Source organism: Mustela nivalis, assembly GCF_964662115.1.
Source record: "Mustela nivalis genome assembly, chromosome: X".
Classification (NCBI taxonomy): Eukaryota; Metazoa; Chordata; class Mammalia; order Carnivora; family Mustelidae; genus Mustela; species Mustela nivalis.
Window position 1 is genome coordinate 120,918,245 of NC_139040.1, and position 144,179 is coordinate 121,062,423.

The 144,179-nt window shown below is 43.1% G+C and overlaps 2 protein-coding genes and 1 pseudogene across 4 annotated transcripts; 1 reads left to right on the forward strand and 2 right to left on the reverse strand.

Moving 5' to 3' along the window:
• Window positions 1-2,557: 2,557 nt before the first annotated feature.
• CTPS2 (CTP synthase 2) lies at window positions 2,558-102,184 on the forward strand. Of its 2 annotated transcripts, none has more exons than XM_082718395.1 (19): window positions 2,558-3,042; window positions 8,045-8,250; window positions 13,801-13,971; window positions 15,928-16,028; window positions 27,338-27,454; window positions 27,688-27,771; window positions 29,054-29,134; window positions 32,071-32,222; window positions 35,660-35,792; window positions 37,762-37,850; window positions 38,659-38,753; window positions 40,188-40,250; window positions 40,356-40,399; window positions 67,772-67,868; window positions 80,449-80,504; window positions 83,752-83,848; window positions 89,186-89,330; window positions 100,846-100,956; window positions 101,965-102,184. In XM_082718395.1, exons 2-18 carry the CDS (start codon window positions 8,085-8,087, stop codon window positions 100,913-100,915), a joined length of 1,761 nt encoding a protein of 586 aa, XP_082574521.1. In that variant the 5' UTR covers window positions 2,558-3,042; window positions 8,045-8,084; the 3' UTR covers window positions 100,916-100,956; window positions 101,965-102,184. The 2 variants fall into 2 exon arrangements, with proteins under 2 accessions (XP_082574521.1, XP_082574522.1); XM_082718396.1 differs by lacking the exon at window positions 2,558-3,042 and adding an exon at window positions 3,548-3,871.
• On the reverse strand, window positions 52,524-56,605 carry S100G (S100 calcium binding protein G). Its single transcript, XM_082718413.1, has 2 exons — window positions 56,374-56,605; window positions 52,524-52,792 (listed from the first exon to the last, which is right to left on the reverse strand). Exons 1-2 carry the CDS (start codon window positions 56,506-56,508, stop codon window positions 52,688-52,690), a joined length of 240 nt encoding a protein of 79 aa, XP_082574539.1. The 5' UTR covers window positions 56,509-56,605; the 3' UTR covers window positions 52,524-52,687.
• LOC309856799 (ATP synthase F(0) complex subunit C2, mitochondrial pseudogene) lies at window positions 61,333-62,020 on the reverse strand (annotated as a pseudogene). The gene has a single exon. The product of its transcript is annotated as an ATP synthase F(0) complex subunit C2, mitochondrial pseudogene (transcript).
• Window positions 102,185-144,179: the final 41,995 nt, after the last annotated feature.

Below are 144,179 nucleotides of genomic sequence, written 5' to 3' on the forward strand. Positions count from 1 at the left end.
TAATTAACATATTTAAAGTGTAGAATTCAACATTTTTTATATTATACTATTAATTTTTTAAACGGTAGTAAAATATATTTAACATAAAATCTGCTCTTTTAACTTTTTTCTTTTTTTTTTTTTTTTAGGCTCCACGCTGAGTGTGGACCCCAGTGCGGGGTTTGAATTTCTGAACCTGAGATCAGGACCTGAGGTGAACTAAAAGTTGGACGCTTAACCGACTGAGCCACCCAGGTGCCCCTCTATTTTTAAGTGTATGATTCAGTGGCATCAATGACATTTCAACCTGTTTTTAGAGTCTGGGTATTGATTTAGTTTTGAAAGTCAGGAGACATCTTAGGACCAGTGTTTTTTGGGATTTATGTCAGTAAGAACATGAAAGTAGTCAACACTCTACTGAAAAGGGATATTTGTTTCAGGTATGGTTGGACTGAGCCCAGAATTTCAGTCAGAGGCTTAGAGGAATGAAGATTCTAACGTCACCATCTAATAGATGAATAACCTTGACCTGTTATCTGTCCTTTCTGCCCTTCAAGTTTCTTCACCTGCAGAAATACAGTGCGGAGGTAGGGCCCAGCCCATTCTGCTCTACTTTTGCCTTATCTCCAGGTGTACCCAAAACCACAAGAATGGCTCTGTTCCCCAGGGAAAGGTAGAAGTCTTCAAAATAAGAGATTGTATGAGCAATCAACTTAATGACAGACTTTGTATTCTCCTCTTTCTTTTTTCAATCCTTGTTTCTATGCTGGTTTTGGGCCATGAATAAACATTTATTTATTCATGACAATATTCTTGTCCCACCCAAATCAGTCCATCTGAATCCTGTTATCAAATTTGTTTTTTTCTTCATATTTTCTCCATTTTGTATTAATAATACAATCGTCATCATAATAATCCCTTTGTAGTCACAAAATATCTTTCATCTGTTAGCTACATAGAGGAATAGAATAAGTCGAAGGCAGACGCTTAACCAACTGAGCCACACAGTGCCCCAAAAGTGTTTCCTCCTTTTCAAAAAATTTACTTATTGGCCTTCATGAAGACTGGGGCTTCCATATACTTCCCGCTGGGTGGAGCCTCTGTGTATTTTCCCTGAAGTTGACATCACCATGCCTAGTTCCTTCCTGCTGCTTTCATGACACTCCTGTGTCATCCTTGGTGGGGAGAAACTCCCCTTTGCTTTGAAATTCATTGAATTTTTGCCATACAACTCTCCCCACCCATCCTTGTTGCTGTCTTCTATTAGCTTCTATTAGCTTCCACATTCACTGAAGATTTGGTTCCTTGGCCTCAAGATTTGGTTCCTTGGACTCCTCCAAGTTCCAGGGACCTCAGTGTCCCACACGCTGGCCTGGTGGTGCTTGACCCACTCATTTGACTCTGTTTCAGCTGTCAGACCCTAAACTGAATCATCTCCTGGAGTTATTCCCCCTTTGAAGTCTCCAGTGCCAACACCACAGCTGGTGACAGTGTGCCAGCTCCTTTATTCCCATAGGCCTTTGTCTTTAGTTCTGTCTCTTTTCTTCCTAGTCTATCAGCTCTACACTGCTCTCCATCCTTTCCTGTGTGGACTAGACTCCCAGTGGAGTACCACAATCTCACATTCTCTCAGGCCCTCAACTGCCTCAGTCACCTCCCTCTACTCAGCCCACAGACTGCTTTTATCATAAATATCCATATTTATATATCTACCTATAGATAGCTCATGAAATCATAGCGGGCATCATCACACACTATGGTTTCTAAACTCCCCTAGATCTTCAATGACACTTTTGTGAGTTGGTACTCCAGTAACTCACACTGGTTATTCAAAATTTTCACCACTTTGCTAACTTCCATCTCAACTCCTTCTGTTGTCCAGTTAGAGCCTTTCTTGTTCGGTGGTTTGTGTATGTTCTTCCCTTCCCCTGAATAACCTGTGTCCTCTCCCAGCACCAGCCATCCTCCAAGTACTCTTAGAAAGTCAGTGGGTGAAGCCCTGATTAACCTCCCCCCACCCCACGTTTGTTTGTTTTTGTTACACTAGTAATGTTTGACCAACTTTACTAATTTTTTCTTTTAAAATTTTATTTTACTTTATTTTTAATATTTTATTTTTTCATTTGACACACAGAGAGAGAGAGATCACAAGCAGGCAGAGAGGCAGGCAGAGACAGAGAAGGAAGAGAGCTCTCCGCTGAGCAGAGAGCTCAAAGCGGGGCTCCATCCCAGGACGCTGAGACCATGACCTGAGCTGAAGGCAGAGGCTTAACCCACTGCGCCACCCAGGCGCCCCTAAAATTTTATTTTTAAGTAATCTCTGCACCCAACATGGGGCTTGAATTTACCACCCCAGAGAGCAAGAGTAGCGTGTTTCCACCAGCTGAGCCAGGGAACCCTGGAACCAGGTGACCTAGGGAACTTTACTGATTTAAGGAGACGTGCGCCTTCAGGCCGTGAGCCCCTCAAAGGCAGGAATGGAGTTCTATTTGCGTCCTCTTAGCTTTTCTACAGTTCCTGGAGCGCAGTAAGGGATCCACAAACGTTTGTGGGCAGTGTGAAGCTCTTTACAGTGGGGAGAACTGGACGGGAGGACCCGAGTAAGGATCCCGCCTTGCCAAAAGGCAGGGGCTCGCCGGGAACGTGGCGTTCATCCGCGCCCCCGAAGTGCCTCTTCTAAGTGAGCCGCGGAGGGGAGGAGCAGTCCCCGGGCTGAGCGAGGCCTGGGGCCAAGTGCATCCAGGGCGGAGGGTGGCGGGAAGCTGTCTGTCTGAGGAGTCACTTTTTAGGTGCTTGTTTTGGAGCGTTGCACAAACGCGGGTGCAAACCCCAAGCTCACCAGCGTGAGTCAGCGGGGCCCGCAGCAGCAGGAGAGGGAAAGGTGGGCGAGGAGGGCGCCGCGCACCCCGAGGCCCGCGCGGGCGGCGGGAAGGACCCGGTGGCGACAAGGGACACCCCTAGCGGCGGCCCCTTCCCCAGCCCTACAGGTGAGCGCGGGCCCGCCGCGGGGCGGAGCGCGCTGTCCCCACCGGCTACTCTCCCGGCGCCACCACCACCGCGCAGGTAACCTCCCGCCCGGGCCTTCCCCGGACCCCCAGGGCCTCCGCGCTGGGGCCACCCGGCGTCCCCTGGGCCTCCGCGCCCCCAGTCCAGGCGCGCACGTGGGGGCCGGGCGCCTTTGTCCCCTCGCCGATGGCGCCCGCGCCGAGTCGGAGAGGGGCGGGCAAGCGGCGCGTCCCCGCACCCGGCGCACGCAAGCCGCCGGCGGACGGCGGACGGCAGACGGGCGGGGGCCGGGGCTGCCCTGCCGGCGCCCGGTGCCGTCGGAACCCGCCCTGCCGCGGCCCACGATCGCGGCTCCGGAGCGTCGCGTCCCCGGGGTGCGCTTCTCCTCGGAAGGGGGCGCAAGGGTCGGCTGCACCCCGGGCCCCATTTCTCCCTGGCCTCGGGAGCCCGGAGAGCCCCGAGATGGCGTTGGCGGAAGTGAAGCCCCGCGCGGAGTGAAATGGCCTTTCTGTCCCCTCCCCCGCGCAGTGCCCTCGCTAAACAACGACCCTAGTATTTCCCCCAGAATAGCTGTTTAGGGCGCACTGGGGCTGAGTACGCTGCTGCTACAAGATAGCTTTCGTTTGGGAACAGTTTTTACGGATTGGATGTATAATCTACATACAACAAAATGCCCCCATTTTAAGGGTGCAGATCAGGGATTTGACGAATTATACACCCGTGGAACCACTACCACCGCGTGGACGTACACCATTTCATTTCCGTCGTCCCGGGAAGTTCCCTCGTGCCCATTCCAGCCAGTCCACAACCCCTCTCCCCGACCTGCCTGCTTTCTAGCATAGCTTAATTTTGCCTGCTTTCGAACTTAATAAAATGGGATCATTCAGTAAGTACTCCTGTTTTTGACTAATACTACTTTTTTAAATGGTCGTCATTTGAGAAGGTGTTTCTTGGAGCTCCTGATGTTTTCAGTTGCTCATGGGCCTGAGCTGTCCAGTGTGGTAGCCACTGGCCACGTGTGGCTCTTGACTATTGGAAATGTGCTGAGTCTGAATTGAGATGTGCTGAAATAGACACACTGAATTTTGAAGACCTAGAGCCCCAAAAAGGGGGGGACATAAAATACCTCACTAGCGAATTCTTATATGGTTTGTGTGTTAAAATGATAGTATTTTGGATACATTGGGTTGAATAAGATGTTATTAAAATTAACTTACGGTTTCTCTTTACTTTTTAAATATGGCTACTAGAAAATTTAAAATTACACAGGTAGTTGCTGTAATGTTTTTATTGGACAGCAGACAGAAGAGACTCTGCAAACTCCTGTTTTGCGCAGGAGTTCTGCTCCCTGCCTATAAAAGCAAAGGAAAAACTTCAGCCTTCACAGGGGCAAAAACAACTCGATTCAAGGAGGTAGCTTGAAGAGCCTGCTTTTTCCTACAGTTTTGAAACTTGCTTCAAACTTGTTTGCTTTCAAGAGGTAGAAAGGAATAGGTGTCTCCTTGGTATTAAATTCCTTTTTTTTAAAAAAAGATTTTATTTATTTGTCAGGGAGAAAGCACAAGCAGGGGGAGAGGCAGGCAGAGGGAGAAGCAGGCTCCCTGCCCAGCAAGGAGAGGGATATGGCACTCTGCTTTGAGGACCCTGGGATCACAACCTGAGCTGAACACAGACACCTAACTGGCTGAGCCACCTAGGATTCCCTTGAGTTACATTTTGAAGAAGGACATTGCAAAATACCTCATGTATTTAAAAAGGCATCTTGTGATTTTTTTAAAAGATTTTATTTATTTATTTGACAGACAGAGATCACAAGTAGTCAGAGAGGCAGGCAGAGAGAGAGGGGGAAGCAGGCTCCCCGCTGAGCAGAGAGCCTGATGCGGGACTCGATCCCAGGACCCTGGATCATGACCGGAGCCAAAGGCAGAAGCTCTAACCCTCTGAGCCACCCAGGCGCCCCAAGGCATCTTGTGATTTTTGAAAAAATAGAAAAGTAGTCACTGCCTACACCCCAACCACCTACGTATAAAAATTTAGCTTTTTAGTGTAGTTTTGGTTAGTCTTAACTTAAAAACATAGTTGAGATAATATTATATTCAATTTTATATCCTTCTGTATAAGGGAGTTTTTTATGAAAAATTCTTAGGCTTCTTACAACCATATAATGTGACTTCACATGCATGCACTCTAGTTTTCAATGACATTTTTCGATTTTGCTAATTTTTACAAATAGAAAGTCATTTTAATAGGGTGACAGTGCCAGTATAGGGTACAGTGACAGCAGTGCTCATTTTGTAACTGAACCAAACAAGAGTTTGCCCACCTGGTGCTCAGCAAGCCAATAAAAACTGATACTGAGTTTCTGCAGTGAAGGAAGATAGGCTATGTATTGGTATGGTGCTACCTATGGAGCAGGGAGGGAAGGCTCTGAAGTCCCAAACTCCCCAGTGGCTTGCAAGTAAGGGTTTTTTAAGGACAAGATTTGGGGCAGGGTCTGCTGAGAAGGTGGACACCATTAACTGGAGGCACGTGAGACCATGCGAGCTAACAGGTACTCTCCTGCAACTTTGTCTGGTCCCCTGGAGGTTTTTCCATCTCAGGAGACTGGGAATCTGAAAAATATCTTTGTTCTTTATGTTAGAGATTTCATTAGGTACATCTGGTAATTATATCTTAAAATTTTTTTTTAAAGATTTTATTTATTTATTTGAGAAAGAGAGAGAGAGAGAGAGAGAAAGAGAAAGCATGAGCAGGGGAGGGGTAGGGGGAGAAGTAGGCTCTCTGCTGAGAGAGCCCGATGTGGGGCTTGATCATGGGACCCTGGGATCATGACCTGAGCTGAAGGTGGATGCTTAACCAGCTGAGCCACCCAGGTGTTGCGGTAAATATATCTTTATTTGTAAGTGAGTAGAGTTGCATTCCTACAGGTTCCTTGGCCAGTCCAGCTATGCCTGGGGGCGATATGACCTCTAGCTGTCATTCTTTCATCTCAACTAACAAAACAGATCCTGACTAAAAATTGCCTCTTACTCTCACAGGGAAGGTGAAGTCCAAGAGGGCAGGGACCTTGACTTTTTGTCTACCCCCATGTCCCCAGGACCTGGGAACATGTTAAGCATAATTGACCTATAATAAACATTTGTGAGCTGATTGAAAAATGATAACAGGTTTCATTAAGCACTTGGGTACTCACTTTGTAAATGCCCGCCCGCCTCTATCAGGCAGGCACTGTTATGATCTCTGTGTACTGCACAGGTAGAGAAATCTGAGGTTTAGAAAAGTTGAAGAAGTCGTCCAGGGTCATAGCTGTAAATAACAGAATCAGCATTTGCACCCAGGCTGTCTGACTTGAGAGGAGGGATACTTACTGAAATAGAAGAAAGCAGCAGGAGCGGGGAGTGGGTAAGGGAGAGCTGCCTGTAAGGGTGGCTGTGTGGCTTAGTCATTAAATGTCTGCCTTCGGCTCAGGTCATGATCCCAGGGTCCTGGGATGGAGCTCCGCATTGGGCTCCCTGCTCAGTGGGAAGCCTGCTTCTCCCTCTCCCACTCCCCCGCTTGTATTCCCTCTCTCGCTGTCTTTATGTCAAAGAAATAAAATCTGAAAGAAAGAAAGAATGAAAGAAAGAAAGAGAACGAAAGAAAGTAAAGAAATTACTCCTATAATGACTACCTGGGCCAGCAGGGCTGGAAAGAGGTGAATATTCAGATAGATTTTGGATCTATAGGAGGAGCATTCTGGGTTTGGATCCATGGTTAATCTTTTCGGCTAAATCTAGCTGGAGTGAGCAAAATGACAGGTGGCTAGAGAAGAGGAACAATGGCCTTGAATGGGATCATCTGGAGTGTATAGAAAGGCAGGTCCAGGGACTTAGGGAAGCCATCGGGGATGGGACTTGTGTATTTTGGATGGTTTCAGTTCACTTGCCTTGACCGTGGTCGACTAGTTTAAATTGAACTCAGAGCACTGCAGTGAGATAACCTTATACACCTTCAAGTTCTGATCGTTTGATTTGAAAGGAGAGGAAACTGCAAAATCAGTCTATTCCTTAGTTCATTTAATCCTCACACCCACCTATGAGATTTTTATAATGTCGACATATATGAAGACTGATTTTTTTTAAAAAAGGCTTTATTTTTTGGAGCAATTTTAGATTCACAGCAAAAATGAGCAGGAAGCACCGAGTTCTCATGCACTCCCTGCCCCTACAAGCATAGCCTTCCCCACTACCAACATCTAGAACCAGAGGGGTTTGTTTGTTACAATGGACGAACCTACACTGATACAGCATTATCATTCAAGCTCCATTATAGGTTGACGTTGGAGTTTGCTCTTGGCCTTGTTCATTCTGTGGCTCTAGACAAATGCATAATGACTTGTATCCACCGTTATAATATCATACAGAATAGTTTTGCTGCCCTAAAAATCCTCTGTGCTCTACATATTCATTCTTCGCTCTCCCCCAACCCCAGGGACCCACTGATCCTTTTGTTATCTCCATAGTTTGCCTTTTCCAGAATGTCAAGTAGTTGGAGTCCTACAGTATGTATGCAGCCGTCTCCGGTTGGCTTCTTTCACTTAGTAATGTGCACTGCAGTTACCCCCATGTTTTTTCATGGTTTAAGAGCTCATTGCTTTTTAGTGCTGAGCAATACTCCAAGGAACTAGTATTTTTTATTCCGTTTCACAGATGAAGAAACAGAAGGATTAGTAACTTGCCCAGGTACAGCTTGTACAGATCGGTCTGATTCCAGATCGTTTTCTCTTAGAAATTTTACCATGCTTCTGAATCCCAGAGAAATTGGGTTTCTCATAATGAAGTTTGTCACACAATAGAGTTGGGGTAAATGGAAAATACGGGTGACTTCGCTTGCAGAAAGTACCCATCGCTTTCTGCATATAGCCAAAAATGGAAAACCTGGAAGGGAAGACTTTGTTTCAAAAGTTTACTTTATATGGAAAAATGCCATGTGCTTTTGAAATTCTGGTTTAACACACTCCTGCTTTACTGGTTTGAGAATATGATTCTCTTCCCTGACTCTTAATTTTGTTACCTTTCAGATTATTTCTGGGTGCTCGCACTCAGCCACCTCCTCCACCAATGAAGTACATCCTGGTCACTGGAGGGGTCATCTCAGGCATTGGTAAAGGGATCATTGCAAGCAGCATTGGGACGATTCTAAAGTCATGTGGACTCCGAGTTACTGCCATCAAAATTGACCCTTATATTAACATCGATGCAGGCACTTTTTCTCCTTATGAGCACGGTATGAAAGAGAATAACTTCCCCCTCTTATGAGGCACTGGGTTAAATTGCAGTTCTTTCCTGTATGGGGGGTAATTTCTTGAGAATAGAGTTCGGAAGTAGAGTTGCTGGATCAGTCATTATGAACACGTGAAATGTTCTCATGGTTGTTGATACATTTGGAAAACAGTGTAGAAGGATACCATTTTCATTGTACCTTTTAAAGTACAAATTGTGTTTTGTTTTATTTTTACCATAAAGGTAATATAGTTCTCTTAACGTTTCATTGTTAAGAGAAAAAGTCAGACAATATGGTATATACTGACAGTTATACTGACAATATAGAAAGGCACGAAGAAAATAAAAGTCCTCCATTTCCCAGCACTAAAAGTAACTATTATTAATGTTGACATTTTAATGTACATGCTAATTATTTTTAAAAAGGCATTAACACTTACATACTTTCTTTTTAAACTTTTTACATACAAGCAGGCGAGTGCACAGATCATAAGTGTACCACTTGATAAAGTGAACCTACTGTGCAACCAGCCCACAGACCAAGAAACAGAACCCCCCACCCCCGCCGCCAATGTCCCTTTCTAGTCTTTCCCCACCTGAAACCACCAAGGTAACTGCTGTCCTGTCTTCTAACACCGCAGGTTACTTTTGCTTTTTTTTTTTCGTATTATTTTATTTTTTTACTTTTTTGTTTTGTTTTTGCATAATGCACTGCATAACCTACTAGCAGGGACAGATGAGCATAACCGAGTGGTTTTTCAGCAATCAAGAAAGTGCTTCCTTAATTAATGTTCTCCAAACGCTTTGACATGTACTAACAATTAACTCCAGAGATTACTTTTGCTTATTTTTGACCTTTAAATAAATTGAATCTTATAGTCATGTCAGTTTTTAATCTAATTTTTAAAACAGTACTGTGGACATTTGTATATATTTTAAACTTTTTGTTTTCTATTTTTTTTAAAAGTCTTATTCATTCATTTGAGAGAGAGAGACAGCAGGAGCAAGGGGAGAGGGAGAAGCAGGCTCCCCGCTGAGCAAAGAACCCGATGCGGGGCTCCATCCCAGGACCCTGGGATCATGACCTGAGCTGAAGGCAGATGCCTAATCAACTGAGACACCCAGGCACCCTGGTGCTTTATACTCCTAAGGCTCCACAAAATCTGTGTAATAATGGGAAATAATTTCCAATGTATTGATATTATAAACAACACTGTGATGGGAATCTTTAACATTTATTTTTTTTAGACATAAATGCCTACACACAGAATTTCTGATTCCACAGGGAGGTGTGCTTTTCAGGCTTTTTGACATATAATGCATATTACCCAAGGTTTTTAGATTCATGATCTCTTACCTATAAGTGTAAAATCCAGAAAGTTCTGAAAACTTTACATTGTTCATAAGTTTGTGGCTATTTATAGTCTTTTTACAAAAGTCTTGAAAAGTGAGGGGCACCTGGCTGGCGCAGTACTTAATCGTCTGCCTTGGGCTCAGGTCACGATCCCAGGCTCCCTGGATCGAACCCCACGTTGGGCTTCCTGCTCGGCAGGAGACCTGCTTCTCCCTCTCCTACTCCCCCTGCTTCTGTTCCCTCTCTCACTATGTCTCTCTCTCTGTCAAATAAATAAATAAAATCTTAAAAAAAAAAGTTTTAAAAACTGAAAAATCTTCATAAAGCCATGACTACTTATAGTCTTTATTCCATTTGGAATGTGTTTGCTTTTGGGGTGTTTTCTAATATATGGCAAGTATTCTGTATTACCTTTGCATAATCTGAAAAACTTCAGATTTCAACTTCCATATTGTTTCCAAGAATTCTCTGATAAGGGCTATGGATCTGCACCAATTTATATACAAATCAACAGTGTATAAGAAGGCCTTTTTTTTTTTTTTAATATCCCTGCTGAATATTATTCTTTTGAAACTTTACTAACCTGAGAGAAAACAAAAAACAACAAAAAAGGGTATCTCATTGTTCTAATTTAGATTTCTTTGGTTTTCATTTTGTCTGTGGAATGAATGATTCAAGTGAATGGATAGATTGTATTTTTGTTTGAAAGTATTACCCAACTTCCTTCTGTGGAGTAAATTTCCTTGTCCCGTTGACTTTGGACTTTGGTCATTTAGGATGGTGAACTCGTCCGGGTATGCTTGGGATTTTCCGGTTTTGAAACTGAAAGTCCAAATCCTGGGAACCCTATTAGTCCTGGGCAAACCCAAGAGCTTGGTCACCTTATTTGGTCATGTGGTTTGTTTTTTCCCTAGGAGACATCAGTGAATGTGACATCTGTCTTGTTGAAAGTAGAAATTTTCAGTGCAGTGGTGTGATTTGGCTCTGTCTCTTTGGTGCTTCTGCTCTCTGCTGTGAGAACCTCCTGCTCTGTATAGGGACTTCTCCTTCAGTCTGGGTCCTGGAATGAGACCAAGTAGACTCACAACTAACCCACAGCCCCCACTTAACACCTAACCCAAGGGAGAAATCAATAAACATTTTGTAAGTTACTAAGATTTTAGGGTTGTTTGGTATTCAGTAAAGTTGACTAATCCCATGTGTTATGCCAGTTTTCCTTTGGATTTTTAATTTTTTATTTTTTTAGATTTATTTTTATCTTTTTAAAGATTTTATTTATTTGTTTGGCAGACAGAAATCAGGAGTAGGCAGAGATGCAGGCGGGGGCCAGGAGAGCAGGCTCCCCGCTGAGCAGAGAACATGATGCGGGGCTCGATCCCAGGACCCTGAGATCATGACCTGAGCTGAAGGCAGAGGCTTAGCCCACTGAACCACCCAGGCACCCCTCCTTTGGATTTTTTAAAAACGTTTTTTAAAGATTTATTTATTTATTTGTTAAAGATTTTATTTATTTATTTGACATAGAGAGATCACAAGTAGGCAGAGAGCCAGGCAGAGACAGGGGGGAAGCAGGATCCCCGCTGAGCAGAGAGCCTGATTTGGGGCTCGATTTTAGGACGCTGAGATTCTGACCTGAGCCGAAGGCAGAGGCTTAACCCACTGAGCCACCCAGGCGCCCCAAAGATTTACTTATTTGAGAGAGAGAGTGTATGCCAGCGTGCAGCCCGTGGGGAGCGGCAAAAGGAGAGAGAATCTCAACCAGGTTTCCCACTGAATGAAGAGCTCAACCCAGGGCTGGATCTCATGACCCTGAGATCATGACCTCAGTGGAAATCAAGAGTGGGAGGCTTAACTGACTGAGGCACCCAAGTGCCCCACTTTGGATGTTTTAAAAATGATTTTCAAGGGTACCTGGGTGACTCAGTTGGTTAAGCTACTGCATTCGGTTTGGGTCATGATCCCAGGTCCTGAGATTAAGTCCTGTGTCGGGCTCCCAGATCTGCGGGGAGTCTGCTTCTCCCTCTGACCTTCTCCCCTCTCATGCTCTCTCTCTTTCATAAATAAATAAAAAATTTTAAAAAATGATTTTCAAGAATATTTTACATAAAGTATTAACCTGTATATATATATAGAGAGAGAGAGAGTGTGTGTGTTTAACTCTGTTTGAAATTTGTCATAATATTACCTCTGCTAGTTACTAATAAATTTCCACTTACCATTTTTTTAAAAGGTTTTTTATTTATTATTTATTTGACAGAGAGAGATCACAAGTAGGCAGAGAGGCAGGCAGAGAGAGAGGAAGGGAAGCAGGCTCCCTGCCGAGCAGAGAGCCCTACTCGGGACTCGATCGCAGGACCCTGAAATCGTGACCTGAGCCGAAGGCAGAGACTTAACCCACTGAGCCACCCAGGCGCCCCTCCACTTGCCATTTATGTGATTAAATGTATCAACTGTTTCTTTTATGTTTCTGTCTTTGATGTCACCTTTAGGCTTCTCTGCCACAGGAATATTTAAATATTCATATATATTTTCTTCTGGAACTTTTATAGTTCCATTTACTTTTACTTTAACATTGTTAACGCAGCTGGAATTGATTTTGTGTGAGATAAAGATGTAACATGATTTTTTTTCTAATTTTTTTCTGATTAGGCAACTATTCCTAATGGCATCTCTCAAGGATTTCATCCTTTTCTTCCTGACTTGAAATGCCATGTTTTATTATAAACCACATTTCTGTCTATACTTAGGTCTATCTTTGAACTCTGTTCTCTTCTGGATTTCTATGTTTATTCCTGCCTATCATTTTAAAAGCTGCAGCTTTTGATTATCAAGGAGGTCAGAGTCTTCCACGTTCCTTTTCTTTTTCCTTTGTTTTCTCTCCGTCTCTCTCTTTTTTTAAGTGCAAAAATGTGTTTTTATTATCCCTCTAGCAAAGCATTGACTTTTTTTGTTGTTCCTTTGTTTTTTTCTTAACCTCAGAGTGTTTGTTGTCTTCAGAATTAGCTTAGGAATCATTTTGTCCAAGTTTACAAGAAATTGCATTGGAATTTTTGGCAAAAATTTCTTTAAATTTATTAATTAATTTGGGGAGGAATTAAACACTGCAAAATGTTGACTGGCCCATTCAGGAACTTTAGAAGTGGTTTTCCTTTTATTTATACCTTGTTTTATGTATGTGAAGTAAGCTTTTTAAGTTTTATAAATATAGTTCCTACATTTCTTCAAAGTTTATTTCTGAGTGTTTTATTTACTTTGATTTGTGATGATAGCTTTGGGGTTTTGGTTTTTTTTTTCAAGTCATATATTAAATTCTTTTATGTAATAGGGATCGTTTTGTTTTTTGTTTTTTTAAAGATTTTATTTTTTTAAGTAGTCTCTACACCCAGTGTGAGGCTCAAATTCACAACCCTGAGATCAAAAGTCACATGCTCCACCTACCAAGCCAGCATGACCCCAATAAGGATCTTTTTGGATATTTTGGTTTTGTGACTTTGTTCCATCTTTATATATATTGAAATATATGTATGCATATATATTTCAATCTTCCTTTACTCACTGCTATTTGTTAAAAGGGCTTTTTAAATTTATTTTTCGTGTGTTGGTTTTGGTAATCACACCTGTTTTTCTGAAAACTGACTGTAGTATCATCCTCAAGTTGAAAAAATCTGTTGGAATTTTTATTATAACTACAGTAAATCTAAGAACCTATTTCAGGACTTGTCATCTGCAGTTTTTCTTTCTCTTCTAGGAATATAATGGGTATATACTTTTCTTTTCTTTTTTTTTAAAGATTTTGTTTATTGGGGCACTTGGGTGGCTCAGTCTGGTAAGCATCTGCCTTGGGCTCAGGTCATGGTCCCAGGGTCCTGGGACGGAGCCTCCAGTCCAGCTCCCCGCCCATCAGGGAGTCTGCTTCTCCCTCTGCCTCTCCCACTGCCCCTCCCCCTTCTCCTGCTCTTGCCTCTCAAATAAATAAATAAATAAATAAATATTTCATTTATTTTTAGAGAGAGTATATATGCTTTTGTAGGGGGGGAGAAGAAGGGGAAGTGGGAGAGAAGCAGACTCCCCACTGGGCTCGGTCCCATGACCCTGAGATCATGCCTGAGCTGAAAACAACAGCTGGACGCTTCACTGTCTGAGCCAGCCAGGTGCCCCTGAAAAGAAATTTTTAATATTTACATTGCCTTTTTATCCTAGGCGAAGTGTTTGTCTTAAATGATGGTGGAGAAGTTGATTTAGACCTTGGAAATTATGAACGGTTCTTGGATATTAACCTTTATAAAGACAACAACATTACCACTGGGAAGATATATCAGCACGTGATCAATAAAGAGAGGCGTGGCGATTACCTGGGGAAAACAGTACAAGGTATTGTGTCCCACACAGCTTAGCGAGTCACGTCTGCAGAGCACCCGCACCCTGGTCCGAATGCTCCCTGAGCTCTCCAGGTTCTAATCCTTTTCCAATCTTGCTTTCTTCCCCTTTGCGATTTCTTCAAAGGTGCCTGCTTCACCCTCCACATGTTCTTGATTGTATTTTCTTCGGTCTTTTTCTTTATTACTAATGTTGTTTTCTCTCGGTACGTATCTGTCTTTAGCTATTATACATATCTCTCGGTATGTATCTATCTGTAGCTATTATTTATAAAATCCATGCAGAACCATGCATTCATCATTTTTACCTGATTGAGGTACAGACTTTTTTCGTTTGTTTTTTGTCTGTCTCCTTCCTTCTTGTATCTTTGCATGGATGTGAGTCATACCCCTTTAAGGACAGTGTGCGGAGGGACTGGGGGATGGAACTGCAGTGGCTGGAAGTGTGGTCTGATCCTGCTTCACCAACTCTTTTCCTGAGTGGTATGATTCTCTTTTGTCTCGGGAGAGACCCCTGCCCTCCCGTGGTTCCCCCCGCCCCCGGCAGGTCTTGTATTCACGGGTTTCCGCGCAGTAAGGTAAAGGTGATAATTCCCCATCTCCTTTAGATCACGTGTTGGATCTAGTTGAGAGGTAGACATGGGGGCCGGATAGATGGAGATCAAAAGAGCATCGGTGTAATTCCTGAAACTGGAACGTGCGGGTTAGAGCTCAACCATAGCTGGGCTTTCTTTCTTTTTTTTTTTTTTAATATATTTTTTTATTTATTTACTTGAGAGAGAGACAGTGAGAGAGAGCATGAACGAGGAGAAGGTCAGAGAGAGAAGCAGACTCCCCATGGAGCTGGGAGTCCAATGCGGGACTCGATCCCGGGACTCCAGGATCATGACCTGAGCCGAAGGCAGTCGTCCAACCAACTGAGCCACCCAGGTGTCCCCATAGCTGGGCTTTCTAATAGCTTTTCCCCTGAGTGTAGATCTTGGGAAGACCCACAAGAAGGAGAGATGCTGCCTCACACCTGCCGCATCCCTGTGATGGGGAGAGAACAAGGCCCCAGGCCTGGGCTCTGACTCCTGATCCCTGGGCTGCCGATGTGGAGGTAGAGCCCGGGCAACACCTGCCCTGCGCTGCCCTCCCCGCCGTTCCCCGCCCTGGCCCTGCTGCCAAAAGGGGCCAAACAGCCCACATAATGTGGGTTGCTCCAAATGCACCGGTGGCTGACAAGGTCCTCCTGCTCTGAAGGAGCACCTAGCGCTAGGGAGAGCCGGCAACAGATGCCCCTTCGCTTTGGCTTCCCAGAGGGCCACGTTCCTGCTTCGTGTATCCCATTAGATTAGTTGGCTGCACTGTGAGGCTGTCCCCATGCACCCGCAGGGATGTCCGCTTTCTGTCCCTTTGGCAGAGATATGTAGCTGCCGGCCTGTTCACTACCAACGGGCCTCTGGACCTCAAATGCTTGTGGAGTTGTCACCTTTTGGCTTCTTCAGCGGCCACTAGCAGCCACAGGCCCCTGGTCAGCATGCAGGGCCCATCTACACCCTCTGGGGGGACCTCTCCCCACTAACTGGCGGGCTGCCCAGAGCCTGCAGCACAGGGCCACTCTGTCTTTCTTCCCCCACAGAACTCAGCATGCAGCAGGCCCGACAGCCCTCCTTGCAGTTGTTAGTTGGCCTCATAGGTGTTTCTAGATGCCTTGTCGATGGCATTTCTGCTTTCTGATTCTTAATCTCCGTGGTCGGCCAGTTTCAAAAGAAATGACATAACATTTAAGTGATTAAACCTGTATCGTGCCTCCATCAGGGAGATGGAGAATCACATGAACTCTGGAGTTTGTCTTATTTGCCAAGTGGCTGTCAGGTTATTTGGGAGGTCTAAAGACATGAATACATTCCTTTCTCATGATTGTGACCGTGAAATCGGCTTTTGTGCTAATTATTACTTCCTTCTACAGTTGTCCCTCACATTACTGATGCTGTCCAGGAATGGGTTATGAATCAAGCTATGGTGCCCGTGGATGGTCATAAGGAAGAGCCCCAAATATGCGTTATTGAGGCAAGCATGGAATTTTTCTTTATAAACTTAATATCCTTCTGGGTTTTTGAGCATGTAGTCTTCATTCATTCAACACACATGTGTATTATTTTATTTATTTATTTTTAAAATATTTTATCTATTTGACAGACAGAGATCACAAGTAGGCAGAGAAGCAGGCAGAGAGAGAGGGGGAAGCAGGCTCCCCGCTGAGCAGAGAGCCCGATGTGGGGCTCGATCCCAGGACCTGGGATCATGACCTGAGCCGAGGGCAGAGGCTTTAACCCACTGAGCCGCCTGGGCGCCCTCAACACACATGTATAGATGACCTCCTACATGCTAGACATTGGGCTGGGATGAGGAATTATAGCAGGGAAAGACGTAGATGGTCCCTGCCTTTGGGGTCACGAGTCAGTGGGCCAGTTGGGCATTAAACAGGGTGAATACTCCTGGGATTTTGTGCAGCAGCCCGTGTATGGGGACAGATTAGTTGCAGGATGCTTTCTAGTGAGTGCTGTTCGAGGGCTAAAGAAACTGACGTCTCTCTCACCTCCCAGTCAGAAATCCAGGTATAACTTTGATTCCCCCCAAAAAGTAACTACTAACAGCCTGTTGTTTACCAGAAGCCTTACCAATAACAGTCAATTAACGCATACTTTGTAAGTTATATGTGTTACAGACTGTATTCTTCCAATAAAGTCAGCTAGAGAAAAGAAAATGTTGTTAAGAAAATCATAAGAAAGAGAAAATACATTTACAGTACTGTGCCATATTTATAAAAAAAATAATCCATATATAAGTGGACCCACACAGTCTAAACCCATGTTGTTCAGGGTCAACTGTAGGGGCGCCTGGGTGGCTCAGTCTGTTAAGTGTCTACCTTTGGCTCAGGACATGATCCCAGAGTCTTAGGATCGAGCCCCACATCAGGCTCTCTGCTCAGTGGGAGCCTGTTTCCCCCTCTCCCTCTGCCTGCCTCTCTGCCTACTTGTGATCCTCTTTCCCCACCCCATCAAATAAATAAATTTAAAAATCTAAAAAAAAAAAAGCGGGTTAACTATATTTGCAACACGCTTTGGAAGTAGAGAGAGACTGAGGGAAATGTGATGGTGGACGCGATTTGGAGGTGAAAAGTGAGTATTAGCTGCTTAAAGAAAGAGCATAGTATTTGAACTTGTGGCTTATTTACTATTTCCCTTCCTCTCAAGGAATGAGAATAACGTGCTTGTACTCCTTGTCTAAATGTCAGCAGACCTAACTGCTGGGTAGGACAGCAGAATAATGAAAAATTTAGTTCCTAGGGACTGTCTGTCCAAATTCAGATTTCTGCTGTCACCTCTGAGTGGGGTAGAGCTCTGTGGTTAAGAATTTGGAGCCAGACAACTTGGGTTCATAGCCAAGCTGGGTCACTTACCAGCTGGGTGACCTTAGCCCAATGTGCCTCAGTTTACTCATCTGCTAAATGGGGATAATGTTTTGAGGGTTAAATAAGTCAGTACACTTAGTGCTTAGAATGGTGCTTAGAATGGGGCGCCTGGGTGGCTCAATGGGTTAAAGCCTCTGCCTTCGGCTCAGATTATGATCCCAGGGTCCTGGGATCGAGTCCCGCACTGGGCTCTCTGCTCGGCAGGGAGCCTGCGTCCTCCTCTCTCTCTGCCTACTTGTGATCTCTGTCTGTCAACTAAATAAATAAAATCTTTAAAAAAAAAAAAAAAGAATGGTGTCAGAGCTATAGCAAGTACTCAAAATTTATTAGCCATTATTAAGACGCCTGTGTGACTTTTGGCAAATTACTTCTAAAGCTTCAGTGTATTCAACTATAACAATATGATAACAATGCAATATTGTAGTAAAAGCCAGATGATATTAACAGGGTTGCTGGGAGGAAGAAGTGCAATTATATAAAGCACTTGGCATGTCTGGTGTTCAGGAAGTGTTCAAAATGTGTGAGCTGTTCTTATTGTCATCACTGTCAGAGTCCACAGACGGATGCTAGGCTATCTGCAAGGTCCATTTTGTTAACAGAGCTGATAAACTTAACATAAATGTGCTGTACTATCATACGTTAACTATATATTGTACTGCTATAATAGATAGTATGGTTGATAATATTAATGTGTAAATGTGCTATGCAAAATTTTCTGTCCCTTGCTGTTTCTCTTCTTTCCTTTTCTTTTTATTGAAAGATTTTATTTATTTATTTGACACAGAGAGAGAGCATGATCGGGCAGAGGGAGATGGAGCAGGGAGCCTGATGCGGGGCTTGATCCTGGAACCCTGGGATCATGACCTGTGCCGAAGGCTGACACTTAACCGACGGAGCCACCCAGGCGCCCATCCCTTCCTATTTCTTCTTTCACAATTTACAAGGAAAAGGGAGGGTGCTTCCTTTAGAATTTTTAAAAATTGGAGTATATTAAAAAAAATTAAAAATAAAAATAAATAAAAAATTGGAGTATAACATAAACACAGAAAAGTGCACATATCCCAGGTATACAGCTTAATGAAGTCTTATAAACTGAACATACTTGCATAACGAAGTTGGCTTCCTTTAGAACACACTTAATATCTAATACAGTGTATAGTTTGCAAACAGACTGAGGCAAAGATAAAGACAAATCATTTAAGAAAAGAGAAAGGCAGGTAAAAGCTCCAGGAAGAATAACATCTGATACGAGAACCAGGCATAGCTTGCCTCTACAGTGAGGGAGACTTACGTGGTCACTCTGTTTATTGATTTTCAGGTTTTAGATCCTCAAAATGCATCAGAGAAGGCTTCAAAGCAGGGTTGTAAATGTCAGCTTTGAGGTGGAGATGTGGAGGGATGCTGTGAGGCAGCTACAGATACCGGTAGTAGTTGGCGGAAAAAGAGGTAAAAATGTCTCAGGTTAGGAAAGTCATCAGTACAGCCAACAGTTGAGATTAGGATCTGGGGATGGGGCAGCAGAGAACTTGAGCCTCATCTATCACAGCAGGAAGTCAGCTTGTGTTATTATAGAAGGTGTCTGAGATGGGTCAAGTCAAGAAAGAGTTGAGAGAGAAGCTGTTTGGAGATGTGATAGAAACTAGCGGAAGAAATCATGAACAGAAGACTTAAAATGCTTCCCTTGAGGAATCCGGATTTGGAAGTGGAGGAGGTGGGGTACAGGACTCCTGGTTTTTACTGTCAGTGCTTTTGAACAATTTGATTTTGTTGGGGAACAAGAATTCTGTCCTCTTCAAGGTCCTTCTAGTCAGACTAAGAATCAAATTGACAGGAGTTGCATTAGTTGAGATGTGCTGTGGATTTTAAATACACACTGAGCTTAAAAGGTAGCATGAAAAGAAAAAAAACAGAATGTAGAATACCTCATACTTTTTACAAAATTGGTGATATGTCAAAATAACATTTTGGATATATTGAGCTACATAAAATAGAATGTTAAAATTAATTTCTCCTCTTTTGTTCTTTTAAGTGTGGCAACTAAAAAGGTTAAGATTATGTTTTTATTTTTATTGGACAGTGCTGGCCTAGCACTTTCACTGGTTTTTGCTGTCCTAGCAATAGGAAAGGTAAAGGATCCAAAATGTGACCGCTTAAGCGTCTGCCTTTGCCTCAGGTCATGATCCCAGGGTCCTGGGATTAAGTCCGCATCAGGCTCCATGCTAAGTGGGGAGCCTGCTTCTCCCTCTCCCACTCCCCTGCTTGTGTTCCCTCTCTCGCTGTGTCTCTCTGTCAAATAAATAATAAAAATAAAATCTTAAAATAAAACAAACAAACAAAAAATCAAAATAGGTCCATTTTCCCTGAAGAACCAGTCTCTGGCCCCAAAGTATTATCAATTTTCTAAACCTGACTATTTTTATAACGTTTCTAGAGATTTTTTTTCCTTTCTTTTAGTTTTTGTATGTGGAAGAATGGCTTGTTTTTGTTTTTGTTTTTAAGACTATTAATCACAGGAAAGTTTCCAAATGGTCATGTGTATAGATGTTTTTGCCTCTGCTCTTCTTTTTTAAAAAAATACATTTTAAAAACTAATAATCACAAAAAAGGAGAAGGGCAAAATCCATTTTTTTTTGTTTCATCATTTTTATTTTTCATATATCCAGGATTCATGATGTAAATCATTCAAAATAACTGAATATTAAAAGAATAGTTTACAGTTTGGCTCTGTTTGCACGAATATTTAACACAGGAAATCATTTTTACAAATACATATGTTTTCTTATAGGAATACTTTAATAAGGAAAATAAGTCATAAGTCTCTATACATCTTACATCAAATTCTATGCAGGTCCCCCCACCCCGACTGAACCAACATTTTGGGCTCTCCATCCCAGCACATTCACCACATCCAATAAACCAAACCACAGTGTGCCGCTGCTTGTCATTTTCAACCATTATTGAGGTTTGCACTGTTAAGAGTTCTTAGGATTCTTTTTCTCATCTTTCCTGATCGGAAAGCATTCACATGTTTAAGCTAGACGAGAACATTTAAACACCATTCCTTTTATTTTTTTATAATAATTTATTTATTTATTTGACAGACAGAGATCACAAGTAGGCAGAGAGGCAGGCAGAGAGAGAGGAGGAAGCAGGCTCCCCGCTGATCAGAGAGCCCGATGCGGGGCTTGATCCCAGGACCCTGAGATCATGACCTGAGCCAAAGGCAGCGTCCTAACTCACTGAGCCACCCAGGCGCCCCAAGATCTGGCATCCTTCTTATGCAGTGGCTTTGAAATAGCCTAATATTCCCCTATCCAGGGGCACATCATCATTCAGGCCTGGGGTGATCTTTGCAGAATACTGACCACGTTTACCTGAAGAGGCAGGATCCACCAGGGGAAACATTTGGTATTTATGCTAGTCCTTCCCTTTTACTGAAAAGAGTGTCCACTTGGCAGATCTTGTCTTACTTTTCAGGTAGCATGAATGAAAACCAAGAGACTAGCGGTTAGGGTTAGTACTTGATGCTCTGATTATCCAATACTTTTTTTTTTTTAACGTTTTATTTATTTATTTGACAGAGAGAGAGAGAGATCACAAGCAGGCAGAGCGGCAGGCAGACAGAGAGGAGGAAGCAGGCTCTCGGCTGAGCAGAGAGCCGGATGTGGGGCTCGATTTTAGGACCCTGGGATCATGACCTGAGCCGAAGGCAGAGGCTTTAACCCACTGAGCCACCCAGGTGCCCTGTGATTATCCAATACTCTTAAAAGGATTCTTTAACCAAGCCCTTGTCCAGTGGGACTACAGTGTGTCCCATTTCTCTTATATCTCATAGTTGATCAGTTCAGCTTCACTCATTGGTGGGACCTGTTCATTCCCTTCGTCCTTTGGACGTGAGGGATGGCTGTGGAGAGTTCTAGTCCATCAAACAAATTATGACCATCATAGTCATGCATTTTGAAATAATGGAGTTGCAGTCCTTGTGGGGACATCTCTGCTTCTGGTATGTTGATGACACCTTCTAGATGCTTCATGATAATGCTCTTGGTCGTGCACTAGATTCTTATCCAGGCCCATGCCACCAGGATGGGAGAAGCTGGCCCTGGCACCTGGGGCACAAAAGACCCAGAGCAGGCCATACAGGAAGGGGGTTCTGAGCAGCTGCAGAGATCTCATAGTTGCGGGTACCCTCACTGCCCTGTTTCCAAGCAGTTTTCCTCAGACGTGAAGCTTTCCAGAATGAGCCTTGCCCTCATCCTTAGAACGTTTCTCGTTGCCCTCCCCCACCTCTTCTGACTTGGGGGAAATCTATTTTTTTTTTTTTTAGTGTAAAATCGAGCTGTCTTTGAACAACATTAAAATATAAGCCCAATTTGACCTGAGGATGAGCCTTCTTGACACTTCTTTTTCATGTTCTCAGTTTTCTGTCTGTTATTTTTTGAGAATCATCCTTGAAGAAAGCTTTTATGTTTCCTTCTGGGGTCAGTACATCTGATTCTCTTAGCCTTCATCCTACAAAGATGTATACTATAGATTCAGACTCTCATTGTTGGAGATTGCATTTGTACAATAAAATCAAGAATTCTCAATGACATCTCATATTTTTTAAAAAAGATTTTATTTATTTGAGAGCGAGACAGAGAGCAAGAGTAGGGTGAGACGCAGACTCCCCGCTGAGCAGAAAGCTCCACTTGGAGCTCGATCTCAGAGCCCTGAGATCAGGACCCGAGCTGAAGGCAGATGCTTAACCCACTGAGCCACCCAGGTGCCCCAATGACATCTCAAATTAAACTGAAATTTCCATCCCAAGAAACAACAGGGAAGCATTTTAGGTCTGTACTTGCGAATTGTTCTTTTACGTCTATGGTCTTTATTATTAGTTTTCCATCCTGCTCTTAAATGGACTTTTTTGGCTTAGAAAGCATTAATTTAGTACTTAATATGCACTAGCTCCGATTATAGCTGCTAGGCCTATAAATGCAAATGTGATCTGACTCCTCTTTTCTGGGACTCATGGTCTTCATTTTTAATTTGATGGAAACGGAGAAACTGACAAGTTGTCCCCAGCATAACTCCTTCTTCATATAACCCTAATGTTTATTTTGGCTTATTGGACACTAGGTCAGGCATCCTTTTGGGTTCGTTTTAAGTTGTGCTCAACATTTGTGTTTGTGCATGATTTAAGCTTTTGAAGAAGGGCCATCAAGCAAATTTTCAGTTTTAAGCGGGTAGATGTGGTTGAAATGTCTCCAAAGCCTTTGTGAGGCTCTTACTTTTCAGATCAGTGGAGCTAACAGTCTTTATTTGTTAAGAAGTCCAGGTCATCTCCACATAAGCCTGAAATAATTTATGCTTGGCTTAACGAAATAAATTCTTTCTTTCTGTCTCTCTCTTTATTTCAAAAAAGAAGAATCCTTTCCTTAAAGCAAAGCAGACGTTGCACATCTCATAAATTTGCTGTTGCTTCGATTTCAACTCTGGATAAATCTTAAAATATTGTTATAGGCGATATTTTCCTTGTTGTGTGGGGGAAATAATTAACGTATTCTAGTTATAATACTGAAGGTTTCTGACCTTCCAAATTGGCTGAGGGAGTGCAGTACCATTTTAAGCCATGTGAGGGCAGAAGTGGATAAAGTTTAAAGTTTTTGCCTCTTTTTTTTTTTTTTTTTTTTTCCCTTCGATTGCCTGTTGATTACGGGAGTACACCTATGACAAAACAGATGTCCCTATATGGTTTAGTTTAAGTGCAGGCCTTTTTCCACCACCCCCCCCAACATTTTTTCTCATTAGATTCTGGTACATTGCAGTTGGTGAGCAAGGACTTCAGCCCCTCACCCCCTGCCAATTTCCTGATTGCATGTGGTATTTCTAGGATTTTCATAATTAAGTTTGTCATTCTCCTACAGAAAGGTCACATCTGTTCCATCCCAGGAAGCTTGAATTTTAATTAAGTTTTGTTATCTGACTTAAAATTACCGAAGAATAATTTTTTTCTGTAGCAATGTAGTCCTGAGATTCCTTAGTTTGATTCCATTATAATGATGATAACAGGTACTAGAATGCTGTTACCTAGGGCTTATAATTAAATTTTGAGACCCTCTGTTCTGGGATGAGCACTAAGCTAAACCCTGTTGGAGAGAGAAAATTTTACTGTTACCCTTCAAGGTTCTTCTGGCTGGTCTAAAAATCAAACTGACATGAAACAGATTAATATGAGAAAAATCAAACAATGGCTTAGTTACATTTGTACAGAAAGTTCATATGAACATGAGAGATTCCAAAGCAGACAGGCAAAATGAGGTTAACATGATATCCCCAACCAAGGAGAGGGTAGAGGCCTGCAGGTTACAGAGGGGAGGAAGACCATTTGCAGAGAGGCAAAGATGTTTGGACAACAAAGACTTCCCTGTTATGCAGCTTAGTTTCTTAGGTAAAGAGGAATCTCTGGTGATGGCTCTCTTCCTGGTACCAGGATTCTCCACTTTCCAATGTAATTGTAAGCAGTTGAGAGGGAAGGAGGGAACTTTTCCTGAATCTGCTGGGTTTTGATTGCTTTTAACTCAAAATAATCTTCATGGCAAAGTGGCATATTTAAAAATTTAGGGGCGCCTGGGTGGCTCAGTGGGTTAAAAATTTTAAAAAATATATTTTATTTATTTATTTGACAGACAGAGATCAGAAGTAGGCAGAGAGGCAGGCGTGGGGTGGGGGGAGAAGAGAGCCTATCAGGGCTCGATCCCAGGACCCTGAGATCATGACCTGAGCCAAAAGCAGAGGCTTTAGCCCACTGAGCCACCCAGGCACCCCAGGAGAGAGAGATTCAAAATAATTTTTGTTTTTTTGTATTCTGAGTTTTTATAAGGTCACTCTGTTGGTATGTGACAAATGATTTGATGGTAACACGGGAGAGGGTAGAAGCTCAGAGGCCCTTTAGATTGGGAGGCGGGCAGAGAGTCAGGTCTGCTGTTGTCGTATGAAAGCAGCCATAGGCAGTGTGTAAGTAAACAGTCACAGCTCTGTGCCAACCAATACAACTTTATATAGAAAACCAAGCAGCAGGCCATAGTCACCACCCCCTGGTTTAGATTATTGCCATTGTCCTGGCAAACGGCGGCGTTGGCGTGGGTGTCTAAGGTGCTGGCACTAGATATAGAGAGCCGTGGAGAGATTTTCAAGAGGTTTTGCAGGTATGACCCACCGGGCTGGATCCGAGGAGGAAAAGGGAGGGATCAAGGATGGTTTCCAGGCTGCCGGCTTGAGCTAGTTAGTAGGAAGAGACACTTGCGCTAAGAATAGGAGACACTCAGAGAAACGGGCCCAGGGAGAGTTCTGTTTGGGCCATGCGAAGTTTGAGTCAGTGCTGAGTCATCCATGATATCAAGGACGGGTTGGCTCCACAACCCAGTTGTGCTGGGAAGAAAGGTTGGGGCTCCTAGTAGATTTTGGACCTACTCAGGTAGCTGAAGCCAAAGAAGATAGTGGATTCTGGGACTGATCCCGCCATGACCTCTTCTTATCAGCATCCAGATCATTCCAATTAGCGCCTAAGTTTTACCGCCCCCCCCTTTTTTTTAGTTTTATTTACTTAAGTACTCTCTACACTCAAATGTGGGGCTTGAACCCATGACCCTGAGATCAAGAATCCCACACTTTAGTGACTGAGCCGGCTGGGAACCCCAAGTTTTACTCTGGATTATTGTTCTTTAGTGCTGCCTAATTTTCCTTGATAAATTCTGAGCTCCTCAGGAGCACGGTTGTCTTAAGTTCTTTTCAGTACCTCATTTATAGTATTGAGTGTGCAGTAGATCCTCAAAGGCTAGAGAATTAATTTTAAAATCCTTGTGATCGTCTTAAAGTATTTAAGTATGATGAGGATGAGTAGGTTGAGGCAAATGTTATCCTAAAGTCAAAGCTTATTTTAAAATGCCTTACATTAAAAAAAACACCTTGGGCGCCCGAGTGGCTCTGTCATTACGCTTCTGCCTTTGGCTCAGGTCATGATCCCAGGGTTGTGGGATTGAGGCCCACATCGGGCTCGCTGCTCGGCGGGAAGCCCGCTTCTCCCCGTCCTGCTCCCCCTGCTTGTGTTCCCTCTCTCTCTGTCAAATAAATAAGTAAAATATTTAAAAAAAAAAAAAATGCCGTACTTGTTGGAAGCACATTGTAAATTAAGTTAACATTTGTCAAAGGATTACGCTGTCGAGAATATCACTGGGGCTTTTGGAAGGACTTGTTTCAGAAAGGCAGCACGTTTTAATAGTAGTTAATTCGAGTAATACCACCATTGCCGAGACTGTTCAGAAGTCTGCAGGAGGGGTGTGTGTGTGTGTGTGTGTGTGTGTGTGTGTGTGTGTACATGGAGAGGGAGAGAGAGAGAAAGAGAGGCAGGCCCGGGTGGCTCCCACCTTTTCTCATAGCGTCACTGGATTTCCGTTCTACCTTCCACATGGTCCACGGGTAGAAACTAGCTGATCTCACTCCTCAGTGGCCTGTGTTCTGGATCTTTTCACCTGCTTATGAATTCCCTTCCATTAAAGCCTTCCTGGAGTGCCTGGGTGGCTCAGTCGGTTAAGCATCTACTTTTGGCTCAGGTCATGATGTCAGCATCCTGGGAAAAAGCCCCGCATCATGGTCCCTGCTCAGCGGGGAGTCTGCTTCTTCCTCTGCCTGCTGATCCCCCTGTTTGTGCTCTGTCTCTCAAATACATAAATAAACTCTTAAAAAAAAAAAAGCCTTCCCTTTTTTTGTACACTTTTTTTTTTTCAATCTTGGTGAGATGAAGTGTTGTCAGCTTTATAATGATCCCCATTTTTCTGGGTGGGGGGGGTTTACTATCTGTAAAATTCAACTGAATCAGTGATAGAAGAATTCATTTACTTAACTTAGTCCATATCTCCACACAACAGGCAGTATAGTATTATAAACACAGGAATCAGGTCATTCTTAAAATTCTCCTTTAAAAAAAAGATTTGGGTGCCTGGGTCGCTCAGTGGATTAAGCCTTTGCCTTCAGCTCAGGTCATGATCTCAGGGTCCTGGGATCAAGCCCCACATTGGGCCCTCTGCTCAGCAGGGAGTCTGCTTCTCCCTCTCTCTCTGCCTACTTGTGAACTCTCTCTCTCTCTGTCAAATAAATAAATAAAATCTTAAAAAAAAAAGAAGAAGAAGAAGAAGAAAAAAGATTTATTCATTGGGGTGCCTGGATGGCTCAGTCAGTTAAGCATCTGCCTTCGGCTTGGGTCATGATCCTGGGGTCCCGGGATCGAGCCCCACATCAGGCTCCTTGCTCGGTGCGGAGCCTGCTTCTCCTTCTCCCTCTGTTGCTCCCTCTGCTTGTACTCTCACTCTCAGATAAATAGATAAGATCTTTTTACAAAATAAAGATTTATTGATTTATTTTGGGTGGTGAAGGGCAGAGGGAGAGGGAGAGGGAGAATCTCAAGCAGACTCCCCACTGAGCATGGAACCTGACTTGGGGCTCCATCCCAGGACCACGAGATTAGGACCTGAGCCAAAACGAGGAGTCAGACGCTTAACAGACTGAACCACCCAGGCACCCCTTAAAGCCCTCCTTGACCTTGCTTTTTTTCCCCTTCTTGACGCTCTGCCTGTTCTCTTACCTGCTTACCTGGCTATGTTATCCTGCATCCTTTCTTCTTAGTTTCCTTTCTAGTCTCCAGTCTGTCTTTCTGAGATGTACAGTGCTTTTCTGTTTCGCGTCAAACAGCTTAGTGAGGTTTAATTTATCTATCATAAATTTCAACAGATTTAAGTATACAATTCCATGATTTTTAGTATATTTATAAACTTCTGTTCTTGCGCTCACTGTTTATTAATAATGCTTTTATTAGTCTGTATACAGTGGAAGGTCACTTGTGTCTTTTTTTTTTTTCTGTTCCCAGTTGGGTGGCACCATTGGAGACATTGAAGGAATGCCGTTTGTGGAAGCATTCAGACAATTCCAGTTTAAAGCCAAAAAAGAGAATTTCTGTAATATCCATGTTAGCCTTGTCCCCCAGGTGAGCTTTCCAGATAAGCAACTTCTATATATCTTCCTGTGATATTCTGTTTATTCCACATTTTCTTTTTAAAAGGAGATAGAAGTTTATTGAATACACTGCAAGGGAACAGCGGGCAGGACAGCAAAGGAGAGACTGTCTGCCTGTTTTTTCCACATTTTAAACTAGGGAGCCCTTAATTATGCAGAAGAGCTAACTATCCAATATATTAACAGTGACCCATTTCTTTTCAGCCCAGTGCTACCGGAGAACAAAAAACGAAGCCCACACAAAACAGTGTTCGTGCACTGAGGGGGTTGGGCCTGTCTCCTGATCTGGTGAGTTACTGAGAATGGATAAATTTCTTGGAATAGGACCTTCATTTCTTTCTTTTTCTTTCTTTTTTTTTTTTAAGATTTTATTTATTTATTTGACAGAGAGAGATCCCAAGTAGGCAGAGAGGCAGGCAGAGAGAGAGGAGGAAGCAGGCTCCCTGTTGAGCAGAGAGCCCGATGCGGGGCTCGATTCCAGGACCCTGAGATCATGACCTGAGCCAAAGGCAGGTGTCCCTAGGACCTTCATTTCTTGATCTGTAACATCAGCTAAGTTTTTTTTATTTCTCAAGTGGTTCCTGTGACATTGAGCTCTTTGTATCTTGGGGCCAGGGAAGGCTTATTTCCAGACCTCAGCGGTCGCTCCACACATTTCTAAATTGACAGTCTCTTCTTCTCCATGTCCCCCTGTGATTGGCCACATGGGCAGCCGGGCAAGTGCAATGTCCCATCATTTTTACAGTCCCTGGATCCCTTAGTGTGAGGTGGGTCCTTGGGGATTTTCCTGACACCCACGAGGGTGGGCTGTCATTGCTCTTATTCATAATACGGAATCCAGTTATGACCAACAGTCTAGATGAGAGGTTGGCAAACAAGGACCTCCAGCCTGCTGCCTGTACATACAGCTTCATTGGAACTTGGTACCACCTGTCTCTGACATTTGTCCACAGCACCTTTGTACTACAAGGATACAATTGAGTAATCGGGATGGTAGCTTCTTCTTCTTCTTCTTTTTTTTTTTTTAAGATTTTATTATTTATTTGACAGAGTTCACAAATAGGCAGAGAGGCAGGCAGAGAGAGAGGGGGAAGCAGGCTCCCTGCTGAGCAGAGAGCCCGATGTGGGACTTGATCCCAGAACCCTGAGATCATGACCTGAGCCGAAGGTAGAGGCTTAACCCACTGAGCCACCCAGGCGCCCCAGGACGGTAGCTTCCTGACTTGCAAAAGCTACAGTGTTTACTGTCTGGCCCTTTAGAGAAAACGCTTGCCACGCCCCCCTCTAGCTCAGCTCCTGTAAAAGAGGCATTTGTGAGCCTTCACTCTTGTTTACGAGAGATGCCTTGACATTCTGAGCCCTTCCTGGTGGACTCGAGTTGATTACACTTGCTCACATTAGCGCTCAGGTGTTTCTAATAGTCCCATGGACTTGCCCAGAATGAACTGGTACGCACTCAGTCAAGTCTCCGGTTGTAAGAAGAAATTAACATAGCCTCCTCCCGCAAACGAACAGTGGCAGGAACCGCCCGATTCCTGCTTGCTGACCTGTGCACACCCGACTTTGACAGATTGTCTGCCGAAGTTCAACGCCCATCGAGATGGCTGCGAAGGAAAAGATTTCTATGTTTTGTCACGTGAACCCCGAACAGGTGAGTGCTGCTCTTTGCCTTGTAATGACTTGCAGGCAGGCAGTTCTGCAGACGCGAATGTTTGGACTCTCTGGAATGACTGTCCTACTTTTCATGGCACTAATTAGGAAAGCCTTGGGAGAGTCATATCCAGCCAGCCCCGGCTTCCTTGCTCTTCAGTGAACAACCTGAGACTTCCAATTTCCTTACCTAGATCATGATCTCTTTGTATCATCACTCCTGATGTTACAGGGACAAAACCAGGAGGGCTTTCGAACCAGGGAGAGAAGCCCGTGAAGCCTGCTTGTTTTCTGTTTGTCTTGTGCTTCTAGGCTGCTGCCTGCTTTCGCTCCAATTTCTCCTTTGCCCATGTTACAGCGTAACTTTGCCCGGACCGCACGTTACACGGACGTTCACACCATCGCCGCTGAGTCCATCAGTGGCCTCAGTTCTGTTCCCTGCTCTAGAAACCGTACTGTGATTTGGGCTCAAGTCCTCTGTCCTGCGAGACTTTCCACCTGGGTACTGGAGAGCTTTTTCTTTTTTCTTTCATTCTCTTATCTGTTTCTTGTTTGCAAGAAGGCTTTCGTGTAAGGGCTCAGGGTTGGCTATAGTTTAAAAGGTGGTATGAATGGTGCTCAGGAAAAGGGTGAGGTTTGGAGAGACTTTTGTTTTGTTTTAAAGATTTTATTTATTTATTTGTCAGAGAGAGGTCACAAGTAGGCAGAGAAGCAGGCAGAGAGAGAGGAGGAAGCAGGCTCCCTGCTGAGCAGAGAGCCCGATGTGGAGCTCGATCCCAGGACCCTGGGATCATGACCTGAGCCGAAGGCAGAAGCTTAACCCACTGAGCCACCCAGGCGCCCCTGGAGAGACTTTTGTTTTCTTCAGTTTAGCCCTGGGTTCTCTGAAGCCTAAAAATCATCGCCTCAGATTTCTATATCAGGATTTCTGGATCCCGGATACCAGGGTCACACAGCCTCCTGCCTGATAAAGTTTTCAGAGTTGGGTTACTGAGAGCTCTGAGAAGGGAAGTGTGCAAATTTCTAACCCTACCGATCCTGTTTTTTCTTTTCTTTTAAGGTTTTATTTATTTATTTGACAGAGAGTGAGACAGCAAGAGAGGGAACACAAGCAGGGTGAGTGGGAGAGGGAGAAGAAGCAGGCTTCCCACTGAGCAGGGAGCCCGATGTGGGGCTCGATCCCAGGAACCTGGGATCATGACCTAAGCCAAAGGCAGACGCTTAAAGACTGAGCCACCCAGGCGCCCCCAAAGCCTGTTTTCGATAGAACGATAGTTACGAAGAATTCTATCCGAGCAGCCCACAGGCTAGTTTATTAGCCATTTTTCAGCACATCTTTTTTTCTGATGTGAGTTAACGCTCCCATTTCTTGGTTCCTAGTGAACTGGCATTTAAAGATCTTCTTCTCTGGTTTCCTGTGGAAGGAATGGAGGGTCAGAGGCATCTCTCTGGATGTGGTTGTTACCATGACATTTGAAAAAAAATCTCTCTCTGGACCGGAGCATGAATGAGTAGAGTTCTACATGCCACGTCTTCCAGCATGGGAGTTTGGGCTGCCCAGAGATTTAGTTGTAATTAGTAGCGGAGCTGGAGCTTACGTCAGTGGCATCTTGGCACTTCGAATTGCTTCAGTGAATGCACAAGTGAGGTGCAGTGGTCCTAGGTATCAAGTTGGTGACGTGCAAACAGCTTAGGAACTTTGGAGTGGATTTAGCTATAGCTTTGGGAAGAACTGAACACACAGAATGAGCAGAATATTTCTTGGCATTGATTGAGAATGTGGCAGATCCTTAAATGCCTGCCAGTGGCCCCTTAGATATACTCGAGACAGCGTTGAGAGCTCGTTAGGGTAAGTGTGAAAAACAACCGTACCACCTTGGAAGGCGCCGTTCAAACAGGTGTACTAATTGCTTTGACTGGGTTCAGTGTGTGCTTGAAAATTTATCCAAGGGAAGAGAGTAGACAGCAGTAGCAACAGCAACAAATGAACACACACGAGCGCACACACACACACACACACACGAGCCACACAACCACATTGAGAAGACACAATGCACATATTCAATGTTACTGCTTTAGCTTGGACTTAGATGATGCCTTGGGCCATGTGTCTTAGGTATTGACCCATAAAGCATCCATGTGTCAATACCCATTCTCGGATACCAGCTGGGGTCCTGCAGTTCAGCTGTGACACTAACCACTTGGAGTGGGGTTCCGCACACTGAGGGCAGAGTTCTTTACAAGACGGCCCCCCACTTCAGTCACCAGCCACAAGTTTCCAGTGTCCCTGAGCCACCGACACTTCTGCCTGGCTGACTACAGATTTGGGGCTTCCCATAACCCCCTCAGGTTCAATAATTCTCTAGAATGATTCATGGAACTCAGGAAAATGTCATACTTATTACCAGCAATTTGATTATAAAGAGTGTGGAGGAACAGCCGGATAAAGAGATACACAGGGCAAAGCATGGGAGGATCCCAAGCTCAAGGTCAAACTCATTTTCCAGCCCTGGAGGTCAGGGGGCTGAAAGTTTCCAATCCTGCTTGGGTTTTCTCGTGACCACCTCCCATCCTGAAGCCATCTAGGGGCCACCAGGAGTCGCCTCATTGGCATAACAAAGATGCACCTGTCACTCAGGAATTTCCAAAGGGTTTTGAAGCTTTGTGCCAGGAATTGAGAACAAAGACCAGATATATATATATATATATATAAAATTGATTCTATCATGGCATCCATGTTTCCAGAATTGGAATAATGTGTTCAAAGAGTTTTATAATTAGATCAAAGTAAGCTTGTGTTAAGGTCACTGGGCTCTTGGTTTTCTTCAGTATAAATGAACTTACATGTCTCTTGATTTTTGGCTCATTCTTGAACTCCTTCTTGTGGCATATTTGAGGTGTTCCATTTAAATATGGTGTTTTATCATCATTAAACAGGTCATATGTATCCATGATGTTTCGTCCACATATCGAGTGCCTGTGCTTTTGGAGGAACAAGGCATTGTTAAATATTTTAAGGAGAGATTGGATCTGCCCATTGGTGATTCTGCAAGTCATTTGCTTTTCAAGTGGAGAAATATGGCTGACAGGTACGTGAAAGGAATTATTGATGTAATCTTTAATAATAATTCTTGGGTTTGGGGGTAGGATTGAGACATACCTTAAAGGATACCTATGCCACATTCAGCTTTCTGTATGTATATGTTTTGGTATGGATTTATCTAAAGCTTTAATACTTTGGTAGAGTGTTTTGCTGTATTCTTTGAAGATTTCTGGGGCTTTTGATTTTGTCCTACTTAAATGAAAGTGAATAGAAGGAATTTGGATTCTGGAATGATTTTTTTTTTTCTTTCAAAATCTGGAAGCTTTTTGACGGATTGATTGATTTCTCAGTTTCCAAACATTTTAAATGGGTTTAAATGTCACAGATTTTTTGGTTTGTTTTGCTTGTTTTTTTTTTTTAAGTTTGTTTATATATTTTTTAGTCGTATCTACACCCAATGTGGGGATCAGACTCAAGGACCCTGAAATCAAGAGTCACGAGGTCTTCCAGCTGAGCCAGCTAGGTGCCCCTGTTTTGCTTGTTTTTAAAGACTTGGCTAACATTTCCTAAAGTAAATCCCTTTTAAATGAGAGGTTTAGGCTCTGTCATTATTGCTCCATCCTGGAGTTATTAACTGGCAGCATTCTTATTAAAACCTCAGACAGGTTCTAGCTTTCAGACAACGATATTAATTTCAACAAGGCTTGTCTCCTTGGAAGTTCATGTGGAAATTAAATCCCTGTCACCTATTTTCTTTGACTAAATGTAGACAAGGCATTACTCCATAAAGTCCTGACTGCCTGGCTTTTTTGTGTTGCTTAGGTAGTGGACAGCGGTGACAAACGTTGGCTCTGGTGTTGCTAAGGAGTAGATCTTGAAAGTTCTCATCATAAGAAAAAAAAATTGTAACTGTGTGGTGATGGATGTTAATTAGACTTATTGTGGTGATCGTTTTGTGATACATACAAACACTGAATCACTATGTTGTATCCCTGAACCTAATATAATGTTATTTGTCACTTGTATTTCAATTGGAAAAAAAAAGGTAAGCTCTGGCATCAGGCACTCTGGATTGAGATCCCAGCTTCTCCTCTCACTAGCTGTGTGCGTTTGGGTAGATTACTTAACCTCTCTGGCACCCATATATAACTAGTACCCACATTGTGATAATGATGAGAGAAAACACATAAGACCTTAATCTCGCATTGGGCGCTGAGTATTGGTTACTGAGGTTGGTAACAATAATTAAAGTGGTTTGAAGGTGACGAAATCACTCACTTTGGTAGATGATCAGTAGATTGAAGTGTTCTTGCCCTGTCACTTACAAATTTAAAAAAGTGTCTTTGAATCTCTGGGACAAGTAAAATCAGGGCCAAAGTGCAGTTTCTGAACTTGAGTACTGTCTTGCACGATGATACAGTTAAGCTCCAGCCCTCCAGAATGCTTAAGGAATTAGTAGCTTTGGGGGAATTTTCTGAGTAGCTTGGGGCTGATCCTCTTTAAGCATTAGAAGTTTTAGTCTGTAACTCCTTTTATTGGAAATTGCTCTAAATTATACTCCGAGGTGCTGTGCTTTTAAAAGCCAGTGTCTGCTCTTCATGTCAGTTTCTTGGCTACTGGAACAAGTGACTACCAACTGGGTGGCATAAACTATCAGTTGTGAAGGTCCGAAGTTCAAAAGCAAGGCATCAGCAGGATTGGTTTCTTCCAGAGGCTCCAAGGGAGCCCACTTTCTGCCTCTGTCATTACGTGGCCTTCTCTTTGTCTCTCCACTTCTCTACTTCTCTCTCTCTCTCTCTCTCTCCGCCTACCCCCCCCCCCCACCTTGTATAAGGATGCTTGTCTTAACTTAATTGTATCTGCAAAGACCCTTCTTCCAGATATGGTCACATCCACAGGTTCTGGAGGACATAGGTTTTGGGGGCCACCATTCAGCTCACCACAGTCTTTAAGCAAAAGGAATATTGAGCATCGGTTTCTAGTGGTGTTGTGGGTTTATTGGTAATGATGGTAGGTACTGTCCCTTCAGTACAGCCTGTAGAGAGATACAAGGCAGCAAGCAGGGGTCAAAGTGGAGCCTTGTTCATGGAGATCCAGTGCTGTCCAGAGGCCAGGGGTCCCTGGTTGAATTGGATGGCAGAGCTCTTCTGGGACCCCAGACAAAGTGGAGACAGCTCACCTCCCCGGGGACCTGCGTGTGGAGTGGGCCTGCAAAGTGGGCCTGGAGTTAGGTCCAGGGCAGGTGAGAGCTTGGCTGGTCCGGACAGGGCCACGTGAGTGAAGAGAGCACAAGGGGAGTGCGCTCAGGATACATGACCTTCCTGGATGGCAGCCCTTGCCCCTGGGCCATCCTCCCTTCCCTGGCGGCGTGAGAATAAGGGAGAAGGGCTCATTCCAGCAGATGTGCTCAAACGTGGTTGTGATCACCAGTTCCCCAGGCCCAAACCTGGCGTGGACAGCGCTTCCCTCTGACATTGCATTGGAATCTTGCCTTGATACCAACTTGCTTTGTCACCAGTGTCCTTTATGTAGGGATGAGGGGGAGCCTGTGCAGCCACGCAGTCTCCCGAGTGACGTAAAATTCGGTTTAGCAGTTTAACTTCTCTGAGGTTCTTCAGTCACCTTCCTCGGAAGTCACCTTTACTGTCAGTTTGAACTTCTTAGCCGCTTCTGCATTTTTCTCCTGTGAGCGAGGAATGTTCCCGCTCACGGCAACCTTTCTGTTCTAAGGTATTTGGGGAAGGGTTTGCTTCCAGGCCCTAAAACATCTTCAGCCCCAAGATGACGTTTCTACATACATAGGACCAGAACGGACAATTTTCATGTTCGTTGTACAGTGTTCCTAACAAAAGCAACAGTAAACATTGTGTCTTTAGTGGTAAAATGTGATTGAACATCTTAGGTGGAATGGAATTTTCTCATAAAAATGATGTAAATGGCTTGTAATATTTTAAATAGTTATCTTAGTGCCATTCTTCAGACATGCCATGAATAACCTTCCTTTGTGGGCCTGCTGGAACTGTAACCGTTTTTAATGTAGACAGTTTGAATGCATTTTCTTATATAACGTCACCTTATAAAGTTAATATTGAAATGTTTCCTGTTGACATTCAGAATGCATTTTTCTTATACAGTGTCACCTTATAAATGAGTTTAAGGACAGCTCATTTTTATGAGATGGGGAGAGCTTTTTTACTTTTAATGGTTTTAACTGTTTCTCTGATACAATTTCCGTGGATTTATGTCTCTGCCTGCTTATGTAAGCCAACATTGGGGTTGCTTATGATTTTGCAATCTGTTGGCACTCAGATTTTCATTCAGCAGGGGTGGAGTGGAGTGGGGATTTGAGTCAAGTACATCAAGTTCGAGGCTCGACTGCCCTTCAGGTTTTGAGAGGTGCCTTGAGATAAGAACAGTGGCTGTCATTATATTTGTGATGTTATATTACATGCATATAACTCTTAAGCTGGTCTTTCATCTCAGGTATGAAAGGTTGCAGAAAACATGCTCCATAGCCTTGGTTGGCAAATACACCAAACTCAGGGACTGCTACGCCTCCGTGTTCAAAGCCCTGGAACATTCAGCCTTGGCCATCAACCACAAATTGAACCTGATGGTGAGCCCTTGCTGGTCTTCCGCATAGTTCAGTCATTCACTGTGGTATCTCGCGTTGTGTTGAAGGATCCCCAAGACTTCCGCCGGGATTGATGTCACCAGGACTCACAGTACTGAGTGTATAGCCCAACTTGTGGCTAAGATTTAATCCACTGAGAGGATACAGAGAGAAGTCAGCAAAGGGGAAAGGTGTATGCGATGAAGTCTGGGGAACTTCATATATATAGCTTGAGTCTAGACTTTGTCTTTGTTACATACAGAAGTAGCGCATGTTCAATGTAGGAAATGTAAACAAAGCATCATCTAAAATGCAGAAAGTGGGAGATCCCTCCTCCCTGAAACCCTGCTTCTCTGCTGTACCTGTTGTTCCCAGTTTGATGCATAGCTTTCTAGACATACGTATCTATGTTATATTTAATGATATTCCTTTTATCTTTTTTAAAGATTTAATTTATTTATTTGACAGACAGAGTAGGCAGAGAGGCAGGCAGAGAGAGAGAGGGGAAGGGAAGCAGGCTCCCCGCTGAGCAGAGAGATGCGGGGCTCCATCCCAGGACCCTGGGATCATGACCTGAGCCGAAGGCCGAGGCTTAACCCACTGAGCCACCCAGGGACCCCAAGCCTTACGATCTTGATTTAAGTGGTGAAGTATTTATATAATGCGCAAAAAGATACATGTATGCATCTAAGAAATTTAATAACTTCCAACTTAGGACCGATCTGACTTTTCTCTCATGTTTCTAGCCTCCTCTTGTCCTAATCACTTAAAAAAAAAAAAAAAAAGATTTATTTATTTATTTTTGAGAGGTAGAGAGCACAGGAGAAGGGGCAGAGGGAGAGAAAGAGGGAGAATCTCCAGCAGGCTCCGCGCTGAGCAGGGAGCTGGACGTGGTGCTGGATCTCATGACCCTGAGATCATGACCTGAGCCGAAATCAAGAGCCCGACGCGTAACTGACTGAGCCACCCAGGCACGTCCGTAATCGCTTCGTATCTGGCTTTCCAAGGAACACTTTACTTCCTGTTCTTCTCGATCCTCCGAGTCCCCAAGCCCCTCGTAGGGAAAAGAAAAGAGCAGTAGAAAAATTGTTAGATTACCAATTTTATAAAGCCTTTACAAGTTTGTATGTTAATATGGTCAGATAGTAATTTTTACAGAATAAATACTAAAATAATATAGTTCTATAGGGACTGTTACCTACCTAGGAGTCGTCCTACATGAATTTTCCAGTTGACAGAATTAGTTGACATTCGCTTCTGCGAAGTCCTATTTGAGTTATGGTCTCGCCATATTGTTTTTAGACCACTTCGCTTCTGTGCGAAAGACCACTTTTGCTTCCCTCGCCTGGCTTCCTGTAGCAGCCTCCGGCCTGCTGTGCTCTCTTCGCTCCATTTTTTCACCTCAAAGCGCTGTGATCCTTCTAAAATCTCTCTCTCTCTCTGTTCTCTCTGTTCCTTAAGACTTTCCAGTGGCTTCAAGTGTAAACTTCTCTCCCTGGGTGGAGTCTGTTGTGAGGGCCCCCGAGTGACTGCCCCATTGTCTGGTTCCTCTTTGCGTCCCTCCTCCCTGCGCGTCCCACACCTGCTCGGGCATCACCTCTCCAGAGGCCTCCCCCCACGGTGCTTCTTCCCATCTTCCCTGCAGTGTCTCCGTCTAGATTAAGTGTGGCTCCCACTTATTTCCACAGCGTTCTCTTTGCCCATCGTGGCCACTGTCATGCTATGGTGTGCGTGCCTGGGTATTGGGTTCTGTAGTCTTCCTGGAAGACTGCACGAGCCCCAAGACGAGACTGTGCTTTTCTATCCTCAGTGACCGTTGTAGTGTTTGCAAGAGTTGGGTCATAGTGTTAGATGCCTCCAGTATTTTTGAGTATCTAATTTTTTTTTTAAGTATCTATTTTTCTTAAGTGTGTTTTTAATCTATTGGATATATATATTTCTTTCTTTCTTTCTTTTTTTTTTTTTTTTCTAGTACATAGATTCCATTGATCTAGAACAGACCACCGAAACTGAGGACCCTGTGAAATTCCATGAGGCTTGGCAGAAGCTATGCAAAGCTGAGTGAGTGCCAAGGACTGCCCATACCAGTTAGGAGAATGCCATTGTGCTTTTCCCATAACGATCTGATTGACCCCAATTCCTAATTTTTATGCATTTTTGAAAGGTAGTCTGTCATACTTGTGGTCATTAAGGGTGGTCACGTTGCATCGTCTCCCATGTCCTTTGAAATGTGCCGCGTTCATGTTTTGTGGCATGTGCAGTGAAAATGGGTTTTATTTTGGGGGATGATGGGGATTCGGTATTAGGGAGAAAGGGGGTTGATTCTACTGAAAGATACAGAAATGGATCTTACATATGCACAGTTAAAGTACAAGGACGCAACTCTTCCTTCTTGGTTATATATTCTTTTTTACATCATTTGATTGTAGGTTTTATTTTATAAGTAATCGACAGAACTTTGGGGGGCAACATGGTATTGTGAGGGTAGAATGACTCTCCCAGTTAGTCCTTGAACTCTTGTCTTCTCCAATGAGTGTTTGCCTAAAAGGTCTCTGAAGTGTCTGTTAGCCAGGAGACTTTCATGTGCCACTATTTAATTAGCAATTGAAATTTTAGGCTGATTTTACCAGTTTAACTCTCTCTGATTATGTAAGAGATCTTAACTTTTTTTTTTTTTTTTAAGATTTTATTTATTTGAGAGAGAGAGAGAGAGCATGAGAGTAGAGAGGTCAGCAGGAGAAGCAGAGGGATCATGACCTGAGCTGAAGGCAGAGGCTTTAACCCACTGAGCCACCCAGTTACCCCTGAAAATCAGAGTTTTAAAAAGAAAAATAATGTCAAGTTCACCCTTGTGTTATGTTGATTGCAGTGGTGTTCTTGTGCCTGGAGGCTTCGGAATCCGAGGAACGTTGGGGAAACTCCAGGCCATTTCCTGGGCACGGGCAAAGAAGATCCCTTTCCTGGGTAAAACTCAAGATTATGCATCCTAACGATGACTTTTTTAGATTGTTGATATCTAGTAGTAGGGGTAACATTTCATAGAATGTGTTAACAGGAAAGGTGTGAACTCAGATTTGAATATTCAAGTGCCAAACAGTCTGCCATGGGGGCCAGCAAACTCTGTCCTGTTTTTGTAAATAAAATTTTACTGGAATAAAGCACACCAATGTGTTTACATATGGAATGTGGCTGCTTTTATGGTGCAGTGGCAGAGTTCAAGGCCTACAGCCTGCAAAGCATAAAATTTTTACTGTCTGGCCCTTTGTAGAAAAGGCTGTTGGCCTGGGAGAACTTAGCACCGTTCTGGTTGGGTAGCAAGAGGCTGAGAGAAGCTGCTATGTATACCGTTTTCACCTAAATTCATCTTTTCACCGCTTCCAGCTAGAAGAGACCATCCTACGTCACAGGAAGAGCTCTGCTAAAATTTGGTAGAGCCAAGTCTTTTTAATGTCTTTGTTCAAATTTTATTTATTTATTTTTTTAAAAGACTTTATTTAAAGAGCAGCAGGGGTAGTTAGATAGTTTGCAACTCTTGAGCTTTCTGTTTGACGCAGCGTCTCTTTATGTCTTAGCCATTTGGAACTTTCTGAACTTCCTCCCCCTTAAAGCACTCAGCAGTTTCGGGCCAAGTATACTGGTTGCCCTTCTCTGATGAGTCCCTTGCATACCTTAGATAAGTCTATAAAAACATCTGGAATGCTCCTTGGCGTGTGTTGAGTGGAGAGAATTGCTGGATGTGGAGATGGGTGAAGGGCCCATCGCTGTCGCAGCCGGCTGGGGGCTACGCGGGTGTTTGTTTTCCTCCTCGTCGGGCTGTCTGTTCCGTTCCGTCCCGCACCTGCCTTCCCTGCTCGCCAGCCTGCCCGAGCCCGCCGTGCAGATGCCGGCTTCCCCCAGCTGCTGCTGTTCCCGCAGGGACCGTATAGGCCTGTTCTGCGCCCCGCACCTGGCGCCCACTTCCCGCCCCTTAGATCCCAGCCCGCTGGCCAGCCTCAGGCTGCCCTCCGAGAAGAGGGAGTGTCAAGTCTCCCTCCTGAGCTGGGGTGTCGGTAGACCTCCTTGGGCGGAATCAGGTGCTCTGGGCCAGCCTCGCATCCCTCTCACATGTCTCGAGTTAGAGGAAAATTTGGGAGGAGGCGGATTTGCCTTTGGGACCTTGCCCTGTCTTTTCTTGCCCCTTTCTGACCTCGAATTCCTTCTTCCTCAAGTCCGGGTGGCCTCCTGCCTCTGCCACACATGCTCTGAGTGCAGAGGGCACAGGAGCGAACCCGGCAGGCAGTGTTGCTCTGTCCGAGCCTGCGTTCTAAGTGAAGGAGGTGGGCAGGAAAGGAAAGACCAGGAAATAGGAAGTAATACACAAGCTGCTCATTTGCTTTATGTATATGCTTTTTCAAATAGGAGTTTGCCTCGGCATGCAGCTAGCAGTGATAGAGTTTGCAAGAAACTGCCTGAACTTGAGAGGTAGGCCTGCTACTTGCTAGTAACCCTTTATTAAAAAAATTCTTATTACTTAACGTATTTTTCAGCAATACTGGTGAATTATTGACCTCATTTCTTCATCTTTAGATGCTGATTCCACAGAATTTGAGCCAAATGCCCGTGTTCCTGTGGTAAGTGGCTTGTTCATCTTTCTGGGGTCGGTCATGGTCATTTTGTTTCTGGGTCTGGCCAAAACGCATAAAGGGATATTATTTTTATTATCATTATGTTGTCCTTACCACATCAGGATGTTTTAAGTTAGATATGATTTTATTTTTATTATCACTACTGCTGCTATTATTTTTATATCAAATGGCTCTGCTCTCCATGGTCCCTCTTATCAGCTGTGCCTTGAAGAAACACAGTCCTGGACTGATTTCTTTTGGTGCTTCCCAGCTTTCACTGATTCTTTTTCCTATAAAATATTCAGTCCAAGTTTTTTGGCTAGGACTGAAGGCCACTGTGCTCTGTCACCTGCGGCTTTGCTACACTAGTCCTCCTCGTCCGTGGGGAAGACATGCCAAGACCCCCAGTGAATGCCTGAAACAGGATGGTACGCAACCCTAATATATACTCTATTTTTCCACAATAAGATGAACAATAGCTAATAATAAAATAGGGCAGTTATAATTTTGTGCTGTAATAAAAGTTAGGAGAGTGTGGTCTCTCACCGTCTCTCAAAATGTCTTATTGTGCTGGGCTCCCCCTTCTTGTGCTGCTGTGGGCTGATCAAATGCCTGTGGTGCGACGAAGTGAGGGGACTAGCAGCTAGACTGACCCTCCGATAATATGAAACCACGGATAATGGGGACTACTGGAATTCAAGTCGAGGTGTTCCTGTCCCTCCCATGCACGGGGTTTATGTTTGGACAATCTGAACGGTGTTTTTCTTTTCTTTTCTTTTTTTTAAATTTATTTTATTTTATTTATTTATTTGACAGATAGAGATCACAAGTAGGCAGAGAGGCAGGCAGAGAGAGAGAGAGGAGGAAACAGGCTTCCCGCTGAGCAGAGAGCACGATGCGGGACTCGATCCCAGGACCCTGGGATCATGACCTGAGCTGAAGGCAGAGGCTTTAACCCACTGAGCCACCCAGGCGCCCCTGAACGGTATTTTTCGATGTATCCTGATATTCCGTATACCTGAGCTGGTCCCCATCCTTCGACCTCCCTTCCTTTGGAATCTCAATAAAACCAGTGAAGAATTTAATTAAAAAAGTCAACCAGATCCGATGACGGACAACTTCCTATTCATCCTGGGAAGCCTATCCTGACCTCTGGTCTTTCCTTGCCTCAGCCTTCTGTGCCTCATGCCCATCTCTGTCAGACTGCACACCTCACCACTGTGATTGCTTTTTTAAAAGTTTATTTATTATTTATTTTGAGTAATGCCTACAACCAACGTGGGGCTCAAACTCATGACCTCAAGATTAAGAGTTGCATGCTCTTCCTGCTGAGCCAGATGTGTCCTGTGATCACTTTTTTTTTTTTTAAAGATTTTATTTATTTGAGAGAGGGAGTGAGCGAGAGAGAGAGAACATGTGCGTGTGTGAGCATGAGCTGAGGGAGAGGGAGACGGAGAAGCAGACTCCCTGCTGAGCAGGGAGCCCGATATGGGGCACGATCCGGGACCCTGAGATCATGACCTGAGCCAAAGGCAGTTGCTTAACCCAGTGAGCCACCCAGGTGCCCCCCCAACTCCATGATCACTTTTTTTTAAACATTGTTATTTTGAGAGATAGTTACAATGGCCTTCAGCATATTGACAGATGGGTACAACCATCACCATAATCCATTTTGGACCATTCTCATTACCTCAAAAGAAATGTCACACCCCTTAGCTGATATCCCCAACCTACTGTCACCCCCAGCTCGAGATAGCCATTAATCTGTTTTGGGTCTCTGTGGATTTGCCTGTTCTGGGCATTTCATGTCTGTGGCCTTCTGTGACGGACTCCTCTCGCTTAGTATAATGTTGTCAAGGTCTGTCTGTGTTACAGTGTCTATCCATACCTTGTTTCTTTTTATTGCTGAATAATGTTCCATTAGATGAACACAACACATTTTAGCAATCCATCCATCCATTGATGACATTTGGGTTATTTCTACTTTTTGACTACTAGGAATAATGCTGCTGTGACCATTGGTATACAGGTTGTGGTGCAGACATGTTTTCATTTCATCTATTACACCTAGGAGTGAAATTGAAAGTCATATGGTGACAGTATATTTAGACTCGTGAGGAACTGTCCCAATATAACACCTTTTCTTCCTGCCAGCCCTGTATGAGGGTCCCGGTTTCTTCACCTTCCTCACACTTGTTACTGTCTCTCTCTCTTTTTTTAAGATTTTGTTTTTAAGTAATCTCTACATTCCACATGGGGCTCGAACTTAGAACCCCTGGATTAATAGTTGTGTGCTCTACCGACCAAGCCAGCCAGATGCCCCATGATTATCTGTCTTTTGATTCTAGCCATCCCAGTTGGGCGTGAAGTTGTATCTCCTTGCGGCTTTGATTTGCATTTCCATGAGGCCTGAGGATACGGAGCATCCTTGCACGTGCTTATTGGCCTCTTGTATATCATCTTGGACATCAGGGAAATGTCTATTCAGGTCCCTGGCCTGTTTTTAACCTGGGTTATTTGTCTTTGTATTATTAGGCTGTAAGAGTTCTTTATGTATTCTAAATACAGGTCCCTCATTAGATACACAGTTTGCACTATTGGCATTTTGGGCTGGATTATTCTTCGTGGTGGGGGCTATCTTGTGCCCTGTAGAATATTCAGGAACATCCTTGGCCTTTACCCACTAGATGTCAGTAGTACACTCCTCCCAACCCCCAATTGTGATGCTTAAAAATTCCAGCCAAGGGGCACCTGGGTGGCTCAGTGGGTTAAAGTCTCTGCCTTCAGCTCAGGTCATGATCCCAGGGTCCTGGGATAGAGCCCCGCATCGGGCTCTCTGCTCAGCGGGGAGCCTGCTTCCTCCTCTCTCTCTGCCTGCCTCTCTGCCTACTTGTGATCTCTGTCAAATAAATAAATAAAATCTTTAAAAAAAAAAAAATTCCAGCCAAACATCCTCTGGGGGCACAGGCAAAATAGCCCCCACCCAGAACCACTGATTTTTAGAAATCCACTTCCGTTCCTCTCTTCTCCATCCTATACCCTCCCTTCCTTTATGGTAGTCATTAATTCTATTTTTTGGTAGGTTTTCTTTATTTCTTCCTTCCTTCCTTCCTTTTTTTTTTTTTTAATTGGTTATCTTTCCATTTAAAAAACATAAATAAATCTATATGTCTACTCGTAACCCCCTCTCCTTCTTAGATAAATGATAGCATGCTCTACACATTTTTTTTCTGTCTTGCTTTTTTAACTTAACATTATATGCTGGAGATACTCCATGGAAGGATATAGAGATATTCTTCACTCTCTTTATAGCTTGCAATTCAGACCATAATGAACCATAACTTCCCAGCCAGATGGTAGTTTTAAGTCCTATGCTCAGAAGACCTAATACCAGTGAAGAGTTCCTTATGAAGCTTTATTATAAACATATTTCCTGACGAATGGCTGAAATGGCTGTGCAGGCAAATCATCGGTTTTCTTTCCTAAGATAATACTTTGGGATAGGAAGTGATTTTCTTTTGGGGGGGAGCATGTGTGCTAGGAAGGGGTTTGACCAGTAGGTGCCACTGTTAGATAGCTTTGGCAAGGTTAATTCTTTGCGGACTAGTCTTTGCATTGTGTGTGTGTGTGTGTGTGTGTGTGTGACGGATTGTGTTTTCTTTTTAACAAATACATTGGCTAGCATGCTTGAGACACTGTGCCCCTTGCCTTTTGTGCAGATCACTCTCTGTCAGTACGCAGGCACCTTCCACCTGCTTCTCTGCTGTATGCACCATTTACTTAACCAGTCTCATACTGATGAATATTTAGGTCGTGTCCATTACTTGGCCACTGTAAATCATGTTGCAAATTAGTATCCGTGTACATATGTCCTTTCGGCCTGCGCGTGCACATTTCTATGGGATGTGTTCCTAGAAGGGGAATTACTAAGTCTGGGGATCTGTGCATTTTGCATTTTGATAGCTTCTATACTCATAAGTGAGATGGGAACAATAAAACCTAATTGCTACTGAATATCTTTATGGCCTGCGATCAGTTTGTTGGAGAAAAATAGCCTTAAGAGGCAGCATTTGTGCTGATGGTGAGAAGTCTTATTAAGAAGAAAGGCTAAGGGAATAGAATCATCAGGCAGCAGAGACCAGGAAGCCTGGGGAAATCACTTAAACTTGAGCAAATAACAATGACTTACAGTGGGTGATGGTCATTCTGGCCCTTCCAGCTAAAAAAGTAAATAATTTGGAAACTAGGAGACTCCTTTAGGGTATATTTGCTGCTACAATCTGTTTCATAGGTGTGGAGAAGAAAAAATGATTTTTCTTCTCCCTTCTAAGTTCTTGGCTGAGACCCCTCTGTCATAAAAGACTAACAGGAACAAAAACAAAAGAAGGCTTAATAACCTATGTACCTCCTGTATACATGGGAGAAACCCAGGAAAACTGAGTGACTCCCCCAAGTGGCTCAAGCCACCATGTTAAATAACCTCTCCAGATAAAAACAAACGTTGATGTTGGGAGTGGGGAGCCAGTAAGGGGGTGGGGGGTGAGGAGTTCCCCCGCAGAACACGGGAAGCAAGGGTCTGATTGTGATGCAGATTGAAAGCCCTGCTTTTAACATTCATTTGACTTTCTAGAGATTTAGTCATCCTCTTCCTGGTACCCAGTGGGAGACACCCTTACAGATGGAGATTTCCCTTATACATGTAAAGATCTCTTCCAGCAGGTAGAAGACAGGGACAGCCGGGGGAGATATCTAAGAGGCGGTTTCCCTTATGCACAGAAAAGGAGAAATACATTTTTCTCTAAAAGCAGAGGGAGACTCCAGACTACCAGGAAGACAGTGAATAAAATTTATTTTATTGTGTTATTTCTCTGCTTAATCCACAAGCTGAAACAGAAGGCTCTGGGAATTTGCTGAATATTTAGGGGTCTACAGCAAGTCTGATTTTTTGGCTTGCTTCAAAGTAGGGTTACCTGCTTTCTGGACAAGGCTTACCAAGAACACAGCTGTGGGTGACTTGCATTCTGACTCTGTGTCAGTCATGTGGCTGCTGCTGACACCTTTGACCTTGAATTTGACTTCAGATTTCTCTAGTTCATGTGGAGGATAGTTCACGGCATTGTGTACTTTATATTTAGAATATTTGGGGGTTTGGACACATATACAGGAAGGATGATCTCAATCCAGTATTTAGGTATGTGGCTATGCTTAATGTTTAGCAGTTCTTTTCTGTTTATTGAAAATAGTAACTAAAAAAACCCCTGAATTTCCATAAGATGCAACACTCAGAAAACAAAATCTGAGTCTTGCCTTTATCACATCAGTACATACATATATACTTGGATAAAGGTATTGGTAAGGAAAAGTGAGGAATTTGAAGCATTTTAAGCAGATGCAAGTGGACATTTGAGATTGCGTTATTTGGTACTTTTTCAATTTTATTTATTGTAGATATAACTTCTTTTATCCCTTTTTGATGCAGGGATTTTCAAAGTTGAAATTAATTTCACATTTGACAGTGGATTTGTGGCATAGTTACATCTAATTAAAAGTCGATTCAGGTGAAGGGTAATTTCTGTTATACATTAAGCATAATTAATGTATGACATTTTCTAGCTCTAGATGAAGCTGTTTGAAACATTTTTTCTTCCATGTTATTTTTCAACAACTTTGTATGGAAAGCAAATTACGAGGCATTAAAACAAACCCAGACAGCCACTCAGAGTAACCTTTCAGGTGACTTTTTGTTACTTTGAAGACTGCTTTGCATTTAGAACATTGAGTGAGCATCTCCCAACTAACAAAACAGTCTTTTAAAAAAGTTTTTCAAAGATTTTATTCATTTATTTGACAGTGAGAGAGAGAGAGAGAGAGAGAGAGAGAGGAAGAGAGTGAATACAAGCAGGGGGAGTGGAGAGGGAGAAGCAGGCTTCCCACCGCGGGGGGAGTGCTCCATCCCAGGACCCTGGGATCATGACCTCAGCCAAAGGCAGATGCTTAATGACTGAGCCACCCGGGCATCCCACGAAACCATCTTATAGAAATCCTTTGGAGCTTTGTTTGGGCTAAAGAACTTTTCTTCCCATCAAAGTGGTTGTCAAGAAGATTGCTGTACTATGGCTAAAATAGCCTTTTATGGACCAGTTGCGGAGCCTAATAGTTATTTAATCCTGTCTCTATGGGGGCAGTAGGTACAGAGTTGGTATTAGGCTGTTAGCCAGAGAAACTACTTTTTATGTGAAGAAAGAACAACTCTACAGGCATGATGGCTGCCTTCTAATGGCTAGGGCATCTTCTCCACCCCCTCCCCCGCCTTATGCTTGCCTACTTTTTGGAAAGAGATGGCGTTTGCAGTGCTTGGAATGAGTCCCCATTAGTGAATCACAAGGGTAGTCTGTAATTTTAACAGTAAGTGACTAAATGAGTACTTCAAAGCTAATGTATTTGACGGCTTTTGTTCCTTGAGCTCAAAGGGAGATGCCTTAGGAATAGGTATTTCAACTACTTGAAAGATTTTTCTGCAGTAAAAATAACTGGATGCTAGTGGAAAGAGACTATTAAAAAGAAAAAAAAGTCACTGTACATTTAGAGCTCGTCCACTTAAGTGCAGTTCCAAATATAATGTATTCGGAACTGCTGTCACAGCCCCGCTTGCAGTTTAGTTGGGGATTCGAACCATGCACCGGTGAAACGTATGACTACATCTATGGGCAGCACGGGCGTTGTGGCCACATTAATGCTAGCAGTGTCGTCCACTAGGACTTTCTGCTGTGCTAGAATGCTCTGTATCTGTGCCATCCAATATGATAGGCGCAAGTCACGTGGGGGCTGTGGAGTGGTTGAAATGTTACAGGGCGGCCAAGGGACTGAACTTGAAATTTTACTTCATTTTAATTGATTTAAATGTCCATAACCGCCACGGTATTGCCCAGCACAGGTAGACCCTTAGATACTTAAGAATCCAGAATCTGGAAAAGAATACTGTGGGTTAGAGTAAGAAGGGAAGGTTGGCAAAGGCTCGGAGACTTCACAGAGAGGAGAGGAGGCATTGGCTGGGTTGGGATGTCCACGATTTGCTCCTAAAATACCAAGGGGCTTGACTGAAGCAGACAGCTCCCGTAGGGAAGTGGAGGGAATTAAGGGAGGCTGGTACGGATTTGTGGGGGTCCTTGAGTATCAGTGGCAAAATTAATCCTGAAGGCCCTAGGGAACCAATGAGATAATACCCTCAACTGTGACATATTATGCAAACACCATACTCATTGCTGAAGACTTCTGAATAGAATGAGTGCTTTAGGCAGATTCATCTGGCATGGGATCGAGAGACATGAGAGGGAAGAGAAGACTCTGGGCACAGCACTTGGTTGAGTCTTAAGGCAGCCTCAGTCTGCGATCTCAGGAGCTGGGTCGGAGCAGAAGTTAAGAGTAGAAAGATCTGGGGACGTGTGAGTGGCTCAGTGGGTTAAAGCCTCTGCCTTTGGCTCAGGTCATGATCTCAGGGTCCTGGGATCAAGCCCCATATCAGCAGGGAGCCTGCTTCCCTTCCTATCTCTGTGCCCACCTCTCTGTCTACTTGTGATCTGTCTGTCAAATAAATAAGTAAAATCTTAAAAAAAAAAAAAAAGAAAAAAGAAAAAGAGAGAGAGTAGAAAAATTTGCCTGGCAGAGCAGCTCTATGGAATGAATCAACAAGATTTAGTGACTAGATAGTCAAGAATCATTCATTCAGCAAATAGGGCTGGTACTGTTGATTCAAGTGGAAATTCAGGCAAATCTTGCTGGATGTGGGAGACGAGATGAATGTTGGAAAGTAGGCCAAGAACGCCAACGAAGTTGACATGTACATACTATACCCACATTACATACATCTCTCCATATGTTTTCATCTTTCCTTAAAGTCCTCACATGATAATTTGTCCAAGTCAGTAAATCTTAACCCAGGCGGAGAAGGTATCTCTCCCACGCGTGTCCTCTGCATTGCCACCATTTCTTTGAGGCCTTTACAGTTTGCCTCACTTGCCCCAGAGGCCTCCTGCCTAGCCCTAGCCTCCACTCTGTGACCATTCCCCACACCTTACGGCCTCTGTATTGGTGCCACCTCAACTTCCCAAAGCACAGTCACATCGCTTTATGACTCCTACACCTTTCTACTCCCTTTTTGACCTTGGTTTATCATGGCAACCAAGGACTTTCATGATCGGAAGCCAGTGTGCCTTCTATAGTCCCTGTAGCTGGCTTTCCACCCAAACCGTAGTACGTGTATTTCTGCACTGCCTTGTACTTACACATATATTTACTCGGGGTGTTTTCTCTCTCTCTCTTTTTAAAAAAAATATTTATTTGAGTACTCTCTATACCCAACACGGGGCTTAAACTCATGACCCAGAGATCAAGAGTCACATGTTCTTCCGACTGAGCCAGCCAGATGCCCTGTGTTTTCTCTCTCTTATATAGCTCAGTGCTGCTCATTCCCTGCAGGTTCCCCTCAAGGCTCTTCGTACTAATCCTAGTGGGAAATACTACTTTCACAATTAAGCCTTTTCCTGACCTGATCCCAGACTTGCCGACTTAGGATCATAGAGGCCTAGTAACTTCTGTCATTTATGGTATCTTGTGTAATGTCTTGCCCATAGTAGTTGCTTCATACATGGTGCAGTTGAAAGAGATAACACATATTTATACTTTGAGGGGCCAACCGAATGCCAGAATCTAGGCTAAAATGGAAAGCTAGCATGACCTCGATATTAGAACTCCGCAAACATCGGCAAACAAAAGATAAAACCCAAAACTATAGATTAATGTTGGTTATTGATAAAGATGTAAAAATCTTAAATTTTTAAAAAAGATTTTATTTGCTTACTTAACAGAGAGGGAGAGAGAAAGCACAAGCAGGGGTGGACCAGCAGGCAGAGAGAGGAGGAAGTAGGCTCCCCACTGAGCAGAGAGCCCAATGCAGGGCTTGATCCCAGGACCCTGGGATCACGACCTGAGTCGAAGGCAGATGCTTAACCGACTGAGCCACCCAGGCACCCCAAAGGTGTAATAATCTTAAATAAAATATTAGAGTGCCTAATTTAATAGCATTAAAGAATACTAAATCATGACTGGATAGTGTGTTTGTCCTGGGGATTGAATCAATTGGCACATTATATTGATCAGACAAAAGAAAGAACCCCCATATCACCACAGATGCTCAGTGGCAATCTACAGAACCTAAACCCTCCTCAGTCTCGTAACAAACTAGGAAGAGAAAGGGAGTTCTTTTTTTTTTTTTTTTTTTTTTTTTTAAGATTTGCATTTATGTTTTGGATAGTCCTTGACTTTTAGTTAAAAAGGATTTCTAGTTACTAAATAATTTTGGCAGATTTCTTGTTCTTTAAAGAGATTATAGCATGATGTTCATGAACTTATTAAACTGAGATGGATATGAGAGACTAGAAGAAATACTTTGGAATCAGAACCGGTATCTAAACCTGAGCTCCTCAATTACTAGCTATGTTGAAATCCTAAAATATTAATATTAAAAATATGTAATAATTTCAGTATTTATGTAAAACAATTTTTTGAAAGGGGAAATTTAAAAATTTTCTTTTCAGTTAAGGTACAATTTTAATTAGCTCGCTACCCATTCTTTTTTTTTTTTTTTTTTTTTTTAAAGATTTTATTTATTTATTTGACAGAGAGAGAGATCACAAATAGGCAGAGAGGCAGGCAGAAAGAGAGAGAGAGAGAGGAGGAAGCAGGCTCCCTGCTGAGCAGAGAGCCTGATGCGGGACTCGATCCCAGGACCCTGAGATCATGACCTGAGCCGAAGGCAGAGGCTTTAACCCACTGAGCCACCCAGGCGCCCCAGCTCGCTACCCATTCTTGCCCTAATTATTTAACTACATTTGTTCTCTACTGTTGAAAAAAATAAAACCTGCTACCTTTTTTACAACTTAAAAAAAAAAAAAAGATTTATATTTACGCATTTGAGAGAGAAAGAGCATGAATGGGAGAAGGACCAGAGAGAGAGGGACAATTAGACTCTGCTGAGCACAGAGCTCAATGTGGAGTTCTATCTCATGACCCTGAGATCATGACCTGAGCAGAAAACAAGAATTAGATGCTTAACCCGTGAGCCACCCGGGAGCCTGGAGATGGGGACTTTTTTTTTTTTTAAAGATTTATTTATTTATTTATTTGACAGACAGAGATCACGAGTAGGCAGAGAGGCAGGCAGAGAGAGAGAGAGAGGGAAGCAGGCTCCCTGCTGAGCAGAGAGCCCGATGCGGGACTCGATCCCAGGACCCTGAGATCATGACCTGAGCCGAAGGCAGTGGCTTAACCCACTGAGCCACCCAGGCGCCCGAGATGGGGACTTTTTAAAAAGATTTTATTTATTCATGAGAGAGAGGCAGAGGCAGAGGGAGAAGCAGGGAGCCTGATGCAGGACCCGATCCCAGAACCCTGGGATCATAACCAGGGCTGAAGGCAAATGCTTAAGGACTGAGCCACTCAGGCACCCCAGAAGGGGACGACGACTTCTTCTTCGTCGTCTTCTTCTTCTTCCTTCTTTCTTCTTCTTCTTCTTCTTCTTTTTGTAAGACTTTATTTATTTACTTGACAGAGAGAGAGAGAGATCACAAGTAGGCAGAGAGGCAGGCAGAGAGAGGGGGAAGCAAGCTCCATGCTGAGCAGAGAGCCCGATGCTGGCTCCCTGAGATCATGACCTGAGCTGAAGGCAGACGGAGATCACAAGTAGGCAGAGAGACAGGCAGAGAGAGAGGAGGAAACAGGCTCCCTGCTGAGCAGAGACACCCCCCCCCCCCCGCCATGGGGGGCTCGATCGCAGGACGCTGGGATCATGACCTGAGCCAAAGGCAGAGGCTTCAACCCACTGAGCCACCCAGGCGCCCCTAGAAGGGGACTTCTTAAGCATGAGAAAGATTACCTTTTATAAACCAATATCAGACAGTAAACTCAATGGGGAAATAGTGGGGAATTCTTATTAAAATTAGAAATAAATAAAAGATGTACACTATTGTGACCAATAAAGTTGTTAAAATGAGACCAACTAATGCTGTCTGGAGCGTGCAGATGGCATTCTCCTGCTGTTTGTAGATTTTTGAATCAATATGATCTTTTAGAGAATCAATAAGGTGGTCTCTTTCACAAACCATAAAGATACTCATACCCTCTGACCCAGACTTTTACTTCTCAGAAATTCTCCCAAGGAAATGTGCTATTTTGACAGAGATATGAACAGGTACTTATTATACCATTATTTAGAAGAATCAGAAATGGCAACAATCGAAATGTCCTGCAATGGGGAAATAGTTAAGACTGTTATGGGGTATCCCTGCAGTGGAGTATAATTAGCCATTAGAAATGTTTAAGGCTTTTGATGCACTGAGAATGCTCTTGTATCGAATTAGTATGATACAGAGTGCATTTAAACATTTCCTCGCTGTGTATAAAAATTTCCTTCGTTTCTTGGTGGTACTGTTAGAATTTTTTGTTTTTGTTTTTGTTTTGTTAAATTCCTCTCCAACACTCCTACTCCCTCCTTCCCCCAAGCTGGGCTTAGGAAGTAGAACTTGAGGCCTAGCTGTTTCTTACATCCTGAGAGTCCAGCAGCACTGAATGCCAGAACTGGAAGGGCCTATGTCTTCCTGTCCCTTATTTTACACATTACATGCCAGAACCAAGGCCACACCCTCAGGGATGGAGCAGAACTGACTCTTGATCCTGTGATGCTTCTACTCTCCAACAGGGTCATTGATTCAAAAAACACAGCGAGTGCTAGAGGAGACTGACTTTAAAGACAAGTGCCTGTTTTTTGAAGCAGTGTTCCTCACTAGCTGTTGTCTAGAGTTGAAACTGGAAATGATGGGAGCACTGAGTGCCTGGGGAGGGAGAGCAGGAACAGGGCTATTTTGATGGAAGACTGGAATCAGGGCATTGGTTTGGCATGTCAAAATTGTTTCTGAGCCTCTGACACTGTCTTTCCAGTCTTGGTGAAGATCATGGAACTATTCTCAGCCTTTCTTTAAAAAAAAAAAAAGGTATAAAATTAAATGCATTAAGCTAAGGTTACTTTTAAATCTATTAAGCCATGGGGGTCAGTACTTGGCAAGGAGAGACAAGGCGTGTTTAAGAATTTCTTTATTAATAGTAATTGGACCTCAGTGTCAGATCATTATAATTGCAAAGAATTAAACAGAGACATTAGCGATTGGGTATAGAATGGGACCACATCCCAGACGTTCTTCTTCTGGTGCTTGGAATGATGATACATTATTTTGTTTTTTTCCTTCACTGGGATATCTTCTTCACCAACACCTGGAATTCTTCGAAACTAACTTCTCCATCTCCATTCTTGTCCAGTTCTTGAAAGAGGTCATCTAGGGTGCTGGGACCCTGGTTTGAGATGAGAAGGATGGGAAAGGGGAGAGGAGAGAAAATGAATCAGTTACCGCTACCCATTTTCTGAAATTAGAGATGCCGGGTCTCTGTTCCAACAAGGCAGCTGAGGTTTTGGTTACATGCCTTGATGGTTGGGGGTGGGAAGACCAACTTGAGCTCCATGTCCCTGAACTGGCTACCTGGTTTTTCCTATATCGTACATTTCTCTCTCTCTTTTTAAAAGATTTTATTGATTTTGAGAGAGAGAGAGAGAGAGAGTGTGTGTGTGTGTGTGTGTGCATGGGCAAGTGGGGAGACAGACTTAGCCTGAGGGAAGAGAGAGACTCTGAAGCAGGCTTTCCGCTGAGCACAGAGTCCTACGTGGGCTTGGATCCCAGGACCCTGAGATCGACCTGAGCCGAAATCAAGAGTCAGATGCCCAACAGACTGAGCCACCCAGGTGCCCCACACATTTATCATTTTAATATTGGTAATGTGCATTTTAATATACAGTTGGCTCCTGAACAATGCAGGGGTTACAGGCATCTACCCCACCCCCACACAGTCAAAAATATGAGGACAACTTTTGCCTTCCCCCAAACATAATGACCAAGAGCCTACTGTTGACTAGAAGCCTTCCTGATGACATATACAGTAGATTAACACAGAGTTTGTACATTATATGGTTTAAATACTATATCTTACAATCAAGTAAGCTAGAGAAAAGTGTTATGATGGAAATCATAAGGAAGAAAAAACACATTTATAGTACTGTAAAAAATCCACATAAAAGAGGACCTATGCAGGTCAAATCCACATTGTGTAAGTGTCAACTGTAATTGGTTTTCTGTGTAATCTTAAGTATTTTGTCTATGCGTCTAAAAAAGGAGAAGGAGGGGCGCCTGGGTGGCTCAGTGGGTTAAACCGCTGCCTTCGGCTCAGGTCATGATCCCAGGGTCGTGGGATCGAGCCCCGCATCAGGCTCTCTGCTCAGGAGGGAGCCTGCTTCCTCCCCTCTCTCTGCCTGTCTCTCTGCCTGCTTGTCATCTCTCTCTGTCAAATAAATAAATAAAAAAAAATAATAAAATAAATAAAAAAAAATAAAAAAGGAGAAGGAATCTGAGGGCTTCACTGGACTGCTGAGAAGCCCCTGGCCCACCAACAGCTGATGATTCTTGCCCCAAGGTTTTCCTGGGACCTGGTTCTGTGAACCCGAGGCAGCATGGTACAGTGGGCAATCTGTAGCCTGCTCAGTGCTCCCAGCTACCCTGTGTGTGTGTGTATGTGGGGGGGTCCACTCTTCACCGGAGGGAACTGTGCTCCGGGACAGCTGCCAGCTGGCCCCAGGGCCCACAGCTAGTAGACAGAGAGTTTGAGGTTCAAACATGGACTCCAGAGCTCAAGCACTTAACTTAGGAACCATACCAGTTTTTCCCAAGTCCGTGTGTTACGGCCCCTGTCTACACCCTGCTGGATGACGGAATCAGTGATTCTCACACTTTGGCGCTCAGCAGAGTCACCACATGGGCTTACTGACCTTAGGAAATATAGAGTGACAGGTCCCACTCCCAGAGGTTCTGGTTCACTAGGCCTGGGGCGGGGCCTGAGACTCTGTGTGCCCAGCAGGTTCCCAGGTGGTGTTGATGATGCCGGGCCAGGACCAGTGACATTTGGAGAACTACCGCTTGAGATGTTGCAAGAGATCGTGTTAGGCTCGACTCTGTTTTGGCTCTGCTGCACCTGCAAGGTCTTAAGCTGACTTAAATTTTGTCTCTGGCCTAAGACTCAAGTCTTAAAGCTGTTACAGCTCTGCCTTTCAGGTGAGAGTTTATCTGCGGCAAAATAGTATCTAGGAAACGCACTTCGGTACTGTTGACATTGTTGTACAACTGATCTCCACATCGAGATATGTTTTAGCTCTTCGGATTCCTCTAAAGACATTTGTACTTTGCTGTGATTAGAAGACCACACTAAGATAGTTACTCACTTTCCCTGAAGCATTTACGAGGTTCTAAACCATACATGGCATTGGTGGAAAGAATATACCTTGGAAAACCTTAGTAATCCTTATGAAAATATAATCCAGTACATGATTCGGTAAGTAGATTTTTCAAAATTTACCATCAGTTTTCATACCTTTATTCAAACTATGAGTCATACTTTCTTTTTGTAGGAAATACATAAACCATAGGAAAATATAGAAAAATTCCCCAGTCTTACCTTTTAAAACAACTTGCTTGAGTAGATTGCCTAGGCCTTCCTGTCAGATTATTTTTCTTTCTTTTATTATGATTATTCCTTCCTATTATTATTTTTCTTCCTTTTTGAAAAATGCCAGAGTGTTTTTTAGAATCTAATCTTTCTCAGAAAACTTTGTCTTAATTTTTAATTAAAAAGTCTCTTTTTCTGGGGCTCCTGGCTGGCCCATTTGGAGAGTACAAGGCTTGTGAGTTCAAGTCCCATGTTGGGAGTTGGGCTTACTGAAAAATAAGTAAATACAATAAAAATCAGGCAATTTCTTTTTAAGGTCTCCTTTTCTGCTAGTACCTTTAACTCCTTTTCAGAGTTATATTGTATTTTAACTATAAGGAAATGAGGAGACATTGGGTTATAAGGTCATCAAATTCGGCCACTTTTCTGGGTACCAAACCCAGAAACCTCAACAACTACAACGGGGAAACCCCCTCACATGTCATACTGGCAGAAGGGACATTTCTGGTTAAAATCTGGGAAGCAAATGCTTTCTTCCGAAGTTATAGCTAAATAGTGACCATGTGGGGTAAACAGTTGCTCAGTCACGTCCATTTGGAAGATGGCTTTTACTTGCAAAGGAGCGGAAGTGTATTGGAGCAAGGAGGGTCAGCCCCCCTCTCTCCTATTCTATTGCCTCAAAATGCACTTTGATTTGGACAACTCTGGGCCGGTTTTGAGGAGAAACTGTCGGGCTAAAGAGGTTTAATCCCTTCCTGGAAGTTGTTTAGAAATGCCTCGCTGCCTCATTAACACAGATTAAGGTGCTTAACACAAATTAACACAAATTTAAATGCTTTTTGAAATATAAATGGATGTGGCCAGATGGGATGGCATTTTGTAGGCGCAAAGTGGATTTTCTCTATAGATCGCCTGGTGAGTGTTGGTCTTCTTGACACATCCTACCTATAAGGACGAAGCATGTCAAGGCCAGCTAATAGTATTTTGCACACCTCTTTGTTTTCCTAAAAGCCTGACCTGGAGGTGCTGAATCCAGGCCGAAGGCCTTAGTGCATTGGGTTGGTGCCCTGTGGGTCTCCTAGGCCTAGCTTCATTAAAAGTGCCATCATTGCTTCCTTTTACTATGGCTGGTCCCGGAGAGTTCCGTGCCCAGGCTGTGGGACATAAAAGGCTTGGCCCCTCCCTGCCTTCTAGGTCCTTGCCATCTGAGATGTGGCCTGCCACCAGGGAAGAAAACACACGTTCAAGGGCTCTTGGCCAAGGAATGCCCTTGCCTTGGCTGCTGTGTGCTCTGCCCCAGAAGAAGCATTCCTCCTGCTCTCCGTGTCTTGTTCCCACCCCTCACTCCTCCCCGTCGGAGGTCCCCAGTTGCCCGGTGCACTCACTTTCAGTAAACTGGGGAATTCTGTCTGAATCAATAGCTTCAGCTCCTCCTTGGACAGCTGGTTTGGATCACCTTCTTTGGCTGCGTATTTTTCAAAAATGCTCTTCAGTTCCTCGGGAGACTTTTTGCCGCTCATCGTGGTCCTGTTGATTGGGAAAGAAATGAACTCACCAAAAAGCTGAAGAAGCAGAGTTTTGTCAGGATGATTTTGCCAGCAGTTTCACACCTTTGGGCTCTTTCCTTGGCACCGTAAAAATAATCATCTTAGTATGTTAAATGTCTGATCTTAGAGTCCATCTGTGAGGAGATAGTCCCTTGAGCCAAACCCTTTTGTTAATAAATATGACATTCTGCACTTTTTATGCACCTGGTCTGTGCTCTGTAGGTTGTGGTCTGCAAGAAAGCTGACCACAGCTTTTAGCTCTAAAATTACTGGTAATATCTTTAGATGGCACAAACCCTCTTTTTCTCCTATTATCTTTCACACCATTCTGGAAGGAAGCAGAAGGAATAGGAGGTTGTACTAACATCACACTTACCTGGTTACCCAGTTGTGAGGCAGCTAGAAGAACCAAGAAGTAGGAGTGTAAAGCATTGAGTGGAATGGTGACTTTTATAGTCTTCACAGACACACCACCCTGATTATGAAATTTTCCTTTTGTTTGCCATTTAAGGGTAATTATTAATGATTTTTGAAAGCCAAGCTTAAGACTGCATGAACCTCATAACTAAGGGCAAGAGCCAATAAATGGCCACTTCAACAGTTGCTTAATGGTTCAGAGTCCCAAGAGTAAACTTGGATTTTTTTCCCCCTTACATTGTATTTTCCCTCCAATGTGGCAATATGATATTTGTTCACTATTTACATTTCAGAAAGCTTGACTATGGAGGGTTGGTTATTTTTCAGTTCAGTTGCATACTTAGGCTTGAAACAATAATTTTCTTCACACTCAGAAAAAAAAAAATGCTATAATGGATGGTCAGTACCGTATAGTTTAAGAAATTGCAGTACAGGGAGTGCCTGGGTGGCTCAGTCATTAAGCATCTGCCTTCGGCTCAGGTCATGATCCCAGGGTCCTGGAATCAAGTCCCATGTCGTTGTCGCCAGGCTCCCTGCTCTGCAGGAAGTCTGCTTCTCTGTCCCACTCCCCCTGCTTGTGTTCCCTCTCTCGTTGTGTCTCTCTCTGTCAAATAAGTAAAATCTTTATAAATAAATAAATAAAAATAAATTGCAGTATGGCTGTTAAAGTCCCTCTGATATTTTGTGAAGATTAGGTGCTTAAACATTTGAATAATTGAATGAATGAACAGAAGTATCGCTGAGAAGCAGGCTTAATAAGTGGGGAGAAGATATACAATAATTTTTGGTTTTATTTAGCAAAGCAAGTTTACCAAGTAGCATAGTAATTTTTCAGCTTTTCCAGTATTTGTTATTCCCATATCTGCTTTTTATTTCTCATTACCCCTTTCCTTACCACATATATGTATGTATATATTTTTTATTGAGGTATAGTTGACACACGATTTTGTATTAGTTTCAGGTGTACAACTCCCCTCCCCCCCAAATATATTTTGCTAATCATTCTAAAAACTTGTGAAAGCGCTTGACTTACTTTTATTTGGCTGGAAATACTTCAGACTTGTGGAACTGCCAGGACTTAAAGGTGGAGACTAAATTTATTTCTACTCGAAAGAGTTCCATAGAAGAACAAGGACATTTCTAGGGGACATTAATCTAATACTGATGTAATTCACAGTAAAGGTTTCCAGATTGACTTTAAGAGCTCTTATCAGCTTTTTAAACACTTGCATGCTTCCATACTTGTATAATTTTCTCTGACCCTTCATTATATTGTGTATAAATTGAGCGTTGTACTATTGGACTATATTTTCCTCTGACACTTTTCAGTTCTCATTTTCTAGGGCCTTATTTATGTTGGAGAACAGATGTGAAATCTTACAGTTTCTTAAAAACTTCCCACCAGTCTTGAGCATTTATCATTCCATGTGCCTTCCGTGTCCTTGTATAATTTATTCTTGCTTTTATTACAGATTCTCTGACTTTGGTATTCACCAGTATTGAGTATATATGAACTCACTTCTTGGAGTAAAGATAAACGTTTTGGGTTTAGTTGTAAGATTCTATGCAAAACGATTCTGATTTTGGCAATGAATTTTAATCAAGATTTTAGAGAATTTCTAGTGTTTTTATACTTATGCTCTGTTTTACTGGGGAGGAAGTCAGCTTTTATTGAACAACCATAGCAAAAAATATCTTTTTCTACTAACACCTTTTAAAAAAATTTCCAATCTACAGAAAACTTGCAATAGTCGGTGAAAACCAACCTGCCTTTTGCCAAGATTCATTTGAGAGTCAGTTGCCGACTGACTTTCCCCCTAAATACCTTAGCCTCTTATCTCCTAAGGACAAGGACATTCTTCTATACAACCACAGTGCCATTATCACAGACCAAAATCAAATCACTCCAAATGTGGAAATAGCATCTTAAGTCATCTGTTCTCTCAAACTACCACCTGTGAGCTAAACTCAACATGGCAGTTGTTATATTTTCTTAAGTCTATATTGAAGAAATGGTTTTAGTGACTATATAATGTATAAATATAAATTTAATTAAATTTAAATTTTATTAAATGTAATTTTAATAACTCTATATTATAGGACAGATATAAGTTATGTATAACACATGGCATATATTGTATATATGGGGGGTGTGTGTGTGTGTGTATGTGTATGTGTATGGTATTAAGTCGAAGAGAAACATTTGCGATAGTTTTGGTTAATAGTCTTTCAGGGTCCATATCTATAGTTTCAAGGGAGGACCTCTGATTAAAAGAGGCCTAGTGCTGGGGCACCTGGCTGACTCAGTTGGTAGGGCAAGCAACTTTTCATCTCAGGGTTGTAAGTTCAAGCCCCCTGTTGGGCGTAGAGATTACTTAAAGGAAAAAAAAATTTTTTTTTTAAGATTTTATTTATTTATTTGACAGACAGAGATCACAAGTAGGCAGAGAGGCAGGCAGAGAGAGATGGGGAAGCAGGCTCCCTGCCGAGCAGAGAGCCTGATGTGAAGCTTGATCCCAGGATCCTGGGATCATGACCTGAGCCAAAGGCAGAGGCTTTAACCCACTGAGCCACCCAGGCGCCCCAAAGGAAAATCTTTTAAAAAAATAAAAAATAAGGGGTGCCTGGGTTAAGCCTCTGCCTTCGGCTCAGGTCATGACCTCAGGGTCCTGGGATCGAGTCCCTCATTGGACTCTCTGCTCAGCCGGGAGCCTGCTTCCTCCCTCTCTCTCTGCCTGCCGCTCTGCCTACCTGCGGTCTCTGTCTGTCAAATAAATAAATATAATCTTTAAAAATAAATAAATAAAAATAAAAAATAAGAGAGGTCCAGTGCTACTTGTTGTCAGAACTTATGCTTGTAGTAAGCACTAACAGAACTTGAAAAACAACCCATGGGTTTCAGATTTCCACTCGCTAACCTCTGCCAGTCACATCTCTCATCTCTTACGTTTCTCTTTACCTACGAGCTCAAGTGTGAGGGTAAACCTGCAGTGGGAAATCCACCAATAGATATTCTCATGAAACATTAACTAAAAATATATGGAGACAGGCAATAAACACAGGGTGTGTTCGAAAGAGAGCATTTTGAAACTAGAGAAGGGGGGAAACGCCAGGCACAAGGTTGGTCATAGAAAATGGAGAAGCAAAGGTGATTTATCTCCTCACCATTCAATTGCTTGATCTTTGGACAGCCTGCGATTTTCCCTAGGGAAGCCAAGAGTAACTTATTTGCAAAGCTCTGGTACCACAGGCTCCCGCAGCTGTATTACTCGATTCCAAGTCCACTGCCAGCAGTGCCTCGAAAAGCTCCTTTGGAAGGGGGTCGGTGTCAGGCCCTGCAAAACGAAATGGGCAGACAATGCTCTCCTGGGTTCATGTTGTCTTCAATCCTGAGGGTTAAAAAAGAGACTGACTACTGAAGCACAGCTATCCCTAAACGCTGTGTGACATCCTCCCCTTGCCTGCCTACTCTGTGCCCTACCACCAAGTTACCTTCTTCAAATCGAGGGCTGGCTCTTCCATCTCTTCCGGAAAATACATCCGTTTGTATGGGCACGCTGAGTGCCGTCTCCATGGCGGATTCCACCATCGTGCTGCTGGTCATGAGGCAGGCTGGGGGACAGGGCAGTAAGGGTCCTGTAGCAGGAGAGGGGCTCAGCGGTGCCCATGCCTCAGAGCGGGACACTGTTCCTCCCCTGTGCGATGCTCACGTGAACTGCCTGCCGCTCTGGACAGTCCGCAGCATCCCCAAGACCCCATGCATTGCTCTTTGACTGCGCACCAGTCCCGTAGTCGGCTCTGTTGGTTTCTATTACAAATCCAGGGAGATTTAATGATCGGAGCACTCGACTGGACCCTGACATCGTATTGAACTCTGATAGAGACAGAGAAGAAGATCCAGTCCTTATGTGCGATGAGCCCACCCTGTAGCCAGTGAGAGGAGGCACGTAAAGGAGATGACAGAGGGGGTTGAGGTTGTATACAGTGAAGGACTCTATTAGTTTCCTGTGGCTTCTGTAACACATTACCACAAACTTAGTGGCTTAAAACAAACCATTTTTTTTTTCTTCCTTACAGTCCTGGAACTCAGAATTATAAAATAGGTAGGCAGGGCTACCGTTCCTTCCAGAAGCTTTAGGGGAGAACCTGTTTCTTTGCCTTTTCCAGCTTCTGGAGGCTGCCTGCCTACGACCCCTTCTTCCATCTTCAAAGCCAGGAGGGTGCATCTTCCAAGCTCTCTGTGCCTTTTCTCACCGACCACCACTTTGTCTTCTGTCTCCTTCTCTGACTCGGACTCTCCTACTTCTGTCTTATAAAGACCCAGTGGTTAAAGGGGCACCGGGGTGGCTCAGTTGGTTAAGTGTCTGACTCTTTTTTTTTTCTTATTAATACAGTATTTATTTGTCTTCCCTCTGTCAAACCAGGAGCCAACCACTTTCCCCAGGCTGCCTGGGGAGGTATAGGAAAAGGATTATACAGGGCAGACAAGACACGAGAGAAAGACCTATGGGAGGTGGAGACAGCTCCTTCACATGGTGAAGAAGATGAGAAAGGCCACCATCAGGCAAAAGAGCCCCATGGCCTCTGAGAGGGCAAAGCCCAGAATGGCATAGGAGAAGAGCTGTTGCTTCAGAGAGAGATTCCTGGCATAACCAATGATGAGGCTCCCAAACACAGTCCCAGTTCCAGCCCCAGAGCCAGCCACCCCTACCGTGGCAGCCCCAGCCCCAATGAACTTGGCTGCTGTATCGATGTCCCTTGAAATGGCGCTGGTTTGGAAGCTTCGGCTAGGAATAAGTGAGGTCAGGGGACGTTGGGCTGTCAAGATGCTGAGGCCCTTATAAGGTGCCTCATCTGTTAGGGTCTCGGGTGGTTTTAGCACCACTGCAGACAGTGATCGGCTCAACAGCTCAGAGGTGCTCCTGACCAAGAACGGGGCGGAGACGAACTTTGTGCGGGCGGACATTTTCAGGGGATGAGGGGCTCTGGCAGGAGAGCTGCTCCCAGGGCTGAGGAGACCAGCGTCTGACTCTTGATTTCAACTCAGGTCATGATCGGGCTTTGTGCTCAGGGCAGAGTCTGCTTGAGATTCTCTCTCTCCCTCTCCCTCTGCCCCTCCCATGCTCATGCACTCACTGACTCTCTCTCAAATAAATAAATAAATCTTAAAAGCAAAATTAAAATAAGGACCCTGTGGTTACATTGGGCCCACCCAGATAACCCAGGACAGCCTTCGCATCTCGAGAGCCTTAATTTACTCATGTCTGCAAAGTCTCTTTTGCCATGTAAGGTTACCTGTTCACAGATTCCACGCGCTAGCGTGAGGACCTCATCATCCAGCCTACCACAAGGACTAATTCAACATGAGCTCATAGCATATAGGTGATTTATTTGGTAGGGTGAGCGTAAGTAATAGCACAGTGTTAATTAGGGGTCAGTAAGGAGAACAAGAGGGTACCCCAAAAACATGGGCCCATGTGGAATGGTGGGGAGAAGGCATTTTAAGAAAAGTAGTGAAGAGACAATGTTTATGAAGAGGGGTTGTGGGGAGGTGAGCAGAGGAGCCATCAGCAACGGACCTGTCTGGCCAAGGTGGAAACCACAGGTTAGAACTCATGAGGCGAGCACAGGCAGACTGGGTTCCTGAATGAGGTGGAACCTGAGTACCACAGCGGAAGGGCATCGATTTGATCTGCGGTGGTGGAGGCTGCCGGAGCTCGCAGTATAACACAGAACGAGTTCATACTTGAAGAACATCAGTTGGGCATTTTAGAGAGATTATACTAAGTCAGTGGCTACCCCACTGAATACTAACCAGGATATAATGATTTTCATTTTGAAAATCTTCACTAATTTGATAGGTTAAAAAATGACACTTTGTTTGAATTTCTTGTTTGATTACCATTGAAATGGCAAGTTTTGTGTGCTTTTATATACAATATAAATTATATTTATAAAATAGAATTATAATTATAATATATGTTATATATAAGTCATAAAAAAAGAACAAAAAAAAGCTCATACTTTGTGCGCAACTTGAATATGACTCATTAATAATCGACATCAGAAGCAGACTTGAAAAAAAAATGACCAGAAAAAACTAATGGACAGGAGGAAAGGAATGGGTTGGGAAAATCCTTGTAAAGAGTACTTGAGGAGGGGCACCTGGGTGGCTCAGTGGGTTAAAGCCTCTGCCTTTGGCTCAAGTCATGATCCCAGGGTCCTGGGATAGAGCCCCTCATCGGGCTCTCTGCTCAGCAGGGAGCCTGCTTCCTCCTCTCTCTCTGCCTGCCTCTCTGCCTACTTGTGATCTTTGTCTGTCAAATAAATAAATAAAATGTTAAAAAAAAAAAAGAGTACTTGAGGAATATACTAGAAATATACCAGAGGAATATACTAGAAAGTCTGAGAAAAATCACCGTGTGTTGCCTAAGAGCCTAGAAACAGCCTGCTGTTGGGGGGGGGGGGTAGGCTCCTTCAGTGTCCCCAGATGTCCAAAGGCAAGGGACAGGAGGGAAGCTGACCTACTCCACACACTGGAATTTCATCTTTGATAAGAGAAACTAACTTCCTTAGACTTTGTCGTTAAGGCATGTGGGTCGCATGAACCCATTACACTCTTATCGTGGGCTGCAGAAACTTCAGTAAGGGTTAATTAGTGCTGTCTTTCTCCTTATGTGGTGCTTTTACATCTAAAGCTTTATCACCACCAGCATTCGTTACTTATTGATTCTTTTTTATTTTTCTTATGCTATATGGCTGGCTCAGTTCCAAGGAAGGGCAGACCTGTGGTGGGGTTCAGATAGCAGCCAAGGCAAAATCAGAGCAGACCAAGGCAATCCTTTTGCAATGGAAGAGGCATTTTCCTCCTAGATGCAAATCTAGGGGATTTTGGAAATGTCAGGATTCAAACTAAAGCACATTTGAGGGTTTTTTAAGATTTTATTTATTTATTTATTTATTTGAGCGAGAGAATGAGCAGGGGTGGGGAGGAGCAGAGGGAGAGGGAGAAGCAGACTCCCCGCTGAGCAGGAAGCCCAATTTGGGGCTCGATCCCCGAACCCTGGGATCATGACCTGAGCCAGACAATGACCTAAGACAGATGCTTAACCTCCTGAGCCACCCAGGTGCCCCAAGGTTTTTTTTTTTTTTTTTTTTTTTTTAAACTATCCCAGTCAAAAGGATATGTTTTGGAAATCGATGTCTCTCAGGCTTTTCATGGAAGGGATATGAGGCACAAAGATATTCTTCCTGATGTCGACTCCGAATCAGGTTGCTTGTAACCCAAGAGGCAGTCATGTATAGGAGGTGCCTGTAACTGAAGGCAGGTGGCGGGGCCTGGCTCGGCCAGAAACGCACTGCGTCCTCTACCTTCCGCAGTCTTCCCTTTCCATTGGGTTTGGGTTCCACCAGCCTGTGCCTGACCTGGAGGTTCTTTGACTGAGGGTCCGGCGAGCATCCCTGGATGAGGCCTGCTCAGCCGGACCAGAGAGAACAGCAAATCTCCTGCCAGTTCTTGCTCTGCTTTTTTTTTTTTTTTTTCACTGACATTCGGGGACATCATTTGCCATTAGAAAGCTACTTGCCTCTGCTCCCCCATCTTTTCTCTAACATTTTCTTTGCTTTCTCCAGTGGTTTCTGTGCTAATACGTTTTAATCAGAAGATCACCGTGGCTGCTACTCCTTGGGATTTCTTTCTGTGTTGTCATTTCAGGAGAAGGTTATAGTTATTGCTTCTGAAAACAGCAGGGATAATGTGAACTAATACCCTAGTGGAAGTCTGAAATAATATTTCACTGTTTGGGCTTTAAATTTGTATTTTCATTAAAATAATGCTATGTACAAAGTTTACAAAGCCAACATGTTCCAAAAGGTGTATAATGAAAATACTAATCCGCACACCCTCTCTGCCACCGTTAAGTCTTCCAGCTGTTTCAACTGATATTTACCTCCATGTTTTATTATTTTTATGCATATATATAAACTGTATCCCCAACATGGGGCTCAAACGCAAGACCCCAAGATCAAGAGTCACGTGTTCTGCTGACTGAGCCAGGCAGATGCCCACTACCTACCTCCATGTGTTTAAATAATATTCTCATATCTCTTTCTCAGAGATTTCCAGATTTCCATTTATGTTAGAGGAGTATTTAACACCCTCAGGCTGTCCCTGTGCCCAGTGCATTTTTTCTTTTGGAAATATGTTCTAGTCCTGTGTTTGTCAAGTTCATCTCAAGTACACAGTAAGGCAGGTTTCCTGTCCGCAGGTGGGTCATTTGAGTTTTCTTACTGGTTCATAGCAGAACGTTTCTTGAAGACCCAGCACGCCAATAACTATACAAACTACGTTCAGAGACTCTTCCTGAGCCGAAGAGTTCAATGCAGGAAGTAAGGGTGGTTTGAGCAATCACAGAACTAATAAGAAACCAGTGGGGAGTTTATTGCTGTGCTCTTCCTACATGGTTCAGGTTGTCTTAAACATAAGTGAAAGTTGAGGCTGTGGTGGGTAATGCAGTCTTATCTGCCCTTTCCTAGAAAATGCTTCAGGGGCTGGGCATTTATAAGCAGCTTAGCTTTGAGAACTGGAAGCTGATGCCCTCTCTCACCTCCCTCCAGCAGTACTTAATCTAGCCATAATTAGCCAACCAAGGAAGATAGGAAAGAGATGCCAAGGCCAAGAGCACTTCAGAGTTGAGCACTCCATCCAACAAGGGGAGTAATCAAGTTTTTTCTCCACCCCTTCTCCTCAGTGACTCTTAGAGTGTACTTGGGGCATGGGGTTCAGACGGCTTGGAAAGTTCTGGGGCACTGATAAGATCACACAAGTTCTGGGAAAATTTTGACCTCAGGAAGTTGCCGTTGTCCAGGCTTCCTATAGAGTAATACATGGCAGTTAAGGTATGGGGGGAATAAACTGGACGAAAGGTTTTATGAGAGGGAACCTAAGTAGTTCCATTAGAACAGGTTATCTTGCCCAACTATAGTCTTTAACAGCTTAAAAAAAAAAAAAGATGAAACAAAACCATGAGATCATAGCATCTAGAACTGGGAAAACAGAGCAATGACTTACAAGAATGGGCTTTTCATAAAAATCATGTGTTTCTGAATTTCTGTGAAGTAAATTGAACATAAATCTGAAATTATTTGGTCTGAGTTCATTGCTTCCTTCCATCATGCACTTATGCCGTGTATACCCTGGGCCAGTTCCATCGATGCGAGGGGCTGGGAATGCCGTGTAAGGAAAGACGGCACTGGCCCAGCTGTCAAGGAGGTACAGTCTGACACACAAAAGCACTCTACAGACGTGAAGTAAGGGCAGCTCAGTGCGGGGGACGGCAGAGATTGGGGGTCCTGACTAGGCTATGGAGCCTGGGAATATCAGCTCCCCATAGGAGTTCACACTGGATAGTGGAGCTGAGATCTCAAGGTTGAGGCTGGTTTGATTTAGGAAAGGAAGGTAGGGGAATGGGAGATGTCCTGGGCAGAGGAAACAGCATGTGTGAAGTCCTCATGGGGGGAGGGAAGAAGATGCACTGGAGGAAGGGAAGGAAGGCCACACTGACCAGAATTCAGGGGACAGTCCTGGGACACGAGGCTGGAGGGGTAGGCTGGGCTGATACCAGGCAGTCAAGGATTTCAAGATGGGGGAATACGACTACTTTGCATTTGCTGGCGGTGTGCAGGGTAGGGTAGCCTGGGGCCATGTGAACTAGGGTAGGGGGGGCAGGCTTCTGGTAAGCTCTGGCTGTAGTCCCGGGCAGGGGCTGTGGTTTGGGTGGTGGTTGGAGCAGTGGATGGATGTCGGCAAGCTGGAGGGGGTGAATGGAGAGAACTGGACACACTGAAGATGAGGGACGAAGACGAGGGAGAGATCCAGGGCAGCGCTTAAGTTTACCACATACAGAATGTGCTAGAATGGATGACATTACCCTCCTTTTTGCTTAAAGGAATCTTTCTAAGGTTTTCTACAAAAAAATATCTTTGGTGTAGTTTTCCACAAGGATTGGCAGATTTGCTTATGGAAAATCTTTAAGGAGTGAAGTGGGCAGTGGGGGAGGGGTGTGAATAGCAAAGTGAGAGGGCCCAGAAGCCCAGAACTTGAAGTGTGAACATGGCCTGCAACTGACAGCTCGAGGAATGACAGGAGGAAGGTCATAAAGAGGCTCCTGATAAATTTTTTACAAGTGATTTGAAGGAAAGATGAGAAGCAGAGACAAACAGGAAGCATACCGTGAGGGGTGTGTCAAGCATGGCTGTATTCGAATAAGAAAATTGGAAGGAACGATCAGGTTTTACTCTTTAGGGAACATCCTTATGCAATGATAATTACTCTAAAAGTAAAGCTTTGGGGGCACCGGAGTGGCGAGGTCCGTTAGGCATCTGCCTTCAGCTCAGGTCATGATCTCAGGGTCCTGGGATCGAGCCCTGAGTGGGGCTCCTTGCTCAGCGGGGAACCTGCTTCCCCCTCTCCTTCTGCCTGCCACTCCCCCTGCTTGTGCTTGCTCTCTCTGACAAATAAGGAAATAAAAATTTTTTTTTTAAATTTTTTATTTGACAGACAGAGATCACAAGTAGGCAGAGAGGCAGGCGGCTGGGGGGGGGGCAGGCTCCCTGCTGAGCAAAGAGCCCAATGCAGAGCTTGATCCCAGGACCCTGGGATCATGACCTGAGCCAAAGGCAGAGGTTTTAACTCACTGAGCCACCGAGGCGCCCCAAGTAAATAAAATCTTTACAAAAAAATAAAATGAAAGTAAAGCTTGAGATGTGGGAAATAACATTTGTGTAAGATGGAAAAACCGGATTTGTTTTGTTTTCTAAGGTGATTGATATGCCTGAACACAACCCTGGCAATTTGGGAGGAACGATGAGGCTGGGCATCCGAAGAACTGTTTTCAAAACTGAAAATTCAATATTAAGTAAGTTTCTCTGATCACTGGTTTTACGACAGCGGGGGTGCTCGGCGTGGCCGCGCAGTCTGAGCCTAATCCCACCCCCTTCCACCCCTCGGGCTCCCCTTCCAGTAGCCCCTGGTGTTGCCTGCGACTCTTCCTCCTACCTGCCCTCCTCCGCCACCCCATGCCCTTGCTGGTCCTCCTGCTTCCGGATCCCTCCCCCTGGTAGGGTTGGTAGACGGCTAGGAATACCCCCTCTCATCTGATCTCCACAATACCCTGCCCAGGGAGCTGCTCTGTGATGGACCGATGCTCCTGGAGATGTTCCCAGAGATGCTCCCGGAGATGACCTTTCCCCGGGGAGCCCCGGTTCACTCAGTTCTTTCCAATCCGCTCCACCGAAAACCAGCTTCCAGTTCAGTTGTTTCATGTCGGACTGGTTTTAGCCACTCATTTACGAACTTCGTGAGGAGGAGAGCAGTCATTTGAGAAGTAGATTTCTCTGTTCCCCCAGTAGCTTCGGCGTGGGGAGAGGAAAGTATGATGGGGCTTTCCATCTGATATTTGCCCATCTTCTACTCTCGATAAGGTTATTCGAATTTTTGTGAAACTTCTTCTCGTAGATGAACATATTCTATGAGAATAACTTAGAGTGAGAAAATCCCCAAAGGCCCGAGTTCAATTTAGTAAATACAGCTTGAGTGCCTACTCTTAGCCAAAGGTGCTGTGCTAAGAGCTGCAGGTCCACTCCCTGCCCGGGACAGCCGTCAGCCCTGCCGGCCTCAAAGCAGGTGCAAAGAGAAGGCTGGAATGAGACAACGGGAACCCAGGTTTCTTGGGTGTCCAGATCATCCCATGAAGTTCTGAGCGTATCTTAGAAAAATGTCTTATTCAAGAAGGATAAGACCAGGAATGTGAGTTTCTCCTTTATGGATAAGAAACTGCTTCCATGGACTATACAGCTTCTGCAGAAGAATGATATTTAAGAAGGAAAAGTTTCAAGGTACACACATTTCCCTACTTTCTCTGGATAAGAAACCACTGTTCTCGAAGTGGCTTTTTTTCTTTAAGAATGTGCGAATTTTTTCTCTCCTTAGATATTAGCAGTGATTCCTCCTCAGCTTTCCGATGTTTTCAAACCCTTCGAAACTTGGTTCAAATAATTGCCTAAGAGACAAAAAGTGGTTAGTGAAAAATGTAATGTTTTAAAATTGTATCTTCTATAAAGGATTCAGTGCTCATCATACTCAGCTTTTAAAAAAGACCATGTGTTCAAAATATTGAAAAATTTGATGTGTCTCGATAGAAATAAGACCGAGTTAGGGTTTATTTTTCTGTATTGTAGACACAAAAGTAATGTCAATGATTTTTATGATTCTTAAACACACGAAGAGCTTGTTGCTTAATTAATATCTTTGGTCTGCTTTTTTAATTTTTTTTAAGATTTTATTTTTTTATTTGATACAGAGAGACAGCGAGAGAGGGAACACAAGCAGGGGGAGTGGGAGAGGGAGTGCCTAAAGCCTGAAGATATTGGTAGACACAATGGCTGGATTACTAAAGTCATTCTGATTTTTATATTCATCAAGTTCCTCTTTTTTTCTTAGTCACCTATTAGTTCCTTAAGGTTCAGGAAAACTGGGAATTTGTTTTTTTCTTTTTTTTCAAGCATTTCACTGAGGCATCATTGACATACAGACAGCTATACATATTTCACATATGCAATGAGATGAGATGAATTTGAGTTTTCTAAAGTGGAGATTACAGGTATAAATCGATTTGGACCAAAGTACTAATCATCATTTGCTCAGGTTGTAAGAAACATGTCACCAGAGGCTCACTTCTGTCCTCCTTCTGCATGCGTGGGCTGTCCTTGCCTACAAAGGCTTTTTGTTATTAAAGGACTAAGGACAGTGTGTGGGGAACTGTCAAAGCTGGTTCACAGGTCTTCACAAATAAGATATTTTTTCTGTAACACTTCACCATAGTGTTAATTACACCTTCATGATGTCTTCAAAACTTTATGTTGCTTGATTTTTATGTAACCTTTTGTTGTAGAATAATGTTTTATGAACCTAGTCTTTGTGTCTATTACTTGGGCATATAATATTTCATTGAATTAAGGAACCATAATCCACTGACTCTTTTCTTATTGCTAAACATTGCAGGTTGTTTCCAACATTTTGTTAGAAAAATGCTGATGCAAACGTCTTGACATGGTGTTTATGTTCTTTTAATTGTTTCCTTAGGATAGATTTCCAGGAGTCGGACTATTAGGTCAAAGGGTATGAGCACTTTTATGACTGATAATTCTGCTGGATTGTTTGAAGGAAGAGGTGAACCAGTTCATAGTGATGTTAACTGTACTGTACTGTTCTTGCTTTCTCTAGTCTTTTTGCAAGTGTTGTTTTTTTTTTTTAAGATTTTATTTATTTATTTGACAGACAGAGATCACAAGTAGACAGAGAGAGGAGAAAGCAGGCTCCCTGCTGAGCAGAGAGCCCGATGTGGGACTCCATCCCAGGACCCTTGGGATCATGACCTGAGCCGAAGGCAGAGGCTTTAACCCACTGAGCCACCCAGGCGCCCCTCCGAGTGTTTTTATTATTTTTCTTTTTGCTCTCCTAGCAAGAACAAAAAGGGCCCTTTATTAGTGTACCCTATTTTGCATTTCTTTTCATTACTACAAAGTAGAAAGTCCTCCCACCCCAAAATGTTGATTTACTTGTATATATACTGCCCATGTTCTAGTAACACTTAATTGTAGGAAGGGAGAGATCTACCAGCCCAAAGTCTATAACCTAAATGGCCTCAGCCAGGGGTTGATAAACTTTTTCTGTAAAAGCCCAGATAGTACATATTTTCAGCTTTGGGGGCCACATGGTCTTTGATGCAACAGCTCTACTCTGTCATTGTAGTGTAAAAGCAGCCGCAGGCAAATACATAAATGAATGAGCGTAGCTATGTTCCAATTTATGTCCCTTTATTTACGGGCACTGAAATGTGAATTTCATGTAATTTTCATGCATCATGAGATATTATTCTTCTATTGATTTTTTTTTTTCAACCATTTGAAAATGTAAAAATCATTCTAAGTTCGAGGGCTGACCAAAAAAGTCAGGGGAATCCTATTTTGCTTCAGAATTACCATGACTTGCCAAACCCTGGTCTACACAAAAACAGGCAGCGAAGCTGTTGCCCTCCTGGGGAGCGTTCCAGGACATCTCCCAGCTTGTCTACTTGCCTGCCTACAAACCCTATTTAGTGACAGAATAAGGTCATGAGGGCTTTTGGAAGCCATTTGACCCAATCAGTATTTTTCAGCAAGGAAATGGAGGGCAGAGAGGGGAAGTGGCTCACCGTCAGTGGGTGGTCAGAACAGGCCCAGACCACTCGTCTTGCATGGTTTCTAGTCTTCTGTGCCAACAGATGGCCCTAGCTCCACAACCCACCATTATAATCACTCTCCAATATGCAATACTTAAAACACACATTTTACTATTGTTAAACTCCGTTTTTTCAGATATGTATCTTTCACTGCATGTAAATTACACCTCAATTTTCCAAAACAGCATTTTATCTGGATACATAGATGGCAGGACTTGTCTTGTAGGGAGACCATAACTTGGTTGATTAACTCATTACATGACTCCTGAAAAGCAGAAGGAGAAATGGTGCAGAGCAGGTTAAGTATTAAACCAGGCGCTTTGAAGAGGGAGAAATCGAGAAAGAGGTGAGAAAGGAGCCGGGGAAAGTACCAGGGAACTTCGTTATGAGAGGATTCTGAGGCTCCAAAAATATTTATCGGTTTGCCTGTGGCTCTCAACCGAGTGTGAGAGTTGAGAACATGGTAAAATACAAAGCAATTCACACAGGGTTCAGAGCTCACTAAGGGGATGGCTGACAACTTGTTTGATGGTTATTGTTTCCAAAATATTGCAGTCCCCGGGCTTAATTTTTTTGGTCAGGTCCCAGACATGTTGCTGAGAAAAGGAAGCATGTCTTTGTCTGTGCTGAGTGTGGTTTTCAAACCTAACTGCCACCTACCAGAAAGAATATGCAGGTAGCATGTTTTAATGCTGCTCAGTGTGGTGTGCCTATGCACTGGATGGATTGCTAGAGTCAGCTCAATTTAAAGCAAATCCCATATTTGACTCTAAACCAGTACCCAAATGGTTAGGGAGCCCTTGCCTTTAGAAACAGGAGTGCTGTAGGGGTGGAAAGGCACAGAGCAGGCCTGAGTACTTGGGGTAGAGATGGGGGGTGCGGGGGGGTGGGGGTGGGCAGAGGAAGGAAAGGGCCACCCGATGAACACAGCTCTGTGCCGAGGAACCGTTAAAAGTGAGTGGGTGCCATTTTGCCCTTTGGGGGTGTCCAGTCCTGTGGAGAACGTGGCATAACATTATGGAAGGAATTAGAAGCTCTCTTTGGGGCAGTGTATCCACCCAGAGACCAGGCCCTGGTGACTTCCCATCAGAGTTCTGGAAAGATGACCCTCCTCCTCAGGGCAGATGACAAGGGGACAGTGCAGCTTGACACAGGCAGACGTCAGCTGGCAGTGGAGGCTGTGGACAGCTGCTCGGGGTGATCAGCTAGATGGAATGCTTTAGGAAAAGACTTAATTCCTTTTGGGGATCTTCCTGGCATTTCCTCATAATAAGGAGGAGGACTTGGCTAAAACATTTGATTCTGTTTTATTGTGAAAGAAAAAGGGTTTTGTTCTGAGAGAACAGGCAACAGGCCAAGGAGGGATGTATGGGGTGAGTCCCAGTGTTAAGGATCTGGGTTAAATTCATGGCATTGGAAATGCAGAGGGGACAATCTCGAATTTGAAGGAAAAGAGGATAAGGTAGAATAAATTTTCACTGGCTAGAAAAATTGCTTTTGCTTTCTTATCTCTTATCAAGGCATTGATAGAGAAAAACAGCTTCTAGTTCCTGGTGTGATTAGATTGCTAGGAACTTTAAGAAAATAATCGTGCCATACAAAGAGCCTTGGCTGGGTTAATGAGGTGATTTACAAAACAGTTTAAAAGAGGTCACCAGGGATTTAGGGACGCTGGAAGTCGCTGCCACGGTAATTTGTCGTGGTGAGACCGATGGGAAGGGAGTGCGGTGCTGCTCTGCGCCAGCTGGCGTTCTCCTGCCTCCCTCTGATGGTCCACACTGCAGGCGAGCTCTCTCCCCTGCCCCTTCTTGCCTTTGGCCGGGGGAACCATTCTCTAAGGTGTATTTGCGGATATGGGGGCTTCCAGGTCTGGGACGTAACATAGCCCCTTTAATCCTGACAAGAGGAGGCATTTACATGTCCCTTACTGGACCTGTTCTGCTCCGAGCACCTCGCCCACGGGAACTAGTGGGGTGGTTAAAGCCCAGCCACGCTGCCCCCGTGGAGGCCCCTCTGGGCCCAGCTCTCTGTCCCTGGCTGTGTAGCTACTTACGGCGCTGCAGTTTCCACCTCTGGGGAGCGGACGCCAGAATGCCTCCTGCCTCATGGGGTTCTGGTGAGGGTTAAATCAGTTATACATGTGAGTCCTTCAGTGCCCGGCACAGTAGAAGCGCTATTCAAGTGCGGCTGTTAGGGTCATTAAGATGAAGGGCATATTGTCAATACAGTGAGACCTGTGAGTCTCTCGAAGCTCTGGGTATGATGGAGTATTAAAATACCTTATGATCGGGGCACCTGGGGGGCTCATCAGTTGGGCGTCTGCCTTCAGCGCAGGTCATGATCACAGGATCCTGGGATCTAGCCAGCGGGCTCCCTGCTCAGCGGGGAGCCTGCTTCTCCCTCTCCCTCTGCAGCTCCCCCTGCTTGTGTTTTCTCTGTTACACACTCTCTCTCTCCAATAAATCCATTTAAAAAATCTTAAAAGAAATAGAAAATACAATACCATAGGATCCAGTAATTCCACTACTGCGAATTTACCCAAAGAAAATTAAAAACACTAATTTAAAAAAATGCACACACCCTATGTTTATGGCAGCATTATTTACAATAGCCAAGATATGGAAGCAGCCCAAGTATTCTTGAATAGATAAATGCTTAAAGAAGCTGCGGTGTATACACACACACACACACACACACACACACACACAGCAGAGTATCGCTCAGCCATATAGGATGAGATCTTGCCATTTGCAACGACATGGATGGACCTGGAGGGTATTCTGCTAAGTGGTGATAGTCAGACTGAGAAAGACAAATACCATATGATTTCACTCATAATGTGGAATCTAAAAAACAAATGAATAAATAAATGGCAAGCAGAATTCTATCTATAAAGACAGAGAACAAATTGATGGTTGCCAGAGGGGCGGGGGGTGGGAGGGGTGAGCAAAATGGGTGAAGGGAAGTGGGAGATACGGGCTTCCGGTTATGGAATAAATAAGTCAGGGGCATACAAGGTAGAGGGAATATTGTCAGTGGCATTGTAACGATGTTGCGTGGTGACAGACAGGAGCTTTAGCTGTTGTGAGCACAGCATAACACACAGAGGTATTGAATCACTATGTTGTACACCTGAAATGAATGCGATATTGTATGTCAGCTACACTTTAAAAAAAAAAAAAAGAATAGGGTCCTCCAGACATGGAGAGGGGAGAAGGGGTGAGCCTGAGGAGAAGGGGAGCGGGCATTCCCCTTGCCTTACATGTTCTCTCCGGTCCCTCTGTTCTGGTCTCCTTGCTCCCTACCTGCTAATATGACTAGCAGAAGCAGACCAAAAAAATCTAAGAAAAGAGGTATTAAAGATGGGATAAGAATACTAAGTCGGGGTGGGGGAAAGACATGCAAGCAATGAAAGTAATATAATGCTGTAATGTGGAGTTAAAGGCAACACATTTCAAAAATCGAAAATGAGCATTTTTATACTAGCAAACTGAGATAAAAGCAGATCATGAAAAATAAAATTAGAGAAAGAGGAGGAATTTAGATGCTTAAAAGGAATGAGATGTTTTATAAAAACTGAAGAAACGGTATACCAAGATCCAAAAGTAATAAATAAAAGAGGAAAAAAATGGTGGCCGGCCCGACTGCACACTTTCTAAGCATCAGTAATGAGGAAGTTCTATGCATCGTTTCACTTATTCCTTTCAACACCGACCTGGGTGGATTTCGCACAAGAGAGAAAGGCATCTTAGGCAGCTTAAGTCATTTGTTAAAGTGTCACTCAGCTGATTTCTGAGCCCAACCTCTTGGCCATGTCACTATATCAAATAGCAGACCTTAATTAAAGAGGGGATAAAAAGACCCAAACAGCTCACAGAGCTGAAAGCTAGCTTGCGCTGAGAGCCCCAAGACAGGGCTCCACAGGTCTCAGGAGGAGTGTTTTGTGGGAGAAGAGCAGGGAGTGCAGAAAGCGAAGACCCCACCTCTGGCTTCTGAAAGACAATCTGAAACCACATGCTTGGCTTGAGAAGGGACACACGCCCTGAATGGACATTGGACTGAACAGCTCGGCCGGTAGGACTGGGCTGGGAATGTAAATGAGTCAAACAGCCAGGTGTAAGAAGTGCCACAGCTTAACTCCACAATCAGTGGCAGCTACATCAGGCCTTAGAGTTAGAGAGGCGGTAGGGAGTGATGGGGACTGGGGCAAACTGACAAGCAGTTGACCCGTCAACTGCTAAAACTGATAGTTGCATGAAGAACTATGGCTTCACTGTTGCCAGTCTTCGAACTTTCCAAGAGAATCTGGAAGTCTGGAGTTTTATGACAAATCTGGTTTCTAAATGTTGGCAACTTAATTCAGAATTTTAAAACACTGTGTGTTTGCCAACACCATGCAAACCAAATACACCAAACATCTGTACCCTGGGCAGCGTCTTGGGATCTCTGAACTAGACACACTCCAGCAGACCCTTGCACATAAACAGAGAACTCTATCCCCTCTAGTGCTTAATTAGTTCAGGGCATGGTTCTGGGCAGTCTTTAAAGGGAGTTTAATGAAGACATTGGTGCAGCAATTAAAAGATGTTTGGGCAACGGTAAGGCAGTTCTGCCTAGAGGGAAGAGGTCACGAAGCCCATCAGGGAGTGATGTTACCTTTTGGACATGCCATGGGTGATTTCTTCTAGCTCCCGTGGAAATAGGAAATGTGGGGCCCAGGTGAAAGATAAGAATCAGAAGGTACAGATTGGGGGCGCCTGGGTGGCTCAGTGGGTTAAGCCTCTGCCTTCGGCTCAGGTCATGATCTCAGGGTCCTGGGATGGAGTCCCACATCGGGCTCTCTGCTCAGCAGGGAGCCTGCTTCTCTCTCTCTCTCTCTGCCTGCCTCTCTGCCTACTTGTGATCTCTGTCTGTCAAGTAAATAAATAAAATCTTAAAAAAAAAAAAAAGAAGGTACAGAATAGGGGTCTAGAGCATGGAGGGGTGGCTTTCAGCAGTGAATGTGGGGGAAGAAGGGAGGGTATGGTTCTGGGCAGGTGTCCCTACTTGAGGATGAAGAGCTAGTAAATGGGGCGAGGGGAGTACACAGAGGAGCAGAGGTCGCAGATGGGGAAAGGGGGAGTTACTCAGGTCCCAACTGAAGACACATTTGCTATTATTTTGAGAGCTGTTCAGTAAAACAACAGGAACAAAAACCAAGTTGCAAAGGATGGGGATAGGATGTTTAGATAAAGGGTAAGTTAGGGGAAGAGGGGGTGGTGGGGGCAAGAATGGGGCCGCATAGCCTTTACTTTTTCACATTTTAATTGTGGTAAATACACATAACATCAAATTTACCGTCTTAACCATTTAAAAAAAAATATTTTATTTGTTTATTTGACAGACAGAGATCACAAGTAGGCAGAGAGAGAGAAGCAGGCTCCCCGCTGAGCAGAGAGCCTAATGCGGGACTCCATCCCAGGACCCCGGGATCATGACCTGAGGCGAAGGCAGAGGCTTTAACCCACTGAGCCACCCAGGCTCCCCAACCATTTTTTAAAAAGAATTTATTTGTCAGAGAGAGAGAGCACAAGTGGAGGGAGGGGCAGAAGGAGAGGGAGAAGCAGGCTCCCCGCTGAGCAAGGAGCCCGAGGTAGGACTCGATCCCAGGACCCTGGGATCATGACCTGGGTTGAAGGCAGACACTTAACCCACTGAGCCACCCTGGTGTCCCCCAACTTAACCATTTTAAAGTATATAGTTCAAAAATACACACACACACACACACACACACACACACACAGAGTGTGCATGTGCACACAAGCAGGGAGGGGAACAGAGGGAGAGGGGGAAGCAGTCCCCCACTGAGCAGGGAGCCCGATGCTGTGGGGCTGCATCCCAGGACCCCTGGATCACGACCTGACCAGAGCCCAAGGCAGACACTTAACCGACTGAGCCACCCAGGCACTCGCGCCCCCCTCCAACTTGCTTCTTAAGGCAACATGAAGCTTATGTGCAGTTAATCTCTGTTGCATTTGATTTTGTCTCCAGAAAGACTAGGATAGAAAAGAAGTCTGTGTTGTTTTGTTGAGGATTTCCCCCTGTACCCAAGATCATCGCATGGCACGAGTGCTTGATCAATTCATCCGGAGAACTGCTCCTCACAATGTGGTGTATCTAGCCCTCAGTCTTTTCACTCCACACCTAGATACACTCCGCAGTCAGCCACAGCTAGCGGCAGCTTGCCTTGTCACTGATTGTCATTGATTGTCCTCCTACAGCGCTTTCAGCCCGAGTGGGGATCAGCAGTGCCTAATCCGGAATGCACAGGGAGTCGCTCGTGGTGCTTTGTAAAAACCCACATGCCCAGGCCCTCTCCTGAGAGTAACCAAATCAGAATCCCTGGGGCCAGGGCCCCGGAATGAGCATTCTTGGTTTTATTTTGTTTTTAAGGTGTTTTCTTTTCTTTTCTTTTTTTTTTTTTTTTAAGATTTCTGTCATTTTATTTGACAGAGAGAGAGATCACAAGTAGGCAGAGAGGCAGGCAGAGAGAGAAAGAGGAAGCAGGCTGGCTCCCTGCTGAGCAGAGAACCCAATGTGGGACTTGATCCCAGGACCTTGAGATCATGACCTGAGCCGAAGGCAGAGGCTTTAGCTCGCTGAGCCACGCAGGCGCCACTTAAGGTGTTTTCAAATAGAATTGGACTGGTAACATTCTGAGCTATTCTCAACATATAGTTATAAAGGAAATTTCAATTTTTTTCCCCTGGATATGGCAGTGGATTAGTTTTGTGAATTTGTTCTTGACAGATTTGTAGGTGATCAGGTAAGAATTTGAGTCCATGAAACAGTATTTCCAAAGTTCTGAAAACATGTTTCATTATATGCCATATATATATATGCCATATATATATATATATATACACACATACACACATAGAAACGATCCATCCATTAAACAAATATTTATTTATTTATTTAGATTTTATTTATTTCTTTAACAGAAAGAGAGAGAACACAAGCAGAGGGAGTGGCAGGCAGAGGGAGAGGGCGAAGCAGACTCCCCACTGAGCAGGGAGCCCAACTCGGGGCTCCATCCCAGGACCCTGGGATCATGACCTAAGCCGAAGGCAGACGCTTAACCGACTGAGCCACCCAGGTGCCCCTAAACAAATACTCATTAAGTACCTGCTTATGTGCTAGACACCAATTGAAGGGACACGTCCTTATCTTGTCTATTATCTTGTAGAGCTTATGTTCTGTCTTCTTTCTACTTGGATTTCATAGTCTAGAGTCTAATTAACAGTTACATGGTTTACTTACTGTTCCAACTGTTTTTTTTTTTTTTTTAAGATTTTATTTACTTGACAGCACAAGTAGGCTGAGAGGCAGGCGAGGGGGTGGGGAGCAGGCTCCCCGCTGATCAGAGAGCCCGATGTGGGGCTCAATCCCAGGACACTGGGATTGTGACCTGAGCCAAAGGCAGAGGCTTAACCCACTGAGCCACCCAGGTGCCCCCCCAAGTGTTTTATTTAATCCTCACAACAACCCTATGGAATAAGACTATCAATCATCCCCATTTTACAGTTGAAAAGGCTGAGGCAGAGGGCTGAAATAATTTGCCCCAGCCGCACATCCATTCAATGCTGTAGTGCAATTTAGAGCCAGATGGCCTGGTTCCAGAGTCACTACACCAGCCCTGTTGTCCTGTGACCCTTGAGGTATCTTAGCAAACACAAAATTTGCCTTAAGCCGGCAGTATGTGCACGGCATCCAGTTTCAAAAGGTCGTGTAATATCCTGCTAGTCCTGATGACTTGAAGTTAGAATTCCTTATATCTTAATTTGGAGATGTTTGCCATTTTCCTCACCATCTGTTAACATTGGCAGGCTCTATTATTGGACATCTAAGTCATCTGTTGTAATGCAGTAAGCAGAGAAGAAATTTGGGACCATAGGAAGAAAAGATCAGTCACAAAGTCAGAGGTCATAAGGGAATTAAGAACCTCTCCAAGTTAGGTCCAGAGCTTTCAAATGATTTTTCTCATAACTTCACAATGGTATATATGCTTCTGTTTTGTCCAATTGGACATTATTTTGCTGTTTCCATTTTTCCTTTCATTTTTATGAACCAATAGTTTGAGTACAAAGGCTCTGCCTTGAATGAGTGCCCTCTCAGCGGCGCTTTGGAGCTCTCACAGAGTAACTCCCTATCCCCACTATTGCCAATTTTTCTAAAGCACCTGTGGCAAATACTCACTATGATTAACATTGTCCCCAGGGAGCTGTGTCTACATGGACAAAATTGCAAACTAGAGGTTCGGTTGTGATAAATGATCGTATCAAGTCATAGCAGAATGCAGCCGATGTGCACTTTCTTTATCCAAGTCAAAAGCGCAGAGGAGACACAAACCTCCTGCTCCACAGCCTTATGGCGTGTCTCGGAGGGTCTGACAGTCCCCCGCCTGTGGAACTGAGCACTGCTCTGGATTCTGCTGGAGGAGGACAATGTGTCCCGGCGCAGCTGGCAGGGCTTTTCATTTAATCCTCCAGTCCTCGATTTCTGGGGCTCAGTTTGCTTCGTTGTTCACTGTTAAATAACGGAGTGGCATGGGTCTTCGTGGTGAACTTGCTGTCTTCATTTCTGTTTTCTGGGGTGAATTCTTAGAGGCCGAAGTTTTAGAGCCAGAGGACAGGCCCATGTTTAAGGCGGGGTGTAAACCAATTTGGCTGGTACGCAGAAGCAGCTGGTGTGGTGGAAAAAGCACGGACCAGGTGTCGGGGGGTCTGGGCTCAAGATTGTGCTGCCAGCGGGGTTGGGGCTTTGGGCAAGTCCTTCGGTTTCATTTCCATTCCTTTGGTTTCAGTTTCTTCTTTTGGAAAATGAGCCCGGTTATGAGTCTGCCCAGAAGTGATGGTGCTCAGACGTTCCTCCACCTCCCTGTCCTTAACTGTAGGCAGGTGTGGCAAAGGAGGGCCTGTCTGTTGGAATCCATGGTGACTTGTGTAACAGAGGGCTTCCACTTCCCTTAATGCCGTGCGGATGGCATACTTGGGAATTGCTTCAGAGTTTCAAAGAAGCTCTTCCTGTTCTGTGCTGTAGGAGAAGAAAATCTAGATGACTATCTGGACCGGTCCAGGTAATTTGTAGGTCAAAGAGACGTCCTTCACACATACGCTCTGGGTGGCGTTCCAAAGCTGATTACTTGGATGTTAATTTCACTCTTGTATCTTTACAGGGAAACTTTATGGTGATGTTCCTTTTATAGAAGAAAGACACAGACATCGGTATGAGGTATGGCCTACATGCTGAATTACTGTGGAATGTAGATGGTTAGTTTGAGGAACTGCGATGATTACTGGTGGACATCTGGAAAAGGTGTCTCGCTCGGTAGTATCCATTGGGCGCAGGGGAGTCATGCCAGATTTAGCAGAGGGGCTCCATCCCAGGACCCTGGGATCATGACCTGAGCCAAACGCAGATGCTTAAAAAGACTGAGCCACCCAGGCACCCCTATTATCTGTCTTTTGATTATAGCCAGCCTAGTGGGTATGAGGTGGTATCTCTTTTTGGTTTTGATTTGCATTTCCCTGATGATAAATGATGTTGAACACCTTTTCATTTCATATTTCCAATATAAGGAAATTTATTATAAAAAATTTAAAAGTACAAAAATTTCATATTTCCAATATAAGGAAATTTGTTATATCAGGTGATAGGTAGTTCAGAGGCTGGATAGGCTGCAGGCATGGTATGTTCAGGGCTTCTACTATTTCTGGGATTCTATTGGCCTTACCTTTTTCTGTGTGTTTGCCTTGCCCTTGGGCTGATCTCCCTCCTAGTTGCAAGATGGTTACCAGCAGCAGCAGACACAACATGCATCTTTAGACATGGAAGTTTTTCTTCAGTCTCATTGGATCAGTACACATTACCTGCCAACCTATGAACTAGTAACCATCGCAAGGGTAAAGCTAAACCAGGGTTAGCCCGGTTTCTTGCAGGGTTAAACCTGGGTTCTTGCATCATTCATCAGCTAACAGGGGTAGGTTTATGATGTTTGACTTGGACTAATCAGGGCCAACATCTAGAATGGGGAAGATGGAGCCCCATGGGTCTTGCAGGAGTGGTATAAATGCTGGAAAAAGTCCAGGGTTCTGTTTGGAGGGAGGACCAATGAGAATTGATGTTGGGTAGGCTACCAATATTGTCACTACACTTAGGGAACAATTTGCCGAGTACAGGCCATTTTTGTTCTTTTTTCCATTGGGAACTGGCCCAGCTGGTGGGACCAGAAACTATTGAGCTGCATTGCCTAGGTGGTAGGCAGAAGGTATAAGAACTAGTGTGCATACAATGGTGTGGCCATCCATTCCTTCTTTCTTACTTTGTATCTGATATGCACTGGAGATGGAAGGAAGAAAGACACACACAGTTCCTTTCCTGTTACGGAGCTTATATTCTAATGGACAGGACAGAAAATAAGATAACAGGGGCGCCTGGGTGGCTCAGTGGGTTAAAGCCTCTGCCTTCCGCTCAGGTCATGATCCCAGGGTCCTGGGATGGAGCCCCGCATCGGGCTCTCTGCTCAGCAGGGAGCCTTCTTTCCTCCTCTCTCTCTCTGCCTGACTTTCTGCCTACTTGTGATCTCTGTCTGTCAAATAAATAAATAAAAGCTTTAAAAAAAATACTATAAAAAATAAGATAACAGATAAAATAAGTACAGATGAAACCATATATCAGACAAGGTACTTCTATCTAGAATATATAAAGAATTCTTATAACTGAATATTAAATGATGTGAAAGATTCTGGAGAGACAGCTCTCTGGCCATTTGTGTATCAAAAAAGATACACAAATGGCCAATAAGCAAATGAAAAGGTGTTCAACATCATTTATCATCAGGGAAATGCAAATCAAAACCACAAAGAGATACCACCTCATACCCACTAGGCTGGCTATAATCAAAAGACAGATAATATGGGCGGCTGGGTGGCTCATTTGTTAAGCATCTGCCTTTGGCTCAGATCATGATCCCGGAGTTCTGGAATCAAGCCCTGCATGGGGCTTCCTGCTCTGTGGGGAGTCTGCTTCTCCCTCTCCTTCTGCCGGCTGCTCCCCCTGCTTGTACTCTATCTCTCCATTAAATAAATAAAATCTTTAAAAAAACAAAAAAGATAATAACAAGTGTTGGTGAGGATACATTGTTGGTAGGAATGTAAAATGGTGCGGCCACTTTGGAAAACCATCTGGTAGCGCCTCAAAAAGTTAAACGCAGAGTTATCATATGACGCAGTAGTTCCATCCTTAGATGTATAACCCAAGACAAATGAAAATGTGCATGCACACAACAACTTGTATACAAATGGTCAAAGCAGTATTATCCATAATCGTTAAACAAAAAGTGGACACACCCCAAATGTCCATCACGTGATGAATAGGTAAATGAAATGTGATCTATCCATAGAATTATTTGATAATAAAAGGAAATGAAATATTGATACGTGCTACTGGAGACACGAATCTAAAACACATGATGCTTAGTGAAAGAAGCCAGTTGCGAAAGACTCCATACTGTAGGGTTCCATTAACACGAAATGCCCAGAACAGACAAATTGAAAGAGACAGAATATAGATTAGTGGTTGCCTAGGACTGGTGGGGAGGTGATGAGGGGATTAAAAGATGATGGTTAGAGGGGATAGGGCCTATTCTTGGATTCATCATGGCAATGGCTGAAATCCTCTGTGAATATGCTAAAAACCATTGCATTGTATACTGTTAGTGGGTGAAATGTATGGCATCTGAATTATATCTCAATTAAAGCTGTTTTTTTAAAAAAAGGAAAAATGACAAATTATGAGAACTAGCCTAATGTCGAAAAAGAAAATAAAAACATGGGGTTGAGATTGAGAAAGACAGGTTGATTCAGATGATCTGTGCTTTCTTTGAAAAAGAGGCTGAAAAGTTTGGGAAAGGACCAGGAATGTGATGAATGAGGGAAGAGGTTGAGTACCAGCCCATCGAGTTGTCATCTATAACCAGTATTCTAGCTGAAAAATTGCTTCAAGCTTCTCTTTAAAGGTTTTATGTAAATATATGTGAAGAAAGCTTTGGGGCTAGTCACAAGGGAAATAAGATAGTTTCAATCCTCAAGCAGATTTGTAATTTGGGGAGAAACAGTTAATTACACATAACTCAAGGGAAGAAACAAATATGGTAGCGGCTATAAATAGCTAATCTCAAGGTTCCAAGTCAGAATATCTGTGTCAGAGTCCTACTTTTTGAATCTCATCTTTGAGCAACAGAAGGTGGGCATCTCAGGTTTAGGGACTGCGATTAGACTGTTTCGAAGGTTCATCATGAGTTTAAAAATAGGCTTTGGGGGAAAAAAAATAAGCTTTGGGGGCGGGATATAGAAATTAAGTACTAGTTAAGAACATCACTGAAATGGAAAACCCACCCAATTGATAGAGGACATTTCTATAAGATGATATATCTGTCTAGCTCTGCTGCCCCAAAGCATGTAATTTCTTGTTTTTCTAGGTGAACCCGAGCCTGATCAGTCAGTTGGAGCAGAATGACTTAACTTTTGTAGGTCAGGATGTTGATGGAGAGAGGATGGAAATCATTGAACTGGCAAGTAAGTGGGCTCTTTTGTTTTTGAAAATTTTCATGGTAACCCAACGTCTTTTTGTTGTTACAGATGGAGATATAATTTGCCATTCTATGCGAAGCCATAACTTGAGACTCATTTTGTTTGCTCTCCTTCTTCTCCTCTCTCCTTTGAAATAAATATGTAACTAAATAGAAATAATGTGACTAAATATAACTGGAGAAAAACAGACCACTTATAATCCTCCTCATTTGGGGGCCCACTAGTCTGAATCTACCAGAAAATGATACATTTTTCTGAGTCTACCAGTTCTGCTACTGTTATGCTTCCTCACCATCCCTGCCCCCTTTCTGGGCCTTCTCCTGTTCCTAGCCTCTAGGTTACTTGCTCTGGGGAAGGAAGACAGCCCACTGTTGAGCAACCCTCTGTTTTCCCCCTCTTTTTTTTTTTTTTTTTTAAATATTTATTTATTTATTTATTTGACAGAGAGAGAGAGACAGAGAGATCACAGGTAGGCAGAGAGGCAGGCAGAGAGAGGGGGGAAGCAGGCTCCCCGCTGAGCAGACAGCCCAATGCGGGGCTCGATCCTAGGACCCTGAGACCATGACCTGAGCCAAAGGCAGAGGCTTAACCCACTGAGCCACCCAGGCGCCCCTGCTTTCTCCCTCTTTGGAGGAAGAATGGCCCAGTGCCCTCCTCACTACTCACAACCAGTTTTGACATCTGTCGTGTGCAGGACCTGGCCTCTCATTCTACCTGGAGTCTGCCTTTCCACACCACTTGTGCTCCATGGTCAAGTGTGGGCCAGTTGTTTAACTTTTGAACACTAGTCCCTGCACCCACAGAAGTTCTTAGTGAGACTAAACACAGCACAAAGGGATAGGGACTTCCATTGAAGAAGATTGCTGAAGAAGTTGTTTGTGTGTGGGCTGGGACACACTCAAGAGCCCAGGCACAAACCATGCAACGTTTTTGATGAGACAGAGGACACTATTCTCACTCAGAGCTGCAAATACATAGTAAGCCCATGCTTAGCGCTCATCCTAGCTCTTTCTCTACCATTACTTACGACCTGGCCCTTTCCAGAAGTGTTTGCCAACCCCTGTTGTAAACCCACACATATATACTTCCTTTAATTGACTTGAACTTAACATGTTCAGGTGCCTGCTTGACCTGTTTGTCTATCTGGATGTTCTCCTAGCAGTTCCAGCACAACTTATCTAAAACTAAGTTTACATGTTTCCCAAAATGTTTCTGCTAAGTCATCCTCAGTCTCCTTGTTCAGGGCTTCTCACCCTCGCCACCACTGGCACGGGGGGGGGGGCGGTCATTCCCATCACACCCCATTGTGGTGGGGGCAGTCCTGTGTGCTGTGTGGTATTTGGTAGCATCCCCGGCCTCTACCTACTGGACACCAGTAGCATCATCCCCACCTCCCAATGGTGTAACACCCCAAACCATCGCCAGACATTGCCAAATGTCCCTGAGGGGCACATACGTCTCTGGGTGAGAACCACTGTCCTGGACCATCAGGTTTAAAATTGGCCTTATTTTGTTGTTCTTCTCCTCTATACCGCCAACTCGTAATCAGTTGTCAAGTCCTGTAGATTCTGTGTCTAGAAGGACTGAGCTGGGGTTGCATTCCCATCCCTCTCACTCTCATCCCCAGTGCATGGTGACAACCTAGAGTCCTCCTAAAGCTCCTTCCTGCCTCCAGGCTCTCCCCTCTGCAGCCCCTCCTAATGAGGACTGGGCTCTGTCACATGTCACAAATCTACAGTGCACGTGACATGAATTTGGTGGATAAACCACTTTCATTTATCAAATGCTTAGTTTGTACAGAATACTATAAAAATGGTAACGTGATTTCCTAGAACTTACCTTTTCAATCTATCTTCTTTACACTCCAGATATTCTGGACTTACTCTTCTAAATTTCCTACTTCTTTTACCATCTTAACCCATGTCACCATTCTCTACTTCAAATTCCTTTTCTTTGTCCCTTTCCTTTTCTGTCCCAAGTCTGTTCAGGTACTTCAGGAGTCCTGAACAGGGGGTGGGATTGAAGTTGGCGAGGGCATCGCTGAATGCAGTGACATGCTACCTGGACCCTCAAAGAAGGAAAGCAGTGGACACTGTGTGCACAGTCACTAGATGCTTCTCCCTAGACCCCTTGCTAGGGACTCGGCGTGCCTTATGTAACTTACAAGACAGCTGATGTCATTCCCACTTTACTGAGATGTCCAACTCATCACAAGGGGCGCTGGAGCCAAACCAGGTCTCACCATGCCCTCAGCAGATATTACTCTTCCTCTTGTTTGCCCTGGACATGTCACCTAAGATGATCAGTCCATGCCCGAAGTTTTGAATTAAAAGATGAGGATGTATTTCCTGTAGTCTCTTTTTTTTTTTTAAAGATTTTATTTATTTATTTGACAGAGAGAGATGACAAGTAGGCAGAGAGGCAGGCAGAGAGAGAGAGGAGGAAGCAGGCTCCCCGCTGAGCAGAGAGCCCGATGCGGGACTCGATCCCAGGACCCTGAGATCATGACCTGAGCCAAAGGCAGCGGCTTAACCCACTGAGCCACCCAGGTGCCCACCTGTAGTCTTTCTGATGGAAATGCCCATCATTTTAGGATTTTTATAGTGTGGATTACTGGTCGGGGTTGGAGTCTCTTAAATCTGGGATGTGAGAGGGCAGAGAATTTCTTAAGCAAATGATTATTTACTTCATTCAAGTACTTACTTTCTTTTAAATCTCCTGGCTGTCATCATCGTGAGCAAATAGGTAGATGCCTCTCCATCACCTGGATTTACATTCCCGTTGACACTTTCAAATTTCATGCGTGTTGGGAAGGAAATGAGAGATGCTGTACAATCCTGGCATTTTTTAAAAAGCTGATTGCAAGGAAATTCGTTTTATTAAGGAAAATTTCCCAGAAGATTCTGATCTTAGGTACCCCTTAGAAGCACTTGGCATGAATCTCTATATTCCTCAAGGAGTTCTAAAAGGAATAACAAAGTTTGAGATTCATATAATGTCAGAATGTGATTCAAAGCAATTAAGAGCACTATTTAAAAGATACTTTATCTGACTGATAGAACACCATCAAAATAACAACTATTTTGTTTCTTTCCTCATATTGGCTTAAGGAATTCTCTTGGAGAAAAGTGATTCAGAACAGTGGTCCATTCATTCCAATGTTTTGTCCCTGGCCATGACCATGATTCTTTCCGTAGCTTCTGTCTGCAGTAGTACAAAAGTGGTATTACTGTGTCCTTCAAAGCCATCCCCAGATCTTTAATTTAAAGCTACATTGCTTCATTTCTTTTCTAAGAGTGGATAATTTCTTCTCTTCTTCTCTTGAGGGGGCACATTCCTGGGAGAAGGTAGCATTCTCCTCACCAAGCTTTCATCCCTAAGTGTCCCTCGCAGTCAAGGAAGCTTCTTCCTAGATGTGAGGTATGGGATTTCTACACTGGATTTTTCTGGACTCAGACCTGTCCAGTGAAACTTGCTGCAACGATGGACTATTCTGCCCTGTTCCATATGGCAGCAACTAGCCATGTGTAGGTGTTGAACACTTGATGTATGCTCAATGAATTTGAATAACTTTAAATAGCCACGTGTGGCTAAAAGCTACCATTTTGTATAGCAGAGCTTTCAATGATAACCGTACAAGAGTGGGCATTTCCATTCAGTCATCATTTCCTTACTATTGCAGTAGGAGCTTTGGGTCTCCAGTGGTAAGTGATGGGGATTTGTGATTTTGAATTCCACGCTAGGTTTTTAGATCATTTGATAAAGCATTCCATTGAAAGCTTTAAACTTATATTCACAACCCCCTATTAAACCTATATTCTGTCATCTTTGGATTGATATACATAGCAATTAAAAGGAATTTTAAAGTAGTGACTATAACACCAACCATACTCTGCACAGTAGTAATTATGGGATTAGAGAGTTGCCTGATTTCTAATTAGAAGTTGCTTCCTGGGACGCCTGGGTGGCTCAGTGGGTTAAGCCGCTGCCTTCGGCTGAGGTCATGATCTCAGGGTCCTGGGATCGAGTCCCGCATCGGGCTCTTTGCTCAGCAGGGAGCCTGTTTCCCTCTCTCTCTCTCTGCCTGCCTCTCCATCTACTTGGGATTTCTCTCTGTCAAAAAAAAAAAAAAAAATTAAAAAAAAAAAAGAAGTTGCTTCCTAAAACTGAGGGTTGCTGGGGGTAGGGGGTAGGGAGAGGTTTGCTGGGTTATGGGCATTGGGGGAGGGTATGTGCTATGGTGAGTGCTGTGAAGTGTGTAAACCTGGCAATTCATAGACCTGTATACCCCTACGGCTAATAATACATTATGTGTTAATAAAAAAATAGAAAAATTATTTTTACAAAATTGCTTCCTAATCTGGGTGGGGGCGGTGGTGGTGGGTAACCAACATAGTTTATGAGAGTTCTGACTGGGGGAAGGAATTTGCAACTCTATAAGATTTCTAACCAGATTTGGAAATGTTGCCCATTTAATGTTTTCTAATCCAAAAGGGGATTTGTGTGTTTAAAAGTAGCTGGGTAAAGCTACTTTTCTGTTCCTATTCCATCTTGGAGAGCTTGAATTGCTCCTGCAGGGGCTTTATACAACCCTCAATTTAAAAATTGCTCAAATTGCTCCCCATTAATGTAAACAACATATGCTCATGGAAAAGCTTCACAGGGTAGGGAAAAGTGTAAGGAAGAAAATAAAAATATCTTGACCTCTTAACCATCTGGAGCCATAACCACCATTACCATGCAGAAAGGCCCACCCTTTATCGCTCTGGGACTCTTCCTCACAGGCGATCAGTTGGCAGAGGCTGGAATAAGGGTGCAAGTTCAGTCCCATGGTGCTGGCTCTGATTAATATCCAACCTAAAGGTGTGACGAGAAGAGCGGTCATACTGGCTGCTTTCCCAGGGCACTCTTCCCTTGGGAAGGGAAACGACCTCGTAGGAAATGGCTGGAAGCCAGCTGAGAGACGGAATTCCCTACAGGTAGCCTCTCGGGTGAGGGGCACCGTGGAAACGGAGCCAGCAAACGTCTATGAAGGGCTTTCGAAATCCAGACCAACTTTGGGCAAAGCAGAATTCATCTTGCCGTTCAAAAATGTTGCTTAATTTTGCTCCCTCTAATACCTTGCTCAGATCTCTAATTAAGCAAGATGTGCTTTGCTGGCTGAGATTCTGTCATGAAGAGGGTTGGGGAAGGTAACTGTCAGTGGTGGTTAACAAGTTAATTGTCTCACCGTTGGATGTGTTTTCTTACTCAAAGATAAGACCGTTAAAGCAGCTCTTGTGTTTGTCTGCTTCAGTCACACCATGATTATTCTCATTTCAGATCACCCCTATTTTGTTGGTGTCCAATTCCATCCTGAGTTTTCTTCTAGGCCGATGAAGCCTTCCCCTCCGTACCTGGGTCTATTACTTGCGGCAACCGGGAATCTGCACGCCTTCTTGCAACAGGGATGCAAACTGTCCTCTAGGTAACCAGCTTACTGCTCTCAGCACCAACTCCAGCTGTACTTACATCAACATTTTAGGGCTCTTGTGAAATTTCATAGCCATACAGGACTTTTTTAAAAAATAAAGAGTAATTTTTTTCTTTCTTAACAATCCTGATTTTTTTTTTCTCCGAATGAAAATGGTTTCTTCACATCCAAGGCAGGGATACGTCAGCTTTCCGAATCACGCTGATGCTGGGTGTTACTGTAGAAGTTTGTGTCATTTCGAGAAGTGCGAAGTGGGATTTGCTTTTGTTGAGTCTCTGATGAATGAATATACATAAATATTTTATATGTTTATTTGCTTTTTTAGGACTAGCCTCTTCAAACCCTCTGCTCTAATTTTCCTTTTGTTACTGTATTCTTTTCCTTACTTATTGGTAAGCTCTTTGTATATAAAGGACATGAATCCCTTGTTAGGTTGCAAACAATTTTTCAAAGTGGGTTTGTTTGTCTTTTAAGTTGTTAATGATACTTTTCATTTTCCCTGAGGAGTTTTAAAGAAGGGCTTTATATAATCTTTATATAGTCTTTATTTATGGGTTTTTTTTTTCTAAGATTTTATTTTTCAGTAATCTCTAAACCCAATGTGAGCTCAGACTCACAACCCTGAAGTCAAGAGTTGCCTGCTGCCCTGACTGAGCCAGCCAGGTGCACCTGTTTATGTATTTTTAAAGTTTATGTGGTCAGATCTTTAATTTTTACGGATTCTGCCTTTAGTATCATGCCTAACATCTTTCTTTTCCTATCAAAAATATTATATAAAAATAGCCCCTCTGTTTTCTATTAGCACTCTTATGGTTTCAATTTCATGGTTGAAATCTGTGACCTACATGTACTTGCTAATTGGCGTGGTGTGTAAGGTAGGATTTGCATCTGCCACCCCACCCCTATGGTTAGCAAGTTGAATAGTTCGGATTTGTTGTAAGGATTTCTGTTTTGTTCCATTGAGGATTTCATCTCTTACTTCTAAACCCTTAGCACCATTTTCATTATCATAGCATTACTATAAATCAAGCTCTTATCTACCTTATGCCCATTTTTATTGAACTTTTTAAAAAATATATTTTGCTATTCTTCCAGATGAATTATGTGACGATTTTTAAAATTAGATTTAAAAAAATCCCTAACATTTCTTGACACTTAAATATTGGTCTGGGGAGAATTCATATGTTTACTTCTTCTCCTGCAAAAGTATTGGGTGCAATAACTTCAAAAGTGGCTGGAACTAGCCAGAATCATAGAGGTATTAGGAAGGGTTATTACTCCAGTGACTGGATATATGTCATTTAGATCATTACCTTTGCTGACCCTCATCCTAGCAAATGACCCTCGTGATGCTGCAATCGAGAGCTGTCAGGATCGGTGTCTGATGTGTGTGTGTGTGCTCGTGTCCCACAGGCCTGCTTCACTGTGACATCACTTGCTAAGAGAGGCTCAGAGCTGTCCCTCATTTCTCATACCCATGTTTTCAAAACGGGAGAAGCTTTCCATATTCCGTGTCTGGCGTGTTGCCGAATGGAGGATCACTCCTTGCACGCTTGAACCAGTGCTCTGGTTTTCCTGCTGTGCCCTGCGGAGCCGCAGCCTGGGCTGCGGTGACAAGCTGACTTCGAGGGTCCTCAGGCTCCTCCCTGCCTGGGCAGAGCAGCTGCACACTACCAGGCTCACATGGCATGGTTCAGCATGAGATTGCACATGAAGAGAGCTTCCCGTGTTCTGATGCTGCGTGGCTTACAGCGGATGCCACGTGTGGTCCCATGTCGCATGTGTGCCGTGCCCCTTCTCAGCCACTGCAGAGCCACCATTATTTCAGGTGCTCGCATGTAAGAGGAGGGTGGCCGCAGAGGAAGTTAGATGGCTGGGAGAAAGGGTTCATGCCAAACTGGTTGTTGGCAAGCAACGGCTAAGAATGAGCGTTCTCTAATTTGTGCTCACCGCCCACCTGTGTGTTAGATGGGCCGCGGCTTCCCGCGGGGGGGATGGTGGTTTCTGGGTAAAGCTTATAGCAGTTTTTGAGAAAAAGGGCTGCTTGTTAGTGACTCCTGAGCAAGATTCAGTGCATCTTGAGGAGGCAAGACTTCTTAACAGAACTCTGAGGCGGGTATGGGAGTCACAGCTGACTAGCTGACTTTCGTGGTCATCAGAGAATTCCTACATAGCGGCCATAAAGTGGTGCATTTCTTAAGCGCAGCTGGCACCTTATTTATCGTGATCCCCCTGGCTCCCTAGCGCATGGGGTTGTTTACGACCCATTAAAGTACTAACTGTAGGAAGCAGGGAAGGATGGATATGCGCTAGTCTAATTTTGACACCTCACAGCAGCGGGGGTTGCCGGGGGGAGTTTCTAACTAAGAAGGGTGACCGTGAGTTAACCACAGGCACAGACACCCATGTCCCAGAGGAACCTTGCACTTGAACTCCTCTCTGCCCAGCCCCGTGGTGTTACTGAACGATGGAAAATGAACGGGGGCTTCGATGGCCAGGCTCTAATGTGAGCTGAGTTGCTACTGTATTTCTGTCAAACAAGATTACTGTCTGTAATCAACCATACACAAATGTAACAAGGGATATGAACACCAGCATAATGACTTCCTTCCCCAGAAATTGGCTGACGGTATGTAATTATATGGCACATGTGCAGCTGACATCTTTAAAGCCCAGAATATAAAAATCTTGGGCTTTGAGCAAGTACACCTGAACTATAACCTCTGCGTTCTGCCCTGGGGAGAGTAGTTAGTTATCTTTTAGCGCCTGGGAAGTTGCAGTGAAGATGTTATTTTGGGATCTACAGCTGGTAAGCCTTCGTTTTGGGGGTCCCCCCAGGACGGCACACATATTTGATGATTCACTAGAAGGAAACCAGAATATAGTTGTACTCGTGGTGAAAACTCACTTCCGTGACAGAGGAAGCCTACACAACTGGCTCAGTAAGAGAAAAAGATGGCAGTGGGGTGTGGAGAAACCCATTTGCAGGTTTCCTATGTCCCCTCCCTCCCATGAGAGCTCCCACAGAGCTCACCTTCCCTTCAGCAGTGAACATGCAGCAACATGGTGTGATGTCTGTGCCCAGAGGAGCCCCTCCCTCTGAGACTCAGAGTGTAGGGTTTTTTTTATCGGGGCTGGTTACATAGGCATTCTCTACCTGGGAACCACTCGGATTCGACTGTCAAAAGGAAAGCAAGCTTTCACCATAAATCACACCAGCCTACACCCAGTGAAAGGACCTTATCAGTTAGTGATGGAAACACGTTCTGAAAGCCAAGTTCCTCGGTGGTTCTCCCCCCCACTCACCAAGCAAGCCCTCTAATGATAGCAGCCTCATGCCTACTGTGTTAAGTCTTTTATTTTATTTTATTTTTTTGCGCAAGTCTAATAAGCCAGTTTTAGGGAAAAAAAAAATCCAATGGGAAATTATTGTAATTCTCTGTTGAGATCTCCCCTCTGCGTCTAAACATAATCTGTCCCATGTACAAAAGGAGACCGCGCATTTGCCTGGTTTGCTGGCATATCATGTAATGGATGAGGCTGTTTCATGTGATTGTAGGGAGGCAATTTTAGGGGACTTATATTAAAAAGACTGTACAAAGGCGCTTGTAACTGTGAGTTCTTTAGTATCTAGAAACAAAGCATATCATCATCTCTGTTCAGAATTGCATTTTTAAGCTACTGGAAACAGAAGAGAGATCAGAGTCCAAAGTGGTCCAGAGGTGATTTTCCAGCATGTGGGTCTCTGGGCTGCCCTGCAGGGCTCTTAGGCTCACTCCCTACCTACCAAGTTGAGAAACAGCTTCCAGTTTGGGTCACGCTGCCATTTATCACGCCCACGTGGCAGGTCAGACTAAAACTCTGAGCGCTTACACAGTGCCCGTTCCATGTTAGAAAGCAAAAACTTAGATGGGGCTCGGTCAGCAGTTCATAGACACGCAGCTTTTGGAGGTAACATGTCTTTAAAGTATAACACCAGGAGCGCCTGGGTGGCTTAGTCAGTTGGGCATCTGCCTTCGGCTTGAGTCATGATCCCGGGGTCCTGGGATGGAACCCCACATCGGGCTCCCTGCTCAGTGGGGAGCCCGCTTCCCTTCCTCCCTCTGCCTGCTGCTTCCCCTCTTTCACTCTCTGTCTCAAATAAATAAATAAAACCTTAAAGAAGTACAAGACCAGCATCTTAAGACATTTGAGCAGCGTCGTAGTCTCGGGTTTAGGATTCTGGATTTCATGCCTCCACCCAACATATACTCTCTTTTGTGCAGAGAAATCGTCTTCTTTGGCAAAACAGGAAGCGGTCTGGTACAGAAACAACAGGAGGGAAATTACTCCGTGATTCCCTAGATTTGCTTGACTTTTTCAGACCAAACTCAAAAGCTGAAACTACTTTATAATCAAAGGGCCCTAAAAGGAAGTTCACACCCAGAACCAGATCTTTCCATTTCTCGATCCCTCCCGTGCTCCTAGGATCTGCGTCCATTCTCTTCATGCCTATCCTTATCTCCCCATTTCCACCTGTGAATCCTGGCAGCAGGTGGGGAGAGAAGGCACCCATTTTCATTCACCATTGTCTCTAGTCTCTCTTCTGGGTTTCCTTCTAAGTGACACACTGGCTTCCATCTGGGGAAGATTTTTGTGTTCTGTGGACTTCTAAATGTAACAGGACAGAAAATTTTGAAAATAGAAAGAAAGGACCCATAAACCCACCAGCCTAACACACTGGGCTCATTTTTTAGTGTTTCCTTCCAATCTTTATATCCATATAGGACTCCTTTCATGGTTATAATCACTGTTCTGTGACCTCGCTCTTTTCTGCCTCAGTTTCTTTATAAAAGGGGCATGGTAATGGTGCCCACTTGACATGGTACCCACTTAATGAAGATTAAGTTTCATACTAAATGTAAAGCACTTAGCACAGTGTCTGGTCTACGGTGGGAAATTAAATGGAAATTATTATTATTATTATTATTTTTAAAGGAAGCTCTACACGTAACGTGGGGCCTGAACTCACAACCCTGAGATCAAGAGTCACACACTCTACTGACTGAGCCAGCTAGGTGCCCCTAACTGGGAATTATTATTCTTAATTTTACCTTAGTTCTGGTCTTCATCTCTTGTCTCCTACAAAGGCTTCCTAACTGGTCTCTATGCCTCCAGCTTTCCTCTTCTCAATCCATTTTTCCTACATTATTTTGGAGTTTAAAACTCTCAGTGGCTTCCCTTGACTTAGAGAGTAAAATGCACACAAATCCGTAGGGAACAGTTTACAGTCCCTGGATCTCCGTAGAAGCTTTTAATGCCTTTGCCTTAGCTCACACCACTTTTGTGGCCCTTGATACACATTCCTGAAGTGCTTAGTGAGAGGTGAATCTGCCAATCTATATCCTTTTAGGATGCTGCGTCCTAACAGTGGGCATGGGAGGTGGGCGTGGCCTCTCTTTTGACTGTAGAGTGTGCATTTCTCCCTCTAAGGCATACTTACCCCCTTGGGTACCTCTTTCTCTTTGACTAGGAAGGTAAGATACTCTTTTCCTCCTGGATGTGCGTTTTCCAGCGCTATTTTAAACTTGGAATCACCGTGCCTATCTTTTTTTTTAAAACTTCGGGCTGCATGGTTGATGATGCCAAGGGCCATTCTTGCAATATACAGTGTGTAGGGGCCAAGGGTTGGCCACCTCAAGATGGGCCAGTCTAGCATAAAGATTATTTCAAGTTTGAAGGGGTTTGGGACAGGTCTTCGCAAAATATGCTACGTTGGCACATGGACCGTTTTGAATTGAAGGCAATCAAGACCCTCAAGAGAAACTTTAGTCCCTCCAATTGTCTTCTGTTAATCTGTCTCTGTCACTTGGATTCTTAGGCCAGTGAGGAGTACCTTAAAGGGGACAGGAAATTCTTGCTCCCTGACAGGTACAAATAGTTGGTTTCTTTGGGGACAGTGTGGACGAGGAGAGCAGGTGCTATGGATTTGGTTTCTGGGTAATTTTTCCCAAGTCTCTACTCCCAAACTTCGGGATCTTCATGCATTTGTGCTGCTCCAAAGAATAGTTGAGATGGTGCTTTGTAAATATTAACCCGATGGAAAAATACTACTTTTCCCCCTTTGTTACATTTCAAGCAAAAGCGAACTGGGGGAAAAAAGATACTTTTTTAACGTTTTTTTTAAATACCTTTTAAAACACCACCTCCTCTTCTCCTGCCCCCATTATTTGTCACCAGCTGCATGCCTTGAGACTTCTTTCAGTAAAGTGCTGCTAAAAAAACACATTTGAGTACACCTTCTCTTAGGGATTAAATGTTGATTAAAAGGTGCTCTTTATTGATGGTGGTTCACTGCAAGGTTGATGACATACAGGGTGCTGGCCGGGAATGGAGTTAATACTGATAGAGATCACTGTGCTTTTAATGCCCTGCTGGGGTCGAATTCTACCATTTACTATTCAATGCAAAACTCATCAAAGCATACTAAGATTTTATTCCATTGCTCTTACATTTTATGGCTTCCAGGGGCTCTTTGAAAAGGAAGTAAGTATAGCAGTAACAATGCTTTGGAGAAAACTGTGTGCATGGCAACCCGTTTTAAAACATGCTTTTCCTACATGAAATCGATTTTTGATACAAAGTATTATAGGAACTCATGCATGCTGGGAATCCTAAGCTGGCCATCAAAATTTTCTTTTCTTTTCTTTTTTTTTTAAAGATTTATTTATTTATTTGACAAAGATCACAAGTAGGCAGAGAGGCAGGCAATGAGAGAGGAAGGGAAGCAGGCTCCCCACCGAGCAGAGAGCCCGATGTGGGGCTTGATCTCAGGACCCTGGGACCATGACCTGAGCTGAAGGCAGAGGCTTTAACCCACTGAGCCACCCAAGCACCCCTGGCCATCAAAATTTTCTAAAAAATTCCAACTACCTCTTTCTGTTAATGGAGAAGAAGTGGTTTAATGGCTGCCCCTGGGGTGGCCTAAAAAGTGGGAAATATGAGGCATTACTAAATCTTGTCCTAGTGCCTTGGAATATATATTTTCTTATATTGGATATTTACTAGGAACCAGGAATCTTTGACAAACGAATGACTATAAGCAACCTTTTTTTTGTCAAAGAACCACACGTAGATTGTTGCAGTCAAGTCTCCAAAGTCAAGCCAGTGTTGTAAGGATAGAGATTCCCATGAGTTGCTGCTGGTGATTTTTATTTTCTGTAATAAAAAATAATATAGGGGGCATGTGGCAGGCTCAGTCGGTAGAGCATGTGACTCTTGACCTTGTGGTTGTGGGTTCAGACCCCACACTGGGCTTGGAGCCTACTTTTAAAAAAAAGTATATATATATGTGTATATATATATATATATATGTATATATATATATATATATATATATATGAACTTAAAAAAAAAGAGTGCTTCTGTTATTTGGGGAAGCACATGCATGCATAAGAGACAACTGCCATTATTTCAAATAGCTCTAGATAGCCAGACCTTAAAAAAATCTTTTTAGGGAGTGGCAAGGAGAACCATTGCATGGTGATTATGGTTTGTTGTTGTTGCTGTTTTTAATCATTATTCATTTGTTTTAAAAATCAGTGCTATCCAATAGAATTTTCTGCAGTGATGGAAATGTTCTATAATCTGCACTGCCCAATGGGACAGTCACCCGCCCCACGTGACTATTTGTTGGGCAGTTAGTTGGGTCTGAGGGAGAAGGAATAAAGCAGTTGCTGGCCACACCCTTGGAGCAACCCTTAAGGATTCACAGCAACACCTGCAGAGCCACCTCTGAGGGTTAAGAGAGCGGGAAAGGCCTAGCCATGAGCTGGCTCAGAAGCCACAGGGGACTTCCAAGAGCTGAGCATGCGCAGAGAAGGCTTAACTTGTCCTTGAGGTCACAGCAGAAGCTCCTTAGAAACTCATAAATATACAATACATAAATAAATACGAATATAGCGGCAGGCATCATGGGTAGGCGCATGCGCAGAAGCCAAAATGTTATATAACCACCGGCTGTCACTCAAACATATCCTTCAAAGCCAAATTTAAGGCAGAAAACAGGCTTAAAAGGATGCAGCCAGACCTTCTTGGGGCCATTGCCACTGTTGCTCTAGCAGTGACCTGCTTTCACTCTTGGAACCGCACTGTACTCTACCTGCTTAATGAACTCTAGCTCCCCATTCTGCTCTCGGGTTTCCAGTTCTTTGGTGTATCTGGGGCAAGAAGCGAGCAACGCGGTAACATATTGAGCACTTGAACTGCCCCTTAATATGTGTGAGTGAGGCATGGAATTTTCAGTTCAATTCGGTTTTAATTGATTTAAAGGTAGAGAGCGTCCCGCGGCTTGTGGCTACCGTACTGGGCAGTGCGGGTTTAACATGTCCGCTCCCCAAATATATCAAGATAGACACCAGTGGGTCTGTATTCTGTGGCGTTTCATAAAGATTCGCGTGTAGGACATTAATATCTAATAATTTTCCCTGAGAAATGTGTGTGCGCACGCCCACGTGTCTGTCCAGAGAAGATGATTTAGGGTTAGTCTTAGGGAGCTGAGATGTCGCGAATTAAGTGAAAGTCTACTCAGACAAGTGTATCTTATGACTGTTTAAAGTTTGTTCAGTGTGAAACTAAAATGAACCCCTAAGCCCCATGCAGCAGAGAGTAGCGCTCACATTTTATTGGATGTGTAGGAACCACTGCTGTTCTGTGTGTGATGGTGATCCACATTGTATTTCTAGGGGCGCCTGGGTGGCTCAGTGGGTTAAAGCCTCTGCCTTCCGCTCAGGTCATGATCCCAGGGTTCTGGGATCGAGTCCCCCCATCCGGCTCTCTGCTCATTGGGGAGCCTGCTTCCTCCCCTCTCTCTGCCTGCCTGTCTGCCTACTTGTGATCTCTGTCTGTCAAATAAATAAAGATAATCTTAAAAAAAAAAAAAGGCACATTTTTTACTTCTAGCGCTTGGTGCTTGCTGGCGAGTGGATACCCTGAAATCAGGCCGTTGAGCAGCAATGCCTGCTTTAATGATTCTGTTCTTGAGCCCCGTGGTTTACTTCATTGTCCTACTTCTGGCCCCTGGCACAGAGGAAAGAAAAATCAGCAAACCTGCTCATTTGCCTTAGAAATGAGTAAATTCAAGCCCAGTCTTTTCGTGCCATTTGGAGGGGTCGTCAGAGTTTGGGGCAGCCAGCGCCAGACAGAAAGGACAGCCGCCAGGTTAGAAACAGACCCACCCCGGGTTTGCCGGGTAAGACGGGCAGGGAATGACCTGGGACGAGAAACAATTCTGAAAATCATGCAATTGGCAGTTGTTGTGATTTCTTTATGTTTCGATGACTTTTAAAGAGATACCGTGTCATGAATATGTAAGACTCGTGAGCAGCAACAGCTTACATTTTTATATTGTCTTCAGAGTGCATTCAGACGTTCTCTTTTGGCCCTCATACCATCTTGGTGAGGTTTTAGGTATTGTTACTGTTTTTTTTTTCTAGACTCTCAGCAGTCAAGTGAGCAGTCCGGACGCATGCGGCTAATAAACAGTACAACCAGGGTTGTAAGGGGGAGGGTATGGGCCCACCTTCTTCCTCCCTGAGCTCCGAGGTCGGGAAGGAAGCAGGTGTAACGTCTGATGCTTGAGAGAATGGGCTCTCCTTGGCTCTTCTGGCCTTCTTGCTTGTGCACTCAGGGGATATGCCCCCCCGGTGCCTGCTGGCACATTTCAGCACCCCTTAGACTTGAGCTTGTGGCCTGAGTTGGCATGATGGGGATGCTGGCCTCACCTCGAATGAGCTGTGTGCTGGGTGAGTCACCAAAACACCCCGACCCTCATTTCTTCTCCCTGAGGAAGTTGAGTGCAACTTCCAATTCCCTTTATGTCGCCCAGAACCAGGATGGATTGACGTTTGTGTAATGAGAATGCGTGGATAAGGAAGGACATATCAAGTTTTGGGGACAGTTTAAAAAAAAAAAAAAATATATATATATATATATATATATATAATTTAGTTATTCCTGTGTTTTCTTTTTTAGAAACCCCCTTTTTTTTTTTAAAGATTTTATTTATTTATCAGAGAGAGAGAGGGGGAGAGAGCGAGCACAGGCAGACAGAATGGCAGGCAGAGGCAGAGGGAGAAGCAGGCTCCCTGCTGAGCAAGGAGCCCGATGTGGGACTCGATCCCAGGACGCTGGGATCATGACCTGAGCCGAAGGCAGCTGCTTAACCAACTGAGCCACCCAGGCGTCCCTTGGAAACCCTTTTGTAACAGAAGTGACTTTCCTGCTCTAAAAATTAAGTAGGGGGTATCTTCTACTTGATTTGTTTTGAGGAGCTGTTGATTCGTGTTTAACATATCTTGTCTTTTCTGCCAATTCTTTTTTTTTTTTAAAGATTTTATTTATTTATTTGACAGGCAGAGATTACAAGTAGGCTGAGAGGCAGGCAGAGAGAGGAGGAAGCAGGCTCCCTGCTGAGCAGAGAGCCCGATGCGGGGCTCGATCCCAGGACCCTGGGATCATGACCTGAGCCAAAGGCAGAGGCTTTAACCCACTGAGCCACCCAGGCGCCCCTTTTCTGCCAATTCTTAATCCTCTTCTATCTACTCTCCATTCTCGAACCCCGCCCCCACAGCCTTTCCAGTATTTTGTCCAAAAGTCAAGGAGGAGAGTGAGGTTGTCTTTTACATTCTTGTTGACGTATTTATTGATACTCGCTCAATGTGTTTAGAGTAAATATTCGCTTCCTAACATGTCAGCAGAGGGTTTCTTCAGTTGTTCCCTTTCCTCCTTAAAAAAAAAAAGAGTGGATTTTCACGTGTTCTGGAATTCAGAGTTCTACTGCTATCCATCAGTAAACAGTTGGTCAAGGCTAGGAATGGGTCAGGCATAAAACACTCACTTCCTGGCAATGTCATCTCCATAGGTCAGTAGAACTCCTGTGAAGTTGATCTACTTGCTGGTTTATTTGGAACCAAGCAAGAAGAACCCCTGACCTGAGCCCATAGCTCAGGTTAGAACTACAGGTGCAGGGCTCTGTCATGGAGAAAATGTACTTCTGAGGGATCCCAACCTGGCAGTAGTATGTCAGCCATCGGTCCTATTCTGAGTACTACATGCGTCTCGAGGTAGTGGGGGCATCCCATAAAGCTTCTGATGTGAAAATAGCATAATTGTGCAAATAATTTCTCAAACCCTTGGGTATATGAGAGTGTCTGTTGAGATGGCAAACTTTTATGCTGCTGGTCTACACTGGTGGTCTTTAGAAGATTATACATTTTAATCTAAATTGAAATGCTTTTATCAATTTTCTGAATAAGTTACTTCCAGCTTAAGAGGAAAGCAGGTGATCAGCTCCTCTGACAAAAGATCACCGTGTGTGGTGGGACTAACCTCTTTCTAGAAAGTGGTAGTACAATATCCCTTAGCATTTTCTCTGAGTGGAGATTAATTACAGAACATGTTTGGAATTGTAAATAGAATAATTGTCCAGGGTTTTTTACACCTTGCTAAATTAGTTCCTTTTTTGATCTAGTGATAGATACAGCGATGCCAGTGATGATAGCTTTTCAGAGCCAAGAATAGCCGAGTTGGAAATAAGCTGAAAATAATACAGGACTTGGAATAATCAGGACTGCCTGTGAAGGTAAGATGGAAGTCTCTAGTATTCTCTGTTTGTCTTCCAGACAAGCTGTTGTCCTGGGGAAGAAGGGAGAGTTTTAGGTCTTGCCCTGCAGGATTTCGCTCTCGAGGGATGCTCCTATTTGCCTGGCACGTGTAGCAAATAGGTGATCCCCAGGCATAGTTACGACAGATCTGACAGCTGACCATGCTTTTGGGAAACTGGAATGCATCCGGGAAAGCTCGAAGTTAGCATGGGGAAAATGGAATGCACCTGAGGTCAGGAATAAATATGTAAGCTCACCTTCAATGTGTATCCGGAGGCTAGAGTGGTTAGAGTTGTCATAGATCAGCAAACTTGTTCTGTAAAGGGCCAAATCATAAATATTTTAGGATTTGGGGGCCGTTCCGTCTCTGTTGCAACTATTGTCCTTTGCTATTATCGGGGGAAAGCTGGCGTAGACAGTATGTAAATGAATGGACATGGCTGTGTCCCAATAAAACTTCATTTACAAAAGCAGTTTGCTGAGCCCTGGTTTAGGTAATTCATGGAAAAGCAGATTTCTTTGGATTTGTATGAAATAAAATGGTATTTTATTTCTTTGGAGGGAAATGTCTGGGCTTCTGAGGGCAGCTCATTTCCCCCATGGTTCTTTCAGTCTTTCTGAGGGAGGATAGCAGCCTGGATAAGTTTATTAAATTCAAACTCAGAGCCTGATACTGCCTGGGATAACTCTAGTGTTATGGCAGGCCTCGAAGTGGATGGGCAGCTCTCTTTTCACAGGACAGCAGCTTCTGGAAAATGTGTAAAGAGTTAATGGCTCCAGTATGAGCTCTCTTCATGTCACCTAGTGGCAGGATCTTCATGTTCCCCAGGGAAAGCATATCTTTCTCGATTTCGATTTGCTTCAAACATGGAGACCTTTAGGAGCAAACCAAAATGGCGCAAAGACTAGCTTGAGGTACTTGAAAGACTTACATTATTCAGTTCCTGATATTGTTAATACTTATATTCTTCTTCTTCTTTTTAAAGGCTCTGAAGTCACTGAAACCAGGATGAAGGAACTGTCTGAGGAAATCACCACACTCTTAAAGAATCACCCTGTTTTCCACCAAACATAAATGTAAAACCTCGAAGGGGATCTAATGATAGATAGACCAGAACCAAGGGGCTACTTTCCTTTTCAGTCCAGAGGTGGCCTTTGGTTCTCACAAATTTCTGTAGCTGATTAAACTTTTCCCAGCAACCTCAAGAGGGAGAAAGCGTGTTTGTGTCTTGTCTGGCATATGGTGATGTCCCGGCTGTGAGCGAGGATCCGGGTAACTGAGCCTTCACTGTGCTGTACGAGAGGGCTGGCGGGGCACACGAGACAGTGATTTTTGAGCCAAACAGGAGTCGTTCTGTGACCTGAAGCTCAAACACTGATTCGTGTGCTGCCCAAGCTTCTTTCAGTTTGTCACCATGTTTATTTTTAGTTAAAAGTAAAATTAAACAAGTCCAAGAGGCGGTGGTGGGGAAAGGAAAATCGTCCCAGGCAGGCAGAATGCAATGGGGCCTAAAAATATATGTTACATATGTTATATTCATTGAGGTGGAATTCACATAACATAGAATTAACCATTTTTTATTTAATTTTATTTTTTATAATTATCCATTTTATTATTTTTTTAAAATTTTTATATATTTATTTATTTCAGAGAGACACAGGTAGCTTGGCGGGGGGGCGGGCAGAGTGAGAGAGAGAAACAGGCTCCCCACTGAGCAGGGAACTGATGCCGGGCTCAGTCCCAGGACCCTGGGATCATGACCTGAGCCGAATGTAGTAGACATTTAACCAACTGAGCCACCCAGGCGTCCCTAGAATTAACCATTTGAAAAATTCTATTTATTTATTTATTTATTTATGTATTTTATTTATTTTTAATTAACATGTAATGTATTTGTTTCAGGGGTGCAGGTCTGTGAATCATCCGGCTTACACAATTCACAGCACTCACCATAGCACAGACCCTCCCCAATGTCCATCCCCCAGCACCCCCAGCCCTCCCACCTCCTCCCTCCAGCAGCCCTCAGTTTGTTTCTCAAGATTAAGAGTCTCTTATGGTTTGTCTCCCCTCTCTGTTTTCATATTGTTTCATTTTTCTCTCCCTTCCCCCATGATCCTCTGCCTTGTTTCTCAAATTCCTCATATCATTGAGATCATATGATAATTGTCTTTCTGTGGTTGACTTATTTTGCTCAGCATAATACCCTCTACTTCCATCCACATCATGGCAAATGGCAAGATTTCGTTTCTTTTGATGGCTGCATAGTATTCCATTATATACGTATATACACCACATCTTCTTTATCCATTCATCTGTTGTTGGACATCTGGATATCTTGGCTCTTTCCATGGTTTGGCTACTGTGGACATTGCTACTATAAACATTGAGGTGCACGTGCCCCTTCGGATCACTACATTTGTATCTTTGGGGTAAATACCCCGTAGTGTGATTGCTGGGTCATAGGCTAGCTCTATTTTCAACTTTTTTTTTTTTTTTTAAGATTTTATTTATTTATTTGACAGAGATCACAAGTAGGCAGAGAGGCAGGCAGAGAGAGAGGAAGGGAAAAAGGCTCCCCGCTGAGCAGAGAGCCTGATGCAGGGCTCGATCCCAGGACCCCGAGACCATGACCTGAGCTGAAGGCAGAGGCTTAACCCACTGAGCCACCCAGGTGCCCCTATTTTCAACTTTTTGAGGAACTTCCATACTGTTTTCCAGAGTGGTTGCACCAGCTTGCATTCCCACCAAGAGTGTAGGAGGGTTCACCTTTCTCCACATCCTCGCCAACATCTGTTATTTCCTGACTTGTTAATTTTAGCCATTCTGACAGGTGTGAGGTGGTATCTCACTGTTCATACAGTTGATGCTCTTCTTCTCTTAGATTTCCTATTGAGTTCATAGGTGTTCAGAATGGTTTGATAAATATCTAGCTGAATTCCTGGGACCAGACAAAATTTAGGTCTCCTACTCGTCTGCCATCTTGGAGCCCCTCCTCCACCACTATATTATATTATATTATATTATATTATATTATATTATATTTATTTATTTATTAAAGATTTTATTTATTTATTTGACAGACAGAGATCACAAGTAGGCAGAGAGGCAGGCAGAGAGAGAGGAAGGGAAGCAGACTCCCTGCTGAGCAGAGAGCCCGATGTGGGGCTCGATCCCAGGACCCTGAGATCATGACCTGAGCCGAAGGCAGAGGCTTTAACCCACTGAGCCACTCAGGTGCCCCTATTTTATTTATTTAAAAAATATTTTTATTTATTTGAAAAAGAGAGAGCACAGAGGGAGAGGGAGAAGCAGGCTCCCCACTGAGCAGGAAGCCTGATGTGGGACTCCATGTCAGGACCCAGGATCATGACCTGAGCTGTAGGCAGACACTTAACAGAATGAACCACCAGGCATCCTAAGAATTAAGCATTTTAAAGGTGCATCAGGTATGTTTACATCATTGTCATCATTGTGGGACCAGCACCAATCTCTAGTCCGCTTCCTGATGCCCCACTGAATGTGCTTGAGAGGACAGTTTTTGCTCACATCTGAGCTTCCGCTTCCCAACGCTAACTTAAATTTTTTAACTGCTCAGTTAATTTTTTTGAGTGTGGTTGTCTTTAGCCTTTTAACATTTTCCGCTTCATGCTGAAAGGTGATACAGCGTTATTTTGTAAGACGCTACAGAAAATTCATCTACCAAACCGAGCAGAAGTGAAAGGCATAATTATGGTAAACAAAAATATTAAAGAGCTTTAGGGTTCCACTTGTGAAAATTATAACTTAGAGATCACAAGAGCTCCAGATGAAAAGCCCACAGGGTATCTTAAAAGCTGGAATAGGCCTCATAGAGAGAGGGACTTAAGCACTGGGCACAAACTTTAACATCACAAAGGGGTAGTCTGGCTTAAATGGAAGTTTTTGATTGTGATGATTATGATTCCTAAAGTCACTTACATCAGAATGCTTTCACTGTGGGCTAACTGTGGGTGCATGTAAATAGGATGAGAATAAGGACACTTAAAAACAATAAAGGAGCTCTTTTGTTGTTACTACAGGAGATTTTTCTCTTTTAGAGACACCCCTTGAACTTGGAACCCATTGAAGGCTTAATGGTACTAGAATGGCTGCTCAGGATAGTGGAGCAGCCGTGGGACATGAACACATAGAAAGTTATTATAAATCATTCATTCGAGAAATGTATCTGAGCCCTCAGCAGGAGCCACAAATGGTATCAGGTGCTGGGAAAATCAAAGGGGAGCAAAATTTGCCCTTGTGGGTGTCCTCGGTAGGCTGCCCCAAGATGAGTTAAAAGTCATCAAAACCCAAAAGCTCTCTGCCTCCCCTTCAACTGCCTAATTTCACATTGGAAAGGAGAGCCTGTACTGGGAAGAAAGCTATTAACAGAGACTCCCCTGTATCTAAAAACCTTATCTGCATAATAGGGCAAATTTGTTTTTCAAAACGTCTCCTTTTGCTTTCCTGCTAATGATCTCTCTTCACTTTGTGCCCTCAGACCCCCTCCACCTCTCCCTAGCTCCTATAAACTTCTGTGTTGCCTCCTTGTCTTTGGAATTTCCACGTCTGTGTGGCTTCCCCTTAAGTATGCGATTAAATTTGATTTTCTCCTGTTAATCTGTCTCGTGTCAATTTGATTCTTAGTCCGGCTAGAAGGACGTTGAAGGGCAGAGGAAGGTCTTCCTCCCTAATACCCCCCAAATTAGTCTCTTTGGTATAAGAATTAGTTTAGACTAATTTTATTTTATTTTATTTTTTTATATATTTTTAAAAAGATTTTATTTATTTATTTGACAGACAGAGATTACAAGTAGGCAGAGAGGGAGGAGGAAGCAGGCTCCCCGCCGAGCAGAGAGCCCGATGTGGGGCTCGATCTCAGGACCCCGGGATCATGACCTGGGCTGAAGGCAGAGAGGCTTTAACCCACTGAGCCACCCAGGCGCCCCTTATTATTTTTTTTTAAAGATTTTATTTATTTATTTGACAGACAGAGATCACAAGTAGGCAGAGAAGCAGGCAGAGAGAGAGAGGAGGAAACAGGCTCCCTGCCGAGCAGAGAGCCTGATGCAGGGCTCGATCCCAGGACTCGGGGATCATGACCCAAGCCGAAGGCAGAGGCCTTAACCCACAGAGCCACCCAAGTGCCCCAGTTTAGGCTGATTTTAAAGAAATAACAGACATAGGAAAAGCTCTGAAAACTGAGGAGAAGTTACCATTTGTGTACAGGAGGTACATGGGTTATTAAACTGTTCTTTTTTTTTTTTTAATTTTTTTTTTTTAAGATTTTATTTATTTATTTGACAGAGAGAGATCACAAGTAGGCAGAGAGGCAGGCAGAGAGAGAGGAGGAAGCAGGCTCCCTGCTGAGCAGAGAGCCCGATGCGGGACTCGATCCCAGGACCCTGAGATCATGACCTGAGCCGAAGGCAGCGGCTTAACCCACTGAGCCACCCAGCCGCCCCTAAACTGTTCTTTTTCTCTTGTTAATCTGTTTTGTTTTTTTTTTGGTTTGTTTGTTTTGTTTTTGTTTTTTTAGTTCAGGGGGTATCTTCTATCCCAGGCTTTGGTGGAAATAGAACATGAACTTGGTGAGCTTTAGTCTTTAAGGTTCATATCCATGAGAATCTCTCAAACATGGTGGCAAAAACATGGATACCATTCAGTTTTCTCTCTGGGATGGGGCTCACCTTCCATCCTGGTAGCTTCCTTGGTACTACCTTCTCCTTTGAGAAGAGAACTAGTGAAAAGCTGGGGGGTCCAGGCGGCACTGTGTGATTATATCGTTCATTTTTAAGCCTCACTGTCAAGTTTTAAACTTCCCATCTTTTTCTTGAACAAGAAATTGTTTTCAAAATAGATGTATTGCGTTGATTTGTTTTCCCTGGGGGAGACAATGCTTTCAGTGAATATGCTGAGTGTGTTCGATATTGAGGGTAAGATAAAAGCCTAAAACCTGGAGGCTGGTATCAGTCTACCAGAAAACTACACTTTTCCACGCTGAATCACCCTCTCAAAGGGCTTCTGTGAGCTAGAGAAACCTCATCTCATGCCATAGGGGCCAAGATGTTACTACTTGTTATAATGGTCACTTCTGTAGAGAATTTAATGGCAAGAGGTTAATATCATTTGAAACTATCTAAATTTCTGGAGTTGTAATTTTTGAATTTATTTGCACATATATATGATTTATGTATTTATTTTTAGAGAGAGAGAGAGCACGAGCAGGAGGGCAGAGGGAGAGGGAGAGAGAATACCAAGCAGACTCCCCGCTGAGGAGAACCCAGTGTGGAGCTCGATCTCACAACACTGAGATCATAACCTGAGCCGAAACCAAGAGCTGGACGCTTAATCAACTGCAACATCCAGGTGCCCCCGCACAAGTATATGTTGTTTAAATGTCAAACTTGACAAGTATGAAGACTCAGAAGTAATTTTTTTTTAAAGATTTTATGTATTTATTTGAGAGAGAGCGAGAGGGAGAGAGAGAGTGTGCACCAGCAAGCACTGAGGGACAGTGAGAAGGAGAAGCAGATGTCCAAATGAGCAGGGTGCCGAACACACGACTCGACCCAGGACCCTGAGATCGTGACCCGAGCCAAAGGCAGACCCTTAACTAATGGAGTCACCCAAGTGCCCTCCAGAAGTAATTTTCCACCCAGAATGTGACTTCTTTGATTCATACCAGGAAGATTTCTGATAGGATGAGAGTTATTTATTTATTTATTCATATTGACATACAACATATTATATTTTTGAGGGGTACAGGTCTGTGATTCATCAGTCTCACACAATTCACAGTACTTGCCATAGCACATACCCACCCCAATGTCCATCACCCAGCCCCCCCAACCCTCCCACCCCGTCCCCTCTAACAACCCTCAGTTTGTTTTCTAAGATTGAGTCTCTTATGGTTTGTCTCCCTCTCTGTTTTCATCTTGTTTCATTTTTCCCTCCCTTCCCCTATGATCTTCTGTCTTGTTTCTCAAATTCCTAGTATCAGTGAGATCATATGATAATTGTGTTTCTCTAATTGACTGATTTCACTTAGCATAATACTCTCTGGTTCCATCCACATCATTGCAAATGGCAAGATTTCAATTTTTGATGGCTCCATAGTATTTGTGTGTGTGTGTGTGTTTGAGAGAGAGAGAGAGAGAAAGAGAGAGTATCACATCCTCTTTATCCATTCATCTGTTGATGGACATCTGGGCTCTTTTCATAGTTTGGCTATTGTAGACATTGCTGCTATAAACATTGGGGTGTATGTGCCCCTTTGTATCACTACATTTGTATCTTTAGGGTAAATACCCAGTAGTGCAATTGCTGGGTCATAGGGTAGCTTTATTTTCAACTTTGTCTATTTTTAAAGATTTTATTTATTTACTTGACAGACAGAGATCACAAGTAGGCAGAAAGGCAGGTGGGGGTAGGTATGGGAAGCAGGCTCCCCGCTGAGCAGAAAGCCTGATTCGGGGCTCGAACTCAGCACCGTGGGATCATGACCTGAGCCGAAGGCAGAGGCTTAACCCACTGAGCCACTCAGGTGCCCCTATTTTCAAGTTTTTGAGGAACCTCCATACTGTTTTCCAGAGTGGTTGCACCGGCTTGCATTCCCACCAAGAGTGTAGGAGGGTTCCCCTTTCTCTGCAACTTTGCCAACATCTGTCGTTTCTTGACTTGTTAATTTTAGCCATTCTGATTGGTGTGAGGTAGTATATTATTGAGGTTTTTATTTGTATTTCCCTGATGTCGAGTGATGTTGAGTACTTTTTCATGTGTCTGTTGGCCATTTGGGTGTCTTCTTTGGTCTGTTCATGTCTTCTGTCCATTTCTTTCTTTCCTTCTTTCTTTTTTTTCTTAAGATTTTATTTATTTATTTGACAGACAGAAATCACAAATAGGCAGAGAAGGAGGCAGAGAGAGAGGAGGAGGCAGCCTCCCCGCAGAGCAGAGGGCCCGATATGGGGCTCGATGTGGATGGAGCTCGATCCCAGGACCCTGGGATCATGACCTGAGCCGAAGGCAGAGGCTTTAACCCACTGAGCCACCCAGGTGCCCCTTCTGTCCATTTCTTAATTGGATTATTTGTTCTTTGGGTGTTGAGTTTGATAAGTTCTGTATAGATTTTGGATACTAGCCGTTTATCTGATACGTTATCTGCAAATATCTTCTCCCATTCCGTCAGTTGTCTTTTAGTTTTGTTGACTATTCCCTTTGCTGTGCAAAAGCTTTTCATCTTGATAAAGTCCCTTCTTTCCCTTGCCTTTGGAGATGTTTCTAGGAAGAAGTTGTTGTAACTGGGGTGGAAGACGTTGCTGCCTGTGTTCTCCTCAAGGATTTTGATGGATTTCTGTTTCACATTTAGGTCCTTCATCCATTTTGAGTCTATTTTTGTGTGTGGTGTAGGGCAATGGTCCAGTTTCATTCTTCTGCATGTGGCTGTTCAATTTTCCCAACACCATTTGTTGAAGAGACTGTCTTTTTTCTATTTGTCATTCTTTCCTGCTTTGTTGAAGATTAGTTGACCATAGAGTTGAGGGTCTATTTCTGGGCTCTCTATTCTGTTCCATGGATCTATGTGTCTCTTTTTGTGCCAGTACCATACTGTCTTGATGATTACCGCTTTGTAATAGAGCTTGAAGTCTGGAATTGTGATGCACCCAGCTTTGCTTTTCCTTTTCAACATTGCTCTGGCTATTCAGGGTCTTTTCTGGTTCCATACAAAATTTAGGATTATTTGTTCTATTTCTGTGAAAAGAATTGATGTTATTTTGATTAGGATTGCATTAAATGTGTTGATTGCTCTAGGTAGCATAGACATTTTAACAATATTTATTCTTTCAATCCATGAGCATGGAACATTTTTCCATTTCTTTGTGTCTTCCTCAATTTATTTCATGGGTATTCTATAGTTTTCATAGTACTCTAAAGTTATCTGTGAGTACAGATTCTTTGTCTCTTTGGTTAGATTTATTCCTAAGTATCTTATGGTTTTGGGTGCAACTGTCAATGGGATTGACTCCTTAATTTCTCTTTGTTCTGTCTTGCTGTTGGTGTAGAGAAATGCAACTGATTTCTGTGCATTGATTTTCTATCCTGTCACTTTCCTGAATTCCTGTATGAATCCTAGCAGTTTTGGGCTGGGGTCTTTTGGGTTTTCCACTTAAAGTATCATATCATCTGCAATGATTGAGAGTTTGACTTTTCCTTTGCTGATTCGGATGCCTTTTATCTCCTTTTGTTGTCTGATTGCTGAGGCAGGATGAGAATTTTTCATGGCTTTTGAAACACATTTTCTTATTTTTAGATTTATTTATTTATAAGAGAGCAAGAGCCTGATCAAGGAGAGGGAAAGAAGCAGGCTCCCTGCTGAGCACAGTGGCCAACCGAGGGCTCAGTCCCAAGACCCTGAGATCATGACCTGAGCAGAAAGCAAGAGTGGGATGTTTAACTGACAGAGCCACCCAGAACTTTTGCTTTTCTGAGTGAATATCACAACTCCATGGTTTTATCCCATACACTCGATGTTGTATTTCTTCTGCTCTCCATTATCTTTCCTTAGTTCCAAGCTTCCTAAGCATAACTGTTTAACTGTTAAGAATGAAGAAGTAAAAAGCATGGTTGCACTTTATCGTTTGAAGGGGGCAGTATCTAAAGCAGGCGGTGGCAAACTATAGCCATAGGCTATGTCCCACCTAGTTTTGTTAGTAAAGTTTCACTGGCACACAGCTGCAAACACTTTTTTTTTTTTTTTTTGGCTATTGTCTATGGGTGCTTTCCTGCTGCAAGAGCAGAGCTGACTACTTGTTGGAGATCCACAAAGCCTAACATTTTACTCTCTGGTGCTTCGAAAAATAAGTTTGTTAAAAAAAACAAAACAAAACAATTTTGTTGGCTGTTACCCAAAAGGAGCACTGTAAGAAAACTTTACAAGTCTCTGGCGGGGTCTCAGTTTTCAAAATCTTTCTTTGGGGCGCGTGGGTGGCTCAGTGGGTTAAAGCCTCTGCCTTCAGCTCAGGTCATGATCTCAGGGTCCTGGGATCGAGCCCCACATTGGGCTGTCTGCTCAGCGGGGAGCCTGCTTCCCCCTCTCTCTGCCTGCCTCTTTGTCTACTTGTGATCTCTGTCAAATAAATAAATAAAATCTTTAAAAAAAAAAATCTTTTTTCTATGTAATGAAGACATGCTCTTTAAAAGGTTCTAAAAGAATTCCTGACATGCGGTTCCACATTGAAAGACTACAGAAAAGTCTCTTTTCAACTTTAATCTTCAGCCACCTGGTTCCCTTCCCTGGAGACTGTTTTATCAAATTGTTCTGGGTCCTTCCTGCTACATACCAGGCAAAGGTGATTGTTTAACCATAATATTTAAGCAGCATTCTTATTTCAGATGAAGTTATATTTCTCTCTTTAGCGAGGAAAGAATAATTAGGAATACTAAGGAAAAATGTGCAGGGGGAAGGTCAGTACCTGGTTCAGCTTATGACGGATATTGTGTACACACTGTGGTCCCAGCTTTCAGTGCGGCAGAGAATACGAAAGACCTGCAGAATGTGGTCTAGTTGGGGCAGGGCCCTTCAAGATGGTGCTTGAACTGAATCCTGAAGGATGAGTAGGAGTCAAGTAGATGCATCTTTGTGTTAGAAACACTGGAAGGACTAGTCATTGGCTGCTCCAAACATTTCCCAAGGATGCACTTGAAACATAGTGAGCCCACTTCCTCAAATAACACTGCCCAGGTTTGGAGCATCTTGAAAATGATGAGTTCATTGTGAGGGCTCTCTGTCTTCTCACTAACAGGCAGAGAGGCTTTGGTGGTGAGAAACCTAGACTTTAGAAGAGCTCTGTGATCTTCTTTTCTCTTCCCTATTCTAACCCCAGCTGCTCTCTAGACCAGTGCTATCCAAAAAATAAAGTGTAAAATAAAATAAAATAAAACCTGAGCCACATGCATTATTTGAAATTTTCTAGTGGCCATATTAAAAAGTAGAAAGAAACAGGTGAAATTATATAGTAGTATAATAGTACATATATTAACTTTAGTAGTATAATGTTACATTATACTCTAAATATTATAGTAATTATACAGCACAGTTCTAGATTCTCTGTAAAGAGGTTGTACAGATCTACCACTTGCTCATGGTAGAATCCCTGAGTATATGTCACAGAGCACAAGTATATATATTAATATCTCAATGCACAATGCATAATGGGTTATGCATATTTTTGTGTTTGAGATGTGAAGGGGTTTGGGACAGAGCTCCCCCCATGCCCAGAATGTGCCACTTGTGGCATGTGGATTATTTTGAGCTGAAGGCACTTGAGGCCCTAGAGACTCATGAGAAACTTCTGTCCCTCCCTTCACCACACAGAAGAATCTAAATTGGGAGCATCTTTCTCAGAATAAGGGTTATCAGCAGAGATAAACTTTATCTGAGTGAGCCATGTGTATGGTAGGGCAAACATCTAATTACCAAACCTCTGCTCTTCTTATCACCCTGTGAAGTGCATTCATTTCCTCTGAATTCCCAGACACCTGCCCCCCTCTCCTTGGTTCAGAATGACACACAGACCTTACTTTGCCTGTCTCTGGAATTTCCATGTCTCTGTGGAGCCCCCGTATGTACACCTGTTAAATTTGATTTTCTCCTGTTAACCTGTACCATGTCGATTTGATCCATAGTCCAGCTGGAAGGACCTTAGAGGACTTCTTGCTCCCCAAGAAGCTGAAAGCAGTATAGATCAGTTGCATATGTGACTTGGTAGTCTGCCTTCTTGCTATTTTTTTCTGGTGGCTCCCCAGGTGCTCTAGCCCTACATTTGCCTCTGGATTTTGAGAAAGCACTTCCTTCTCTCTTCCATAGAATTTTCCAGATGATGCACAGCATTCTTAAACAGAGAAAAGAATTAGTTGGGTTTGCTGTTCTAGCATTTGTCACTCTACCCAGGACCATTGTAGGGGAAATTTACTTGGCAGTTCCTTTCAGATTCTCCTTAAGAACATATACAAGTAATGAGCATTTTTTGCTTTCAGAGAAGAATAACATTGACAGTAAAATCTACTAATTGCCAGTGTTGTGCTTCTACATTCTGTCTTTTAAAAAAATTATCTGAGTATAGTTGCTACATGGTGTTACCTTAGTTTCATATGCACAACACAGTGATTCAAACATTTTGTCATTGGTATCGATATAGTTAATAAAATAGCAGAGCCCCTGGCAAGTTTCAGGTAGAAGCTACTGGTGATTAGCAAATTTGGCCCTTCTCATCATTAGGACGAAAGAAAATGGAACTATTATTTTTTATTGAAAATTTTTTTAAAAAAAGATTTTCTTTATTTATTTGACAGATCACAGCTAGGCAGACATGCAGGCAGGGGGTGGGGTGGGGGGATAAAACTCCCCGCTGACCAGGGAGCCTGATCCCAGGACCCTGAGATCACGACTTGAGCTGAAGGCAGATGCTTAACCCACTGAACCATCCAGGTGCCCCTAAAAAAATTTTTTTTAAAGATTTTATTTATTTGTTTGTGGGGGAGAGAGAGAGCACAAGCAAGGGGTGTGGCATGCAGGAAGAGAAGCAGGCTCCCAGTTGAGCAACGATCCTGACATGGGACTCTATCCCAGGTCTCCGGGATCGTGATCTGAGCCAAAGGCTGGTGCTTAACCGACTGAGTCACACAGGTACCCTAATAAAAAAAAATTTTTTTTTTTTTTTTTTTGAGTTAGCTTTGCTAGTAAGGTGGTGAAAGACAGTGACTTGGAGTCCTGTATTCAAAGAATTCAGTCTGATGTTAGGGGCATTTAAGAAGAAATTCATAGCCGAGTGACATCTGATTCTTTCGAGTGCTTCAGTGGTGAGATAGAATAATGTCATGCATCTTACTGGGGAGGTGATGACATGGAGGCAAGGCTTCCTGTGCTACTAAGAGAAGCTGCCCACACACATGAATGTGTACAAGAATGATTTGCTTCCACCTGGAATGGAGTTGGGTAGATTTCTGGAACTGTGACATGTTTTATGAAGGGATTCTATAATAGCAATAATGGGACTTTCAGCTGTTGAATGAACAGTGGGAAATGCTACGCAGATGGGAATTTATTAAATTCGTAAATTGCACTAGCCTCTCTCTTCCCACAGCTCTCCTGATTCCAGGCCATTTCCGACTTGTTAATAAATAATTGTGTATTAGTGTAGTTCTTTTCAAATCTAAAAGAGAATAATGGCCTGCAGCAGATGGAGAGCCTCTAATGCTAATGACCCTATCAAAGTTGTTTTAAAATGTCAGTTAACAAAAGCAAACCATAATATTGGAGCAGAAAATCCTTTAAGTGGCTACCTAAAGGATGCCTTTCTAATGACTATGTAAATGATGTTTTCCTTAATTTAGGAGTGAGATTTAATGTTTATTGGACATTTGTTTTAAGTTTAGCACATCGTCTAGTCTGTTGATCTCAAAAGCATGTTTTGATTCAGACTAACCCCATTTTAAGTGCTCAGGAGTGGTTTTCTCTGGCATACCAGACTCTGTGGCTGGGAGCACAGAAATGTGAAGAAATGCGAAGCTTGGTGTCCACAATACAGCCTTAGCAAGAGTTTACATATAATGTGATTTGTGCCCTTAGTGATTAGGGGAATATGAGAGCAAGGCTAACCTTAACCTATGGTTCATATCTTGCAAAGCTGGGACTCACCAAAGTCAAAGCCCCCTTCATGGAGAAAATGGAGCTGAATTGTCAGAGCAAACCGTCTGGTCAGGGGAAGCTTCCATGGAAAAGTATTGACCTGAATTAGATAGGGGGCTGCCTCCCCTATAACAACATCCTCTTGATCAGAGTCTGGTAGTGTTTTCCTGCATCCGTTTGCTCTGTGTTTAATCTGAAGCCAGACAATATGGCTTGACTAGCTTTGGAATAGCAATTGTTTGCTTTTGGTCTCGCGGGTCTTGCAGAAACAGGCCAACTTAACCCAATTCAACTCAGGCAGAGAGAATGCAGAAAGAGCATCAGAGGAAAAATAACATATAACCTAGAATATCACATGGAAACATAGCACAGCTCAGGTAAATGCTCGAGGTGTTTTTATTTTGTTTTTACCTTGCTTTCTTTGGTTCCTCCATTGCAACTTCATTCTTACAGCACCCATAGAAACTCAGGAAGGCAACTGTGATAGCTACTAACTGACTAAACATGATAGCTACTAACTTCAGGGGTTAAGCTACTTAGAATTTACATCCTAGAAACAAGGCTTATTATGAAGGCAAACTTGCCCTTGGTGGGATTCCACAGCTGTGAGAAAATGCAGGCGACCCGTTCACGGTAACGTATTTTTGTTCACGCTAGAGGTTTTCTTCAGCAAAGAAGTAGGTAAAGATGGTGGCATATGCTCTTCACGTGACTAAAAATGTCGTCGTCTTCTTCTTTTTTTTTTTTTTTTTTGGTAAGACATCTCTTTTGTTCAGCAGGGACATACCGGGAAGTGTCCTTATTATGCAAGGGAAATGTGTTGCCAAAAACTTCTTAAGCCCTTTTGCTATACCTTATTTAACTTAAGAAATCTTACTTTATCCTTGGTTAGTCCAAGGCACCTGATTTTCTTTTAATCCCACCCCAAATATTTTCTTAAAAAGGTATAATAAATCCCTGAAAACTTGACAGTGCTGTTTGGTACACGTGTTCATGTCAAATTTCTACAAATGGCATTGTGCTACAATTCTTACTCGTCTCTTCCTGCTGTTGTTCAACACCATGTTTTTAAAGTCTCTCATTTAGTTCATTGCTTTGGGCTGCTCCAGAATAGTCTCTCATCTCCATCCATTACATTTAATTACGTATTTCTTGAATTGCACCCACCTTCCTGTTGCCACAAACAAGGCCGCACAGAATCTTCCTGAACGTGCACCCTTATGGAGGGCAGAACTGCTGGGCCATAGGAAATAGGCACACTTAATTTTGCCAAAACTGGCCAGGTTGCTTTTCCGGAGAGTGGCTATCGCAGCCTGTCCACATTTCCATCAGCAGCCGAGGAGCGTGTCCGTTCCCATGGTACCTGCCAAGTATTTATTATTCACCTTTTTGATTTTTGCCCATCTGATACGTGCAAAGTGGTATCTCAATGTTGTTTTGATATTTCTCTGATTGCTGGTGATGGTAACCATTCTGGTTTCCTCCTTTGTGAATTGTCTCTTTTTAATCTGTGGGTTTTTTTTCTCTTTGACTTCCTGACTTAAACAAATATATGTGTGTGTGTGTGTGTGTGTGTGTACACGCAAATATATAATAGCTTTATTGAGTTGTAATTTGCATGCTGTAAAATACACCCACTTAAAAAGCAATTGTTAGTGGGTTTTTTTTTTAAAGATTTTATTTATTCATTTGACAGAGATCACAAGTAGGCAGAGAGGCAGGCAGAGAGAGAGGAAGGGAAGCAGGCTCCCTGCTGAGCAGGGAGCCCGATTTGGGGCTGGATCCCAGGACCCTGGGATCATGGCCTAAGCTGAAGGCAGAGTTTAACCTACTGAGCCACCCAGGCACCCCAAGCAGTCGTTAGTTTTTAGTATATTCACCATGTCATGCAAGCATCACGACAATCCATTTTAGAACTTTTTTGTCTGCCTCAAAAGTGACTGTTCCTTTAGCTCCAGGAGACGCATTTAGGTTGGGCGCTCCCTGTAACCTTGTTGGTTGCAGCGGTCTCGACAAAAGGTCCATGGACTCTGGTTGCTGGAGCCCTGGTTTCTGCTTTCCACAGCAGGGCTCAGCGTCCCTTCAGGGTGCGAGTTTCCTCAGTGTCCTGCCCACAAATTCTTCCACAGTGCATGCCTTCCCTTCGTGCTTGTCGCCTGCCTTGGTTTCTGTTTGCCTACAATTAAAAGAATCTAAACTAAGTCAGAAATTTGTACCTAGAAGAAGGATTTTGCAAGGAACAGACCCTAGAATGTGGAATTGATGGAGTTGTAGTGGGTGGCAGAGCCGCCCTTCCCATCCCCCGTCTTTTCTAGAAGAAAGGGCAGCAAAACTGTTGATCAGACTATGATTCATTTCCTCCGGGGGCTGTGTACCTACCGGTAAGATGTCTGAATGTTCCGCAGGGTGAGCTGCTTCTCTGCCTTTCTTGAGGTGCTTTGAGAGAGAGCGGTAAGCTTTGGTTCAAGAAGAGAACAAGGCTCGTGCAGAGCTCAATTAAGAAAGCAGACAGCCGGGCGCCTGGGTGGCTCAGTGGGTTAAGCCTCTGCCTTCGGCTAAGGTCATGATCCCAGGGTTCTGAGATTGAGTACTGCATTGGGCTCTCTGCTTGGCAGGGAGCCTGCTTTCTCCTCTTTCTCTCTGCCTGCCTCTCTGCCTACTTGTGATCTCTCTCTGTCAAATAAATAAATAAAATCTTTAAACAAACAAACAAAAAGAAAGCAGACAGTCTGGCCAATGATCTGATATATCTAAGGTCTGTCTGTCATGCCCCCCAGGAAGTGGGCTGCTAGGATGGTACAATGCTTAGCACCATTCTCACATGGGGCTCTGGAAGACACTGGGTGAAGGAAATTCAATGGGCACAACCTCAGTTAATCAAGGACCTCTTTTCACTGCCAGAGAAGCAAATTGGCAGGTGGACATTTACAGAAGACGGTCCGGGAGGACTATGTCCATGCTTGAGAAGTTGCTTTACTTTTTGCCTTTTTATCAAACATTTTTGGTCTCTCTCTGCTCATGTAGTATATCGGGTATCATCCAGGACACAGAATGCAAGACCATGAGATGCCACATCTCATCCTGCCTGAGTCATGGACATCACCAAGAGATACTTGACTTGGCAGCTCGATGGGAAGACTAGCTATAATTTTTAATGGTCTCCTAATGGGGAAGGGGGGTGGGGGTTCAGTCCTTTCTTGTTTTTTTATGTGGAGTAACTGTATTATGTTAAGTGGTAGTATTTAAAAAATTTGAGCATAGGATTAAAGGCACATGCACACATACGTGTGTGTGTGTGTGTGTGTGTGTGTGTGTCCATGCACCTAAACTACCAAAGATACACTATGGTATACTTTTATTATTTTGTCCTCCCAGAGCAGAGAAGAAAACTGCATTAGTCAGGTTTCTGCTGTGATAACACTACATAACAACTAACCCCCCATTCCCAGTCCCCCACCCTCTCAATGGCTTACAAAAATAGCACTTATTTCTTACTCATGGGTCTGAAAATGGTTGTGGCTTTGCAGCATTTGGCTTCTAGCTGCAGGTTGGTTTCTGGTCTGCTCTATGCATCACTAGTGGATACTCAAGGCATGTTCTTCTCATTGCCAATGGCAGAAGTACAAAAGAGGCCAAACCAAACTGTGTGAGCACAGTTAAAGACTCTGCTTCAGTTCCGTTAGCAAAATCATTGAGGACTGGGATTTATTCTCTGCCCACAGTAAACCTTCTTACAGGAGGGGAAGGAATGAAAAATTGAGAATAAATAAATCATTCTGCTGCTCCCTCTTCTTCTAAGAAATCGGGCATGTGGTTTAAATGTGTTTTCTCTCTCAGAAGATTACCTTATTATCCATTCAGTTGCTCATGTTAGAAGCCTATGATATAAGAGAGGGCCCAGAATGGGAAGAGAGGAGCATTTGTTTAATTTCAGGTATATTGAGCTTGAGGGGAGTATGGGATAGAGAGATGACAAGACTCTTGGCTATCTAGACCAGAGTCAAACCATTCTGGTTGTTTATGTTCCCATTCAAGCTCCTACAGGTTTTATAAATGAGGCTACTGATGAGTGTTACTAGTTTCTTAAAGGCCTCTCCACTTAGGTGTCCTTATGATGTAACTCTCGTGAAATTATTCTGGATTTTGAGCTGAAACTGGTCCTGGTCCTGGCCTTTCATATATAACTTTGCGAATTCCTCAAGGTCAACATCAAGGTTTCTATGTGAAATTACCATGCAGATTTTTGTTACTTCAGACAAGTTTTATGACTGAAGGGCATTAGCAAGTAGTATTTTTCAATTTAGAACTGCTTTAGTCCACCATTTGTAAAGATTCTCCTGAAAAAGGATTTTTTGTGCTTGTGTAAATACACTTGAGTCATCATATCATGTGCAAATTGTCTGTATTGATTAATGGTCTCTTGTTTGCTTCCTTTTGCTTGTTGTATTTATAGCTCGCATTACTTATAATTGTTGGACAACATAATATGGACCAGATGGCTTTATTATTCTGTGTTTCACATTTTGAATTTTAAATGTTGTGTTGGACTGCCTGTCCGTGGCCAGCTGTGTCCTGGAGGAGATATGAGGCCAAAGCATAGTTCAAAGATCCCAGCCCAGATTCCATGGACAGTAAGAGCTGTTGAGGTATTACATTTGAGGTTTCCTCTGGCCCCTCTGCCCTTGGAAATTCAGACTGGAAGGCCAAAGGGGAGAGAGAGGATGTGTATCAAAGGCTTTCTGAAGCACTCAGCTGGCCCATGATTGCATTGTGTTTGAAAAGGTTTTTTCCCAATAAGCTCATAAAATTTATTATGCGTTAGGTATATTTTGTGTGTATTATGTGTTAGGTATATATTATGTGTTAAGTATAGCTACTAATATTTTAAGATAAGTGTATCAGTCAGGGGCTTAGCAGGAAACAGATGATATACTCAAATAGGATGATTGAAGAATGGTTACATAGAGACTCTTTACAATAGTATGGGCGAAGGAATTGAAGAATAGTTACATAGAGACTCTACAGTGAAGTAACATCAATCTTTTCTGGTCTCAACTTCAGACTAAAAGATTATTTCTTCGTGGGTCATGAGCTTACTGGCTTTTGTACTGGAACTTACCTCATCAGCTCTCCTGGTTAGAGACTCGGTCTACAGACTCGGACTAGAATTATACATTAGCTTTTCTGGGTTTCCAGCTTCTCCAACTTGCTGACTCATCCTGCAAATCATGGGTCTTACTCTCCATAGTCATATGAGCCAATTCCTTATAATAAACTGTTTTCTCTCTCTCTCTCTCTCTCACACACACACACACACACACAACACACACACACACCCTGGAAACCCCTGACTAATATAGAGGGCAAGGCAACAGGGGTTGTGACCTTTCTTAGAGGGACACATAGATAATCCTAACCACCAGGGAGAGGGGGGAGCTAGGGGAATAAACACCTAAATCTTACCTTTCTTCCTGGTGCCTCCAACTAATTGAACTCACCTGGAATTTACAGCACAAGAGAACCAGTTGATTCAGGCTTTATTTAAAAAAAATTTTTTTTAAGATTTTATTTATTTATTTGACAGACAGAGATCACAACCAGGCAGAGAGGCAGGCAGAGAGAGAGAAATACAGACATCTCCATTTTTAAACATGGGCAAAGCTTTGAATGGGTACTTCATAAAAGATGATCTCTGAGTTGCCAATAAACATAGGAGAAGGTGCTCAGCTCATTAGTTCTCATTAAGACACAGTAAAAAGCCACTCTGTACTCTCCAAATCCTAGGGCGGGAAAAACTAGTGTTAGCACTGATGTGGAGCACCAAAAACTTTTATTCTATACTGGTGGACATGTATTTTTGTACAATTGCATTGGAAGATAGTATCTACTTTCTAGTAGTATGATTATATAAAGTAAAGTTGAACCTAGGCATAGCTATAATACACAGCTCCATTCCTAGGTATATACCCAACAGAAATGGCTACACATGTTAATAATAGCATTATTAATCAGAATCAAATACTGAAAACAGCCTAAATGTTCATCAAGAGTTGTTTATCTATGCAACAAAATGAATGAATCTAACAACTATGGGGAAGAATGAAAGATACTAGATAAAAAAGAGAGCATACTATATGATTCTGTTTATATAAAATACAAAAATCTGCAAAACAAATTAATGGTAATAGAAGTAAGAATAGTTACCTTCAAGGAAGATGATGACTTTGAGTGAAGATACTGGGGGCATCTGGAACTAAAAATATTATCTTGTTCTGAGAGTGAGTACATGAGTAAATTCAGTTTGTGGAAATTCACTGAGGTGTGTACTTATGATTTCTGCACTTTTGGGATTTATATAACACTTTTTAAGAACTATCTTAAAAATGCCATGTGTTTGGAAATCAACAAAAATATGTCAAAATAATCATGAGTAAAAAAAGAAATCGTGATGGAAATGTAACTTAATGACAATACTGCATATTAAAACAGGTTATGTGGTTCTATAAGGGAAATTTATAATCTTTAATGTTTACATTGGAAAAGAAGAGAAGCTTAAAAATATGAGTCAAGTGCCCAAATATAACACTAAAACCTTCTTTTTTAAAAAAAGGATAAAAACAACAATAAAAATAAATGAAATAGAAAATAAAAATACAATTTAAAAATTCAAAAAAAAGTTGGTTCAAGGAAAGAAAAAAAAGAGAGAGAGAAAGCCACAAACAATGTTTAAGGGTGAAAAAGGAGGACATAACTATGGGAAGTCCAACCATATCCAACTGTACAGTTCTGTTTTGTTTTGTTTTTTAATATGTTATTTTGGAGGGATGGAGTGTCCAACGATGGACATTGGGGAGGATATATGCTATGGTGAGTGCTGTGAAGTGTGTAAGCCTGGCGATTCACAGACCTGTACCCCTGGGGATAAAAGTACATTATATGGCTATAAAAAAAAAAAAAGAAATAAAAAAATCCCCATTTTCATGCTGACTGGATGGCATTTATTTATTGTTTTTAAAAGAACTCACACTTACCTTCCATTTCAGAAACATGTTCTAATTTTCCATTTATTCAAAACACCTTTTCTTTTCCATGAGTATAGATTATCAAAAGGTGACTGCTATTGTGTTTGGTATTTATGCCTTTTATTTGAATATCTGAAAGTGCTATTCATTTTGTTATGTAATTTAAGAAGCAAATAGTGCCCATTTAGTTAACCACTTAATAGTCTAAACATTTCCAACATTTCTTTTTTTTTTTTTTAAAGATTCTATTTATTTATTTGACAGAGAGAATTCACAAGTGGGCAGAGAAGCAGACAGAGAGAGAGGAGGAAGCAGGCTCCCTGCTGAGCAGAGAGCCCGATGTGGGGCTTGATCCCAGGACGCTGGGGTCGTGACCTGAGCTGAAGGCAGAGGCTTTAACCCACGGAGCCACCCAGGTGTCCCCATTTCCAACATTTCAAGTGTGTTATTTTGAATATGGAAATTCTTCTGGCTCTGAGAATTACTGAACACTTCTGATTTATGATTAGGTTGAAGAGAAGGAAAAGTATTAAAATTAGACTAACCAATTTTACAGGTAACATATAACAGACATGTGTACTTTTTTTTTTTTTTTAAGGTTTTATATATTTATGGGGCACCTAGGTGGCTCAGTGGGGTAAGCATCTGCCTTTGGCTCATGTCATGATCTCAGGGTCCTGGGATCGAGCCCCCGCATCAGGCTCTCTGCTCAGCAGGAAGCCTGCCTCTCTCTTTCTCTGCCTGCCTCTCTGCCTACTTGTGATCTCTCTCTCTGCCAAATAAATAAATAAAATCTTTATTTAAAAAAACCCTTTATATATTTATTTGTCAGAGAGAGAGAGACAGTGAGAGAGGGAACACAAGTAGGGCAGAGGCAGAGGGAGAAGCAGGCTTCCCACTGAGAAGGGAGCCCGATGTGATGCGGGCCTCGACCCCTGGACCCTGAGATCATAACCTGAGCCAAAGGCAGATGCTTAATCTACTGAGCCACCCAGGCTCTCTGCATGTGTAACTTATAAATCTGTTTTACATCATTGTCTCTTTTACAGATGCGCCTTTCCAGCTTTTGATCTCATCATGTAGCAAAAACATGGGGGACAGGTTTTAGATTTGAATCAAATTATCTTCATAATTTCTGGATGAATCAGGATTAGATGTTCATCCAGAATTATTCAGCAGTTACTAATGAAGCTGCTTGGGTCTCTAATATCCTCCACCACCTTTCCCCCATTACCTTGATGCTTAGAGAGGAAAAAAGACTACTTTCAAATAGTTAAGACTCCTAATGAGTAAGAATGAGCAAAAAATGTTACCGACATTATTTTCTTTACACGTTTTAGTGAGATTTTGGTCTAGTGGAATAGGATGACAGATGTAGCTCCTATTTATTACCTGAGTTTCCCCAGAGATGGTTCTGGAAACACCAATAGGTTTGCACTCTTACCTGCAACAAAGGATGTTTGGAGATGAATCTTGCCAGTGAGAGAAGAAGAAAGAAAGAGTGTCGATTAGTTTTCTCTGTCTTCAGTCTGATTCAACAATCAACTGCTTCTCTGTGTTTTAACCTCTCCTCTCATTTGCCAAACTGTATTTAGAGAAGACAGCGGCCCTCCCAGAAACCACATAACTGTGGAAGATAACTATTTGGGGAAATTATTTTTCTTGATACCTGTATCTAAAATGAAGCAGATATGAGAACATGAGGGGAAAGTCTAAATGTGGTACGTTTCAGGTACAGGATGACAGAATTAATTTTCAGTGTATGTTAATTTAAGCAAGATGTAAATTGGTTCTAGTCACACAGTTGGAATGGGGCTCCGTTGTGGCAGTGGGTGTTAACCCGAGGTACACATTCGAATCACCTGGGGTAATATGGAAAACTCTAGTGTTTCAGCCCAACACTTAAGAAGTTCTTACTCAGTTGGTCTGGGACTGAGCCTAGGTCTGGGCCTTTAAAAAACCTCCTTAGTGATTCTAATATGCAGCCAATATTGTGAACACTGTTTTGGGGAAATTACCAAAGGTATAGGAGGATCAGATTTTTTTAACAACGTGTGACACACAATCAGCAAGATTTGGCAGGGGATTGCAAAATGATGTGTCAACAAAAAGTAGTAGACATTTATTTTGATTCATCTTGTTAGGGAACAACCAATGTCCAACTCGTTAAGTTTATGGGGTTAATTTTTTTTTTAAGATTTTATTTATTTATTTGACAGAGATCACAGGTAGGCAGAGCAGCAGGCAGAGAGAATGGAAGAAACAGGCTCCCTGCCGAGTAAAAAGCCCAATGTGGGGCTCAATCCCAGGACTCCGGGATCATGACCTGAGCCCAAGGCAGAGGCTTTAACCCACTGAGCCACCCAGCACCCCTGGGGTTAATTTTTCTAAATTGACCTTTTCATACCAAAATAATATTTCCACCAAATGAGGAAGAGTGCCATTATCTCACCTGTGTTATTATTTGAAGTCATATCTTGATCTTCCAAAATATAACAGTTTAGGAAGACCTGACATAGCATGATCAGCTTTTTTTTTTAATTTTAATTTTTTTAAAAGATTTTATTTATTTATTTGCCAGAGAGAGAGAGATAGAGAGAGAGTGAGAGCATAGGCAGGCAGAGTGGCAGCAGAGGCAGAGGGAGAAGCAGGCTCCCTGCCGAGCAAGGAGCCCGATGTGGGACTCGATTCCAGGATGCTGGGATCATGACCTGAGCCGAAGACAATGGCTTAAGCAACTGAGCTACCCAAGTGTCCCATGATCAGCTTTTAGATTGTGGAGCCATATATGTCCGTCACTGCTATAAGGTGATTTCTGGAAAATGTTTCATGAAAAAAATCTTTGGGTTTCATTTCAGTCTTAAAGTTATAATTCATATTGGAAAACTAAGGTCATTAAACCTTTGGGATTTATTCAGTTGCTCATTTATAGGGTATAGGGAATTACAGATATTTTCAGTGCCTACTAGGCCTTTCATTTTCCCCAGTTTCCAAAACAGTTCTGCTTAATAATGTGCAGATAAAGCCAGGATTAAACTCATGCTTCTGATTATTCTTGATTATTGTTTTTTAACTGACATATTACATTGGCTTTATTCTTGTCACTTTCCTCTGATGCTCCAATTATCTAGGCACCAAGGATCATAATGAAATAACAAGAAAGGAGAATGTTAGAAGATCATCTGTATAACACAGAACAACAGCGGGTTGACATGTATGATAAAACTAGCTTTCCAACCTGGGAATGAGTCTGCATGAGTCATAGATCCTTCTTTCTTATGAGAAGTTGAGTCAAATTAAGAACAAAACAAAACAACGATGGGGGAAGATGCCGGCTGGTTCAGTTGGTAGAGCTTGCAATTCTTGATTTTGGGGCTGTAAATTTGAGCTCCAATTTGGGTGTAGACATTACTTAAAAATAAAATCTTAAAAAAATAAAAAGGAAAGAAAAAAAGGATGGTTTATCAGTTCAGATTAGTTTGACTGTAACAGAAGCTCCCTATAGAGCTTTGTGCTTCTCAGTTTGAAGCCCTGGAGGTGGACCTTCCAGGGCTCGTGTGGTGGTTCTGGTCCACAAAATCTCCAGAGGCCCTGGCTGCCTCCAGCTCTCCTTTCTGCTTTTCCAGGGGTATGGCCCTTATCCTAACAGTTCAAGATGGGACTAGAGCCATCATATCAACATGTTTAACATCAGGATGAAGGGAGAGGTGATGGGAGGCAGGCTGGGGGAAAGAAGAAGCAAAGTTGAGCTCTTGCTCTTAAGAAAGATCTTCAGATAAGATCACATGATGAAATCACATTTATACCTCACCGGGTAGAACTTAGTCAATATGGCCAACCTAACTGAACAGGAGTCTGGGAAATGCAGACTTTACCTGGTGATCACGGATCCAGATGAAAATAAGGAATCATAAGAGGGAGACAATGGACATTAGGGTTTAACCAACAGTATGTGCTCTAAGTGGCATATGTTGGATTGGACAGTCTCTGAAAAATTATTTTCAGATGTTGACTTTTGCTCCACAGACTTTTATTTTCTATCAGAGACTCCTCTGTACATATCATTACTATTCAGTTACTTTTCAAGTGTTCTTCTCTGTCTGCTTTTCTGTGGGACCACCATGGGATAAACAAATAGAACTCCATAGAAATCAAACTTAAAAGGAACCATCCTGCAGAAAAGTATACATTTTTATTCTAACCTATTCCTTCTTCACATAGACAATTTATTTAGTTGTCTTACGATATTTTTATTGGAATCTTTCTAGGACTGATATCACAAGATGGAACAGGTGATAACCCAAATGGAGGGATTTGAGAAATGTCACTAAAGGCCTTCCTACAAAAAAATAATCCCACAGCTTTTCCAACACATCACCTAAGATCATACCATTAATAACACATTGCTTTTGAGATACATTCGTTAGATTACTCCTTTCTGCCCGTGGACGCCGCTGAGTAAGCATCGCTAAAGTCTCCCCTCTGGCCGCTGTCATGTCTAAGTCAGAGTCTCCCAAAGAGCCTGAACAGCTGCGGAAGTTCTTCATCTGAGGTCTGAGCTTTGAAACAACCAATGAGAGTCTGAGGAGCCATTTTGAGCAATGGGGAACATTTACGGACTGTGTGGTAATGAGAGATCCGAACACCAAACGCTCCAGAGGCTTTGGGTTTGTCACATATGCCACTGTGGAGGAGGTGGATGCAGCCATGAATGCAAGGCCACACAAGGTGGATGGAAGAGTTGTGGAACCAAAGAGGGCTGTCTCAAGAGAAGATTCTCAAAGACCTGGTGCCCACTTAACTGTGAAAAAGATTTTTGTTGGTGGCATTAAAGAAGACACTGAAGAACATCATCTAAGAGATTATTTCGAACAATATGGGAAAATCGAAGTGATTGAGATCATGACTGACCGAGGCAGTGGCAAAAAGAGGGGTTTTGCTTTTGTAACATTGGATGACCATGATTCTGTAGACAAGACTGTCATTCAAAAATACCACACTGTGAATGGCCACAACTGTGAAGTAAGGAAAGCGCTCTCTAAGCAAGAGATGGCTAGTGCTTCATCCAGCCAAAGAGGTCAAAGTGGTTCTGGAAACTTTGGTGGTGGTCGTGGAGGTGGTTTTGGTGGGAATGACAACTTTGGTCGCTGAGGAAACTTCAGTGGTCGAGGTGGCTTTGGTGGCAGTCAAGGTGGTGGTGGCTATGGTAGCAGTGGGGATGGCTATAACGGATTTGGTAATGATGGAAGCAACTTTGGAGGTGGCGGAAGCTATAATGATTTTGGAAATTACAACAATCAATCCTCAAATTTTGGACCCATAAAAGGAGGCAATTTTGGAGGCAGAAGCTCTGGCCCTTATGGTGGTGGAGGCCAATACTTCGCCAAACCACGAAACCAAGGTGGCTATGGTGGTTCCAGCAGCAGCAGCAGCTAAGGCAGTGGCAGAAGGTTTTAATTACCATCAGGAAACAAAGCTTAGCAGGAGAGGAGAGCCAGAGAAGTGACAGGGAAGCTACAGGTTACAACAGATTTGTGAACTCAGCCAAGCACAGTGGTGGCAGGGCCTAGCTGCTACAAAGAAGACATGTTTTAGACAATACTCATGTGTATGGGCAAAAAAACTCGAGGACTGTATTTGTGACTAATTGTATAACAGGTTATTTTAGTTTCTGTTCTGTGGAAAGTGTAAAGCATTCCAACAAAGGGTTTTAATGTAGATTTTTTTTTTTTTTGCACCCATGCTGTTGATTGCTAAATGTAATAGTCTGATCATGACGCTGAATAAATGTGTCTTAAAAAAAAAACACATTGCTTTTGAAAATACAAAGTTTTGGGGGGGAATTATAAAGCACTGAGCTCTTTTTAGCTGTTTATAGCTTAATACGAATTAGTTCATGATATACATGAGATGGAGCTGGAATAGGAATTTTGAGAGGGGAGACAAAGGGAAATATAGATTAGGAACATGACAGGAAGACCTAGGTGAGGCCACAACGTTTCCCCATCCGTATCTCCTAAGCATCCCCCAATCCAGTGTAGACAATTGTTTTCTACTGAAATATAAGGACGGTGGTGGGAGTTATAAAGAAGATTGCCAAAGGAACGGGAGATGGCAGAGCGAAAAAGACAAATATCACCATAGGCTCCAGTTGAAAAAGCCATTTGCAAACTTAGTTTTACTTTGAGGAAATCATTACTTCACGATCTAATATTCACATACACTTAAATAGGAGTAAATCATGTTTTGAGACCAAGATTTTGTGACAGAAAAGATCAGACTGCATTACTGGAGACTCTCACTTTGCCTAAAGCCAAAGTATCTGAATCCAGTATCTGTGAAATACTTCCACAGACATTTCTTTTCCCGATAATGGATTTTTCCTTTTACTTCTGCTGATCGATGGGAATTTGTTTATTAACCAAGACTGAAAGTGATACTGTTCATTGAGGTAAGTAAGCTGTCAAAATGGTGGGAAGAAGCATTGGAACTAAATGTCATCTACTGGGTCAGCAAAGAGTGACAAATGTCACTTGCATTTCACTGACATGTTTACTCTTTGCCTTCTCTCCTTATGTTCACTAGGTTATAAGGATCCTTCTGAAACTGTTCCCAGAGAACAGAAGAAGCCAAGTCAGCCACATAGGGTGATTTGAGAGCAAGTTAGTCGTCCTACGCCAGTTGGATATTGTATAGGAATAGCATGATCAGGGGCTAGTGCAGAACAGTGTAGGCCTAAGAAGTCTAGGTTATTCATTACAGCAGAGGAAGTTAGTGCATCCAACTTCACCCCCAAGTACTTGCCATCCCTGAACCCACCAGGGCCAATGGCTTTTTAGCAGGAGTGGGGTTGTGCTTTAGCCTTATGCAGGGCAGGCCAGAAGTGGCAGGGACTGAAGGCCGCTGGGAGCTACCCTCAACCCTCAACTATCCATCTCAACCTAAATAGAGGTTGATTTATTCATCAACCTGTCCACCTCAACCTAAATAAATCTTGATTTATCCATCAACCCTATCCATCAATGAATTGGGGTTGATGGATAAATATATCAGCTTCCCCATCTATTTTCAACATCATCTCTCTGAGATCCTCAGAATGATCAAGCGCCTTTTGCTCACAGTAATAAGCTGCTCGTGAATGCGTTCTATATTGGCTTCCTTCCCTTTTCTCTTTCATCTTCCCACTCCCCCACCAGAGCTTCCTGGAATCACCTCCCAAATTAGCTACTCCCATTCAAATCCCTGTCTCAGTGCTTGTTAATGGGGAGATCCCCACCTGAGGCACAGGCAAGAAAAGGAATAGAAAGTTGAAAAAGACATGGACCACATCAGGGGTAGAAACTGGACTTCAGGATATAGAAAACAGGTGGTGATTTACATAACTTACTCCCTCTCAGGAATTTCAGTGAAGCATTGTGAGAACAGTAGTAAGAGACATTTACTCTAAGTTCAGAAATGATCCTGCTTAGATTGATGAACTGAGAGATAATTTTAGGCATCAACATTCTTCACGAGAGCACAATAGTTATTTGGAAGTCTTGCTTGCTTGTGGTAGTTGCTGAGACTTTTTTTTTTTCTTTTCTTTTTGAGACATTCTTGATTACTGTGCACGAGAGAGGGAGAAAGAGAAAGAGTGAGAGAGAGAGGCTTCTACATGAATAAATTGAAATTTGGGGCCAGGGAGTGGAGAGATCTTCCATTTAAGATGAAAAGGAGACAGTCACATGGGTGCGCAGGAGAGAGAGGAAGAGGGTAAGGAGATGGGAGAGGTCCTTGCACTCTTATGTTTGACCTTTCCCTGCAAACTCTTCAACCTTGAAAACGTTGTATTCAAACAAAATGCTCTAGATGAGTGGGTTCCTTGTGGGAAGTGGTGAAGGGACCATGCATGTAGGGACACTTGGGATGGATCAGAGATGGTATAGCTGAACATCACACCCTGGACACAGAAGGGCAACTCTGGGCATAAACAGAAATCACCAGGAGAATTTAGGACTATCCAGGCAGTGACATTGACTGGGGTCTGTATCCCTTTTTCTCTGGTCTCCTAGGTGTCAGGGGACCACAGCTGGCATCTTGGGGATGAGTTGAGCAGCAGAAAGGGGAACCGAGGAGGTGGTAGGAGTTCCTCAAAACTTTTCAAAGAGCCTTCAAAATTTTCCTTTTGAGTCAGTTAAGCCTGTTCCTTCCTGGAACAGGTAATTGGTTTAAATGGCTTTTGGAATTTCTTCTGGCTTGATTTATGACTCTGTGAAAGGAACCTGAAATTGTGCAGTTATTGGTTACTTGAAAGTTTTTATTGAAAAATTCTAAAGAAAGAGGTTTTAGCCAACGCGGTGTTCTGTTTTTAGCATTTCATCCAGCAACTGTCTAACTCTATTTTATCTTCTGTATAATTGTTAAATATTCATTTTCTGCCTGTATCTGAAATTCATGAGTCATACTCTTTTCTTCTGCATTTTCCATGATTGATCCTTATTTTCAGCCTGAAGAGTCTTTTTCTTTCTTGTTTTTAATTTCCCAAGAGCCTTTTTAGAACTCAAGTTATATCCGCCCCCAACATCCCAACAATTTCCGTGGGTCCTCTAAGACCCTGGTTATAGGACTCCACGGTTGTTCCTGGCGGGCACAGCGGTCCTGGCCTCGTCACTGCCGCTCCGTCTCTCCGCGCTGTCAATCAGCAGCTGCCCACCACGCCTTCCGCAATGAGGCTCCTCCTTCTGACGCAGCCTCCGAGGAGGCGGGTCCGTAGAGTCCGACGCTGACGCTGCGTCACAGCGCCTAACGCCTGCGCACTCACGCCGCTTCTCCCCCTGACGCAGATGTGTGTCACCGCCCCTCGTCCGTGTCACGGCAGGAAGCAGAGGGAGGGTGAGTGAGTTGAGGATAGTGAAGACGTTTTGAGAGAGGTCGCTTTCACGTAGCTTTGGTTACAGTATGTTGTTGCAGTTGTTCGATTGAATTATTCGTCATTATTTATTATTTCAGTTACTATTATTCATATCTTACTGGGCCTCATTTATAAATTAAACTCTATAGTATGTATGGTTGGGGCAGAGCATAGTCATATATAGGGTTGGATGCTCTCCATGGTTTCAGGCACCGCTCGGGGGTCTTGGCACTTATGCGCCCCGAGTAAGGAGGGAGGGACTACTGTATTGTTTCTGTTCGATTTGATTCCGGACTCCGAGAAAAAGCATTTCTGTTCAGAAATGTGGACGTTTCCTGATGCTGGCTTCTCGCTGTTTTTCGCCTGACACAGAGTAGGGAAAGTCCTAAATCCTGAGTCCCTCGTGGGAACCCCCGTGCCCTTCACCTTCCCCATGGTTGGAGAGCAGGTTTTTCTCATAGCACCCTCCGTCCATGCCCTCTCTTAGTCCTGGTTGCAGGCTGCCTCAGAGCTTGAGCTGGGATGTATAGGAGAAAAAAAAAAAAAAAAGAAAAAAGCCTGCGAATTTCTTCCAGGTTGTCCCTTAAACCCCGGGTTCCTTACCCAGTCCCCTTGCTCTTTATCCACTGTAGTAGGTGGACTAATTGCCCACTCACCCCCCCAACCCCAGATGTCCATGCTCAAAGACCTGGAACCTGTAAATATGTTACCTCACATGGCAAAAAGGATTTTGCAAGCCTGATTAAGTGAATGACCTTTTGATGGGGGAGATTATCCTGAATTATCTGGGTGGCTCTAATGTGATCATCAGGGCCCCTGTAAGAGGGAGGCAGGAGAGTCAGCCAGAGGAGATGTGATGACAGAAGCAAAAGTCAGAGAGACGCGAGGAAGGGACTGGGAGCCAAGGAATTCGGGCAGCATCTAAAAACTGGAAAGGGAAGAAAATAGATTCTCTAGAGTTTCCCAAAGGAACACAGCTTTGCAGACCCATTTTAGGTTTCTGACCTCTGGGACTATAGATAATGTATTGGTTTTGTTTTAAACCACTAAATTTGTGGTAATTTGTTTCAGCAGCAAAGCAAACTAATACATCCACTTTGTAGAGCCTCTGGTATTTGCTTTATATACCATGTCTAGGGTTTTTTTTTTTGTAATCAAGGGGAGATATGGTGTGGCGTGTCCTCATTGCATCTTGAATGGAACCAGAGTCCATTTTTTTTTTTTAATTTTCAAAATGTTATGACTTTGGACAGTAGTAAGTAACTTCCATGTCCTGTGGACCCCATCTAGTAATCTTTGAAAACGCCCCTACTTTCTGATTTAACATGATGTCCTGTCCCTTTCCTGTTTCAGACCTCGAACAGCCATTTCTCTGAGGAAAATGTTGAAATTAGTGAAAAGAATATACATTAAAATGTATTTTTGAATTCTTTAATAATCATCATTGAAGCCCAGCATTGTCCTGGTTCTCTTCTCCTTTTAACCACACGGCAATGTGGGGCTTCACCATCCACATAGCTGACCTACCTGCTTGGAGACATCTCCATCCCTCCCTCCCTCTACTTAGGTACCAGCTGAGGAAGTTCTGGGGTTTTCCCCTCAACAGCCATCTCTATCCCAGGTGCACGCATACTCTGTGAGGCTCAATGAAAGCTCAGCTGGGCAGAAGTACCCAGGTTCCCAGCATCCCTCTGACCCAGCACAACAATGAGCCCACAGAAAGGGCTAAATGCACAGGTCTCTAATCAAAGCTAGCAGTTTACAGCCAGCAGTTCAAAAATACACAGATGTTGCAGAGTGAAGCTTGAGGATGAATGCATTTAAGTAAACAAAGAGGCTTGAATGAGCAGACCCCAATCAACAATCATGGTAAACACACAGCTCCTACAACACATCTCTCTGGTTGCAGACCCTGCCCGGTGATTTGTTATCAAGTCTACGTAGTGGGAGATGCAAGCAATAATGGGACCTGGTTTAGCATTGGCAGGCAGCCTTTTTCATATTCTGTGGTGTGGGGTGCAGAATTTGTCTTGAGGAAAGACTGTTCTTGTTTGGGAAGACAGTTTGAGGGGCCTTTTGGTTATGCAAATCAAAGAACTAGAGGTGGGTCTCGTGAGAGAGGTTGAGAAAATGGGGAACTAGATTATGCCTTAGCAGTCCATCTCATTAAGGAAAGGCATGTGTCCATGAAAATCAATTTTTTTTTTTTTTTTTTTTTGGTCTGGAAGAATTTTTTGTAAAACGTGAGTCCTTAGGGAGCTGAAACTAGGGATGAGGCGAGATGGGAAAAGATATTATGTTCCTCGTCTTCTTCTTCTTCTTTTTTTTTTTTTAAGACTTTGTTTATTTACTTGAGGGAGCGCATGAGTGACGGGGGAGGAATAGAGGGAGAGGGAGAAGCAGATCCCCGCTGAGCAGGGAGTCCAATGCAGGGCTCAGTCCCAGGACCCCAGGATCATGACCTGAACCACCCAGGTGCCCCAGATGTTATGTTCTGACGGGTAGAAGTATGAAGGCAGTTCAGAGCGACAGGCAGGACATACACACATTCCCTGGGAATATTTAGAAATATTCTGGACATATCTGGACCTCTAATGATGGAGAAGTGCTAAATTTTCCAGCCCTGGCATGCTCTGTGTATAAAGGCAGAGGAAGAATATGGTGATGGAGGAATAATGGCAGCATCTAGCTCAGTGCTGTCAAACAGAAATATAATGTGAGGTACATATGTATTTCTTACATTTTCTCTTAGTCCCATTAAAAAAAGTAAAAAGAAACAGGTGAAATAAAATTTAGTACTCTATTTTATTTAACTCTTGTATCCAAATGATTATTTCACCATTTCATGAACATAAAATATTACTAATAAAGCATTTTACATTTTTCTTATATTAAATCTTTGAAATCTAGTCTATGTTTTACATTTATAGCACATCTCCACCCAGACCAGCCCCATTTAAAGTGCTTAATAGCCTTATGTGGTAATTGGCATGATAATGGACAGTACAGTTCTAATTCTTTATACTCTGTGATTACTAAAGTAATTTGAAAGCCTTTAGAACAAAAAACAGAACTTGCTATAGGAGCCTGCTTTTCTCAGCGGCTACATTTCCTTTGCCATGAAAAACAAAACCACAAATCTATTATGGCAAACACAGTCTCTTTATTTCAGAAGACTGTCTTTACAAAAGGCTCATGAACTACTTATGGTCATGGGTGACTTCTGAGTGGGTGGACAGAATTAAGCTCATGATTGATGTAATCATGAGTGAATTGAAAAATACAAATATTACAGCCACATCAGTATAATGGTTACTTAGGTGATAAGTCTCTGCAGGAGCTAGCTTAAAAATGCACCTCCTACTTAATTCATTTTCAGGAATCTTCTGAGAAAATGCCATGTTGTAAGGAAGAAGGTATTAATTTACTGGAATGAAAGGAAAAAGTGGTTTTTTTGTTGATTAGATGGCTGTGTGACACACCACCCTCTCTGTCTGCTGTTTATATAACCCAGGCATCCCAGCCACACCAAACCGGAGTTTGCCATGGCCAAAGCAACAGTGACAAAACTCATACACCTTGTGTAATTCGAAACCCATGTAATTCAGGTGAATATTCTAATGGGAATATTATTTCTGTTTAATAGCTACCGTGGCTGTGCCATGTGAAAATAGGATCCACTCAATATGAAATTCACTTGGCCATGCAGCTTTGGAATTAGGAGATTCTTGAATTAAAATCATGGATGAATTATTCACATTTCACACATAAAGTTGGGCTTCATTAATCTTTTCACACTGCAACATTACAAATCTACTTAATACAAATTGGCAGGAAATGAGCGCACACGTAGCGTCCCAAGGCTCTTCTTCTATCCTCCAGCACTCTGTTGGAACTCCAGTTTCTGGGATTCCTTACAGATGGTCTTGGGAGTCTCAAAGGGTATCTCATGAAGATTCTAAAAACTAAATCCGTTGGTTACCCTGTGGCACCCATGTTATTTATTTATTTATAAGTAATCTCTATGCCCAACATGGGGCTCGAACTCATGACCCTGAGATCAAGAGTTGCATGCTCTACTGACTGAGCCGGCCAGGCACCCCACGTGGTCCCCATGTTTATCTCCTTCCCTTCTCCAGACCTTTGTAGGAAAGTCTCTGTACAATGCTAATGTCCAGGTTCGCAGCTGGTTCTCTATTGGTGGTTTCCAGAGCTGAGGCCACGGCTGATGTTTGTCCTGAAGCTGCACAAGTTCCATGCTGAGGGTACTGATGTCTTCTTGGAAGGCATAGTGTCCCTTTGCTCTAAGAGCCATGGGCAGTGGGTTGTGTTGACCGTGAATGGAACTGCCACAGTCGGCACCTGGTGGTTCAGTTCTTTTGGGTTTTGCTGGCTTTTTTGCTTCAGGCCCCTGGTTCTGGGGCTGTATCATCAATCCAGACAATCTGAAGACCTGTCTCTTTTTTTGACCTTGTCTACTTTTCTGGTGCTCAAATTATTCTTTATGATTCTCTTCCCTTAGAATGAATGTCTTTGAAAAGTGTGTTTCCATAAATGCTCAAGGATTTTCTGTTCCACTCTCCAAGCCCCTAAGTTAACCTGATTTCTGTGGTGAACAAAATCTAGATTCAAGCTGAGTTCCCTGCTGTACTTAAGGAGAATATTCTAAATTTTTTTCTTTATTTTGTCTACCTTCATATAGTGGTAAGTCACCCAATGAGTAGCATCCATTTCAATTTTACTTTATTTTTTAAAGATTTTATTGATTTATTTGATAGCAGGAGAGAGAGTAAGAGAAAGCACAAGTGGGAGGAGTGGCAGTGGGAGAGGGAGAAGCAGGCCCCCTACTGAGCAGGGAGCCTGATGTGATGCCGAATTCAATCCCAGGACTCTGAGATCGTGACCTGAGCTGAAGGCAGATGCTTAACTGACTGAGGCACCCAGGCACCCCTCAATATTAATTTGATAATCAGCTCCTAGAAGAAGGTCTGGCACAAAATAGGTATTCAATGGGTATTTGTTGAGTTTTAGAGAGTTTTTATTTGCAAGGAAAATTTCATTTTGAGAACAAGGCTGAGTCTTTATTTCTGGTATCCTAATAAGGGTCAAATTTCAACCTTTGTTCCTTTTGGCATTTGTATCTGATGTCTAAACAGAAAGAAAACACAAGCCAACATGGAATAGTTAAGAGTCAGACAAACCTAAAGCATCAAGTGATTGGACAAGTTAAATCTAAGAGTGGAATTATGTGAGGATTAAATGAAGCAACACATCTTTAACATTATACCTGTCACGTAATATTTGCCAACAGATGGTAGCTATTAAAAAATACTATTGATATTTTTAGAGAAGGCAAAAGAATCCTAAGTGTGTGAACATCATTTGAGTTTGTCACTGTTCTCTGAAACCACAAAACTTCAAATCTTATGTAAAGGCAGTAAAAATGTTCCCCAAATTCAGTACCCTTTATTTATACACACACATGCACCCACATATTTGGATAGGAATACTATTGCAGCAAAATAGCTTGTAGCTCATTGTATAGAGGGGATGGTGTTTTCTTTGAGTCATTGATATTTCTGCTTATGTTGTTTTTACCTGTCTTCTTGAGGACAAAGTCTTTTTAGTTTTCTTGATCTCTATACCATGTCGATGGTTACAATGCCAGGAACTTCATATATGTCTGGGCGATGTTTACAACAAGGAACTCCATCTCTGACATACTGTTTTACCTACTAATTGTAGATGAGGAACAAACAGAAGTCCCTGCAAACTTATTGTTCAGGAGAAACAATAGTTTGGGAGTTGTGCTATATTAAAAAAAAAACTGCTCAGCAATAAAGTTTGTGTTATTTTTTTAAAGATAGTTACACTAATATTTGAGTGTCAAAAAGCTACATTTTTTGAAGATTTTTTTTTTAAAGATTTTTTTTTTATTCATTTGACAGACAGAGATCACAAGCAGGCAGAGAAGCAGGCAGAGAGAGAGGAGCAAGCAGGGTCCCTGCTGAGCAGAGAGACCGATGCAGGCCTTGATCCCAGGACCGTGGGGTCATGACCTGAGCAGAAGGCAGAGGCTTTAGCCCACTAAACCACCCAGGCGTCCCTTTTTGAAGATTTTATTTATTTACTTTTAAAGATTTATTTATTTTAGGGGGTTGAGGGACAGAGCACAAGGGAGAGACCATCTCAAGCAGACTCCCAGCTGAACAAGGAGCTCAATGCTGGGCTTGATCCCACGACCCTGAGATCACGACCTGAGCTGAAACCAAGAGTTGGACACCCAACCAACTGAGCCACCCAGGCACTCCACTTAAGATTTTTTTTTTAAGGTTTTATTTATTTATTTGACAGAGAGGGAGACGGAGGGACAGTGAGAAAGAGATTGAGAGAGAGAGAGAGAACACAAGCAGTGGGGAGCAGCAGGCAGAGGGAGAGGGAGAAGCAGACTTCCTGCTGAGCAAGGAGCCCGATGCAGGGCTCAGTCCCAGGACCCTGAGATCATGACGTGAGCCGAAGGCAGCAGCTTAACTGACTGAGACACCAGATGTCCTCCCTCATTTAAGATTTTACTTTTAAGTAATCACTGTACCCAACGTGGGGCTCGCACTCACAACTCTGACATCAAGTCACATACTCCACCAACTGAGCCAGCCAGGCGCCTCCAAAAAGCTACATTTTTAAGTGCATTATATATAGAGTGAATATAACCAAAAGAACTCAAGTTATAGTTGTACCAGATTGACGTGACAGTTCAATAAATTTTCCAGATTGTCAGTCTCTCAAATACTTGACTAAGTGTACAACCCAGTACCTACTCTTGACTTTCCCTTAGATGCAAAGCTATTTTGAAGGTTGAGAAGTATTTTTTGGACCAAACCCAGTGTGAATAAATTTCTTTTTATTCTCCAGACAAATATTACAATTGAAGAATATGTGGAAATAGCATAGAATAGAAAGCGCAAAGTAACAGGCTAGAAATAAACCCGAATAATGGTGTTTCTGCCATAATACAACATATGTTCTTGAAATACCTTACATTCTGTGAAACCAGCCATTAAAAATCAGACAGTTTAAGGGAAAAATAGGGTGGAGAGAGATTATCATACTTAGCCATAGTCTACAACAGCCAATAGTACCGAACCAGAGAGAATTAGGGAGAGAGGTCAAAGGATCACATAAACATAGAATTACTTATATCTGTGTGGCATGCTGTCTTTAATAAAACTAGCTTGGCCCTAATCAGATATTTGATGGCATATTGTTCATGCCATTCTTCTTACCTCTAATTATATATATAATGAAATGGTCTTTTTCTTTCTTTCTTTCTTTTTTTTTGAAATGGATTTTTTCTTCATGGCATTGTAGCCAATGCAACATGGGCAGGGTGGAGGGAGGAATAAGAGAACTCAGAGAACCAAATTGCTCATGCACTCTTTTTCCCTCACTGTGGATGTGTGTGTGTGTGTGTGTGTGTGTGTGTGTGTGTTTCTTTTAATATCAGCTTTATTGTGGTATAATGTGCAACCAAAATTTGAATATGCATTTTTATCTTTTTGATGGGGGCACATGCCCAAGTTCATGTTATTTGAAATGCAAGCATAAGGAAGAACTTCAGGGAGATTGGAAGTAATTTCAGATGTTTCTGTGAAGTCAATCATTTCACAAAGTTCACATGAACTTTTCATGTTGAGACAAAGGAATGAGGAAGCGTGGTTTCTTGAGGGAAACAGAGAGAATGGTGTTATATTTAATAAAAAACAGTTTCGAGAAAAGATAGTGAGCATAGTTTCAATCCAAGGTGGTATTCAAAAGATCAAATGACCTTTTTGGTACCCTGCAGTTTTATTAGGTGCCATGTAGGGGCAACTCCAAGGGAGTATGAGCCTCTGATGATGGGTCACAGCCTCAGGGACCAGATGGGCATTGGGCATTTGTCTGCTGGGTGCCAACGCTGCCAGATGGAGTGGCATCTTCCCAGCAAAGGACTGGGCCTTCTCTATCTGGGAGGACATATAAAGATGGGCACTGGTATATGGGAGTTGTCGTGGGCTGGCTGGAAGGCTACTGGGAACCAAGTGCCTAAGCAACACCCACTTGGGGCTCTCCAGACCCGGGGTGGTTCAGTCAGTGTGGGAGGGAGGACTCAACAGGCTTGGGGTAGCACTTATTTGCCAATGGGCAGGGGAGCATTTCTGAATTTAACAACCTGGTTTCAAGATCTTCCTAGTAAATATATATATATATATATATATATATATATATATATATATATATTGGTGAAATTCCTAATTCTTTAGGGAGCTATCAATTAGAACAACGAACAAAGAAATTGACAAGTAGGAGGGTACGGGGTTTATAGGTCAGGGGCTAATACAGAGTTAATCACAGACGTAGAGCCTAAAACATTTCCTGCAGATGGCAACTTTCTCCAGTGCTTCTCATAGTCCCTTTGTCCTTGAATTAGTTTAAATTGGTTTCTTTGGTTCTTTTCATTTCTTTTCTTTGTTGACAGTTTGACATACCTCCCCACTCCCAAGTTGCTTTGCTCCTACAGAAGATTAAAATTCTCTCCCAGAGAGCGAAAATGCCCACTAACCAAGATAAATTGTAGTTGCAAGTATAAGTGTATCTCATTTAGTGTGTTAGCCTTCAAGGGGGGGTATGCATGAAAAATTGTCTGCAAAATTAATTTATGTAAAGTGATAAATTTTTTGTAGCTGATTATGTTTTCAGAGATAACACTTCAGAAAATGAGATCATGATTCTGTGAATGCTCAGTAAAAGATATTTTGCTCCAAACAAAATGTACTGCTGCCGTAGAGTTCCTAGTTCAGACAGGCAGTAAAAAGTAGTGCTTCTTATACACTGTGAAATTAGCTAATTTATATGGTAGAATGGATTTGGATTTGAGCTTTCCAGGTCTTTTTTTTTTTTTTTTTTTTTTTAAATACGAAATTGTCTGCCCCCTGAAGTTTCTGTCAGCTAAGCAGTTATTTATGTTGGCAAGACATCACAGTTCAGCTCAGCTCTAAGCTTCATGCCATGATGTAGGACCTACAAATGAGCCCTAGACCGAGAGCCATAACCCTTGACTTCTAGGCCCAGCTCAGCTACCAGGTAATTGTGGGTTTGTGGCCTTTGTGTTTCAGTATGAATTCAGATGGCCTTGTACACCCAGTACACTTGCTCTCCTGACCTACCTGGGCTTTACTAATTTTATAGCTTGAGTTTTCCAAGTTAAAAGTCTGTAAAATATTTCGTGTCATAAATCACCACATACATGTTCTTCAGTGTTGATGGGGGAGAATAGCATGTTTCAAACACGCCAGCCTTATCAAATTACAATTTTCTTTCAGTATCTACAGAGATACCAGGTGGTAGGGAATCATAAAAATTCAGTGGATATGCATTTAAATGTCCATTTATTGGAACATCATGGGCCCCATTACTGTAGCTGCAGAATATTTCACTAACTACTATAGAGTTAGCCAAACAATTCTTTTCAAATTAAATTGACATTGATGAACCTAAATGGTAATTTATAACTCAAGAGCACGAACAACAGCAATAAACAATCTCACCAATTTTGAGATACTCCCATAATATACCAAAACAAAGTATCCTTCCTCAAAGTCTGAGTCATGTCATCAGCATGTGCAGAGGGATTTTCTGTGTTCCTGCTGTGGGGACAAGGCCTGTACAGAAGAGGTTTCAAGTTGCAGCAAAAGTTAGGTAAAGGATGAGTATTAGGGTACGAACACCAGATTTTTAAAAAAAGATGTTATTTATTTATTTGAGAGAGTGAGTGAGCATAAGGGAGAGGGAGAGAACATGAGGGCATGAGCAGAGGGAGAGGGAGAAGCAGACTCCCTGCCTCAGAGCAGGGAACCCCTATGTGGCGCTTGATCCCGGGACTCCGGAATTATGACCTGAGCTGAAGGCAGACACGTGAATACTTAACCCACTGAGCCACCCAGGCACCCCTGAATGGCAGAATTTTTTTTTTTAAGATTTATTTATTTTTTAGAGATAGAGTTAGAGAGGGAGAAGTGGGGAGGAGCAGACGGAGAGGAAGAGAGAGAATCTCAGATAAACTCCGCACTGAGCATGGAGCCTGATGCAGGGCTTGATCTCATGGCCTTGAGATCATTAACCAGAGTGAAAACCAAGAGTGAGACGCTTAACTGACTGAACCACCCAGGCACCCCTCCCCACCGTTTTTTTTTTTAAAGATTTTATTTATTTATTTGACAGATCAGAAGTAGGCAGAGAGGCAGGCAGAGAGAGAGAGAGGAGGAAGCAGGCTCCCTGCTGAGCAGAGAGCCTGATGTGGGGCTCGATCCCAGGATGCTGAGATCATGACCTGAGCTGAAGGCAGAGGCTAAACCACTGAGCCACCCAGGCATGCCTCCCCACTGTTTTTCTATCTTGCCTGCCCTACCGAGTCCAGACTAGGATAAATGCAGCCCTTATTCTTTCTCTCCATCCACCTGGGTTGTTGAGGGCTCCTGAAGAAAACCATCTAACTCTGCAGATTTGCACCACAAAGGGACCACTAGAATACCAGCAGTAAGGCCTCAAGGTCCACTCCACCTCACTACCGTGTTAGTTAAAAAGGCATAATTTCAGAGCTGACCTGGAAATATGAAAGGGAAGTCACCAGGTTCAAGACAGAAAGAAAGAGGGAACTCAGAACATTTGCAGTGATGTTCTGATGGCCCAGAAGACTGCATGTAAAATCATTTATACGGGCTAAAGTTTAACATCCACAACCTAGAAAAAGATTCAGGTTCCTATGCCCTTGTTGCCATCACAATGTAGATTTCCCTATGCTAGGGCCATAGAAGGCTAGGACTGTCCACCCAAGGAGATGTCCTTAGCTGTGTGCGAGGTGGGGAGCTGGAATCGGAATGCTAGACTAGAGCTGTCTACCAACAAAGGCTGCCCCTATGTATAAGAGTAACCAAAAGCCTGTGCCCATGGGTCTAGGAAAGAAGCAGTCTTGTCTTAGGTATGGTCTGGGGTGAGGGAAAGTAAGTCTCCTGGAGAAATGAAAACCCTAAACCCGTATCATAAAGGTGTGGAGCCTGAAATTACAGTCCCCACCTGGTGTGGGAATCCCTGGCCAAAGAATTAATGTAAGCCCAGCAGTACCCAGTGTTGTAAGGCAAGTAAAATAAATAAGGGCACAACTCTTATAAAGGCAAAATAAAACTTATTACTTGTAGATTTCATGATTGTGGATCTAGAAATCCACAAAGAATCCTCAAACTATTAAGATTAATAGGTAAATTTAGTGAGATCGCTATATATGTATATGCAAAGGCAAAAAAAAGGAAACAAAACTAAAATCTTACCTCATGCCTCAAACCCACTGGCCACCCCATCACTCAGCAATGATCTTGTGTGGTACTGCATAGGGAAAAATGAGGCTCTGAGTTTTGAGCTCCCACAGTTTCCCGACTTTGTGACTTCATACTTTGCTTTCAGCCTTACCCTGCCTCCTTTCTGTATTCATAAGGGGCGCCCCTTTCCTTTTTCCTTTTACGAACACTTTTCTTTATGCTTTTAAGTTCCTTCCCTCCCTTCTCCACTGGAGTAAAGATAAGGCTTTTTTTTTTTTTTCCCAATATATCTTTGTCTTATGGGGTCAACCTGGCTCCTTCCCTATAGCCTTTAAAGATACTCAAATTGCTGTTATCTTAAACACACACACACACACACACACACACACACACACACACCAAAAAACTATTACAAGCATTGGCATACTATCCACCCCCCCCCCCCATCATCTCTAGCTATCACGTTTTCAGAAGAACGGATGAAACTTGCTGTATCCCTTTCCCACTTTTTTTTAAGACTGTTATTTCAATCAGATTTCCCTTCCTATTACTGCTCTGAAGTGGATTTTTGTTTTTGTTTATTTGTTTTTTATCAAAGTGACCAAGTGGCCTTCTTCTTCTTCTTCTTCTTTTTTTTAAAGATTTAATTAATTTATTTGACAGAGAGAGAGAGAGATCACAAGTAGGCAGAGAGGCAAGCAGGCTCCCTGCTAAGCAGAGAACCCGATGCAGGGGCTCCATCCCAGAACCCTGAGATCATGACCTGAGCTAAAGGCAGAGGCTTAAGCCACTGAGCCACCCAGGTGCCCCACAAATGGCCTTCTTAACTGCTTAACTTCTTAACTGCTCAAACCGATGGACACTTTCCAGTCCTCTGGCAGCCACAGTTGGATTGCTCATTTACCTTACCTACATTTTGTGAACTTCTGGGTGTTTGTATATATCTGATTGTATATATCTCTGTCCCTAATGCTCACCCAGTCTTGGCTCAGGTCCTGTGGTCCTAGCTGAGGGTTGTCTACATTCCTCATGATGGGAACAAGGGCTTAGGAATTTGGATATTCTACTGGGTGAAAGTGTGGAGTCAGGGCAGGCAAAGGTCTGAGATATAACATAGGAATTAGAACAAGACTGTGGCACTGTCATTGAGACAGCCTCTGGAGGCAAGGGGGTTTTCTCTGGCCCTTATTATTCACTGATGAATATATGCACCCCAGGAGGTAGGAAGTGATTATAATACACGGGTCACTGGACTTTTCACTTTTTGCTGTAACCACTGTAGATCAGTAATTGATGATTGATTTGGCATTGGGACGTTTTACAATCCATGGGGAAGGGAGGAGAGATGGGTGCAGATGATTAAGACTGGATTTCTTGCCAGCCAGGAGGAAAGAGCGCTCAGCGTCCAATTTAGGTTGCCTTAAAGACAATAAAGAGACATTAGCTTTCTTGCACAGTTAAGTTTGTGAGTTGAGATCCACACCTGTTTCCTATTAAAAATGTCCACTAATTGGGTAGCCTTTAGTGTAGGGAATATCCATAATTATCTAGTTCCCTGAATCTGGCACACTGTGGGACTCAGCTGTTGAAGCAGAAATGGTCTGATGCACAGATTTCCATGATGGATAGGACTACTTCCTACTGCAGAGCAAGCAGAGAGATAAAGATCGCTGCGCTGAAGAGGTGAACTTGTAGGGTTATATGACCTAAAAAAGGGGACTTGAGGGACTCATAATTTTGCAATGGGTAGAGACTGAGAAAGAAAGACATTTGGTTATTACAAGCCCTGAAATGCATTTGTTCTAAGCAAGATTTCTGCCCAAATGCATTAACTAATGCAAGAACAAAACTTGAAATTTCAGCTCATTATCATTCCAGTTTTGGCAGCACAATTTTCCCTGAGGCGTTTAATTCTTTCCTTAGAGTCCTCTATCTTAACTTTGAATCCTTGATGTGTTTTCAAATATTGGCTTTAAGCGTCACAGGTTATTTTATTTAAGTGAATAAATTAGCCATCTAGATGTATCCTATTTAATATACAAATGCACACTTTCATGGAAATAATACAAACTTCCATAGGAAACTGTTCATGTTATCAGGTGTCATAGGAAAGTCATGCATATTTATTTATTCTCAGAGTCCTGGCTTCTTGCTTATATTATTGCTAAATCATTTATTTATACCATTACCTTGTTAGGAGTGGAACTAGATGTCCTGAAGCATTTCTTTCTTATTTTC

Coding starts and splice junctions, on each gene's coding strand:
- CTPS2 (XM_082718395.1), top strand. CDS start 8,085: ATGAAGTACATCCTGGTCACTGGAGGGGTCATCTCAGGCATTGGTAAA. Junction 16,029..27,337: donor CCCAAATATGCGTTATTGAG/GCAAGCATGGAA, acceptor TTCTGTTCCCAG/TTGGGTGGCACCATTGGAGA. Junction 40,400..67,771: donor CAAATGCCCGTGTTCCTGTG/GTAAGTGGCTTG, acceptor TTGTTTTCTAAG/GTGATTGATATGCCTGAACA.
- S100G (XM_082718413.1), bottom strand. CDS start 56,508: ATGAGCGGCAAAAAGTCTCCCGAGGAACTGAAGAGCATTTTTGAAAAA. Junction 52,793..56,373: donor AATTCCCCAGTTTACTGAAA/GTGAGTGCACCG, acceptor ATCTCAAACCAG/GGTCCCAGCACCCTAGATGA.